Source organism: Phallusia mammillata, chromosome 7 (assembly GCF_965637545.1).
Source record: "Phallusia mammillata chromosome 7, kaPhaMamm4.hap1.1, whole genome shotgun sequence".
Taxonomy (NCBI): Eukaryota; Metazoa; Chordata; class Ascidiacea; order Phlebobranchia; family Ascidiidae; genus Phallusia; species Phallusia mammillata.
The window spans coordinates 6,837,526-6,970,552 of record NC_137258.1 but is presented as its reverse complement, the minus strand read 5'-3'; the positions used below and the strand labels follow the sequence as shown (position 1 = coordinate 6,970,552).

At 39.4% G+C, this 133,027-nt stretch overlaps 15 protein-coding genes and 2 long non-coding RNA genes across 18 annotated transcripts; 10 read left to right on the top strand and 7 right to left on the bottom strand.

Annotated features, from left to right (window-relative positions):
- Window positions 1-856: 856 nt before the first annotated feature.
- Window positions 857-3,268, top strand: LOC145239482 (uncharacterized). The gene is made up of 5 exons (XM_080102814.1): window positions 857-1,045; window positions 1,108-1,261; window positions 1,337-1,594; window positions 1,671-1,750; window positions 1,854-3,268. The coding sequence occupies exons 1-5, from the start codon at window positions 917-919 to the stop codon at window positions 2,967-2,969; spliced, it is 1,737 nt and encodes a 578-aa protein (XP_079958940.1). The 5' UTR covers window positions 857-916; the 3' UTR covers window positions 2,970-3,268.
- Window positions 3,269-8,262: 4,994 nt separating this feature from the next.
- On the top strand, window positions 8,263-16,207 carry LOC145238925 (uncharacterized). The gene is made up of 3 exons (XM_080102212.1): window positions 8,263-11,601; window positions 12,505-12,679; window positions 15,401-16,207. The coding sequence occupies exons 1-2, from the start codon at window positions 10,878-10,880 to the stop codon at window positions 12,675-12,677; spliced, it is 897 nt and encodes a 298-aa protein (XP_079958338.1). The 5' UTR covers window positions 8,263-10,877; the 3' UTR covers window positions 12,678-12,679; window positions 15,401-16,207.
- A 10,101-nt stretch (window positions 16,208-26,308) lies between these two features.
- On the top strand, window positions 26,309-30,784 carry LOC145238793 (uncharacterized). Its single transcript, XM_080102058.1, has 3 exons — window positions 26,309-27,662; window positions 28,531-28,650; window positions 30,157-30,784. The coding sequence occupies exons 1-2, from the start codon at window positions 26,807-26,809 to the stop codon at window positions 28,647-28,649; spliced, it is 975 nt and encodes a 324-aa protein (XP_079958184.1). The 5' UTR covers window positions 26,309-26,806; the 3' UTR covers window position 28,650; window positions 30,157-30,784.
- A 4,178-nt stretch (window positions 30,785-34,962) lies between these two features.
- LOC145239490 (uncharacterized) lies at window positions 34,963-38,040 on the top strand. Its single transcript, XR_013862316.1, has 2 exons — window positions 34,963-37,194; window positions 37,455-38,040. It is a non-coding gene; the product is annotated as an uncharacterized LOC145239490 (long non-coding RNA).
- Window positions 38,041-42,647: 4,607 nt separating this feature from the next.
- On the top strand, window positions 42,648-46,225 carry LOC145239138 (alpha-tectorin-like). Its single transcript, XM_080102421.1, has 10 exons — window positions 42,648-42,928; window positions 43,181-43,282; window positions 43,397-43,580; window positions 43,915-44,128; window positions 44,201-44,373; window positions 44,456-44,624; window positions 44,693-44,763; window positions 44,833-45,019; window positions 45,220-45,328; window positions 45,695-46,225. The coding sequence occupies exons 1-10, from the start codon at window positions 42,859-42,861 to the stop codon at window positions 45,910-45,912; spliced, it is 1,497 nt and encodes a 498-aa protein (XP_079958547.1). The 5' UTR covers window positions 42,648-42,858; the 3' UTR covers window positions 45,913-46,225.
- Window positions 46,226-46,249: 24 nt separating this feature from the next.
- LOC145239139 (archaemetzincin-2-like) lies at window positions 46,250-49,054 on the bottom strand. The gene is made up of 7 exons (XM_080102422.1): window positions 47,833-49,054; window positions 47,663-47,776; window positions 47,450-47,592; window positions 47,231-47,390; window positions 46,955-47,095; window positions 46,787-46,892; window positions 46,250-46,703 (listed from the first exon to the last, which is right to left on the bottom strand). The coding sequence occupies exons 1-7, from the start codon at window positions 48,325-48,327 to the stop codon at window positions 46,372-46,374; spliced, it is 1,491 nt and encodes a 496-aa protein (XP_079958548.1). The 5' UTR covers window positions 48,328-49,054; the 3' UTR covers window positions 46,250-46,371.
- A 1,978-nt stretch (window positions 49,055-51,032) lies between these two features.
- Window positions 51,033-53,772, bottom strand: LOC145239437 (elongation factor 1-delta-like). Of its 2 annotated transcripts, none has more exons than XM_080102755.1 (8): window positions 53,688-53,772; window positions 53,327-53,479; window positions 52,906-52,995; window positions 52,528-52,698; window positions 51,801-51,989; window positions 51,642-51,734; window positions 51,275-51,376; window positions 51,033-51,156 (listed from the first exon to the last, which is right to left on the bottom strand). In XM_080102755.1, exons 2-8 carry the CDS (start codon window positions 53,468-53,470, stop codon window positions 51,118-51,120), a joined length of 828 nt encoding a protein of 275 aa, XP_079958881.1. In that variant the 5' UTR covers window positions 53,471-53,479; window positions 53,688-53,772; the 3' UTR covers window positions 51,033-51,117. The 2 variants fall into 2 exon arrangements, with proteins under 2 accessions (XP_079958881.1, XP_079958882.1); XM_080102756.1 differs by having other exon boundaries at window positions 53,381-53,479.
- A 2,592-nt stretch (window positions 53,773-56,364) lies between these two features.
- Window positions 56,365-68,599, top strand: LOC145238202 (exostosin-like 3). Its single transcript, XM_080101294.1, has 19 exons — window positions 56,365-56,661; window positions 57,181-57,324; window positions 57,399-57,495; window positions 57,557-57,655; window positions 57,793-57,902; window positions 58,214-58,311; window positions 58,549-58,689; window positions 59,080-59,319; window positions 59,588-59,688; window positions 59,755-59,842; window positions 60,152-60,302; window positions 61,528-61,765; window positions 61,888-62,075; window positions 62,879-63,117; window positions 63,846-64,027; window positions 65,051-65,253; window positions 65,650-65,794; window positions 66,353-66,481; window positions 66,755-68,599. Exons 1-19 carry the CDS (start codon window positions 56,570-56,572, stop codon window positions 66,962-66,964), a joined length of 2,895 nt encoding a protein of 964 aa, XP_079957420.1. The 5' UTR covers window positions 56,365-56,569; the 3' UTR covers window positions 66,965-68,599.
- A 442-nt stretch (window positions 68,600-69,041) lies between these two features.
- Window positions 69,042-71,715, bottom strand: LOC145238203 (uncharacterized). The gene is made up of 2 exons (XR_013862090.1): window positions 71,631-71,715; window positions 69,042-69,275 (listed from the first exon to the last, which is right to left on the bottom strand). It is a non-coding gene; the product is annotated as an uncharacterized LOC145238203 (long non-coding RNA).
- A 999-nt stretch (window positions 71,716-72,714) lies between these two features.
- Window positions 72,715-77,457, top strand: LOC145237477 (sorting nexin-6-like). The gene is made up of 9 exons (XM_080100350.1): window positions 72,715-72,874; window positions 72,941-73,045; window positions 73,535-73,633; window positions 73,707-73,913; window positions 74,116-74,305; window positions 74,389-74,470; window positions 74,703-74,919; window positions 75,582-75,716; window positions 76,468-77,457. The coding sequence occupies exons 1-9, from the start codon at window positions 72,872-72,874 to the stop codon at window positions 76,537-76,539; spliced, it is 1,110 nt and encodes a 369-aa protein (XP_079956476.1). The 5' UTR covers window positions 72,715-72,871; the 3' UTR covers window positions 76,540-77,457.
- A 667-nt stretch (window positions 77,458-78,124) lies between these two features.
- On the top strand, window positions 78,125-81,249 carry LOC145237479 (3-dehydrosphinganine reductase-like). The gene is made up of 8 exons (XM_080100353.1): window positions 78,125-78,547; window positions 79,094-79,186; window positions 79,281-79,383; window positions 79,441-79,553; window positions 79,887-79,959; window positions 80,109-80,249; window positions 80,492-80,666; window positions 80,736-81,249. The coding sequence occupies exons 1-8, from the start codon at window positions 78,215-78,217 to the stop codon at window positions 80,755-80,757; spliced, it is 1,053 nt and encodes a 350-aa protein (XP_079956479.1). The 5' UTR covers window positions 78,125-78,214; the 3' UTR covers window positions 80,758-81,249.
- A 295-nt stretch (window positions 81,250-81,544) lies between these two features.
- Window positions 81,545-97,020, bottom strand: LOC145237476 (single-strand DNA endonuclease ASTE1-like). Its single transcript, XM_080100349.1, has 10 exons — window positions 96,853-97,020; window positions 96,290-96,385; window positions 95,978-96,108; window positions 95,395-95,582; window positions 94,159-94,332; window positions 93,655-93,850; window positions 89,609-89,649; window positions 89,411-89,499; window positions 82,643-83,403; window positions 81,545-82,057 (listed from the first exon to the last, which is right to left on the bottom strand). The coding sequence occupies exons 1-10, from the start codon at window positions 96,993-96,995 to the stop codon at window positions 81,978-81,980; spliced, it is 1,899 nt and encodes a 632-aa protein (XP_079956475.1). The 5' UTR covers window positions 96,996-97,020; the 3' UTR covers window positions 81,545-81,977.
- Window positions 97,020-99,228, bottom strand: LOC145237478 (early estrogen-induced gene 1 protein-like). The gene has a single exon (XM_080100351.1). It carries the CDS (start codon window positions 99,147-99,149, stop codon window positions 98,052-98,054), a length of 1,098 nt encoding a protein of 365 aa, XP_079956477.1. The 5' UTR covers window positions 99,150-99,228; the 3' UTR covers window positions 97,020-98,051.
- Window positions 99,229-100,080: 852 nt separating this feature from the next.
- LOC145238885 (adenylate cyclase type 8-like) lies at window positions 100,081-117,019 on the bottom strand. Its single transcript, XM_080102164.1, has 27 exons — window positions 116,734-117,019; window positions 112,174-112,535; window positions 111,484-111,572; window positions 111,028-111,370; window positions 110,542-110,693; window positions 109,779-109,947; window positions 109,077-109,568; window positions 108,228-108,388; window positions 107,522-107,623; window positions 107,163-107,344; window positions 106,920-107,086; window positions 106,561-106,773; window positions 106,106-106,193; window positions 105,913-106,044; window positions 105,303-105,541; window positions 104,758-104,920; window positions 104,008-104,149; window positions 103,600-103,801; window positions 103,182-103,313; window positions 102,784-102,968; window positions 102,469-102,598; window positions 102,235-102,351; window positions 102,021-102,167; window positions 101,598-101,785; window positions 101,384-101,535; window positions 101,116-101,240; window positions 100,081-100,837 (listed from the first exon to the last, which is right to left on the bottom strand). The coding sequence occupies exons 1-27, from the start codon at window positions 116,927-116,929 to the stop codon at window positions 100,520-100,522; spliced, it is 5,088 nt and encodes a 1,695-aa protein (XP_079958290.1). The 5' UTR covers window positions 116,930-117,019; the 3' UTR covers window positions 100,081-100,519.
- Window positions 117,020-121,876: 4,857 nt separating this feature from the next.
- On the top strand, window positions 121,877-125,617 carry LOC145202650 (alpha-L-fucosidase-like). The gene is made up of 7 exons (XM_080075662.1): window positions 121,877-122,106; window positions 122,511-122,742; window positions 123,067-123,317; window positions 123,451-123,595; window positions 123,786-123,986; window positions 124,091-124,281; window positions 124,935-125,617. Exons 1-7 carry the CDS (start codon window positions 122,000-122,002, stop codon window positions 125,179-125,181), a joined length of 1,374 nt encoding a protein of 457 aa, XP_079931788.1. The 5' UTR covers window positions 121,877-121,999; the 3' UTR covers window positions 125,182-125,617.
- A 206-nt stretch (window positions 125,618-125,823) lies between these two features.
- On the top strand, window positions 125,824-129,712 carry LOC145202652 (alpha-L-fucosidase-like). Its single transcript, XM_080075664.1, has 7 exons — window positions 125,824-126,108; window positions 126,608-126,836; window positions 127,058-127,308; window positions 127,499-127,643; window positions 127,732-127,932; window positions 128,418-128,608; window positions 129,089-129,712. The coding sequence occupies exons 1-7, from the start codon at window positions 126,008-126,010 to the stop codon at window positions 129,330-129,332; spliced, it is 1,362 nt and encodes a 453-aa protein (XP_079931790.1). The 5' UTR covers window positions 125,824-126,007; the 3' UTR covers window positions 129,333-129,712.
- A 67-nt stretch (window positions 129,713-129,779) lies between these two features.
- On the bottom strand, window positions 129,780-132,782 carry LOC145202653 (palmitoyl-protein thioesterase 1-like). Its single transcript, XM_080075665.1, has 8 exons — window positions 132,707-132,782; window positions 132,087-132,220; window positions 131,359-131,507; window positions 131,208-131,296; window positions 130,968-131,138; window positions 130,377-130,566; window positions 130,226-130,297; window positions 129,780-130,154 (listed from the first exon to the last, which is right to left on the bottom strand). Exons 2-8 carry the CDS (start codon window positions 132,181-132,183, stop codon window positions 130,032-130,034), a joined length of 891 nt encoding a protein of 296 aa, XP_079931791.1. The 5' UTR covers window positions 132,184-132,220; window positions 132,707-132,782; the 3' UTR covers window positions 129,780-130,031.
- Between the last annotated feature and the right edge of the window lie 245 nt (window positions 132,783-133,027).

The following is a 133,027-nucleotide window of genomic DNA, read 5'->3' as shown; positions in this document are numbered from 1 at the left end:
CGAGCTGCGCTACTGCGCCACTACGCGGAGAACCATAGTGCGATATTAAAGCGTAAACCGCACATCCACCTGTGTTTTTTTGTTGTGTTTGTGCAAATGCCTTCACCCAATCTTTTAGATATTTTTGAAGATAAATGGCTGAACAAAATCAAGGCCGAAATTAACATACAAAAAATGATTCTGCCGCGCGTGAGGTAATCCCATCTTTGTGTTTCTACCCCTTAATGTTTTGTTTCTTCACGCCTAGAGGTTTATTTACTTCCCACCGTGTTCTGTAATGGCTTATCAGTTTATCACGTCTCTTTTTTCTTGCCTTTTCTCGTGTCGCTTGTGGCCACTCGCTAGTCGTGGTTTGCCTCTGTGCTTCGCAGTTGTTTAATTTGTACAGTTTTAAATTTTTAAAAATTTTATAAGTGTTTTAACTATTTTATTTATTTTTTACTACTTTTACCGACAGCCCCTTACATGTTTGCTTTTTTGCAGAAACTGACGATGCCTATTTATTAAGGCGAAATATATATTTCTGTTATTAAAAGAAACGATTTATGCTTTTATCTGTTTTTATGAAACAGTCCAATACTATACTGATCAGAAGCAAGAATCTTTCTTTTATACATTTTATTGTCTGCGGGAGATTCGCTTAATAACAAAACTGTTTCAGCTAAAAAAATGCATGCTAGATTCTGAAATCTGTGAAAAGTTATTTAAATCATCGGTCCTAATATAAGTTGGTTATCATTAATTCCGACGAAGTAAATTTGGCACAAACCACTTTTGCGGACCGGTAAATAGAATATTCCCAATTGCAAGATTATTTTACAAAGCTGCACTGTTTAGGGAGTCGCGATTCTCTCTTCAGCAATTGACTTTGCGGAACAACCTAATTTCCAATTTCCCTCCCAAGCTGCTCACCGGAATGTCGTCACTCAACGAATTCGACATATCCTGGAACTTGTTTGGGGGAAATTTAACAGCACGACACTTTGTTGATACAAAAAAGCTTGATTACCTCTCATTGGCTCACAACGAGATCACGTGCATTCAGGTTTAATCCAATTAAAATGTAATCTGCAAGTTGCAATGCTAATGTATTATGTACCAACTTAGGACAAAACGTTTGCTTCACTAAAGAAACTTACGGAACTTGACGTCAGCTACAACCGCCTGACGTCACAATGCTTGCCACGTGACACAATCTGTGACCTCGAAAACTTGATTGTGCTACGTGTTTCCAATAACGATCTTCGACAGCTTTTCATGGGTATATTGATATAATATATATTTGCATGTCTTGAAATGCAAAAATTCAGAAATTCAATTTACATAATTGTAACAGGCACTTGGATTTCTAACGACCAGGAAACAGGCTACTTCTCGTGTCTTCGGCGTTTAACAAATATTCAAGCTTCGAACTGTGGGATTGAAACCGTTTCGAGATACGCGTTTCGAAATTTGATTCACTTGACCAGCCTTGACTTGTCCGACAATTACATTCGATCGTGGGCTCCAGAAACATTGCAGAGCTCAACATCGTTGGTTTATCTTGATTTGGGCAACAATTATCTTCGTACCTTGCCGTCAGACTTTGTAAAAAGTAAGTGTTAAAAAAGCCGAGCATCGCTTGTCAGGTTGGTTTTGGAAGTCAAAATGTTATATGTTTGTTACACCAGGTTGTCCTAGCCTAAGCCATTTGAGTTTACGGAACAACGAGCTTCGAACAGTGGACTATCAATGGTTGAGCAAAAACACGGTGAGCATATTTAAACTTTTCATGACAAGCCAATCTTGCATTACATTACTTATGTAATCTTTAAATTACTTCAATGGCACCAAGGATTTTTTTTGCATTGCAGGAGAATGGTGTAGACGATTTAGAAAGTGCCATCATTATCGTTGAAGAATATCTGAAACAAGCGCAACCGACTCGCCATTTTACCGCCAAACCGCCAGGTGGAGCTGCGGAGCAAATTTGGATAGATTGGAGCGGTAACCCGTGGCTGTGCGGCTGCCAAATGCTCCCGTTCATTGCTTGGCTCGCCGGTGAGGGATCTTGGCTTACGGATGTCGATGGTTACCATGATGTTATATGTTATGATCCGGCTCAACATCGCGGCAGCGCTCTACTGGATTTGTACGTCACTGGAATGATTGACGTCACTACTGTGCGCATGCTTATCGACCAATGTGTGGCCTCCGTTACGTCCAAGCCGGTGCAATTATCTACCACACCCCACTTCGAGCTCACCACAATGCCAGAAGTAGGCAAAACTGGCAAGGAATTAACAACCGACGCACCTATTCCTTCTCTATGGAATTTTACAGAGCAAGGAGCTACAACTATGGTTTCGCCATTTAGGGAGAAAACGCAAACCAATGCAACAGGAAACTTACTCACTTTGCCACAAATGACATCGACTGTCAGTCAAGTGTCAACTGCTGAAGAAGGCGAACACGCGTGGGGGTCTGACCGCGATGTAACTACCACCACCAGCGGTGTTAACGTGTCAAAAATGTTTACTTATCACACGACCCCCTCAAAGTCACAAGCAAAGTTACCACATACATCGAAAATTGTTCAAGCCATTACCGCTACCGTTCAGAACGATGTAGAAACTACCACTACCAATTACACAGCACCCCCCACATTCGCTGCTCAGATAAAGACCTCCACCATAACACCTCCTTGGACAAAAACACGTGATATTTTTCAAAATGAATCTCAAAGTGCCAATAAGACTATGTTGCACCGCGTTGACAAGCAGGAGAAGCCGAAAACGTCGTATGTTACAATCGTGGTGCTCTGTGTTGTCGCTGACATTGTCATGTCCTTTGGCCTCTTTCTGCTGATAAGAAAGTGGTGCACTCAAAAGAATAAGCCTCAGCGATGGGCTACAGTCGTTCCAATTTCATCACTTCCAACCCATTCGTCTTCTCCCAACGACATGGTTTTGACCCCGGTTCAAACGTAACAGCAAAATGTAAAGTCGCGTGTCAATATGTTGAAGTACATTGTTGATTTGACGCTAGGAGGCAGCATAGTGTAATCTGGTGGTGTAGTGTTGTTCTGTTGCCCAAAGGCGGCCAACTTACCACTTGCTAAATACATGTTTGATTTTTCGTATTGCATACATGATCTGAAAACCATAAAAAGTTTAATATTGGCATTACCACAGGACATTTGTTGTTGAGCTCATTTTTAAACCGTTGCTATGAAATGAGGTTTCTGTTGACAATGCTGCGTTTTCACAACATGACTAAAACGATGCTCTTTGTTTGTGACTACTGTCCTGTAATGACAAATGTCCCAATAGTCTCTAGTGGCGACAATACCGCCGATGTGTGTGACTCCGAGTTAAGAGCGTATAGTGCTTTTAAAGCATGAGTAAAAAGCAAACAAGCTCTTGATGCAACGAGCTTGTAATTGAGCTTAGTTATCTGCAGGCAGTTTGCCTTTAAGGGCGTGGCCCTACTACCATGTGTGAACAGCACTTAAACCGGCAAGCGATAATAACTGTCGCTACACATGATAACAGCCACGCACTCAATGAACTACCGAATGGGACGTCGTGAAACGCCAAACAGCTCGGTCTCGGGTTAAGTGACGGACATCGATTACCGCCACCCGCAGTCTTAACAAACTCATTTTATCGCTTACGGGCATTTACTCTAAGAAGTTAAGTAATAAACAGCGGAGGATGAATAATGATCGAAAACACATTACGCGTTGTGCGAAATTGATTTGACCGCGTGAACCAGTTTAACAGGTTAACCATTAAGGTACAAGGTACAAAACGATCAAGTATCTTACTCTCACGCGAGTTATTTAAAAAACAAAACTAGCCCTGATTCTCGCGTATACCAACAATGATCGAGAACGTTCCTTTGTTCGATTTCCAGGTACAGTGTAGTAAAGTTGACACAGTTGCGTAACATTCCGTTGCGATCATCCGTAACTCGGCGCCATCCATTAGAACAAACACAGTTGATGGTGCAACTCCCTCACCGGTGGGGAAATCACCCATAATATTCCACTGAAACCAGAATTGGGGTTTTACGGAAATTACCCATACTTCTCCACAGGAACTACTGTGAAAGAGCTGCGTTGATGTTGAAACGATAAACGCAAAGTATTGTTAACCTAACAACCAAAACCGACTCCAAGTGCAGGGAGTTTTGTGCAAATGCAGTTCGTAGTAACCCGCTGACCTACTTAGTCGCGAGTTCAGGATTGCGCAAGTTTTCCCGCCAAAGGGTATCACGTGACGATTTTGGCGGGAACATGGCGCAATGTTGCTCGGGAAGGCGTCGGGTTTCGAAAAGATAACAGTTTTCCAGATAAACTTGCGGGAATCGACCGTTTTGCAAACTCATCGTAATCTATATTGTGGACTTTGCTAGTGAAGCGTAGCGAAAGGCCCAAGAGACATTGTAGGCGCTTTGTACGAAAATTTTAAGACAATGTAATAACTGGTTTCGTGAATTTCGCTTGTGGCATCGTTTACAAGACAAAACAAACAAAAAGCGTGTGACTTTGTTGTTAAAGTAAAACATGATTGTGCTAGATTGGTACTTGATTTTTAACCTCTTTTGTAAAAATGCCACAATTTCATAAAGATTTTGTATATTTACAAATATTAATTTAAATGCATATCATAAGTAGACAGTTTGTATGTTTAAACGTTCGTCGTTAGCTTTTCCGAAACTATTGCCGCAACGGCAAATGCTGCAAGGTGACCTTTGCAAGTGATGCGGAAAAACACAGTAAGGTCGAAACACAAATAGTCGAACGAAAATCGAATGAGTCATGTCGCCGTCTAAAATAAGTCGCGCAAGGACACCCCGCACTTGGCAAAACCCGAACCCTTTCCAGTGCATTTTTAACGTAATAAACCTTTACGATACAATACATTAGGACGCGAACGAGACAATCTTTCGAAATTGCAACATTTTCCGTTGACACATATAGTTAAGTTGCGTTTCTATTGTTGAAGTCTGGTGCAATTTCTCGTGACAAAAAAATCTCATGGCAATAAAAGAATGAATTCGGGCGATTTGCGGTCAATAGTTACAAAAGTGAGCATTGCCCTGGAGCAGTTTTTGGACTTGTAATCTAATGATTTAGCAAGCTGATGCAGCCTTGAATAAGATCGATAGTCGATTGGGAAGTAAGTTGTTTCTCTTGCTTGTTTCTGCAGGTGGCCGACAGCCATTATTGTGGTTCCGATGGAGGCCTTGGTGCACTTATGTCAGCAGAATTTGTTAGGTATTGCTGAAGTGCGCACGTGCTGAGGTCAGCTCAAATCTGACCTTGAGCCATTGTCAGGTGACCTTCACAGGTTGGCTGCGGTTTTGGGCACATGCCCGAACAGAGATAGATTTCATTGGGTGCGAATGGTAACCGTATATCCCAAAGCAACCGCCCGCCGCTTTGCAGCAAACAAAGAGGCCCACACTTCCACGAAGTAATTTTGAGCTGCTTTCTTGTGAAAACAAGCGGACAAACCCGAAAGCTGATTTGTCACAAATTTATCCGCAATCCCCGTTTGCGCGGTTTAAACGAGCCGCGCCTCATTGCTGCATATCATCGTCGCTTAAATGTCAATCAAAATGAATGAGATACGGTCGTTCATGTTATTTGGTCATCGGTTTTCGCTGCGGGCAATACGTTAGGATGTTGGGACACTTAGGAAGTTCTGAAGAAGTTTAGGGTTGTGTGTTGGCCTTTGGGTTATTTCCTAATGTATTATAAACGTTTCAGCCTAAGGGCGAGACACAAGATATAATAACTAGGATAAAATCTTGACAGCAGCATGACCTGTATTGCATGGATCTGTTGGATAGAAGTTACTGCAAAGGTTTTAAATAACGTTATTTATTATTTTCTGTATGACTTGCAATCATAATGTACATGTTATTTTTATTAATATTGCTTGACAACCTGATATGACCTTTGCAACAAATATGACTATACAAGTCACAGGTGTTATGCATCACGTGGGTAGTATTCAAATCAATCACATCAACATCCTGTGTGTATGCATCATTCGGTTTGCATAAACATACAACTCAGTCGTTACAACATTGCATCAGATGCGCAATCTCACATGACATGTCCAGATGACCAATCATTGTAAAACGGAAGAGCGCTCATTAGCTTGTCATAAAAACTTCAGTCTTTTTGAAAGCCCTAAATGTAATTAAAGAGGGATGATAAGCAGACGTTTAGTGTTAAACTGCAGACACAAAGGGATTTTAAAAAGTGTAACCGTGAGATTATTTCCAAGGTTCCAAACGTGTTTTGACTTCCATATCTGCGTAATTTTGAAGTGGAAACAAGCTTTCGTGCCGCACAGTCATGCAAAATATTACAGAACAGTCGTTAAAACAACTGAGTCTCGTTGTCGCACAATATTTGAAATCAGAATGCGCAAGACAGTATAAATTAGAACAAACACTAATCACTAGCAAACAAGGGCGTTCTATTACGGTTTTGATTGTTTAAGTTGACCATTGAGGCGACACGGTTTGATTTTTATGTATTTACGAGCAAATGTCTTAATCCCACAGAACGCTTGAAAACAAATTGCATCCCAGTAAGCCTTTCTGCGTAACTACATTGTCTGAACAGCATCTTAAAAGAATCGATTAATTAAAGCTAAAACGTCGAATTTAAGACAGCATGGCACAAAAGGAGTTTGAATTGCTATGAATCGTGGCTCGCTGCTAGCACGACGAACGCCACAAGAACTCATTGTTTATGTTAACGATTCCCAGAAAACTGTGGTTTTCCTGAGGCACATTTACAGTCGCTTATAAACCTAATAATAGCAAGATCGTGTTTAAAGCGCACAAAAATCCATGAAAAAATTTTGTATTTATTATTCACAAAAAATATCGCCTACAAACGGATTTTTAAATAAATGTTGGGGTGTAGTACAGGTTGAAGGTTAATAAAAGGTCAGATGACTGAATTTTGAAATGATTTGTAAAGGTCAGATTAGTTAAAAACTGTGGAACGGTAAAACACCATAAAAGTTATTTGAAATTTGCAGCTTAAATCATTGCAAAGGAAATTAATCTTTAACCCACCAAACTACCACGTTACAAGACAAAATGTCACGCGATGTGTAACAGCTGCTTGAGCGTGTAACCGCTCGCAAAAAGCGTTAAGGACATTAATTACGACTGCTCACATAGAGGTAGCCCCGAAATCGATTGTTCCTTTACATATTCGTGCACGCAGCGGCAGGACGCTCTGATACTGTCGTGAACCATATACAAAGATGGCAGGAAACGCATCAAAAGAGGCAGGCCCCGACCGCCGTTCGGCACTTTAAATTCAGTTACTGTTGTCATTGCAGCCGATAGCTAGAGTTTCTTTCGAGTTTGCAGAGCACAATTAGATTCAACATGCAGCTATATGAGAACAAAGTTTTATAGCTTTTTGACGTAATGAAAAATGTAATGCAGTTTTGAAACGCAACTTTTTTCGGGGAAAATATTCAGTTGAGTAAACAAGATAGGCAGATATTGCAAACATAAAAGAGTAGCGTACTGATAGTACTATAGCTTAAATGCGTGGCGATCAATAAAAGACCAGTGTAGGATTGTAACTGAGCATTTTGGCGGATATGGCGTCATTATAATCAACAGTCAGCACGGCATGGTGGGTTAAATGCGACATGTCACATTTTGTTCCTGTTGTAACCATTTTTCAAACACCAGTGTATAACATAGAATATCAACTTTAGTGTTGGCGTGTTCACGGTATGAAGGTATTGCAGACTATGTAGCGTTTGACTTATGATGAAATAGTTGCATCATGATGAACTTCCTATGTACGTTTTCAACTTTAGGAACGTTCGCTATTATATACCAGCGCCAAGTCACACGAAAAGCAAGTTTCGGGTATCACACAACTCTATAGCACAATAGTAGGCCTTTGATGAAAATAACAGATGATGTAACTTTCGATGATGTTAAGTCACACAACGAAAGTCACAGCTATGATATCAGATATCACAAGGGAAATAATTCGCACTACGGAACACTGACTGGTTATCTTTTTTAAACAAGGGTTGTAATCTACGTGTATTATACACCAAACGTTTTGGACATATATGTATATATACATATATATATATATATATATATATTTAACGTGTTATTGCCGAAATGTTTGTTGAATAAAGAAAGTCGCCTATTACCATTAGTAACAAATCCGTTGTATTTTAGACTATTACACTCACTATAAGAAGGTGAATAGAGTTTTGCAGGATGTATGATTAACTTACATTTTCACAAAGCCGCATATAGCAACCAATTCTTGTAAATACGTCTACACATTGAGACGGTTTCGGTGAATGTTCGTTGTCAAGTTTCACATGGATGTTTAACAGCAAAGAGTTCAAGTCACGGATTTTTGTGAGGTATTTCCCGGACATGCAAATCACCCATACCGACGTAGTTAAACCTCCACGGGATACGAACGCGATTCTCCAAACGAGCTGGGCGGATTATTGCGCTACTGCCAAACGCATGAACCCGCCGGCTTGGTTCACGTTGTTTACGAGCAGCCAAGTTTACTACGCGAGTCGGCAAGCCATCTTCACTTCGACCCGGTCTCCATAGGCGAAGGAGGGTATTGTATTGTAGCCTCAATCGGTGTGAGTGCAGATAACCCGCGAAGAAGGCATTCCGTAAACGTGTTGCAACAGATAGTAGGCTAAACGCCGCGCAAAAGTGAGTAGTACTACAGATTACGTGCGTTTTGTTTGTGTAATAGTCCTTTGACAAGCGATATCTGTCATTCGATAATTGGATGCAGTAAGTACAGCATTGTCTTCTGCGTAAAACATCAGGATACTTATAGTCGAGTTTTAAACGGCTTTAGACTTTTTTTAATGAAAAGCAAAACTGACAAGAGATTAATTAGAGCAAATATATTTTCCTGAAGTTTTTTTCAATAATCAATGTTTTTTACCATCGTTCTCTCGCTGTTTGTTTTCATCAAGTTAAGTCCGTTATTAGTGTTCTTTACGTAAGAGAAACCACCAGAAAACAAAGACTAAGATAGCGAGAATACATTTGTTGAGATCAGGTTACTGAAACCATTGTTGTCGGTGAGGAGAATAAAATTTGTCCTTGAATTTGCGCGTTGGTATGGTTATAAGTCGGTTGTTTACCTGGATGTGGCCTATCCGTTGCACCATACAGTACATCATTTATTTCACGTTCAAGGACCCATAACGTTTTCCAGACCAAAAGCGAGCGACGTGACTTGGGCATCTTCACATTATGACCGCGAGATTCGCTATAAAATGACGTTCAACTGGCGTTATAGGCTATAAGCTTGTTTGTGAGCCAATTGGTCTGCGGTTTGTTGTCCAGTGGCACGTTAAGTTGTTATTGAACCCGTCCTGTTGTTTGGCAGCGTCAGGTGAAATTTCTCGACCTGTTCGTTGTCGTGTCAGCATACCCGAAATTGGTGTGACGTGGTCTTTGTTATTTGCAAACAGTATGAAGTGTACTGATGAGGTCAGGGCTTTGGACTGAGCCGATTGTGTCTTGTATATCGACACAGGTACGCTTGTTTAGTGCGCTGTTGTGTAAACACCGGTGACACTCCCGGCTTAAAAGCAATTTCAATTTCATTAAGTAAATTATTTTTTTATCAAATTACGCAATTACCTCAGCGATTCCCGTTGTGAAAAATGTTGTGACATAACTGGTTTTCGTTTCTTATTTTAACACGCCTTCTTTTTTGGGGGGTAATGGAAAACAAGTTTTAAGCTACATACTAAAAATTTTTATTTAAATTTTGAGCTACCAACTGAAGATCCTAAAAATTTTGCTGTCGACAATCGCTGATGATGGTAGTCATGTTCGAAGTAAAATGTCTGAATTTCACCTTATTATGGGGTGATTGAATGGTCTGGTGGTAATCCGAAAGGGGAATTTTACCGTGTCGGTCGCACGTGATTGGTTGTCAACAGGCTCATTGCGCATCCAATGGATTGTGACATCACAATGACCGTCGGCTCGCGCAGCTGCGAACGTTTTACGAGTTTTTCGGCTCCTGTTGTTACCATTTCCGGATGGCGTGGAATGTTACAGGCGTAAATTGCGATCCGCTGAAAGAGTTAGTTTAGTTTTGACCCCTAGTAACCTCTTATGTCGCGCGTTGCAAGGTATCGCCAGTTCAGGGTGTACTCTGTGTCAATGCACTATAGCGTGAATTGCCAGACGAACAATCGCCGACGTATGTGTATTAAACGTAACTTTTCCGCTGTCGATTTCGCAAACAATACGGATGGCATATATGTGTACGAGTTTGTGTCAATAAAGTGTCTAAAAGTGACTGCATTTTTTCTGTCTTTAAAAGTGCAAAACAAGACTTAGCCTATATCAGAACAAACCCAAACCTTCCCCGTGTTACAAACATACTGACGATTTCGTATTTGCTTTAAGTTGTCGCGTCGCTTGGAACACTTACAAATGTCATAACTTTATGACAAGCCCTCACTTAGCGGACGATGTTACTTTGTACGGATACGGACCCACGGGCAATGAGACATGCATTGCCAGACTATCCCGAAATAGAACTCGTGCTCTTGGCGTGTTGATGCTGCTGGCACTTCATTGCAAGCAACAGCCGCTTATGCTAAATATGTTGTGTACTACCGCGGTCTCCTACCACGATTTCCAGTCCCTTCGCATTTAAATCATGTTCTTGAATTCGTGACAGGAAGTCTGTCAGGCCTCCCTATCATGTCACGTGATTTGCTGATGGAATGCACCCATGTGTTGTCTAATTGACCGCGCTCTGTTATATGTTACAGTTCGTTAGAGCGCAAGTATATAGACATTGATAGCATATGTTAAATTATTTGGTTCATAACACGAAGATGAGCGACGATCAATCATTTGGCACCAAGCTGGAACTTCCATCCGCAAACTCGGCGTTTAAAAGATTAGAAGTTAGAGAGGACGTCATCCCGAACCCGGCGCGATGCGTCAACTTGTTCGGATCCGACAACCAACGGGTGAAAGCTATGCTCCACGAGGAAACGCAGCGTCAGCACGCGACTTTCCAGTTCCGGTGGACTTGTCGATGCGACGCACTGTCAACTCCCCACAAAAGTAACGCATCAAACTCTCAATCGATTCCCACACCACGCATGTTTAACTGGAAACCGATTAACCAATCGAAAGAAGATGTTCCGCATCTACTCAAACGCTTGGCGCTGGCGAAGATAAGCGTAGAGAACATTGACCATGTCTCTCCAAGACTGTCGATTTCAAAAAGCATTGAAAACCGACCGGACTCTCCCGTGCCCTTTAAGTCTGCTCGTTTCGATGCCAAGATCATTCCCGAACCTGAATCCTCGAATACGCCCTCCTTGTTTAACCTCGGTGGAGCTGAGGTTGCTATGGCGGCGTGTGGGGAGGATCAGGAAATTGCGGAGGCATCAACGTCAAGCGGAGATGAAAACAAATCAAGCCTACCCCTTGTGCCGTGTCTAACTCCTCCTCATTCGCCGTTGAAAAACTACCCCCGGTACATGCTTAGAAATCGACAACGACAAACAAAACTGACAGGTTCGTGTTTACTTTCAGAGTTGCTAGTTTTTAATTTCGAAGCAAAAACATTCGCCCATAGCCCCATACAGTAAAGCTATTGTTAGACAATGAAAACCATTATCCCGCATGACTTGATTTACCATGTTCGCGCGAGTTTTGACTCTCACCAAAGTTTAGATTCCACAAAATGGCTGCGTGAATGCCGTCGAAGTGGCGTTTTTTTTCTCTGAAAAGTGCTTCAGGTTTATTGGCTGTCGATTTGGGTGACTTAGCTCAAACCATACGTTTTTAGCCGACGAAAAAGTATACTCTTAACATTTGTGCGCAAAAATTCTGTTTTTTCATGGATCACTGTCGTGTTTATTGACATATTTCTCGAAGTAAAGCGTCCCAAGTGTCATAGCTTTGGTCCGGTTCGAAACTGGCTTGAGACTCAACACCGTGACTGTTTAGTGTTTACGTTGCCTGGTTGCGCTTTCATAACTTGCTGACCCATATCAACGCTAATGTTACAAACGTTGCAAAATTACCGCCGTTTTGAGGGAGTTTGTGTTATGACGCCAATAGACTTTCTGTCGCTGGCAAGTATTTTTCTGCGTTTAAAACTTTAGGATAAATCTCTTTCCGGTTTAGTTTCTGCGTTTTGCTTCAATGCCAACTGGGCTTAAAGCGTTGCGAATGTGTTGATAATCGAAACACGAACAAATCTCACGAATATCGTGGTTATGGAATCAGATATTTCATCTGCATGATCAGAAAATAAAAATTTCACAATAAAATCCCCGGCTTTTGACAGGTTTGCTTGTTAAACGAATGATGGTTGAATGTGTACACAAACAAATGGAGTTTGGTTGAGTTTTGTTTATCCTTTTCACGGTAAGGGCATTCGCAGTACATTTTAACCATTCCTTCAAACCGCAGAATGGTATCAACCTCGAAAGACAGCCAGCTTGTCCAAGATTCACCACAGAACCGCTTCCTCTCATGTTCTGAGGCCGCGACCGCGATCCTTGCTGCTCGGCAAAGGAAATGACACATCGCGGCGAAGCAGAACACAAGCCAAGAAGGCGCTGCGATTTTCGACGGAATTTTGAAGGTTGGTTAAAGTCAAAAGTTTTTTAAAGTGCATATTTTAACAGTGAACAAAGGAATGTCGTAAGTTTATTTACACAGCATCACTGCATATAGCCTTTTTACAAAGATAGTTGTTGACGGATTTGCGCAATTTAAGGCAAAGCAAGAATCCTCCTAAACAGATCCTAAACACTTTAACATGGCTGTTTCCTAACAAAGGCACTATCTGTCATTTTTTGTTCCTTATTAAAACCTGAATCAAAGAAGGATTAAAAAGCCCAAGTTGCAGCACAGTATCGTTCTTTTTCGCTATAATAACTCGGATCCCGGACGTAGTTTGTCCAGGTGTGCGGAGTCAGTTACGAGCGACGACCGTGAAATAAGTCAAAAGCCACCTTATAGTGTCATCAGATTTTCGTGAATTTGGTGTCGCGATGAAAACGACATCGTCCCGCATAAAAGTCACGTGGCATGTAACGCTCCACTGCGGCCGGTGATCTTGCTGGCGCGTCCCCATTTCCGCACTTGTGGGTGACTCATTGTCGGGGCCTGCGTTGGAATAGACACGATATTGTCCGCCCGGGGACTTTTGCTCGACTTACCCCGTATTTAAGGTTTGGTGTCAATCAGAAAAAACACTTGACATAATAAGTTTCCACCTGCTTATATGAGAAAGGTAACTCTAAATGCCGCGTTGGCCAAATACAAACCAACTTGGGGACCCAGAGAAATTATTTAATGCATTTGTATTTGGGGCACAATAAAGGCAGCAATGCGCATTGTTTTTGGTTAGCTTCCCGCAAAGTAATTATTCGAAGGCAAATTTTCGTCTTGCTTACCTATATCGTTGCCGCAACCTGTCTGGGGCACATTAAAGGCAGCAATGTACATTGTTAGTGATTAGTTGCCCGTATAAAAATGTTAAAACAAAAATTGTCGTCTTCTTGTTTACGTACTATTCAGTATTGTTAATTACAGTTGCAAGCAAGAAAACTGAATGACATTTTCAACGAAAAACTTTCTCCAGGATATGGAAATTAGGTGCCGCCATCTTTTCATACGATTCGCGTAATTTCCCAACATGTCTAGTCGTTTAATGCCACTATGACGTAACTTTTAAAATTCCCTAGTGGGCTAGTTGTAGTTGTTTAGCAGTTGTGTCGTCTGTTTCTGTTGGAGCGTGCACGATTTCTGTAACTCTAGATCTTGTTTGTCCTCTTCCATACATCCTGCCCACTCCAGAATAGTTGTGATGCGAGATTCGTGCGCATGTTCGTTTTAGGGCTGACGCAGTTCCGGGGATTGTCCTTTTCTCAAAACTAAATGAAGAGTAACGATTTTATCATATCATTCAAATTTATGTGCTAAATTTCCGGCAGTTTTGTATTTCGTGCGATGTGTTCCTGGTTCCTGTTATTCGATTTTTTGTGCATTTAATATTTCAGACAGCGATGTTATGCTAGTTTTTGATGATAGAGACTGTGTAAATTGACTTTTGGGTGGTTAGACGCAGCGTTGTTTTGGTGTCCAGACATTTCGTAACAAATCATGCGACCCCTGGCATATTTGAACGCCGTAGAGCGACGAAGGTCAAATAACCAAGGCGCAGTATGTAGAAACAATTCGGCGCAGCATAGGACAAATTTTCCTCGCGCTTCGGTCATAAATCTGGCGGACCAAATTGAAACAAGTCCACAGCGCGGTGCCGCAAATTACTGCGTCGCCTGTTGATGCAACAAAGCGAGGCCGCCAGTACGTTAAATTAGATTTTGTTGTCTTTGCAGGCCACGCGCCCGCTGTAAGTGGTGCGATGGAGCATGAACAGAGTCAGGGATCGCTTAAGCCCTGCTTTACGGCTGTAATTGGTCGGCAGCTTCGAAGCAGGGAGGGACGTTTCATTACTCAGAGCTTACTCGGCGTGTCCAACGAGACCGCAGCCCTTCCTTCAGCGCCTGTTGTCGGTTAAGATGATAAACAGCTCTACTTGGACCAGGCGTTTGTTTTGATTATGACCGCTCGCGCGTGTAAAGTGAATATGGGTGGTGAAAGTGAAGCCCGCAGAGATTAAATTACTTTTAGCCAAAAAACCTACTTAACGTGCTCTTTACTCAAATAACCGATCCCTGTAAGCGAGCACAGACGTGATAAACTTGTATAGTTCACGCGCGACCCAAAACAGTCTGAAAGCCATTCTACAACAAAATGAAACGAATTAGCACACTTACATGGGGCTCAGACATGCTCGGCAAAAACACATCGACAGTTGAACAAAATCACACCATCAAACGCGGGAGGATTATCGGCTACTCGATCACGATTTTTCACGTCTACCGGCGCGGTTGACTCGATCCAAACCGCGATAAAAGTCATCAGCGCGTTTTCCAAATTGCGGTCAAAGGAAAGTCACTCCTCGGTTCAACGCCGCAATGCAAATGAATGTCTGTCTGCTGTTATCACGCTCCAGACGCGCTGACACCACGACTTACCCTTGTCGTTGACCCCGAACTTTGCCGCAAATTTAGCTTGGGCCGTAATCCGTAAACGAATGGCCCGTACCTTCACGGTTCGCCGGTAAGCGAGGCACATGCACTCAAGAGAAACCAAGCGGTTCCAAACTAAACGGTGTAACTGTGTGGAGAAGAGATTCATTTGTGTACAAAACAATGCCGCACGCAAATTCTGATTAGCGACTCCTCATGTGACTACGAAACAAATTTGAGACTATATTTTTGTTTGTTTTCAGGATATTTTTCTGTCCATACCCTTTTAAAACTGCGACAAGAATTATAGTCGTCGGACGGTGGCGCCCACGAGTTTCTTGGAGAATTATAAACTGTGATTCCTTTTTCGCAAGCACAACGACAAATGGCCATCTAATTCAACATTACACTGAAACAGAAACTAGATACAAGAACCAGAGTGTGTCATTTTTTGTCATCAACTTTCCATCCTATCAAGAACATGTAGTATTTCGCTTTTACTTTTTTTGTGCATTTTAAGTTTCTGAACACCATATATAAGTGTTGTTTTATTGCAAAAGATTAAGTTTGGTGGCTTAAATGAGTTTATGTGTTTGAATTTAATAGAAATATTTATAGGTGCCACTGGCAGGGCAACATATGTGAAAACTTGAAAAATGTATTTAGATGCAAATGGGTGATTGCACTGCCAAAACGTTTTGTTGGTTCGAAATCACTTGCCACAAACACTGTTAGTACTTTTCTATATTATTTTAAGTCCAGTTACTGCCCATACTCTTTTAAATGAAATCGGAATAATAAGGCTTGTTGATGCAACAGGTATGAATACTTACAACATTATAGCCGAATGTGATTGAATGAAACACGTAGGGTTGCTGATATTGGTAAACTCCTTATGGATGGATTGTGCAAACAGACTGCTGTGTTCTTTTTTCTGAGAAGCTTGCGCTACATGTATAAATATATATGTTGACCTATTGCAAAGTTTTCGAATTGCTTCAAGCCCGACGATGCGTCCAATATATTTGGTTTGCTTGTGCCGTTGAAATAAATAACCTATTCTATCCTTGCCAAGCTTATATTGTCGATGTTGCACTTTGATCAAAACCAAACATTCGGACTGCAAAACAGCTGTCAGGTATTTAAAGCAACAATGTTTTACTGGTTTAAAAATATCAGCATGATATCAGCACTCTGTGCAAAATAAGGGACTTTCGCTTGCGTATCTCAACGGTATTAAATTCACTGTACAAAACAACAAACCGGGAGGTCGAAACTATTGACGATATGTATGTAGAGTAACAGTGTGTCTCGACTTTATAACCTTTGGCGTCAACGGTGATAGCACAAGTTGTGTAACGCTGATTTATTTAATGGTGAGTGGAAAAGTTTAGACTGGGTGATCTTCAAACTGGATCACGTGATACTAACGTGACAAGTACAGTAAAAACAGTGTAGTCCGAACCAATCCATAACCTTCTCCCTTTGCCGTCAAAAACAAGGCCCTGGTGACGTCGGTGTTGTCAAGGTTACCGGGGGGAGACAAGCGGTCGCGACGCTTTACGGCTGAGATAAGAAATCTTGAAGTGATGGAAGGCGTCGGCAATCTCTGCGTCGCCGGGGAGATTGACTGGGCGGTCTGGGTGGAAAAGAGAAAGATAGAAATATAGCGAAGGTCACGCTCCAAAAGATTTTGTTGACTCCCATGTCTGGATGAAACTGATGTTCTGAACGTTCGGGGTAACGAAGGTATACAGCGTTAACGAGACTCCGTTTTCAAAGCGTTTCCAATGTTTAACGAATGAGGTTAATATTTACCGTCTTAGCACACATGCAACTGAAGACAAGACCAATACCACAAACAACTTCTAAGGTGCATTTACCCACCTACATGTTTTTTTAATTAATGTGTTAGGATCGTTTTCGCAAAGAACGCCTAAACGTCATGGAGTGCAAAAGTAATATGGGGACAAATGAGACCAAAGCCTCCCGCGCAATCTTCAATCACTCAAAATCTTGTTTTCAAGAAATGCAGCCACCGAGTACCCCATTTTAGCAACCTGATATTCCCATGTGGATATTCCAGGCATCGGGTCTCGCAAATTCAATTGTGATGTCGTCGGCAAGACATCGGAGTCAAATAGGTTTTGGAAAGATCCAATTATTTCCAACTCGACGTAGGCGGATAATCCGGAGCATTGGAAACAGCAGGGGGTGCTTGAGCTCATGCTGGTTCATCTGAGTGTTGGTTATTGACGTGGGAAGGATGCTCGGTTTATCTCAGGCCAAATTTTCAAAACTCATCTTGTTGTGAAATGGTAAATTTATTGTTAGATGGACGTTTATAACACATCCATTTTTTTGAAGACGACCTGTAGAGGACGTCGAAACGTCGGAATAAAATTACATTTGCCAGAAGAGCTCTTTAAACTTGATACTATGCCTGGCAGCAATAGCTTATATATCCATTTTTCTGTTGTTTTACACTTAAGGTGCAAAAAAGAGAAGAGGCTTAGCATCGAAAGGTGCTGGGGGCGCTTTTGAACTTTAAACCCACAATTGTAGATACTTGTAATCGGTTAAGATTGTAGCAATCAAACCTGCGATAGTTAACGCGAGATGTCACGTGCAATGCCACGACCTTCAATTTACTGGCCAAGGTCAACAGGGCCAGGATAAGAGGATGGGCGTGAGAAAATGTCCATACTTTTCGGCACTTGTCGGAACTGATCAAAGACAATTCGCCTTGACGATGACCATCGCATGCGAAACTTCACGGCATATATACGAAAGATGAGAGTACACAAATGTAAACACAGGAGCATCGATTTTTTTGCCTGTACGCTCATTCTTAGCACCAGCACCTGTAACAATGTAAATGTAAACCAAATATAGAAACGAAAGTTTGATTGTTTGGGTATGCCCGGTGGGTTTGGGGGTAACTCAACAAATTTAACTCGTCAAAGTTTCACTACGAATTTCTACCAGCAAGTGTTTCTCACAAAGAAAAAAATGTCAACAAAAACTACTAGGTCGCCACGTCACGCAACTAGCACCGAAGCTGTGATTATGACAGTTTAATTGCGGCTTTGTAGCAGAGATAGTAAGGCGTGGTATGCACACGGACATGCAATTAGTTGTGTTAACGGGGTTATTAGTTCGTTATGCGACCGGGAAATGGGTCCTTTCGGAGGCAATTATTTGTTTTACGACGCGCGACCATTTCCGCAGTTGAAAGAACTTGTCTCTTTGACCAAGGTCGTTGTCTGCGGTGGCTGAAGACAAAGCAACGACAAACAGTTACGATTTCGCTTTGTCGACGTTCGGGCGACGGCGTTTCCTACCCACAACTTTTTTGACGTAATTACGCACTGAGACAAGTGCATCAAGCAACAATGGTTCTCGCCACCAACGTCGTTCACAACTTGCTGATCAAAGCCACGAGAAAGCAAAGAAAACTGTCAACTATACAACCAAAAACACAACACTTGATTGCAGTTGCAATTATTTTCTATGGAGAAACAAAACATAGCGACACAATCGCCCCAATACAATCATCAAGACGGAAATACCTGTATAGGTAAAGGCGGACAAACACTGCAGGGTAGGCTACAATTGTGGTAAAATGGCAGTGTCGTAAAACAGACCACATTAAAATCCCCCGATCTTGCATTTATGCTGTACAACTTTACAAATTTTCCATACGTTGCATTTAACATCAAGGCAAGCGAATCGCACCCGAACTCGATCTTTACCAGTCCGTGTTTAATGAGATACACTGAAGTCGGCAATGATGTTTCCCAACCAAGGGTAGCATTAGTATCATGGTCTGCTCTTCAGCTCTCGTGTGTGGCCGCGGCGAAACCTAACCGCACGTTGTGAGTTCGAGGACGCAGGGGTTCGAATGGGTTTGTCGACGTACGTGTATTACCTCAATAACAGCGAACTTGACAAATAGACGTGGATTTTGTGTGCTCCCGGGTCGCGCGAAGGTTTTTGTTGTTGGTTCTCTGCTGGCATGCTATCCAATCTCCAAATAGTCAACTTGTGTTTATTGTAGAAGAAATACTTTCCAGCCACATGTTGGTTACGTTTTGTTTTACTTTTCAACAGACTACCACAAGACAAAAATTTTGGAAACACTTTCAAAATCACCCTTGTCTGCGCCGCAACAACGTGTGAGTGAAAAACGTGTACAACACCAGTTGTCTATTAAGGTTAGCTTTACGTATGCATATTCCTTCACACACATACATTTATAACGATGCTGAAGAATGCCACATCGATGTTACATAACTGTGCCAACATTAAAGAGTAACAATTATCAGTGACCCCGAAGTGAAAGTTCAACTTATATTTGAAAAGCTAGCTCAAAATACTACGAATTCGCAACTGGCTTAAAATAGCATTTGGAAACTGGCTTGAACAATACGACAGTGCTGTTGCCGCACAGCGTGAGAAGGGATTTGGTCAAAACAGGATATTGGCTTTGATAGCGGTTTTGTGGGCGATGTAAATCTCTCCCAATACAAGCAAAGATTAGTATTTTGAAGCCTGGATTAGGGCAAGGCCAATAAAAACCTTCTCCAAAGCCGGATGAAAACTTATTTAAGGCGTTTTATTTCAATATGTTTAAGGCGGATGCAAGAAGATTACAAACTAAACAGTAGCATTACTGCTGGTAGGAAAAACTTTGATTCAGCCTTTGCCAAAATCTTATGCGAGGAAGTTGCCCACTAACTTTTCATCCAAGGTTTCCTTCAGTCTTACTTTCATGCGTGGCAAAGTTGATGCGAAGATAGTGTGGAGGCCCACAGTAAAAGGAAATGAACCCGCAAGTGTGACTACCAAACCTTTTTAACGGCGGTGTCTGTGGAGGTTTGCACTGCGCCGACCGACAGCCGTTTCCATGAGCATCCTGATCCTATGCCATCACCTGGCAAAACACCCAACCTAAAACTTGCACACGAACAAAGGCGCTTTTCGTAGAAGAACGTTAAATGAGTTATAATGTGAACCGACAAACTCATTTAAGATCAATGGCAGCAAACAAACTACTTGGTATTGGTGAGGTAGCGGTGGGAACAACATCACGCCGCGTCAGGATGTTTTGCACTAGCGCTGCACGAAGCACGTGACGAAATAGGCGGGAAACTTGTTTACGTATTTGGCGGCGTCTTGGTTACTGGCTCCTTGCGAGGCTCAAGAACATCTTTCTTTCCTTTTCTCTTGCTTGTGCATGTGGAAAACTTGACTGCGCACCAGGGCTGTTAAATGATGCGCTCGATTAACTTCAAAACTGATCAACATAAGAGACCATTCGCGGAAATGAAGCTAGCGTTGCATGCATGAGGTTGTGTTGCATGCAATTGAAACCTCGCTTACGCATCAGTAACAATTCAACCACATTAACCACCGTCTTCTGTGGTTGCAAATACGCAAGGTGCAGCAATTACAGTGTTTGCACGCCTGAACTGTTATCTCGACATAAACTTCAACCCTTGTATCCCCCAGCAACGACAACAAGACGGTGAATGCGGTTTGCAATGTGATTAAACTTGATAAAGGCAAGTGAAGACTTTATGCAATGCACAAGTGTAAAGTTACACAAATGAACACATAACAGAGCAAAGATAGCAGAAACACCATATCTCATGTCAACCAGCAACACCATAGGCGTCATCACCAACGCAGCATTTTACTTTCATGGCAATCCATCAAAGTCCAAAGGTAATCGTGAGGCCGTTAGAGTCGTTCACCCGCAACAATGTGGTTGCTTTTCTGGAAGTTTAAACAAAAACCCGTCGCCATAAAAGAATAAATTATACCCGGGGCACGCTGTCAATCGTTAGCCAGAAGAGGTGCTTGAACTCGTCGCGTGCCAAACAACTCCATCTCTTGAGATGTGTGCGGGTGAATATTGACGGGAAAAACAGACCATCTTTGCAATACCCCAGGTTTAGGGCAAGGTAGCACGTTCAGGGTTTGGTTCTCTCAAATTTAATTCGTTCGTCCGCGGTAAAACTTGGTCAACATTGATATCGCTACCATTTAACAACTGTTTTACGGCGGTAACAGGTGTGTGGGACCCAGGACAAACATAAAATGCAAGCTGTTAAACAATAACCTATACCTCGACTCTGTGCTCAGCCACCTGTGTTGCTCGTTTAAACGTAAAACTTTGTTTGCCGCAATAGGTTTTTAACCGGTAGTAGTGTTTACAATGCAAGGAACTGTTCCTCGTGAAAAGATGAGTGTATAAGTATGGTGGGTTTTGTCCGCAACCATAAAGTTTTATGCAATTGCTGCGGCATTTAATTTCCACATCTTTGCCCTTGTAATACGTGTGTTTGATCACGTAGGCACTAGGCTACAGCACCGGACACTTAAATATACTCACAAGTTTATCGTCGACTACAACAACACCGTACTTCAAGCAATTGAAAATCTAAAACCGTCCTTAAATCGATTTTTCATCCGATTAAAACGATCGATATTAACAGAGATCCAATTTTGTTTAATCCACGCCATTAATTCAAACAATACTTGAATCAACTCTTCGCCATTATATCAATCGTGAACTTAGTGCTCTCAATATCGTGGCTGATATTAACGGAAATGATGAAGGGTTTTTGGCCTTTGTACACTAAAAGATTCCGTTGTCCACTGAACAAAACTATACATCATTACGAGTTTGTCGCCCCGCAACACGCGTAAAAGTCTCGCCGTTACGTTGAAGTGGCGTCCGCAGTGTTCGTTACCCACAAGCCCAATCTTTACAACAGACTTCGAGCTCAGACGTAAACAATCGCAGATTTGGCTTTAATAAACTTACGCTATATTTTAAAATTAAAACATAACAACATTGAAACTTTAGGGTATCAGATTGTTTATCCTGCAAATGTTGATGAAAAAATATTGGCACAATTGCATGTTAGGTTTGTTTCTGTTTAGCAGTATTTGATGCACAACAATGCAACAACAGTTAACTTGGTCAGGATGGCAAAGATTTCCTGTTTGTACTGTTAGAATGCCTGTACACCCCCTTCAATCGGGTTGACAACAAAGCAAACATGATTTCAATATATTATTTTTTCTTTCCGCCACGCCTGAATTTGTTTTAATACGACGGATGAACTTCAGCCATGGTTTATACGTTCGTGACCGGACACAAAGGTGTGCAAGTGTAACAACACGCCCTTTCCTTTTGAAACCTAATTCAAACCTCATCGTCGTCTGTCAATATTGTTTCTAATGTGACATGAGGTTTATCTAATTACAGTTTTATTATTTGTGTGTGATCGGAAGTTTTAAATCTTCTACTGCTATAAACTATAGACTGAAGCTTTCAGTACACTTACATCAGTCATTGTTTTTTGTCATGCAATGTAATATGTAAAAATACAAATTTTACATTGCATGACGAAAAGTTCGGACTGATGTAAGTGTGCTGATTACTGAAAGCTTCAGTCTAGTATATATTATATACGCAACCAAAATCTTCTGTAATGAGCGCGCGTTGATTCAAGACAATTTCTGTATATAAGCACAGTTTTATGACGTTATGTACCCTGCGTTTTCTGCAATGATTTTGCATCATAAAGTTCGTCTGAATTTTTTGGCTATACATCATAAATTTTCAGTTTTAGCGCAGCGGAGGGACGCCGCAGTAGTAAAATTAAAAAGCGGGGTTAAGCAAATAAATGAAACCCCGTTAACAGATGATTGCGAACAGTGAAAGGGGATCTCAGTTAAACAGCACCTACTTAACACTGGGCCAAACTGCATTCGTGTTATTTGTTTTGGCAAGGATAACACGTTCAGATTCGACTCCTGCACAAAGCGAAGGGCAATGAGAAAGATCAATAGCAACACCATGTACAGCTGCCGAACTGGAAACATAAACGCAGGAAACGACCTTTGCAGTGTAATCCAAACAAGGCCACCGGTTGTTATCGACATGCTTGGAGCTAATTTACAAGCCTACATGCGAGCAAGAATAGCCACCTGTTTTGCTTGACGAGGGAGGTTGCTTCCCAACGGGACCAAATTAGACATGAGCACGCGCGAAAAATCTTGTATGGTAACGAAGTTCCGGGTTGTTTCTAAAATAAATTGTGCCTGTTTATGGAGCGTGGAATAGCTTCACAAATAAACGTTAAAGATACAAACAAAGTATTTTGAAACCTGTAGCGGCAAAGCGAAACGTGTTCGAACGTACGAAATGAAATTCAACATAGCCACAAAAACTCTTTGATTAACGTTGGTAGGTATGATAAATATTGCCAGTTTTCCGTGTTTGCGGTGATCTGTCAGTCAAATGACAATTTTCTTAATGAACAATTGTGGTTGAAAATCTCGGGCTCAGGAATGTTCCGACCCCTTACAACGGACATAGTTTCATTTCACTCTGTCAACGCGAGTGTGATATCAACTGCTTAGGGGAATTAAAACAAGCGAATGGCTGTTGTTTGCAATGTTTGAAACCACAATGGACCGAGTGTGGAACGCAACATTTCCCAACAGCCTAATCCATTGTGAGTCACTTGGTCGTTGCGCGATAATCCATCACGCAAACTGACACAATACGGAAGCGTTTTATGATTCAACAAAAATATTTAGGTTGAGAACATAAGCCACTCAACAAGTATTGCGGGTTTTGTTTTTTCCTTATTTGGTCGAATGACGTCACTTCCAATATTTTCGCTTGGCGTTTATTGATATTTGGAGGCGATTACGGAAAGGGGGTAGTTTACTTTTCTGTTGAGCGTGTTTTTGTGCGAAACGGCTCTATGGTGCAGACCGGATATAAACATTCCGCAGTGTTTACTTGCACTCCTGAGCCTGCTTTAAGCCGTGAAAAGCGACACCAAGATCGACTAACAATCGCACTTTTTGGTGATAACTTTCTTCGTCGTAAAATTGACACCAAAAACATAATCGTATTTTATGCACGCCAACGGCGAATAAATTTGGAACAGAAGAGGCAAAAAGAGATCACGCAGGTTTAGGAATAATACTTTCAAACGGCACTCACTGACTTTAAAACGACACTGCGTAAAATGAAAAAAATTATTGCGCGTTACTCATTTCCTGGTTACTGGCCCGGTCAGCCTACTGAGTATAGGCACTACTCCATCTACCTCTTCAATATTCATTATTTCCTTCTTTCCTAAAGTAAATATCCCACATGAATTACGTTATATAGAGAAAAAAAGGCCTCATAGGATTTTATAAAACTGAATTTCGATCAACCTTTTGCAAAAAATGAAATGAAGTACAGTTTCTTAATTTGTTTTTTTGATATTTTTTGTTTGATAAACGCTGTCACCAACCAAGTTCATGTTGATGTCGCAAAGGACTTAACAGTACTTGTGGATAAGCTAAAGCACAGTTCAAAGTAGACTGTGCGATAAAGACTACCTTTGAAGCACATTAAAAGGCAGACCTGGCGTTTTTAACAGAGCCTTTGTTTTGACGGGTGTCAACAGTTGCGCTACAAAGCAGTTGTGATGTAAATGCCCGTTCGCCTTGCTGCTTCGGAACTTGCAACCAGAGCATCACGCTGGTTTACAAGGGAAACTGCTGTACCGTAAATCGGGCGCAAAAAGCTTTTCGACCTTGGCTGTGAAATGGGGCAAGTACATAGGGCGCGAAGTTTTCACTTTTCTGGCTCTTGGTGTCACCTTTCACGAAAGTCGATAGTAGAGGTCGAGCGCCGGAGTCTGTTTCAGTGTATATTAACTGGTTTTGCACGTGCCACCTTTGCCTGCTGTTGAGTAATTAGCAGCGGATCGCTAGTTGGGTGAATAATATATGAGCTCGTTGCCATGCGATGCTGTCGGTGCGCCTTTCATCACGTCCCTGATACCACAAAGAAAGGACCGTGATTTACAAACCAACTGGGCTCGATCAAAGGACAGATCCATATAGTGACAAAGGATTAGCAAAACAAACGTTTTCACACACGATTTTACGCTTGCAACAATATGTCACGAAGTCGTGTTCAACAAGTTTACTTTCTATTAGACAATGCAGATAAACCGATGTGCAACAGCAGTTGTTCTAAACCACTGAACAATGGCGATTTTCATCGATTGCGATGTCAGTGTTGTTTTTGCCCGAGTGGGCACTTTCGTTCAGCCATCTGTTGCTTGTTACGTCACAGAGCAACAGCCGACAGCCCTGACGTTCGCCGCTGCGACATATGCTCTGTCCCCCTGAGTGCGCCGTATGTCGGGCGCAAATTATCGCCTTTCACCGGCGATTAAAGCAATTTGGCAGCAGAATAATGCAACGCGTGCCACTGTGACCACAACATATTCTGAACAATGAACATGTGTTAAAGGAATTGTCGCGAGAGCTTGCGACTTTGGAACGCGAGCATCAAACAGCGGTAAAAATACGGGTTTGGAAAGACGACCCTGCATTTAGGATAAACATTTGTAGCAAAATGACACGATATACAGCTTGTAGTATGTTTTCATAGGTGGAAAGATTATTGATTTTTGTCGAAGTATATGTATACTTTTCTAAGCCAATCATAAGCAGCTTTGTCGACAAAAGTAGGGCACAAGGTGTTCACAAAAACCACAATCCGGCTTCGTACACAACGCATGTACTTAGGTTGCATTTTCCGTTTTTTTAACAAATCCAATTAATCTTGTATTTATCGTTTATAGTGGGGTACGTTACAGGTTGGTAAAGGTAGTTTTCATTGTTTTATTGTTTTCCATTGTATCATTTTAGTAGTGTTTTTGAAAATATTTATTTCTAATTCATATACAACAGTTAAACATTGTCAAAATTCTACAAAACTGTTTCCAGCTAAGTCAGTACGCCAATACGCGTACATTTTGGTGGAACGCAACGAACAATGAAAGTTAACTTGTACACAGGCGCACAATGGCTGTCATATGTCGCATTCGTTGCTGTGCACTGAGCGTGAAAATCGATTTAATCTTGTCTGCGGGAATCGAACAGATGTGTGGCGCGATCGGGTCGCCGGTGCTGGTCGAGTAGGTGAAGAGAGAAGCGAAAACTAGAGAAAAAGGCAATAATGATGAAAAAAGAGAAGGGCGGAGAACCCATGGAGAAAAAAAGAGACACAGGGCAATAAGAGGAGGGGCTCGGATTTCGAGAAGCAAACGGTTGTAGTACGTCGGTTGGATTTGAATGGCGTAGTCGACCGTGTTGTTGGCGAGGGCACGCCCGGACAAGACCTGAACAAGTCTGAACGTAGTAAACGGTCATTTAGTAAGCAAGTCAGCGCTGGAAGGGGCGGTCGCAGTTGCTTAGTCGTTGTGTTTTACGTTATCTGCTATAAGTTTCACATTATAGGGTATTTTATGTAAGGAAGAATGTAATTGGTTATTTTACTTATAACATGCATTATCTAACCTACAAACGGTTTGAGGCAAATTTGCTAAACTGTAAGACTGATTACCTGCAGTATAGAGAGCTAGAGGTAGCAATGTTTGGTTTTTAAAAGTCGATTATATAAATAATTAACTTGCTCTCAGTCAGATAAAGGTCGTCAGTGTGTAATGTGTGTGTTGTTAGCAGCTGGGTGCATGTCTCGACTTGTCTGTTATTGTTTGCTAATGTGAGTCATTTTTGTTCAGATACCTTTTTTGTGAGACTTACTAAAACAAGTGCTAGCAACAAATATGGTTCCTCCACCAACATACAAATCGATCGGTTCTGCATTCGATGCCATCTGTCAGCCTGACGAGAAACCCAGATTTCAAGCGTGCAAATCACTGTTCGGTCGGTCAGATCCAATGGAAACCCGAAGAATGCTGAATGCAACTCTCGACAATGAGAAAAGACGACTGGTTGGCGATTGGGAGTTTGACGCCGCGTGGGTCACCGCTGCGGCAAAACCAGTATCGAAGCCCCGCCTGACAGTGCCAGCGAGCCCAAGAAAACGTCGCTTTGAATGGGAACTGCTTGACAGCGCTTCGGTCCCCCAGTTCTATGTCCGTGGTCCCCGGCGACATCACTCGGAAACCTGCAAGCTTTTGGAATCCCGACGCCAACGACTTTCGCCAATGCCGTTGTCCTGCCGCGATGAAAACGCAAGTCCAAACCGCCCAACTAAATCCACCAAGAAGAATGGCCCATCCAAACGTCTTTGCCGAGGTCTGAGTTTCGCGAGCCCACCTAAAATCACTGAAGGCAACATCAATACATCACTTGCACGTTTTGTCACTGCCCTGAGAGTGCCCTTGCCCACCTTCTGCGAGGTTACCCCCGAAGCCAAGGGCTCCACCGTGGAATCGCCCAAGCACGCGTCGCCGTTACGTCACGCTGATGACGTCACTGTTTCTTCGCCGCCTCCGTGTAATGTCCAGCCGACAACACCGCGACAGGATTCAACAAAAACCGAAGGTTATCAAACCACTGTGAAAACCAACCTCTCTGGTGCCACCACGGGGTCGAAGCGACAACTTTTTGCGAAGCCTTGTGAGGAAAGCAAACACCGAAAAGATGTCAAAGGATGTGTCCAAATGACCCTTACAGGTAAATGTTTAAACATGTACACATTTAGTTGATCAATTTGTATCTCTGAAACTATGTGGCATTTAACGGTTAAATGGCCTTTTTGTGAAACAGTTCAAACTTCCAACCAGCCACGCGTGTCTATTGTTCGACGCGTTGTTGTCAATTAAATAGATCTAAGACAATTAAACAAATACGGTTCGAAACGGAAATGATAGACAATGCCACCTCTTTTTGACGAACACGTAAAATAAAGCTAGTGTGCTAAACACGTGGAACTATACCTATAGCGTGGGAAATGAGTAGTGGTTATTAATAATTCATTGTGGGAAATCGGCCCCTATCGCCAGTACTTCGGCTTATACCTAATCCAAGCTTTTATCGCTAGTCTTAAGTGAAACCTTGTAAATATTTATGGCTCACTTCGTCGACAAAAATAAATGCTTACGCGTTCGTTCAAAGCTGTGACCAATACCATTACATTACGTTCGCTTGCGTAAATTGTAGTTGATTGACTTTTGACTCCGTGGTCGAAAGCACTTGCTCCATAAAACTCGGTTAGAACGTACGTGAAAAGTTTTTTACGGCCTTCCGAAATGCAGTAATGCATGTTCCTCGCAGCGAAACGCCGCAGGCGCCGGCTTCCCACAGAGCCAAACATGCCGCGCGCAGCGATTTATTGCATGCAAGTGCCAACCTCCCGCGGCGTTTACGACTTGCACTTGTTTATTGCCAACTTTTGCGGCCTGGCTCCCATGGGAAAGTGGGTAGATAGGCATCTCTGGTTTTGTTTGTGCCAACACAGCACCAGCTTCTGTTCAAGACCCTTTGACAAGGGCAAAAAACGCTTTTCCACACAGAAGTTTACCAATACAACTTTTATTTACAGAAATGATGCCCCGAAAGAAATTGCGTTCTTCCACCATTGCAACCGAATCCGACAAGGCCAAACCTGCCAGTGGCAAATTGACAAATTCATCACAAACACCCACTGAAGCATCGCAATAAGGTGAGCACCAAGACAATAAACAAACCTAAAGTCGGTCGACACTAAATGTTTATTGGGTAATGGCCGTCGCGTGCCAAATCAAACCCTCTTTAACCTAGAATTGCAAATGTCAAGAGCAGCACGCGTGACAAGATAATGTCATTGAGGGATGTGGACGGTGTGGCCATCTTTGCGTATTCTACTGTCTTACCGCCAAAGACCACGCGCGGTGTACTGGCCAATAATGGATTTAGGGATTATGTTAAATGCATTTTACAAATGTCAATTGCATTACTGGCGACGAGAAATGACAATTACACATGGTTTAAACGCTGATAGCAAATCCATTTAGGCATGGGCGGGCGTTATGAATTAAATTCATACAGTTGTAAACTAATCAAAACCAGCTCGTTACACCTAGTTCGTAAACCGATAATAGCATTCCTTTTCACCGGAACTTGGCAAATTCCAATCAGTCGACGAAAGAACATCCGTTCACTCGAATACCCCGACTAACGTGGGAAAGGGGAGCGAGGGCAGGTGTAGGACAACTGGTCACCGTAGCCCGCCTTTGTTACATTGCGATTTCGGCGTCGTACGTAAGTACTCACCCAACCGTCGTTACCTTGCGTAAACACTAGGCCCAGGCAGGTTTAAAGCGCCTTTAAATGTCCACGCTACGGCCCGGGCCACAAACAAAACGCCATGGAGTAATCTAACAATACAAATACTACGCTCCAGGCTCCGAGTCGTGCGCTTTGTGAGGAGAACGACAATAAACAAACGACTTTCCATTCGCACCTAACAAAACGCCAAGAATTCGAGTCCTGACGGCGACACCTGGGTACCGCGTAGGCGCTAGGAGAGCCAGCTTAAGTTGGGGGACGTGGGAACGCCCTGGCATAATGGCGTCGGTTGTTACGTCACAATGGCGTAGCCATGTACTTCTCAAGTGGCTTTAGTAGCGCATACAAGTTTCGCGTAACGAACCTGTGGGAAAGCGATGACTACGTGAACTGACTAACTAAAAAAACGTGCCGTATATCGAGCTAATGTATCGCCTTTCATCTTCGAAACTTATGCAACTGTGCCGGTTGCGATATACAATTTTTGCATTTTCGTGCTATGCCGGAAGTGTGAAATTCGAGCCCCCTTAACTACAGCTTCCATTTTCTTTGTATTACGCTTGTAGCAAGAAAGGTCGGCTTTGTTTGCCAACAAGGCTCTTTGTTGCGTTGCAATCGTTCTCCCCGCCACAGCTGCGAGCTCTCGCACCACCCAGTGCATATCGTAACCCTACGCTTAGCCGCGGTCGCATAAAAGTGGATACAAAAACGTATGGGGGCGGTTACACAAGTCAAGGGCACTCCCTGGTTTGAGGGTCGTTGACAATCTATTGAAACACAAAAGCAAATATGATGTCACGCTAAATCTACATTACATCATAGTTTGACAAACAGACAATGAGGAACCGACTGCTAGTAGTGCTTTCACTCAGACTCATAACTTTTATTTTTATCTTTACAGAATATCCATTGGATGCGTTCACACAAAAATCATTTTACCTTTCTGCTGATGCTGCCCGTACGGAACCAAGCTGCCAATGTCACCAATCATAACCAATACAACGATTCTGCCATATATGACAACTGCCTCTACGAATGAACCCTGTGCATTTTCGATTTCGTATTACTTTTTCGTTTTGTCATGCCTTTCGTTTGACCCCTGCCACCACACGTTTGGCTGGCACCCAGTGATCTTTGCACGATCTGTAGTCAGGGACGCTCGTTCAAATTTATCGTTCGATGCACACGACTGTACCGACAACTGTGTTGCCATATTGCCCGGCAGCTGGCCAAGTGAAAAGCATTGGTCCACAACCGGACCGAGGCACTTTTGCTTATCTGCACAAACGCGATTCGTGGAATTCTATAGGATAATATACACAGCCGCTGTGAAGTTCACCTTATTTTCGTGCACCATGTTTTTTGGGAGCTTTATTTATGTTCGCTTGATACGTCGTACCACCGGCTGCTCCACCATTTTAGATGGTGGATGTGTGACTCCTTCGTTCAAGTTTCTGTTTCTTCTAGAACTTTCTGTTTTGTGTTGCTGGCGCTGATGTTATCACAAAATAAAACGCCCACACACTGTATTTTTGGTTGTTTTCTGTAAATATGGACAGTTTTTAACATTTAGTCACAAAAAGGACCAAACTACAGTTTCGAGTGACTTAAGACACCAAGCTTGTCAGAGTAACTCATATCTCCACAAATAACTTTACTTTTTCTCAACAATTTTAGTGCGTTTGAAGTACTACATACTATTTTCAACCAAATATAGAAAAGGTAACTCGTATGCTTTAGCGAAGGAATAATTGATTGTTTGCCTCGCTGTGGATCGCATTCCAGCAGCCACGAAAGACTGCAAGATCAGGTTACTGCAATGGTACGATCTCCAACCATAAGCAATGAAAACCGACAAACGGAGACTCTTAAATATGTATGATCTGGCACCGTAGGAAGGCACAAATACTGAATACGTTACGGTGTAGAAGTTTACATTAAAACGAATTTATTAATGTCAAATGCTCTACACTGGGAACAAAATGCGGCTGATCAATGCAAAAGGCAACAGTCACAATGCCGCATTTAAGAATCTGTCGCATAAGGGAGGGTTCCTTCTGGAATGTGATCCCAACAGCCTGAGTGAAACCCGAGATGTTTTGGAGCCCTCGGCCACACGTGTGCATCGTTGGCGGGAAATCTCGCTAGCCAATCAGCGCACAGTGTTGTTACTATCGAGCTGTCGGAGAATGACAACGCGGCAGCTTTGCGGAAATTATTAAACGTGTTTGGCCGCGCATTGAAAAGTGCTCGAAATTTTCCTCATCAGAATTAAAGCCATCTGAAGCGCTAGCCTTTCTGTGCCAGCAAAACGATATTTTCTCCAGCCTACTTCGAGTGTCCCTTGCCGACAATTTCGCCCAAGGAGAAAAGTAATGTTACCGCTGTCTGTTGGCACTAACCCAACAGGCGAACGTTTGTTGTTGTGATTTACAACACGCTTTAATCAGTCTTGTGCTAAAGCATGAACGCTTTAACCAGTCTTGTGCATTTTGACTTGACGTTACTTCGCTGTTGATCAACTTTGAACATTATGGTCCCGCAAGTTTACATTGGTTAGTAAGCGAAATTTAACGATTTTGCTAAAGATAACAATCCTCAAAACAAATACTATAGTCATATGATTTTCAACCTTTAATGGGTTATGTCAGTACGTGTGCGTGGCGGGAGAAAAACAGTTTCAAAGCCAAGGATTTTTTGTTTGGCAAAATTCCACAATGTACAGCCACATGAAACGAGAAATGAACCACACCAAGCGATGTACAGAGTATGGCCAAACTTGCGATCAAAGCGAAAATGCCGCCCAAGCAGACGATAATCTAATGGAGCTAACTGGTTTCCAGACGACCTTCATTAACGAACAGCAGTACTGGCGTGTAAGCCTCAATTTCCCTTGACCATATTAGCATGATTTGTATTAAGCCTTCAGTCGATAGTACTTCGACGGAATGGCCTTTTTAGGCTACGCTTCATAATCTTGCTGTCAATCACCGATAACTGTGCAATACAGTACTAATTTCGGCTGACATGGAGTTAAATAAAACAGTAACAACCCCACACCCATTTTTCTACCAGAAGATTATCAATTTAAACCAATGCTGCATTTGCTAGCATGTAGGTCTTTGTTTCAAAGCTGATGATTCAGACAAAATTATGTTTTTTTGGCAGAAATCAACATGAACACCACCAAACGGTCTACGTTTATCTGGAACACTATCTAAATGGTACGATGAAGTTATTCAAAAAAGTTTTGTAAAAAAAAAACTGTTTCAACAAGTTTTCAAAAAGGATTTGCTCTTGGATACATGATGTTAATATAGCTGCACGATTTTCAGACAACGGAAGCTACCATTTACTTACTAGAGGAGTTAGCATCACTCCGCTCTACATACAAGACAGGAGAAAGCGTCAGGATGTGCATATAATAATCGGTTTGGAGAAGTGAATTAAACCATTGGGTGGTTCATTTTTTGTACTAACAAACGAGATTATAACTTGCACGCACGGTGATAAAATTATTTGCTGTCAATTTCGCTTTGCCTGTAGCAAAACCTTATGATGTAAATGCTTCAAAACAGCAAAGAACGTTACCATGGTAATTATTCAGAAGAAGGGCGCAAAGAGCGCAGATCTTTCTCTGAAGCGAGCGTGCAAACGTGCGGTCGTATCCAATTTCTGCTGGACATTCTAATTGGCAGTGGCCAGGAAGCAATGGTCACCACATGATACGTTAAAGGTCCCGCATTACCTAGTGCTCTGCTTATGTTTTTTCCCAGTCGGGAAACATGCGATAGTGAAGACTGACACTAGGGATATTTGACCCCAATATTGTGGTACTACAGCGTCCATCTATTTTCGCGGATTTTCCTAACCGTAATTGGGAAGCCAGTAAGTCGCATTGTCCATAGCAGCGGTGTGTGGCACCAAACCAACCCAACAAACCTGCGAAAACGCCATTCGTGCGGTGTGGTCAGTTTCCTCGGACAAGCATTTCTTGCAGCATACATGTTCTTCACCGATGCTAAAAAAATGAAACTACAATTTGTAAGACTATGAATCATGAGATTTCCAAATACGTTTGACAAGTTAGACACACGACTCTAGGGGATGTGGTTTTGGGACTGTAAACAAACGTATTTTGCAAACTCTCGCGTTACCTCATTGAGTGTAGAATAAACGCGGGAACGGACGTTCCTTGTGTGAAACGAAAACACCGCATAGACACCCACTTCCCTGGGCACAGACGCCCCTTGTTTAACACAGGAAGGATCGTGCCACATACTTAAACATACGTCGATGCGTTTTTATGGGAACTGACAAAGTCAAATGAGTTGTGCGTGGTTCGAGGTATACCATTAAGGACAAAAAGCGTTTTATGTGATTATCTCACAGGCTTTGGAAAATGCTTTTTTATATTTACAAACAATTGCCTGTGTCGGTTTTTATGTTGTGTACAAAATTGGGTATCCCGCCTTGTTATCGGGCGAACGATGTCTTTCAATTGACATGAATAGTATGCAAACTAATCCGCTCAATTTAATGATCCAGTACCATCGATTGAACCAACAAACACGACATCCACCTGCCCCTTATTTTGATTGTTACAGCGAAAGCGGTTTAAATGAACGATTTCATTCAAATTTGCGACACATCTTATGTCGGCACTGCACGTGCTGTTAGGTGAACATCTAAACAATCGGAATTAGAAGTACTGTTTCCAAGCAAATAAAATAACCGCAGTAAAATCCTATAGTACAAAATGATATAGTTTAACAAAGACTTAATAAATATTCGTTTTGTTGCCTTTAATAAAACGAAGGAATTAAAAAATATCGACTGACTTTTTCTGTTACTTTGAAACAAGTTCAATTTCGGTAGATTGTTTTCGAACCAACGTTAGGTTTTAGTCCCTAACCACTTGTTGTAAGCATGTTGGATATCATGTTTGGAGTGGAACAGTTAGCACGTGTAATACCTTAAATTACTACCCTTTGACACTGCCCAGTTTTTTATAGCTTGGCAATCTTTAGGGTGATTTTGTGATGTAAAGGTTGTGATGTGATAAAATTTCTGTCGCACATTGAAATGAACACCAGGCATTTACCAAAATATCTTCATTTACGTGATTACGTGCCAATACTTCAAGAAAATCCATCTTTGAAACGGCGGGATTGTGTATGTTGTATCAAACTATCCTTTAATTGACTCAGATTCGATCCAAAGGAGATTTAAAACGTGATTACACGGTTGTGTTCAGAATTATGCCTCGATGGATTCAATAATCCGCAATACCCACACCCGTCGCAAAATTTCAAATGTCATTTCAATCCAGACTAATGTGACCGATAGATGTAACGGGCACCTGTTGTTTCTAATCTCTACTCGCTGTAATCTCAAGCACAAAAGCTGAAGGGTTCGTCGCGATGGGGTTAATATTGACAGTATGGAGAGATCATCTGCGCTATAATCTCTCGACAATACACAACAAGTACGATCGTGACGCCGCATCGCCACGTCACAAACTAGGTCACAAATTTTCCCGCCAACAAGTTGTCACGTGACCTGCGCACGTGGGAAAGTGTTTCTAATTTCTGGTGATCTCTAAACTTCGGCGACAGGTTTTATGAGGCGTAAGCTCCCGCGGTGCACGGCGCAGACGCCCGCGGGCTATAGCGGCGCGATATGTTTACTACAACCTGCACGATGATTGTTGAGATTGTTTCTCCAGTTGCGCTCGTCTCGTCCCAGTTGACAAGTCGCCGCCACTTTAAATCGCATTGTATTTCAGGACCAAATTGTCGCGAGCCAATTACAGGGGACAGCTCTTTTAAAATAGAAACTGCAGTTACAGGTTGACAGAGGTCAAGCTATTTTTTACTCCAATGGTTTATAGAAGGTAGATCTTTGAGTGTGTGATTTTGAATTGGCGACATAACGGCATGACCTACAAAATACCTGAGTCCACTTTCAATCGAATTTCTTTATTACTACAGATCATCAAATTCCATGCATGTACCATACTTAAAAGTATGCAGTCATTGTACATTACTTGCTTCATTTTTTTTAAATCGATAGGCCTTTGTGAAAACACTTTCTATCATATTCATTTTAACAACACTTCGAAAGGCCTTTTTGCGAAAAACATAAAGATTATGACGAAGGACGTTTCTTCCACGGCATTCGCAAGGCCACGACGAAATCCGCACTACAAACAGCCCTGTGGATTTCGCCGTGCCCAGATTACACCCTTCCTAATCCACCTTACCATATTCGGCGACACAGGGTTGTCTATGGATCAGCATCAGATTATAATCGGATGAGGCCTATACACCAGTCAAGGAGCTTGCGCAACTCGCGTGCCGACCGCCTTCAAATGTTGACACCTTTGTGTTGTCGGAGCTGTAACGTCTTACAAGGGCACATAATTTAATCGGCTCAGCATTACGGTTATCTCCACAAAGGGCGTTTTTGTGTATTTGGTGCAAAATTATGGTTTATTTAAATGAGCTTTTAACGGGTTCTGTGACACACGAGCCGAACAAAAGATGGAGCGTCTGGCAGTAAGGCGCAACTAATTATTTGACCCAAAAAGATATGGTAAGAATAACGATGTACTGATACAGAAATCGTTCTAATGCACGCATGCTTAACAGATGATTCCTGTTACATATATTGACAATACTTGGCTGACAAATTTAGCACACTTTTATATCGTGATTTATTTCCTGTTTGGGACTGATGAGACAAGTTTTTGGGCGAAATCGATATCACCAGTAGTTTGCAACAAGAAATACACAGACACATTTGAGTGTGCTGAATTTGTCAGCTAAGTAATGTCGTAAGAACAACATTGGAGTAGACTTACATTTAAGAAGACAATTAAACCCAACATGATATCAATCAGAAAAAGAGACGTGTCGCTTCCGAAGGTACACCCTATTAGGTAACAAGCTGTCATACTTGACTCCGCCTTATAAGTCCTCCCTCGGGTCACGTAACATCCCTCCCGTTTTCCCATATCGAACCCGGTTTGCATTTCTGAAACTTAATAAAAGTCATTTGACAGCGGTTGGTATTCGCCACTGCGGGCGTCATGTGGAGTGTGTGTTCGGTCAACCCGAGGTAATATGGCAATGAGCATTGAAACATTCTTTATGAAACGAGAACACCCGGCGAGCAACGGACATCATCAATCATTTTGTCAGCTGCCCGAAATCGAAACCGAGGCTTCGTGTCACTAATAAAGACAAAAAACGTGACTTATGAATCTTTTTCGGATTATTTTCTTCACTATTACCATTTCAACATTCAAGACAACTTGATTTGTTGCCTTAAAAATAGCTTTACAAATATCTCGAGTTTTTTTGACGACAAAAAATCGAAAAACAAATTGGCGAATGTAGCGTTGCTACAATTTAACCAAAATATCTCATTTTTATCTTGGCTTTCGTTTTTTAGTTTCGAACCATACAGAATGGGGAAAACTTGTTTGTACTGATTGGCCACACGCTTCACTTAACAGCTAATAAAAGCAATGTTGTGGTTGTTCCAGATGAGTGGAGACGAGCGAAACGACGTCACGTGATTTCAAGGCAGGTCTAAACACGCCAGTCGACCGCTTGGCTACCTGACAACGCTTAAGTCGGTACTGAAGTACTCGCGTGGGCTTGTCTGTACTTGCCCGACGATCGACGGATGTTGCACCATCGCTTGACTTTTGTGTGATGTCTCAATTGGCGCCGACTTTTCACGAGTTTGCCTTGTTTAGTTTTTCATCAATGACGCCGTTATTGAAAACACGCGAAGGCCGCGACTGTGAATTGCCATTTTTGAAGTGCCGATAGCGAAAAATGAAGTCCAGTCAACAGCAAAAAGAATAAAGTGTATCTTGGGCTCCACCAAGTGGTAGTTGAAAATGGCCGAACTCGACTCAAAAAAGGTTCTGGCCAAAACCACATAATTTCGATAAATGTTTTAAACTGAACCTTATGTTGTTAATGCAAGTAAACTCATAAAGACACTTTAAAACAATTTTTTTTTCCTAAACAAAACACCACTAGGTTCGTGAAATAAGTGTGCAGCGAAATATTTGGTTTTGCAGAATTCAACTATCGTCAAATCAAACGTCTAAAAGCTTTATGTTAAGTCCTATTTGTGCATCTCACGGTGATTATTTTGAATATATTTTTGTTTTTTTAGGCTGTGCAGTGTACTGCAAACAAACATTTAGCTTGTTAGCGGCGCAAGCTCAAGAAGTTGGAAAATACTGTTCTAGTGCAGTGCTCCGCAACCTTTTTTCGCACACGTCACACCATACATGAGTTAAATGTTCGGCGGCACACCGAACCAAAAAATGCGATTTGAATTTTTGAAAGCCTAAAAACGCATTAATCTAGGGGTCTTTAACTTCTTTGAGGGCCAAAAACATTTTTTTACGTTGGTAAAGGGCCGTACTATTGGAACTTTTTTTGTAAAAGTAATATGAACAAAAATATTATGTCCTTGAAAATGTTGTGCGTTTATGCCATATAATGTGCATAAAACATTTGCAATGCAATAAACAAGAAACAGATAGACCAGTGGTTCCCAACCTTTTTGTAGTCACGGACCCCTTTATAAATTTTATAGGTCCACGGACCCCCAACGTAATTTAGTCTTGCTATGTTTTTCGTTTCCTGCAGTATAAACGTTATTATACTTTCGCTTATTTGGGCACAATTTTAATCAACCTTCACAGTCCTCCAATCTCAATAAAGTTGTGTACTGTACCAGTCAATGCAACGAAGAGATGAATTTTCTGGTGTACAATACTTGAAACAAAGCACAATAATAAAATTGTGTCGTTAATGTGTGTTGTGATGTCACAATGGAGGTAACAATTACAAGTTTCCCTGATCCAAGGGTTTGATAAACAGTTTGCACTCAGATACAGGATTGTAAAAACGGTTTGGTAACTTAAAAATATTGTATTGTTGTTAATGCTACTGCAAATGTTTGCCTCCACGGACCCCCTGAAACCATCTCACGGACCCCTTAGGGGTCCGCGAACCCCAGGTTGGGAACCACTGAGATAGACGGTGTAGCAAAGTAAAAATACCAAGTGCAGTAAACTTCTATGTCGAAAACAATGGCATACAATGCCGAAACAATTGAAAAATTTGACGCAACAATTGGAATTGCTGATTTCACCAGGAGGAACTATTTCCATCATACGATTAAAACGTCGCATTTATTTCTAGCCATTACTAATAAAGAATAATTGTTTCTTAAAATCAGTGGTCTGACAGGGTATTCCACCTGAGGTAAACACCTAAAATTTAAAAGTTAGTTCGCGGGCGGCACAAAAACCCTCTTGGGTCCACACCGGGCCGATTAAGCCATTATGACGTAATAAAACACGAATGTACAGTATATTATGACGTAATAAAACACCAATAGGTAGTGTAGCTTTAGTTTGGTGTTGTGAACCGTATCGTTACTAATTTAAATATCAACGTTGACATCATGAGCTATGCATGTGACTGTTGGTGATTGTTTAATTGGAAAAATGTGCATTGTGCATTTTTGAAATTTTAATTTTCGATTGATTATTGATTTCTGAAAAATATCCTTTACCTTCTTATTTAACATGCTGGGCGCAGTGTTTTCAAAGCCTTACGCCCTTCCTTATTTTCTTTTTGTGGACAAATACAATTTCAAAAAAATAATCGAACTACTCCATAAGTGAACAGTATTGTTTACATTCACTCTCACTGTTCCCCTTACCGTTTTTGAAAAGAGCAGCCGTAAATTGCGTTGATTTATCGTTTTGTGTTTCAAAAAAGACGGCTTAACAGAAGTGATAAATCAAACAGAGTGGCTTACTTTTATCCGACCCCACTGTACATCAAAACAGTTTATAGCAAGCGTGTTGTTGTGGAGGCCAGCTGTCCCTGTGGTTGATACTCTAGACATATTCAGAGTCCTGGCCCGAAATTCACCATGCCATCAGCGTAAAAAGCCTGCTACTTGAGATAACACAGCGATATGAGGGTGGTAAACCACAAGGAAACCAATTTGAACCCAGCATGCGACTGAAAGGCACGCTTACGAGACTGAACAAAGGGGAATGCTTTCAAAAAATATCCCATACCCACTTCGGCATTAAGTAAATCCGTTCCTCAGAACAAGAGACTAATAAACAGGACGAAATGGTGCATGGGTTAATGCGCACCTGCGAAGTATGGCTATGAACTCGCTTAAAAGCAGCTGCATGACAGGTCTCGCTAGAATGAACAAGATAACTGTGGTTTCAAACAGCGACTCCCTGGAAAAACAGTCGCCAAATCACGACTCTTTCGTGTCATCAATAATTCATTGAAAGCCGCTGCTGAGCCCACTCCATTAGGCCGCAATGTATAATAGATGGGGGGATAAGAAACAGTTGAATTCTAAGCACGACATCTGTGAGGTGGGCGAGTTTGTAACCTATCTGAGATGGGTCGGGTAAGTGTCTGACAAAATAAATACAAATTCACCTATCGGATCATAGTTCGTTTAACGATGTTTTTGTAACCAATCATCCGCAATGTGCCAACGCAACTTTGTTACAGTATTAGGATTTTTAAAATACTATGAATAAGACATGGCAAACCACAAAATGCGAAAGTCACTTAAATAATAACCTCATGACCGCACTGTAATGGGATCGGTCAATTGGCAGGAAAAATACCGACAACAAGAAAAAGATTGTTTATTTCGCCCCTTCCCTCTTAATTTTGCTGAGACTTCTTGTTTTGTACGGCTATCGTCATTTTTGACATCGATGCTACAAAATTACTGCAGCATTAGCTCTTCTGATTAACCTAGATAACTTACTATGCTTAGCAATACAATAACTTGTTGTTTTAAGATGAATGAGATCATTGTAATTCATGATATCCCAAGCCATACTGGTTGAATAACTAAATTGTGATTTAAAATGCAACTTAACGTCGTTAAAGCTAAAACAACACCAATGACGTTTAAAAAGGCAATTTTTCAAAAATGTAAAAACAATATTATTTTCTGAAATGCTTACATTAAAAATATTATAAGCACTAAGTAAGCCTCGGTGTTTTTTCCATCAAGTGCGCATGTAAACCGATCTTTGGAAGTAAAAGGTGCCATCCATTTAATTTAGCTCCGGTGTGCGTTTAAATGTCTGACTTCGACGGATTTATGGGCGCCTTAACTAAACGACCTACGCGTCTGGATGCGCATGATTTCCTCGACCGGCTGCCAGCTGTCCAATCGATTTCGATTATTCGATCGCGCTCGATCGAAACGTATACATTTGAGAGATTTTTCACGGTTTCAGGCACTTAACCCCGAATAAGTCATTTTGACTACACCAGTCATCACGACTGAGCCTAAATTGTGTTCTGTTATGGAACATTACATTTTTCTAAACCTATCAATACATGTCATGGCTGCACGATAAGGTTTCCATTGTCCCAATTATATAACGTGCCCAGTGATATTTCGCAAAAAACCCGAATCGCTTGGATCAGAGCAAATGAGGAGAGAAAAAGCGAGGTTTAAATTTAACTTGGTTATATCGCAAAATATAGATAATTAATAAATCAGACATTCGCAAGTGTTTAAGTTTGGGGTGTTTGAACAGTCCATGGTTGCCGCTCTTTACATGTCAGCTGCGTAGCCGGGATTCCATCTTACCCGATAAAAACGATCGTATGCGCCACTTGGCAAATCCCATGAGAGGCAGTTAAAGTCTAATCGACGACCTTTCGCCCCTCGAAGGCGACTTATTTCGAAATCAAAGTTTCAACCACTCGTTAAAATATGTTATTCGCAAACACATGGTTTCCTGGTTGATGTGAATCTATATGTGTGAGAGCGGTAAGTAAACACAACTTCACATCCATGCCAACCAAAATAAACCTTGCAAACATGTCATATTGAAAACCATAGCAAATGGGTGGTAAAGTTCTCACACGAAAAAAACTAATGTAATAATAGATAGCAGTTTATGGTCTACAGTTGTGTAGAAACTGCAGCTATAACAATAACCTTGTGACAGGTAGTACCATATGAGAATGTTTTTTCATGCCATAGTGTAAGCGAGTTACAACAAAACCAAAGATCCACATTTCCAACAAACAAAACCAGTCGATGCAAAAACTTCTAAAATGGTGTATGATAGACAGTGAAGCTGCCGTCTGGGCAAAATATGTCCTCCAAAGTTACATCGCCTGTTTTTTGTGTGTAATGTGTGATCATTTTTAGTAAGTTAGGATGACTATTAGTTTGTAAGCAGCAAAGAAACAATCTTGTCTAACTTATTTGTTAACTATATATATATATAATATATATGTTTTATAAACACAGTGGTTGTAGGCTATCCCAATTTCGAACGGCGCTCTATCACAAGGCAATAACCCTTAACAAACCAGCTCACTATTGCCCTCTAGAAGAAGCTTACACTGCCACATTGCGACAGCTTGGACAAAAATGGCGTTTTGTTTGTACCAATACAAAAACTACACACTAACCTTACCAGGAGTTGTTTTTTGGATAATATTCTCCAAAATCCATGGCATTACTTTCCTAGTACCTTGCAGCTGCACTTGAACTTTCCTCGGCTTGACAAGTTTACTAACTAACAAATCATACAACATTTGTACTAAGTTTTTAGGCGTTGAAAATATAACAGGCGAAGCAATTTACAATGCAAAGAATCAAACTGTTTTTTGTTTACATGCAAACGTCATAATGAACTTAAAGCGCGTCAACCAGTCAACATAGAAACACCTACTAAAAAAATTATTGCAAACAATATTCAAAGCTAAACTAGTAGGTTAAGAAAACTTAAAAGACTGTTAGGTTTCACGAAAATCAAATATGCTGTGCATTTCAATGTTTGTCAGGTAATCAATCCCAAATTCTGTTTCAAATTTTAAAGTGTAAATGCAACAGCCAATATAGTCATAATAGCCTGTAAGGCGGTTTGAGTGGGATAAAATGCATGTGTACGGTAATGGTTAAAAAATCAGGATTGGAATATGGATGCGGTAACCGACACACCCACGTATCAACATTGTGCCTTTGGCGTGGACTGTAAATGTAACGCATTTCAGGGATACAGCTAAATCACACAGATGTACGTATTGACGACAGCTTTCCTGTATCTAACAAATGAGGACGCTGCACAAACATCGTTCCCACAGCAGCGCTTCAATCGGCTGTTGACTGCCAACCTGTCCCAATTGAGTCAGATCTGTGCAGCTTAGCGCTGTCATGAAACAATGCATAATCACGCTACCTGTTCCCGGTATCGGCGGCAAATAGCGGATATGAAACGGAAACGACGACTGTGCGATTGTTGCATCGCTGACACGTACAGTGTTGTCACTGTAGAATGCACCCGTACGTTCGTGTGGGAATAGCGGGACTTAAGCGGGTCGACATCATGTCCGGATGATATCAGTTTAAAATGGCGTTTTTCGGCGTCTTTGTGCCACTTTTGACGCTTGGAGATGGCCAGGGCATATCGTTGACGCACAGCATAGCTACTGTCAGTAAAATGGTTTTAGTATAAACAGTAGCTGAGCAGTAGATCATAATGAAGGGCTGTGTGCTGTTGTTTTTGGTAGCCCTGGCCTATCCAGTTATTGTGAATGCACAGACATTAGGTAAGACTGTTGTAAATTGCTTAAAGTATTATCAAATCGTAGTAACTTGCATTTAACCTTAACTCACAAGTTTGTTACAATCACATCGCATGGTCCGGCTAGTTCAACACTTTTATGGTATGTTTTCTATACTCTACCGTAAATGAGTTGAACTGGGTGAGCTGTGCGACTCACAACAAGAAGCGCCCTGTGAAATAATACTAATGACCTCAACAGGAAACGTTTTGGCAAAACAATACAATTGCTTTTCAGTTAACTCTACGCAGCTGTGCAATGATACGAACGAGAATTTTCAACTCACTTATTACATGAACTGCACTGAAGTGTGCTCTCAAGACTGCGGCGTTTCTCCCAGTAAGTCAAAAACCTAAATCGCTTTTGTAATGTTTTGCTCACATTAAACGTACAATCATCGAGTAACTGTAAATTTATGTACAGTCATGTCAATGTATCAATTGTATATCCCAGGTTCATCTGATACATGCAAATCATTGGGCACATCTTGTGGGTCGTCAACAATAACCACTTGCGGCGCTACAGGTTGTGAATGTGTTGCCAACACCGATCTACCTGGCAATCCCTATTCGTCTGAAAACATTTCAAGCAATATAATCGAAAAATTGGTCTGCGCGTCAAGCGGAATCAAATTGTTGTAAGCATTTTTTTACATATAGATGACCAAGTTAAACGATACGGGCTTTGTATCAGGAGTGCGCATTTTAAAAAGTTGTCGGGACTGAGATTTAACTTTTAGCGTTTTCACGAGCCCCAACGTATTTTTAATGTTACTGCTTTGTGGTAACATTACAAATTACCATTTTTGTCTGATTATTTTCCCTACAATTTAAATGTTTACCGCCAAATCAATAAACACTCGGGCCGAACTAGCACAAATTGACTAAATTTGGATCTATAAACGCACAAAAAGAATTTTTAGGTATATACACTGATTTAGTTATGTCTAACGTGTGTGTTTTCCAATCCAGTTTAAATAAATGCGCATTGAACGCGGCTGATTACCATCTTGGCGATCTCTACATGAACGGCATCAATCAGAGCGCTCTGGAGGCACAGAACGTGACTGTAGCATCTGATACAAACAATACATGCTTCGGAATATTTAAGTACTATAGGGGCACAACTTTGACGTACAAATTTGCATTAATCGGAAACCTGTCCGCATGCAACACAGATGTTCAGGTAATTGGTAATGCTTTTGTTTGTTAATTTGCTCTCGCTCATTAGTTTAAACTTTTTTGCAACGTTATACAGTTGAGCACCGATGGGAAGAATATTACATTCTCAAACGCAATACAAGGCATGTCTGGAACATTAGCTGCGGATGCGATCATATCTCGCCAGTCTTCGCTTTATGTTCCATTTTCATGCACCTTTCCAACCAACATTAATATAACTGCTGATCTAGGCATCACCCCAGCACCAAAGTAAGTCCCTTTCCGACATTTCTTAATACAATATTGTATGTGTTTATACCTGACGCCTAAACGTCTGACATTTTGCAATTAGCACTATTGAGGCTACTGCCCCTGAACAGATTGGCGCGTTTACGATGACCATCGGACTATGGACAGACACTTACTTTGGAACCTCCTATGTCGCGAACGAACAGATCACAGTTAGCGATTACATTTACGTTACTGTTCAGAGTCCTGCTTCGTCAGCGCTTAGCGTACAGGTAAATTCCACACAGAATTTACATTTTAAAGCACAGCTTCGCTCATTTTCATGACATGCATGCTTTAGGTTCTTCTCGCCTGGGCCACTCCTTCAAGTTCACCAAACGACGCGATTTCGTATAATCTACTGCAAAGCGGGTACGTATGGCTTCATTGCATGACAATTTTCCCACGCGTGTTTGCTTAAGTCGTACATACTTCTTTTAGATGTGACAACCAGAATGAAGTTTTGTCCGACGGGATTGTGGTGACCAAAAACGGTGAGGTTTCCGATTCAAGGTTTATGTTTCGTGTTTTCCAGTTTATAGCGGTCTCTAGCGGAAGTGTACAGCAAATTTACGTCCACGCAATGGTGCACTTGTGTGATCCAGTGGCGGAGGGAAATTGCTACATTGTAAGCATGTTGTCTGGTATAAATTTATATTTCAAATATTATGAGGATTTTTTACTATTATTGGCTACGTCTATACAGATTAGTGCATCATCACATAGAAATGGGTTTAGTACTGCCAATTTTGAATTTTCGTGTAAATTCATTTTTCTCGTGTGATTTGCCAGTCTGTCACATTGTTTAACTTGCTCGTCACTTTATAGAACTGCACCCGGGCTCGTCGCAGCATGCATGAGAACAAACACGTGAAAATCGCCACATCGCTTCCTATTACTGTTGCAAAGCGAGCCAGCGGCGACGCAGTGTTGGCCGGTAAGTGACTAACAGTTTTTATCGCAACAGCTATCCTACGTCTATTTGCTAACGTAGAAATAGCGTTGGGTATAGGACACAGATTAAAACAGTCACAATCGTATAAGCTGCTATGCTTATAAAGCATATAGTTTGTCATAATTCAAGTATGAATAATTTGTCTCGTTTACCTTTTGACAGATTTAAAAAATCGTGCCACCGGCTGAGAAACTCTTCTTTAAACATTTATCGCCAACTGTAGACTTTCCACATAAGCTGTACAACTAAAATCGCTTGACTAAGTGGTCGGACTAATTAACATAAAAGTTAGGACTAATTAACATAAACATACAAGTATGAGTTCTCACCGACGGAATTTCTTTGCAGAAAATCAAACGGAGAGTGAACCACATAAAGCGTTGCGAATTATCTCCCATGTCAGTGAAAGTTGGCTTCTTGTGCTCGTTGCCATTTGTTTCCTTCTGCTGTTCAGTGTCCTACTTATCTCCCTCTGTTACGTTGTTATTAAAAATGTTCGAAACGCAGACGCCGCCGACAAACAGGCACTAATTGCACAAAGTCAAAGAAAACAGAGCAAGGCTTAAGTGACTGATTTTGCACATTTTGTAACCGGTATATGTAGGTGTTTTTGTACGTGTATGTTAGTTCTTGTCATGGTTTCATGTTACACTGTTCTGTCTTATAAAGCGCTTACGTGTGTTAGCAATTGAAAATCAATTTTTACAATGGCAGGTGGTTATAAAACCTTTTAACTGTTGCAAAATACGTTTCTTGTAATGTTTCGTTCAACGTTTAGAATGTCTCCGTTATTTTGTATGTTTAGTGTTTTACTCATTTCATGTTAGCAATTTATGTCGCAGTGTTGTTTGCAGTAATAAAAGCAAGCGAGAAATGTCTGATCAAATAAACTCTTCCACCAAAACAAAACCACACAATCATTACCCAATGTGTGTATTTTATGACCGCTTCTGATAATGCTATTACTCAAATTAACTTATTTGATAACATACACAAGTATAAGTAAACATGATTGGCACTTGCATCTATTCATTTTGCACAGATAAAAACCCAATTACGTCTCTAAGCCAATTTCGAAACTGCGCAAAGGAGAGCAGAGGTGGTGGCTGAACTGCATGCTTTTCCTTTCGTTTCACATCATTCTTTGTAGGTGCAATTCCCTTGTCACTGAAGAGCGACACGCTAGTAGAGGCAGGAATCCTTGCCGAGGACGATATCCGACCCGAGGACCTCCCGCCTTTTTTGGTTGCAGGCCTTCGCGATTGTGATGTCACAGAGGTACGTAAGGCCTCGGGCAGTGACGTACGTCTGCCGAAAGATGACGACAAAGGTCCTCGTGGTGATCTCTTTTCTGGCTCTGTAAACAGTTTTGATGTAGTTGAAAACAATATGTGAGGCAAAAACTGTATATACAGTTGAAAGTATATACTTCTTGCTTACCAACTACGACTTGATTAGGATCGTGGATGTAGTTTTTCCAGAAGTCGACTGACATCCACTCCCTTAGAGCTCTGTACCGGTCCAACAAATTGAAATCCATAACTGACTAAAGATTGTGTTTATTCATAGCGAAACATGCAACTTTTAAAAACACAAGCTCCAATAAACCTGCAATTTGCGAAGGCAAACAGGGCAAAGGTGACAAGGCCTATTGTCAGACTCCTGTAAATGATTGGATCCGTTCATTAGACAACTCATCCAAACACAATGCTTTAATCCGAACATATGTCCAATCTCGTGTGCCATAACCTTGAAAAAAATGATCACGGTTTGTTTTTGTCGTTTGCCTGATTTTTTTTACACAACTGCATGACTGATTGGGATAACGGCATACCTATCTATGATCAGGCTTTAAAAAACAAGTGTGAATTCTGTTTTACTTACGTTGCAAGCTCTTCTTAGCAGAGCATCAGTGATCGGAACTTCAGACCCGTCGGCTCTTTTCGCAGGTTTTAAGAACACCGTGTAACTTAACTTCCCATCTTCAGTTTTTATCACTTTATCAGTGCCTTGCGTCCAGGTTTCATAAAACACGTCATCGAATCTGTGACACAGTCAACGTGACACCCACAAAAAACAAACAAATATAAAGTGATCAACTACCGTGCAAAACTGAAAACTCCAACCCCACCGGCAGAGGCTGCATGACTGCTGGAGGCTAAACCAAACACGAAATCCCAAGATGACTTGGGGTAGAGGTCCACCATCGTGACAGCAACCAAACAATGGGCGTACTTTGGTTTCACCTGCCGTAAAATGATGTTAACACTAAAATAACACGTCGAAGTATGTTCAGTTCTTTCAACGCCGGTTCACCTTTCGCAAATGTACCAGGATGTCACCAGCATGGAGTTGAAATCGGCCAGTGAGCTGATTAACACGGTATCGACAAGCCACTTCAGCTACTGTTACTGGTGGAAGAACAACAACCTGTGGAAGAATCAAACAAAAGGGTGATTGAAACCGACGGATATCAGAACACTAACCTTGGACTTGTGAAAGAAGGCTTTACAGTAAGTTTGCAGCCATATAAGAAAAGTATTCGAGCTTTTCGATGTGCTAGGCTGATCGTCGCCGGGGAAGAGGCCTAACGGCAGAATAGAGATGACCTTTGGTTCACCAGCAACCGTTCTTGAAGCAGCTCGACTTCTGAGTTGCGTTCGCATCGAAAACGCCGTTTGCGGTCGGGAATCTTGACCGCCATCATTCAGACAGGTCGAAGGCTCTGGTTTGCCGATAATATATGATCTCCAAAACGATTCGTAAGTTTGTCCAAGTTCATCATGGTTTACTAACCAATCTGCATCACTCACAATTTCGATGGGTTTAAAATAAGGCGAATTGCCGTCCGACAAAGCGATCTGTTCAAGTAGCTGTCTCTCGGCGACGCTGAATGTTAATTTGAAGTTTCTCTTAACCACAGAGTTAGCCCCGATGAGGGCCTCTTGGCGCTGGGAAGGTGTCCTGTTCTTCCACGGCATGTTGTGCAATTCGATCAGGCCTCGTAAGAAGTCATATTATCCAGCTATTTTTGAATACATAAGTGAATGACTACTATAGGCTATACGTAAGTTAGCCCTAATAAGTATCCTGTTGCAACTCATGCTACCTAAAAGCACAAAAGTACACAATTAAACCGGTGGCCTTATATTTATCTGCATTCTCCTGCTCATTGAGCGACAGTTGGCCTCGGATATACCCTATTACAACCCACACAGCTTTGTGCGTAACACAGGTTACTTCTTCCAAACTAAACTTTCACCAAGAAACATAACATTAGGGCCAAATTCCTCTGCTTCAAACTTACTTAAGCCAATTCTTAGACGTCGGACAGGTGACTCCTTTCATGTTCTTTCTCTGTAAACTTGCTATACTACGTTGTATTTTATACTGCACTGTTACACATCCGTGGGGTTTGGTACCAGGTGCACAAAAAGCGTAAAACAAAAACCCTTGTGATTAGCCAACACGGTACTGCTGGCTCGTATCAGGTCATTCAAGTCCCGTGGGTTCTATTTTCGGAGGCCGCTGCCGTTTTGACAAGCCGAATACACAGTTTTTCAATGGTGGCGCGGAAGGGTAAGAAAGGTGCGCACAGATACCTGATACGCCAGGTTAACGACTTCGTTTCAAGCGGCGAAACAAAACACCTATTTTCTGGAGTGCCCTTGTCGATTCCGTAACTTGAACTTTGAGTCCTCGGCCATTAGTTGTTTGGACTACCAACTGATTTTCTGTTCCACCTCAAACCTAAAAAAATACCACAATCCTATAACAGCAATTTCAAATCGACAGAAAATTTCACAATGCTTGTCGTGTATTCACTTTCGGTTTAAATTGTTTGTATTTTTTATCCTGAGAGATTTTTCACCGCGCCAATGTTCCAGTTTAACCTATAACAAGCCCTTCTATTTCGTTCCAAAAAAAACTGGAGATACCGACAAAGTGGCTTACAAACCTTAAATTTTACACGAGGCGTTTTTTCGATTAGCAGTATCGGGCAGCGGGATAGGCACTTAGTTAGCTGCTTATCAATGGGACTTGCTGACCCTTTCCTCTGCTAGGCACTATATAGAGCAGCGGTTCCCAAACTGGGGTCCGCGGTCCTTTAGGGGTCCGTAAGGCAATTTTGGGGGGACCGCGAAGCGGTTGAAGCAATTCTATAATCTTATTTGGCGTCAGTTTGTGCTACTAAATAAGTTTAAATCGAAGTAGAATTGAGAATCGTCTCCATTGCTAAACAATGGCCTTTATTGAATAACAACTATAAAAAATGCAATTGTTCGCGCACAATCGTAATGTTTTTGTCCTGTTTGTGATGTCACATGCTGTCTTTGGATGATCATTATGCGCAATTTTGCACAACTAGCTAAAATCCTGCAATAAACTTTCGTTTTTATGAAATACACATTAAGGCTTAAGGACCGCGAGCCCTCGAAATAATGGCAAGGGGACCGTTTAGAAAAAAATATGAAAAAGTTTGGGAACCACTGATATAGAGGGATGTGGTAACCCACTACAGTAATTTTCTCCCCAAAAGTTGTAATGAGAACTCGATCCAAAATTTCATGTCGGCTTGTCTCCTGGCTTAACAAGGACCGCTCTTGTCGTTCCACCTCTAGTGGTAGTGAGAAAAAAAGAAGATGACCTTCAACCTCTCGCCTTAGACTGGGAACATAAAATGTACGCACACCAAAACAAGGCAATCTTCAACTAACGCTGAGTGAATTAACACTCAATAACATTTTGATATGTAGCATTGCAGAAAGCAGGTGGACCAGCTCTGAGCTCGTAAAGTTTTGCTATCGGCGCCTGTTTAGAATTTAATGTCAAAAACATAGGACTAACAATTCCACATTAAAGAACTAACTAAAAGTACAGCAGCAACTAATTAAATTTGTAGAAAAACAATGTCCAAAATATTACGGACACATAAACCGACACCCTGAAACTTTGGAGTATTTGTGCCTAAATGGACGACCTCATAACAACTGCAATACGTATAGAACGAATAAATCATGCAGTGAATGCCACATCCCTAGCGAAGCTAGTTCGATAGTGCTCGAACTGACAGAATAGGAAAGACATTATTGGCCACGTCTAACCGCCATGCGGATGACAATCTTTACTTTGTTTTTGAGCCGACTCCACCACCATACTTCGAAACCTACGATTTACAAATATTAATTTGACAAAGTGACTAAACGAAGTTCAAACATCCTTCTAAATGTACTAAACCTTCTTTTGTCACCCGATGAATGAAATGGTTTCATGCTTTAAAAGGTAAAGGGGAAAAGTGAATGTCCATAAACAAACAGGTTAAACGAGGTCCGTATTATTTACCTATACGTTGTGCTGTATTAAAAAAAAACTGGTATAGCCTACGACCCTACGTAACACAAATTTGTGTCCGGTGTAACGTGGGAAATTTTCACATAGTGGTTCAGGTTTTATGCAACGCAAAAGTGCTGTGCATACGTTATGCTTTTTATTTCATATCGTAATCCATGCATTTGAGAAGGTAGGTGCCAAAATTTGTCCCCTTCTCCAAAATTTTGTGCCGGCACCCATGCTAACTCAAATCAACCTATGCACTGCTAAAACCCAAACTACCCAATCCTTTAGCTGAATTTTTGGAAAGTTTGACCATTATTTTTATCTGAAAGCTCGTATATCACGAATACGATTTGCACGTAAAGTATTTTTTATTGAGCAGGAACTTGTTTTCAATCGCTCGTGGCACTATCGTGTGGCGGTGTGAAGTCACGTGATCAGATCTTGTTGAAGGCCACGATGTCCATGCTTTGAACCTGCGTATATATACCTTGCAATTGCAATGCCAATTGGGCATTATGCGTAAACAACATATTTACATTTACAAACAGCATTGTACATTAAGTTTAATTGACGTAAAAAAAGTTTGCTTACATAATCCTCAAATCCACATATTTTTTCTTCCAAATCATCAGTTCCCACTTTGTCATCCTCTACCACACAAGAAATCTGCAGCTTAAGGATTCCAAATGCAATCTGCAACAGTTGGCAATAATTTTTTTAACAACATTATGTGGGTTAACATTTCCAAAAATAGATAATGTATGAATTTATGTATACTTACTGTTTGAAATGACATAGTTATGTCTCAATTAAGTCTAACAAAGGCAAATTGGTGGTTTACCAACAGAAATAGTTTGTCAAATAACAACAATACAACATTTATTTTAGCATGTGAAGAAAACCCTTTGTTTCTAGGTTCTATTGGTTCTCTGTCCATTGCTTAAGCCAGTGGCCATACCTTAACTAACTTTGAAGCACCCCATAATAAACCGTCCATTTCAATTGACCGAACACATTTCTCCAATTCAGCCATGTTGGTCTCATCATCCCACTAAAGCAGCATGCAAACCATTAAAGGCAATTCAACAAATTGTACATTGGTGTAAAAAATACTTACTGGTTTGACATCAAGGACTATTGTGGACTTTGCAATGACAGCTGTTTTCTTTGATTTTTTCTCTTGGTATGCCTTTAATCTTTCTGCTTTAATTCGTTCGGCTTCCTCATCATCTTCTTCATCATCAGATCCGAACAGATCAATATCGGAATCTTCATCCTCTTCTTCCTTGACTCCGTTTTGAACAGGCTAAGTAAGTAAGGGCGATTTCAAACAATGTAAGAATAATGATGAAAAATGAAACACATGTATTTTACGGGTGTATGCAAATACCACTTGACCACTGTGACCACTGTGACCGCTGTGGCCAGCCTGTACACACTTTCTAAATGCTGTGGCCAACCTGTAAATACTGTGTGACCGCTGTGGCCAACCTGTAAATAATGCGTGACCGCTGTGACCAACCTATATAGGTAAATGAGACCCGAATGAAGTGTTATTTACAATACAACCCTCACCCTTACCCCACTAGCTCTAACCGTCAACACTTGGTCACAGCGGTCATGCAGTACATACAGGTTGACCACAACGGTCATGCAGTATTTACAGGTTGGCCACAGCGGTCACACAGTATTTACAGGTTGGCCACAGCATTTAGAAAGTGTGTACAGGCTGGCCACAGCAGCCACAGCGGTCAAGTGGTATTTACATACACCCGTATTTTACTATCAACAAGCTGTGAACAAAATAGGCAAAAGTTAAGTTCACAAACGAATTTGTTTAATACTTTTTCATCAGCTGGTTTGTTGGGTGCCGATTTTCCGCCCTCAACAGCAGTTAATCGTCGCTCAATTGCTTCAAATCGCTTTGTTATCTTTGTGACTTCTTGTTTTAGTTTTTCATTTTCTTGTGCGAGAAGTTCAACTTGTTTGCGAAGCGCATCAGCATCACCACCAACCTTAAGCATGTTTTTAACATTAACCTTTTAAAGCGAATGTTATGATACAATACATGTTTTATTAAACAATATCTGATTAACAGTCAAGTAGAGTCAGGTGATAATTAGTAAATCCTCATTCAAAATCTTTTGCTTTCAAAATGGTCTATGTCAAATGTTGATAAATGTTTTGTAATAATTTCTTTCAGTATTATTCACTAAACTTACGCTTGCTGGTGTGTCCTTAAGGGAGTCTTGCATCTTTTGACGCACCTCTTTGATTTGCTGGGACAAGTTAGATCCTGAGTTTTCAGAAGCCTGCACATATTTTCAAAGTCAATAAAATTTTGGTCAACGCAACAAGTTACCAAGTGTCAAACCACCCCATGCAAACATAAAACTAACAAAATATAGCAAAACAATACTCTGATACACTTTCATGGTAAACTGGTCATATAAATAAACAATGCAGATATTGTCTTTTTAACCTGCTTCAAGTTTATAGCAAGGTAAGTTTAAAAATCATTGACAGAAACTTTAACTATTGACAGAAACTTGAATGTGCTGTGTTAGGTTTTAATCATAAACTCAAAAGTAAATGATTAAACACCAAAATACATGCTTTGAATGTGTGCAACCAGCCAACCACCTTCGGTGCTGTCACCCCCTTCACCGGAACATTTCTACCAGTTTGTGTTCTCACAAGGTATTCTTGGTATTTATACTCAGCCTCTTCCACTTTTGGGCGGTCAAACCAGATTCCTGCCTTCATTGCGTCTGCCAGAGCTGCCATTGCTGGGTCCTAAAAAAACATCAAAAACATTAGCCAAACCAAAGTTGTAGTACGGATGATATGAAATTATGGATGTTCATGTTTGATCAATTAAAACACAACAAAACCATATCTGCTTAAGACATATTTTGTTGGATATTTTGGTGTCATTCATACAAATATTAACTTTGCCGAAAGTAAACATAAATTTCTTTCATAAAAAGCTCTAAAAACTTACGTTTTGGGAGCTGATTATTAACTAAAAAACAAAATCTGCCACACGAACACACGTTGACTTCATAAAAGACCGAAAATTACGATTTCTATGAGTTTGTTCTCGACGTCATAAGTAGTCCACTTCAGATCAGAGTGCGCCACTGCGCAGTTTTGTTTCAAATAAGTTATAAAACATAAAGTATTTAAAACATCCGGCCCTTTTAACAAAGTATTATTAGCTTTTAAGAAGCATTGTTTCGCATGAATATACACGCTGGAAAACTCTCGGCTGTACATTCAATTTCTAAGAAACAACTGATAATTCGGTTATAAAAGGTTTGTGTGGTGCCCCTTTTCCTTCAAGCTAACGTCTTTACTATGCCTAATAGTTAATCCAACTCTGGCCAATGGTCTAGTAAGGAATACCACGCACACCAATGCCATTTTGAAATATGCTTGAATGCATCAACATTTTGTAAGGAGGGGTTTCCAATTTGAAAATTTGCTCTACTACTTTTTATTGGTAAACAGAAATAAAAGCTTTAGGTAAAGGAATCATGCTTCACATAAACATGCGCAACTGTTGCGAAATTATTTTTGCACTTTAAGTTCGACAAGTATTTAGGCTGCGATGCTCCGAACCCATAATTTTGAAAGGGTGTATCACTTTGATGGGGTGTACCAGATACAAAATATAATATACCTATGATTAGGTATCACAATAGGCAGGTTTAAGTTTTAGAACAGACTGACTGGAGTGTACAATATATGGCACAACATGCACCTCAAGTGTACGTAGATTTTAAGCTACAAAACTATATTTGTGACGTCATAGTTTAATATTTCACTTCATAATCGTTGTTAATGGTAGTTTATTTTTTAAGTAGAAAGTGAATTATGGATTGTGGCCATGGGCGCCGGCAGAAACTTTTGCAAGAGGGGGCAAATTTTGGCTGATACTTTACCGCATCAAGAATTTGTTACATATGAAGCCATAAATCGTGTACTTCACAATTGAGTTGCCTAAAAGTTAAAGCATTGAACGATGTCACAAATCCCCGCGCTGCCAATTGAATTAGGTTTGCTGCTAAATATGTTAAATTGAGGTACACTGAAATTCCAAGGGGGGGCAAGTGCCCCCTCTTGCCCCTACGTGGCGGCGCCCATGATTATGGCTTGTTGGTATTTTGCTCATCATTATTTCTGTACGGACCACAGATTCAGTGTGTTACAGGGTTGAATAAATTTTTCACTGGGGTGTACAAATTTTGAGTGAACGTTAAAAGGGTGTACCGCTTCAAAAAAGGTTGACAAGCACTGCTCTAAACAATAAGCATGTCACTTTTTACGTCTATTTGGCCCAAATGTAAAAGTAGTTTAGAAATTTTCAGCCGTGGAATCTCGAGACAAATATGCACATTGCAGTAAACGTGTTATCAGCACCCGCCCAAAAGAAGACTGACCTGGTCAGCCTGACGTTTGGCACGAGGTTTGTGTCCACAACGATTTACCTATCAGAAAATAAAATCGTACCTATTTCAACGATTTTACCTATTAAAAGCAATAAAAAATATGAACGTCGAAATGCGTTAGAGCCACAAAGACATGTATAAATATGGAATATCATAAAAACTTCAGCATTGTTAAGAGCAAAAGACTGTATGGGCTACCAAAAAAAGATTGATTGAATACCGAAAAAATAATAAAGTCGGATTTGGATTTGGACTTGGTAAAAAAATTGTGCTAGTCCAATTTTTTTGCGCTCCACAACTTTTCACGTTTCTCAGCTATAGTTCCGGCTTGGTGATTGTTTTAGTGCTATTGTGTCGCTGTGTTATCTTTTACCAAGCGAATTAAACTCAACTCACCTTTCATACAGTCATGTTAATCGAGAAAACACTACTTTGGTGACTTAAATTTATAAGACAAAATTTGTTTCACATAATGATACCCTAATGTTGCGCTGCCATTGCCTTTTATGACTTTCATGCTGACTGACACATGTTTCCTGGTCTTTTCCAAATTTCCTTGCCACCAATGAAGAATGTAAGCTAAAATATCGCTTTCTGGTGTACTTTGCCTTGTGTAGGCTAGGCTACTCTCGGCTCAAACAGTTGGATTTGTTTATTTGGTATAAAGCACAAGAAACATTTTCACCACAGTTAAGCACGGTTTGTTTGCAAGTTATAAACACAAATCCTAAAAGGCGATTGTTTAAGGTTGCGTTTTTTACGAACAGTTTGTTGAAAAAATCAAAACCTGCAACACTCGCTCATGCTGTATCCACAAACAGTTGAATACAGTACTATGATTTTTAACGTGGTATTGCGTTCTTTGGACTTGTTTGAAACACTATATTAGATCGGCACAATAAAAGATGACTGAGAGATAAAGTTCACATTAATTTTAAAGACAAGCATGGTATAAATAAAAACGAAAACATCCACACAAACAGAAACAAAAATACGATTTCTATGGCCCCTTACACTATATTGATACTCATAGATACTATAAAACTTTATATATATATGCTGTATTTTACCTACAATATACAACAGTAAAGACAAATCATTTATCTATATTTAGCAAACTTTATCTGATGTGTACCATGTTGCCATAGTCAAAAGTATTTGATAGATAGACCTTGGTCATACAATTTTCTCGTATACCATGATGTTACTGCTATTGAAGTGTTGGTTTTGCTTGACCACTTTGTCACGGTTTATTGGTTTTGTTGAAAAAAGTGACACTGAACACTGATTGTCTTTGATATATTTAAGGCTGTTCATTTAAATTACTATTGCTATCAATGTGTTTCCATTGCTGCTATGCTGACAAGTTGGTTTGTGGTCAAGCATGTGTTGACTTTTTTTGCGACTAGTACGACGTTATTTTAGCTTTCCTATGGCGACAAATCGAAGTTACGGGACACAAATATGTCCTGGCGATACACGTTTTGAACATGTAGGTTCTGAAATCGGACAAAGATTTAAAAGGTAATTTTAGTCAATACATTATGTTTAATGTCTATCAGAGGTGTACAGAGTCTGATCTTTTAGACCCTGACTCCACTCCGGGTCCGACAAAAATGACTCCGACTCCACTCCGGCTCCTGATAAATAGCGCAAAATCAAACTCCGACTCCTGATAATACTCCGGTATAACAAACAATTGTTGTTTCAATGAAGCAATAATAAAACGCAAAATGAACTCCGGATCCGGCTCCTGCTCCGGCAGGCCAGACAAAACATAAACTCCGGCTCCGGTTAGACTCCGGCAAATTTTGGCAAAATCCGGCTCAGGACACTCCGGTACTCCGGCTCGTGTACACCTCTGATGTCTATGCCGCTCTTATAAAGAGATCTTAATAAAAACAATTGTTTTGTTTATTTAGAAGGTGTTTATTGCTTGTAAAATTTTAAATATATATCCGACTGTGTTCGAAAATTTTAAGAAGCAATTATATTTGTAGAATAGCAAAGGTCTAAATATGAATGAGAAACTGTCCTTTACAGATGTTTGGTTGGGGTGCGGCTATCGAGAGTAGCTGTTTCGTTTCTCATAATATTTTTGTTATTCCACTACATAACGAATCACTTTTTGAATGTGTTGCCCAATGAGTCACAACCAAGTTTGCTGCCTGCAGATACATCTTACAGGTATTTCCATTTTTCCATGAGTATTAATGTTTAACCAGTAATTGATTTTTTTTCCATTTGTTTTTTACCTTCAGGTTAAGGGACCTCAAACACATAAAAGATTTGAAGAGGATAAAGAAGTCAGTTTCAATTGAACTGCGCGATTTAGAGCACAAGCGTAATCAAATGCAGGCATGTTAGTATTACACTACTTGGGTATTATGTAATTAAATGCCAAAAAATTGCTGTACAGGATGATATATCTACCCACCAAGGAAGGTTAAATTCTATTGAGCAGATGTCGAAAAAAGCACAGAATGAACTGGATGTTTTAAAGAGACAGATCATTCAGGTGACTAATCTTTATGTACATGAGTAGTTCTGCCAAAATAATGCAGAAATTTAAATATATTTGCAGACAGTGCACACTGCTTCAACAATGTATGTGTATCAGTGAACAAAACTTATTTGTTGTTTCTAAAATTTTAGCTAAAAAATGAACAACGAGAAGCAGCCAAACCCAAGATTGCTGCTCCTGCTCGCATTGTGGCCAGTGAGACTGACAATATTATTTTGCCCACACCAACACATTATTACAGGTACGAAGTAAAACAAACTGTACAGTTAATTTTCAGTTTGCAGACAACATTCATGATTTGTACTTGGTACTAAACCTGCTATCATTGTTTGAATTTATACATTGCATAGTTTCTGCTTTTATATGGCTGCTTTTGTGTGATTTGTATTAGTAGTACAGTATTATGATTTTAAAAATTTCACTAGATAGTTCTTTAGTGATAATAAAATGTGTATCTTTTTAATTTTTAACATTAATTTTACATCATAATTGTTGATTTTATTATGTCACTTAGTTTTTTTACAATGGCTTCTAGTTACATCTTGTTTCCAGATGCCATATGCACAATTGCTTTGACTATTCCCGCTGTTCACTGTTTTCTCAATTTCCAGTTTATGTTTATCCACAAAAACGAAATCAAGATAAAAGTGGTGAGCAGTGTTTTTTTAAGGTGTTTTAAATTTCTCCAGCGGTTTCCCAAAATTTGGACTTGCAAATATATGGCTATTTTTGGTATTTAAATGAAACACTTGCGGTCTCTTAAAACTACTTAGCAGTCACCCAAACCAAACCTTAAAAAAAACCTGGTGGTGAGGCCTGATTTCTACTGAATAAAATTGTAGCGATACACAAACCTTGCAATTTATTTAAACTTTTCAATGTTTTAGATATCATTCTTTTCGATGTTACATCATTTATTATCGGTGCCACTGAAAGTGCATTTGGAAAGAATGCTTATGTTACACATGACCCCAACTCAGCATGTATATTTGTTGTCAGACTGGGTGAAGTTGAGACAGCAGAAGGTGGTAAGTTTTGAAATAAATTTCATACTAATTTTATCAATTGAAGCAATGGTACATATCAATTCTTTACCTGCAAAAAAAGGTATGATGGTCACATTTATTTTAAACATGCATAGGCTTGCATGTTTGTTTGGTGACAAAGGCATTTGTAGAGTGGTATTCCAAACTGTTTAAAAGCAAAATATTGTGTGATTTAAAACTTAATCAGTAAAACATGATTTTCATACCATCCTCACAAAAAAGGTGATGTGCTGTACCTGAAACTGGTTGTTCTAACTATTTTTTTTCTCCTAAATAAATAATACCCATTGTTTTCGGGAAGTAAATTGTATTGCGTTATCTAGCTAAAAATTGAAATACATTGCGTTATCTGTATTTCCGTTCAATTTTCAGCTAACGCACCCACAAAAATAGAAGCATCAAGGGTAACGAACTGGCTCCAGTCCTTGTCTCACTGGCATGGCGATGGCCGAAATCACATACTTTTATCCTTGACGCGAAGATCGACAGCCCAAAATCCACTGCTGGGTGTGGACACTGGCAGAGCAATGATCGCTCAATCTAACTTCGCACCAACTCAATTTCGACCGGGATTCGATTTGGTTATTCCAACTTTGGCCGTTTCTGGTTCAGGTGTGTGTTAAAATTAGCTTTTTGGCAGTTTTTCATGGGGAAATTCCAGCAATCTTTCGAATTATGTTTGTTAGCTTGTCTTGGGGCTGGCTGAGCATAATAAACACCGAAAAAGCTGAAATTATAAACTACTTTTAATTTGAGGCCAAAACTTGCAGTATGTTATCCTTACCAAATAAAATCTGGGAATAGTTGATTCAAAAATGGCTGTGGTACATTTTTAGGGGTTTGACGTACGCTGTGGGTAACCTATATTTTTACCGTTTAGTTCAAAAACCACAAACGTCTGAGCAGGAGGTTGACCAATCAGACAACGACAAGTGGTTAGATGATAGCAGATCGTGGGTGGACGAGGACATTCCAGTTCAGGTATAAACACGTTCGCTTCAATGTTAGGCTGGAACTCCTAGTTAAACTGTGCGATGTTTTACGCAGGTCCCCGCCATGCGCAAATACATGCTTTCGTTCCAAGGCCAATGGGAGCCAGCAGGAAACACTCAAATAGCAATCGAAGACCCAGAAGGTAAGTTTTATTGTAAGACTAAATTAATTGTTGCATTAGGCATTTGTGCTGCACTTTTCTTGACTGTACACGGCTGGTTTCGTTTACCAAGGAATCCTAACCAAAGAAACTCAACAGCCTTTTATGGATATATTTGAATATGAAACTGAAGATGACAGTTAGGCGAAATATACGCGTATATGTTTTAAATTCATTGACTGATTCTGTTCCTTGGAAATCATTTTCTTAATGTTTTTTTTTTGTTACAATTTATCGCTTTGCCGAAATTATGGTAAACATGTCAATGACATCTCCTATAATTTTTAACAGGCGATTTTAAACGAGTGAACATTGGTGGCGACCAGACTTTTCATCAAGTATTCGTCGACAGTTTGAGTAAGGAGCTGAATTCCAACTTACATGGAAAATACCTTGTTCAACTTAAGTGCACCGAGGACCGCTTGGTTACCCCTGGATACAGGTTTGATACTATTTTAAACTCCTTACGTTAAACAAATAACACAAGACGTTTTTTGGTAAAACGCTTTGATCAATTAATGTTAGCAAACTTTGCAATTACTATTTTCTACTCAAGGATACAGCAATAAGTAAAACGTATTAAGGAACATTGTAACCTGCATATATGACGTTTCAAAAAGTTTCATTGCAGTATAGCCGAGACAATTGATTTTCAGGCAGGAAATCACTGTCAAACAAGACCTATTGAAAGTTTCTTAACAGTGAAACCGTCTGGCATGTCTGTATTGATTAAGTTTACCGAAACAAACGCGTTTGCATGGGTTTAGGTTCCTATTTTTACCTGTTGTATGCCTAACAAAAGTGCTAATAAAAGTACTCCAGCTGGCACGCGAGGATTCCTTTGTTTTCACAAAATTCTATATCCGTAGCTTTCTGTTTCGGTCCTATCCAGTTTTTTCCTCTGTAAGTTACTGGATACAACGCTACAACGTTTCCTTTTTTCACTGCGTGTTTACCGCCATTTTAATTATGTGCCTTATGTGCAGACTTTTTGCATTGTCAGTCTCTTTTTTACTTGACGATTTGGTTTTGTAAAAAAGCGGTACGCGATAAAAGTTCTGAGACCCTCAAATAGTAGACAACCAGATAAAGTGGTCAACCACTGCTACAATGAACAGTTTACATAGTGTAACGCATTGGTTCTCAATATTTATTATGATCGCGAACCACCTGAATTTTTTTTACTGTTGAAACACCTAAACACTGAGCTAGGCCTGTTCTGACTTGAATTAAGCATAGCGGAAAGATACTTACGTACCACTGGTGATATTGCTAACTAGGGATGGGCCGACCCGAGCCAGAACCCGAGTACTCGGTACTGAGCATCGCTGTTTTTTATGCTCTGTGCTCGGCCGAGCAGTTTCACCAACTGGCCCAAGCGTTATGTTTGCATATTCATGCGCTGCTAACATACGTAACTAGTGTTCTAATGGGTGTCTATGAACAAAAACGAATGATTTTTCAAATGTACTAGATGAAGGAAAAACGCGTATTTTATGGGCATGTACAGCTTAATAAAACACCGCCGGTGACGTAAGAGACCTTGTAGAGCTAAAACGCAGAAAGGAGATTTTTTGGGACGTCATAATGTACCGAGCGTGCTCGACCAAACAGAACATTTGCAGTTTTGGCACATCCCTATTGCTAACCAAATATTTTATCTACAGTTCCGAGTGGGCCTTATGTGGAAACTTTGCTTCACGCAGCCTCGTCCTTGCGCAGTCAACTTTCACACTGATTTCGGCACCCGAGCAACCATCGGTCGTGACCACGACTTCAATCTTTGTGATCAGACTCACTGAAGCAATACGCTCCGGGGCTGTCCCCGTTGTCTTGGGAACGCATGCAGTGCTTCCATTTGACGAGTTTGTTGCTTGGGAAAAAGCAGCCATAATTATACCACAGGTTTGATTTGGCTCTGTTATAATAACACCAAATACTCCATTTTTGCGTAAACGTTATAGTTCTGTGTTGTACTAATTTGACGTTAGTATTGCCACAAATTTCGCTATATGTATTTTTTTCAGGCTCGAATTACCGAACTCAGCTTTCTTCTTTCCAACACCCCGCACGCTGAAATACTGTCTATGCGCAGACAAGCTCGCTTCATATACGACACCTACTTTTCATCACCCTATGCTGTCGTCGATTCGATCTTGGCAGTTGTTAGGTCCAGACTTCAGATACCACCCTTACCCGTGCTGGACGAACCAAGGTACACTTTTGGTGATTTTTAAGCATTTAAACATTTTATAAATCTAAATAAAAATAATTTTGAGACATTTAAGTCTTCAAATGGAACCTTTCAAACTATTGCCCACCAAGATCTCCTTGTAACCCAGTGATTCTCAAACTGTGTGCCGCGAAATATTTTCTAATTTAAAGTGCAAACATTATCTGGTGTTTAATGACTTGATCAATAAATGATGTTGTTTAACATCATGTTTTTGTTATTGGTAATAAAAATTATCCCTACCCACCACAATGAAGTTGAAAATTAACATTCTTTGAACAATTTTTTTTTTTTCACTGTGAAGTGTGCTACGGACGGAAATTGTTGTTCATTAATGCGTCGCATGCCTTAAAAGTTTGAGAACCACTGTTGTAACCCATATATATTTCTGATAACATGCCTTGCTGAACTTACACAAAACCAAAAATGCCCAAAATCCTGACTCGAACCACTGCACCACTGATCGTATTTGTCAAAAATCTTGCAATGATACCTGACCCCTACAGCTATCAAAATTTAGCAATCTGGCTCTTTATATAAGCTACTGCTCATAGTATCAATTTTAAAGAGCTCTTCTGGCAAATGTAATTTTATTCCGACGTTTCGACGTCCTATACAGGTCGTCTTCATCAGGGTAAATAACACTGAATGCATAAAATTACATATGCCAGAAGAGCTCTTTAAACTTGAATCGGGCCTTTGTTTAAAAAATTTGGGAACGCTTATCTTATATCATTGCGTCAAACATAAAGATAACCCAAAACATAAAACTATTCCACTTGCAGTGACGTCATCGAGCACGAGAGCTTCAAGATTGAAAACCACGAGGTGTCGCCAGGTGATGCGCAATCCGAGTTTGGGATTCCTCCGCCCGAACCTCGCATCGATTCGCCGAAGTTTATTCGCAATTTCACCATGGCAACGATCGATTCCCGCGATACGTGGAACAGCGTACCTGGTCCATTCAATCTTTATCCTTACCTGCCTGCTGATCGGATTCTACCTACTGATGCTCAATTCATGGGTAGGGTGATATTTGGCATTGTATAGTTGTTGTTTGATTAAAACTAGTGATGTACCGAAGTTTCGGTATGCCGAATATGCCGTTTTTCTAATATTTCGGTTTCGGCCCGAACTTTTTTGAAAACTCGACCGAAACCGAACTTTTTGATTTTATGAAATTAATGCCCAAAAATTTAATATCACCAATCGGACATATCATAAATTACCTTATTGTTACATTTAAAGAAACGACCCACGGTCTGCAAAATATTACAAATTTAGGCTTACGCATTGTAAAAGTGATTTTAGAGCGTCATAAACGAGTTTACATTGCATCAACAACACAAGGTTCAGTTAAAAACAACATTTAGAAAGGAGATTTTAGATTCGGTTTCGACCCGAACCTTTTGAGGTTGGTTCTTTGAATCAATAGGTACAGCCTTTTTTTGTTGAGTTCCCCAACAGTAAAGTTGATTTGTTTAAGGAAATTTTTTGAGAAATTTTTAAGTTAAGATTTATTGTTAAAAGAAAACCTGACAAGAATTTCTGAAAAGGTATGTAAGTTTAATCGGACACAATCTAACGGTAAATAACGTTTAAAGTTTTTGAGCGATTCAACTGCTGCTTTGTAAATACGTAAAAAGGTTTTGGATGTAAATATTTTACTTGTACAGACAGATTCATATTAATGCTGAAAGGCTTCTCAAATTAAATGCGCCTATAACATTATTCGTCTTGTTTGACTGACAGGTTCCACAAACGGTTTTCGGCCCATCGGTGAAGGAACGGGGGGAACAGGCAAGGTTTATCAGTCGTCACTGGGCGGAAATTCACCTAGAGAACAATTTACAATTGTCATGCTGACGTACGAACGCGATGACGTATTAATGCAAGCAATCGAACGGCTTATTGGTCTTCCACATCTGAATAAGGTGAAAAAGTTGCGGTTTAGGATTAGCGCGTAAAATGTTTATTTTTGTGGGCGTGCTTTGATGGGGTTTTGGATATGATATCAAGCAATATAGTATTATTACAAGCAATATATTCGCTTTAAGGTAAATGTATGGGTCGGTGTTTGTTAACCAGGGTCGTAAGGGGGTACGAGGTGCTTTCTGGGGACCACGAGTTGCCCTTACTGGTATCCACCAGTAAATAGACAGTCCGCCATTACACTTTGACTTACAGTTTTGCAATTTGCCTGATTTTTAATGGTGGCCGGGGCACGTTTTTTATGAAAGAAGCATTGGTATAAAAGCGTCGAGCCAATACTTGATAAGCAACAGACAGTGCACACTGTTTCGACCTATAAGGTCATTAGCTCAGATCTCTCGTCACCAGCTGCACTGACATAACCTTATAGGTCGACCAAGTGTGTATTGTCTGCAGCTCGTCAAGCATTGCTATATACAGGGTTGCCATACTGTCCTTATTTCTAAGATTTGTTCTTATTTTGAAGGGGTGTGTCTTAGAAAAGTTCATTGTCCTTATTTCTAAGAAATGTCCTTATTTTTGACTGTAGTCCTTATTTTGTCTTATTTTCAACAATTACTATAGTCAAATCCCTGCTACAAGTAGAAGTGAACCTAGACCCGGCCCGATGTGAGATGTACTTAGTATTTTCTACGAACAACGAGTTGCTGTAACAGATTGTTTCCGGCCAAAATACTGTAAATATTATGTTATGGCTCGAAAAAAAGCAAAGATTTGTTCAGAAACGTTTCTTTCGTTTCGCATAAACAAATAGTTTTTCGGTTGTCCTTATTTTTGGTTTCAAGTCGATGACAACCCTGGCTATATAGGTTTAGTACATATTGCAAAACTTTAATGCGTTACCTAACTAACCTTATATAATTCCATAATCTATAAACAACATACCAAACAGGTTGTAAAAACGTACGATCACAATACGCTTGGTTCATGTAGCAACTGTAACAACTTTTGGCAAAATTCGAAAGGTGGTAGTTGTGTGGAACTCTCCACAACCGCCAAACGACGCCCTCCGGTGGCCGAAGATCGACGTGGAAGTTGTAGTTGTTCATCCGAACCGAAATAGTCTCAACAATCGCTTCGTGCCTTGGGACGAAATCCAGACCGAGTGCGTACTCTCGATCGATGATGACGCTCACCTACGTCACGATGAGATGTTGTTTGGATTCAGGTGTGTTGTTGCGGTTGTTTTTGTTACGAATATATGAAGCATGTTGTGTATTTTGTGGCTGTGTTGGTAAATCTGCGGCGTGAAACATTTTATTTAGCACACTGAAAAAGGTAACCTAGTTGTGGAAATAGGCGATTTTCTAATAGATTACTATTCTAGAATAATTACGAAACTAGAATACCGATCAACATTAACGAATTTATTTTTTACCACATTTATTTTTATTTTTTACCATACAATTTTTTGGCAGTGAAAATGTGTTGAGACTTTCCATCTGATTAAACATTTTGCCCATACAGCTTCACATGCCATTTTACTTTTGATTTTCAACGGTTTAGACCCAAAATAAAACAAAAGTTTTGTGCCATTTTAATATACACTGTATTGAACATTTAGGGTTTGGCGTCAACATAGAGATCGTATCGTCGGTTTCCCTGGTCGGTTTCACGCATGGGATGCTGCAGGTGGCAAATGGAATTACAATTCAAACCACACTTGTGAGTTGTCAATGGTGCTTACCGGAGCTGCTTTCTTTCACAAGGTGGGTGCGAATATTTCCATTTTGATTCCTCACACCTACAAATCACAACCTTGTCGCCATTTTGCCTATTCCTTTAGGCTTTACTTTACCAACGCCCGCAGTTGCGTACGTTGAATCTCAATATGAGTTTAGTTTATTTCGCCGGGTAAAAAAAATCGTATCAGCATAATTGCGTTAATATATTCACCAAGCCGGAAATAGCTAGCTGCGCAACGTTGGGACTTTATAAAGCGCGACAAAGGTAAGGGTATAATTGGTGGAGAGATGGTAAACTGCTGCTGTTACACCATTACTATAAGCGTTATGTGGCAGGGACTTACTTTAGTAGGAGCTGTATGCCCACATCTACCTGTCCTGTAATTATAAAAACATGTGTTTTTTTGTACCAAACATGCGTTTCCGACCAGTTTTTAAAGCATTTTAGTAGCAGGTGATATTTGCTAGACCGCAGTAGTCTAGCCGTTGTGTTGTGTGGATGGAAATTTCATTTTGTATTGTCACTATACAGTACCAAGAACTACCGTTTGCTGAAGTGACGATAACATGTATTTTATGCAGTACTACATGTACCTATATACACACTGGATGCCGTCAGCTATTCGTGAGATTGTCGATGAATATATGAACTGTGAAGATATCGCCATCAATTTCCTCGTGTCTCATATAACAAGGCAGCCTCCCGTTAAGGTACATTATCAACATTTATAAACCCTTTTGAATGGAGTTATTTGCATGCTGTAAAGATGCACATATCGTCTTTACTTTTCTTGGAATATTTGGCGGTTCGTGACTAGTGCGCAAAAATCGCTTACGTTGTATAATCGTGAGGAAGGTAATAAAAAAATCAACGTGCCTATAGGACGGCTCAAACAAAAAAGGTTCTGTTATAGTCCCTCCCGCTAATGGTGCTATCTTCCTTTGACACTTAACATGTTGTGATGTGACGCGCATTTTGTGCAGGTGACGTCACGTTGGACGTTCCGCTGCCCGGGTTGCCCAGTGGCTCTTTCGCAGTCGCAAGAACACTTCGACGAACGACACAAATGCATCAACAAGTTTGTTAAGATTTTCGGCTACATGCCGCTTGTCTTCACACAGATTCGCGCCGACTCGATTCTGTTCAAAACGCGCCTTCCCCACGACAAGCAAAAGTGCTTTAAGTTTATTTAAACGTCGTTTCCGCACGTTAAGAATGAGTATCTTATTTGAGGGTCAACTGCAGGGTTCGAAATGAGGCATTGTTGATGGAAATTACATTGGAGCTGATGCGAAAGATTTTCCTATGTTTCCTTGCTTACCAATGGACCAAGTCGTCAAAGAACTCTTTATGCACTGTGTGCTATAAACTACCTTCTACCACTTGAGAAGTTGTCTCTCTGACGAAATATATCTTATGCATGATTTGACTACAGTGGCTGGCCTCTTTGAAGAAGACGCCTTTACATATTTTGGCGTCCAAGTTCCCAAATTGAAATGCTCAATAAAGGTTTCTTTTCTAATGGCTCGACATGATTGATTTCACTGTTGTTGTCGTTTTTTCGTTTTCATTGGCACAAAATGTTGAACTGATGGACAAATATCGCAGGCAGGTGGAATATGTAAACTGCAAAACAACAACTAAACTTAAATAGGAATAGTTTGTAAAATAATTACTTGTAATGTGTCGATTGACCCTAAACATCCTTAAAATTTGATTTAAAAAAAGGTTTAGGGTCATTGTGAAGTATTGATTACCATGTTTTCTGTTCTTCGCACAAATGAATATGTAAAAATCTTACATATTTCCATTCACTTCACATTTTTAACAAGTATATAGAAAAACGCTCTTTTAACAACTTTGCTTGTGTGCAGCCCATGCGTTTCTGCCGGCAGAAACATTCATGTCACAAAAAGATATGTATAACTTAAACTATATATGACCCAGAATAAAGCAATATGCTGAATATGTTATCTCCCAATGAGAGTAATAGTGTAGCATCTAGTTTTTGTTTACTTTCATCCGTCAGCACACTAAGCTTATCCATAGGTTTTAAATTACTTGCTCTTTCCGTTGTGTTGTTATTCCACATTTGCAACAATAAGCCCCGCCATTGAACTTGCTTTTAGATGTTATTTAATTATTAGTACCCCATATTTTTCGTGTTTTCTTTTTAGTTTAACATAAATCTTGCTTTATATGGTTGCTCAACTTTTTACAACGCTTTTATTTTTTGATATTACTGTACTATGGTGCAAAAAGGGTATTAATATTACCGTGATGGTGGCTAAAACCGGTTGGGACTTTTTTAAACATCATTGGTTTGCATTTCAACACTGTCTTTGGTGGTTATTTTTCTCCTTTCTGCCAAACGCTTTCCGTGTTTTCAGTTGCATAACCACTGCTTAAAATCTCGCACAAATGGCCCGAAATAGTTGCCGCAATATTGTCTGAATTTGAAGTTTCACTCTTGTGTTCTGGATTCGTACACTGTGTTTGTTTTTCACCTGAAGCTAGGCTGCCTCTTTAAATTCATGTTTTGTTTCAGCATTATATCGGGTTCGGACCCTGTTTCTTAGTTTGTGGACTTTTTTCGTTATCCGTATTGCAAACACTGCATACTATCTCGCACATACTGAAATATATGTATTAAATTGTGCTGTTAGTTGAAATGATGCGTGCTAGCGTTTCGACCGTGTGTGATGCATCAAAGCGCTTCAAAACAGCTAAACCATATAGCGGACTGACCGAAACCATGGTGCATTCAAGTGGACGTTTCCTTATTTGCTATTGTTTTATTGAAAGAGTAAAAGTTCATCCCCCGTTAATTGATTGCTATTGATAGATAAAATTAGACATCAAGAACTAAATTACATTTGGAACAACTGCAGGAAAACTGTCATGTTCTTCACAGAATATATGTTAGTTAATGTGTTAATTATATTTGGTGATAAACTGGAAATAAGCTTAGTTGGAAATAAATTATCAAATATTCATCAGTACGAAAAAAAGCTTATTCAAGTTATTGGCCATTTGTTGTTAGGTGTCAGTAGTTGAGTTGAGTTTATTTCGCTTGGTGAAAAAACACATAGTTTGATATGACTCCTCGAAATTCTGTATCGAAAAAATATAATTCAAGCCTATGTGCTTGTTGTGGATGTTTTTTATCCTTAAAAATAAACTGCTTCACAGTATTCATTTAATTGAACTGGTGGCCCATGACCGGAGTTAAGAACCACTGACTGTGAGGACGTCAGGACTTGGCTATAGTCATTTGAAATAGATATCTACCATTAACCGTCGACAATTTTTTATCCGACACGCAAAACGAGTCCCAAATATATCGTGTTTTTCTGTAAACAGTGAAAATGCATGCGGGCAGCGCTGCTGTGACGATGATGGTCGGTGACGATTTTCCGCTCACATGGAAGGAAGTCGATGCTTCTAGTGTTGTGAGCGATGGAGTGTCGGGTGGACGCTTGCTTGCTGCAGCTGCTGTACATGCTAGGGGAAATAAAGTGAATTTTAGCAGGCGAAGTTGAACAGTTATAAGGGTGTTGTTTAACTAGCTTCCGATGACACAAGCAATCATAGGGATTCGGTTTTAACAGAAGCTTGATACTTTGCATTTAGGATATACGAAACCGACTGAGTGTCTATTTTTGGTATTCAATCGTTTTGTGTTTTTTTCTTTTTGGCGAGGTTTGAATAGTAGGTACACGTGACGTTGGGCAATGACGTGATAAGTTTACTGAAAAATTGCAATGGACGTTTTCGAGAAAATAAAGGATTTCCGCGACCAGGCGGAACTGAAGACGGAGTTACCCAGTCGCGAGTCTCTCGAACCCAACAGTGATGACGAATCTTCATCAAATAGCTCAAGCAGTTCTTCCGATCACAATGAAGAAACGCAAGACACCCCAGACACTAATCTGGCACCTTGGAGGGTTGGCATCAAACTTTCTGACAGTTTGGACGAAGCAGATGAAGATCAGGACTCTGACAGCCAAAAGTCACCTGAGACTGAACTGAATGAAGCCTTTGACTATTATTCTGACATGTTTAATCAAGCAACGAGCGGTAATAGTGATAGCGATAGCGACAGTGATGTAGATTTCGTTTACTATGACGAAATAGACAGTCCGCCACCGATCATCGAAGTTGTGTTCGACGAGACAGAGTCACGTGAAAATTTGGTCTCGGCGTTATCCAATAAGAATTCTTCTCATTTCAACAACGGTAAATCACGCGTTGGCAAATCCGTGTCTTTTAGAAACCCGATTTCCGAAGTTCATAACGACCAACTAGAAAAGAGTCACACGCAAAGGGAAAACCCACCGGATGATATGGATGAGGGTATTTCGACACCAAACGTTCAAAGTGACAATAATGAAAGCTCTTCTGTAGAGGAAATACAAGAGCCAGCGGTTGAAACCATGCATGAGATTTCAAAGCGCAACACGTCTTCTCCAATTGCTGATTCTGCGCCAATCAGTTTGTTTGACGCTCTTGCCTCTATTCCACCATCTGCGACTGAAATACCTGCTGCTGTTGAAGATTTACCTGTGTCACCACGAGCACGTTTATCGCCTAAACTTAAACGTAGTTTCAAAGACCAGGGCAGCGATGAGATAGCGGGTCTTCTAAAGGCAGCAAAGAAGCGGAACCGTCCCTCGATCGACCAGATTTTTGACACCGGTCTTGTGACTGACCCAGTGGTAGACAATTCCGACAAAATATCACCGACATGTACATTCGACGAAACAATGCATTCCGACGAACACCAAACTGATAACATTAACAGTATTAGTCCAGACAATAGTGGTGTGTCAAATACAGTTCACAGTTTGGCACCGCCCAATATTACTGAAACTGTAAATGGAATTTCTCCAAAGCAAGATTTTGGGGATGTTATCGAAGAAGTTAAGAACGTGACCGCGAACGACTTTAGGCCTGATGTTACGTTGAACGATTACGACCAACGTATTTCCAACGAACCGTTGGATAATATTAAATCAAACCCATCTAAAATTTTAGCAGAGGTAGTTTCAAAAGCTGGTGCTGAAATAGCGGACGTAGACGATTTTGATTCGACGGATTTGAAACAAATTTCTCAGGATATCAAAGACAAAGCGGAAGACATTAAGGAAAAAGCGGGGAAAGTGAATGATTTGGAAGAGAAGTTGTTTGAAGCTGCTGAAGAAGCCAGTGAAGAACTGCATGATGCAGGAAACAAGCTTCTTGACGCAACGAAAGAGGCCAGTAGCGAAGTACAGGAGAGATTAGAAGATGCAAAGGAAGACTTGGAAGAAAAACTAGTTGAAACTTACGAGGAAGGCACTCGGAGATTTAACAACAAATTTAATAACGATTCACCGTTTAAGGCGTTTATCCTGCGCGCATTAGGTGTTTTTGTATGTTGCTATACAACGCCTTCATCTTATATGTGGTGATAAAAGTTGATGAAGAAAGGCGACCTTTCTATCTTCTCATATTAAAGTGCCTTGCGTAATCACTTGATCCTTCTTATTTAAATATAGTTTGCATCGATGACAGGTAATTATTTACACCGGCCTTGGATTGCTGAATGTGCAACACGTACGAATAGCTGCTTGCACGACTTCCAGTGTATTACCCTTAGCAGGCAAATGTGCTTTAGCACGGCTAGCATGTAAACACATGAACGTGATAGGCTATAGTCTGCAACCCTGCACTGCTACAAAGTGTCATTGAATACGTTCTCGCGTGTAGTTACCCTAATGTGTTATTTGAAATAAACTTTTGCACATGTTGCGTAGCGTATACACATTGCAAAGCAGGCGTGGTCACTTTGTGTGCTCTTATGACTGTGCGACCCACCTGTGATAGTATTATGCAGCGTAGGCTACTATGCTTACGTATTTATGTTTCGCAAAAGTGATCAATACACGTTTTTGTTGTGAAGTTTGCCTAAAAAAAACAGTGATGTTAATGAGGAAAATGAGAGTTAAAAAATGGCATTGCAAGATGTTTAATAGATATCCTAAGAGTAGTTATCGTCAGATAACTTTAGGCTACATACTGGACAAGCTTGGCATAAAATACGACAAATGTATCTTAACCAGTGGTGGGATTCAGACGGTTCGCACCGGTTCTGTAGAACCGTCTCACGAAATTTTATGAGATCAGCGAACCGGTTAGCATTACTGGTTACTATCAATGGACTTTTTGTAACAGATCCGGCTGAAAAATATGCCTTTTGTGATAGAACCGACTGACAAAAAATTTGAATCCCACCACTGATCTTAACCTCTAAAATATTTCAAATACAGAAACCCACAAAGTTTAGTTTTAGCTGCATTGCATTTTTGACTACGATGTTCAAAACCAGCTTACCTTCTCTCGCTGAGGTGGACGGAGATTTCGAACTCAGCGACATCGGAGATGCTGCCTCACAAACGTTTGAAGAGCTGCAAGAGAAAATTGCTGAAACAAAAGAAGATATAATGGAAAATGTTAACGAGACTGTTGACGATGCGAAGGAAAGCGCCGGATTGTCGCCATTTCGAGTGTTTATGATGAAATTTTTTTCGTGCTGCTTTCTTTAAGTTGCCCCTAACGACTGGATTTCTTGAACAACAGTCGTTTGTTCTGTATGAAATGAAATAAAACGTTGGTGTTTGAAAGTTTTTAAAACAAATTTACATAACCCATTGGTGTGCCTGTATTAGATGATAATTTACTTCTTTAAATAGATGTGTAATTGTGCTACAACTCACAAGTTATCCAAACATTACGTCATTTTTGTTGAAGGTCGTTAAATACCGGGACTTCCCCTGTTGCCATATAAATTTAAATTTTTCATTGGAACATAAAAAATTGGCCATAACTGACTTGTAAATTTTGACTTGAATTAATTGAAATGCAATATTATTACTGATGATCAATGCTGTTTTTAGACAAAGTTTTACTAGCAATATTTTAGTGACGGCAAGTTATTTCTATGCTACCAAAAATACGGCGTCACCTGCAGGCGTTTGTTTGCATTCTGTTCGACTGTTTGCTGTTTATTCTGTGTCAATTGTAATTGTTTTACTGAAAAATATTTTGCCGCAAAAGCAATGGTAATTGCAACGTTTGTTTTGGTTGACGGTTAATTATAGTTTAATTATACGTTTTGAATTCCGCAGACAGAGCCAAACGGTCTTAGCCCGTTTAAACCGGTGTTCAGCTCTAAAGTTCCAAATGCAGCAAAGAATGGAGAAAATGTTGAGTTCTTTGTCGAAAGCACAAAGGTGCAAGATTTTGCTATTTTGTCGTATTTACCATTTACTTTAGGCGGGTTTTTAAATAAAAATAGAAAATTTCAGGTGGAAATAATGAAGTCTGGCTAATCCAATCATAATTGTTAATACCTTGTATTAGTAAAGAGCATATTAGTCAACACCTTGTGGGTCAATATAGGAATTTCCTACTGCTCCTCCAACTAAAGAAAAAACTTAAACATTAGTTTGGTAGTGTGGGATTTGTAAAGGTGGTGTTGAATTTGTAACAACACATAGGCTATAATCTGTTGAGGTAAACTGTACTACCCCAAGGAATCAAGAAGTCTAGCTATTTCTGTGGTATTAGGGACCTATAGATTCTCAAAAAAAGCATATGTTGCCCAAAAGGTTTCAAACCTTGGTTTGAAGTTGGTTGCTGACTGGGGACAGCTGTGAACAAAAGTCCCATCTGTTTATATTTTTGCAGTGCACAGTGTCACTTTTATTATTCTTTTTTAGAATGGAAGTGAAAGAGCAACTGTTGTAATACGGGTTCATGAAGATTTTGTGTGGCTTCTTCATTGCCTGAAAACACAAGATAACGTGACTAGCATAATTGTAAGTGGCAGTTTCTTTGATGTTCTTCCTATCATTATAATAAAGTATCATTTTCTTACTTTCATCAATCTAGTTTCCTCCCTTGCCAGCACAACCAACTACAAGTCTTCAAGCTGCTGAGAAAAAAACAAAAAAACAGGCTGGTGAAAAAGCAAAAATATTAGTTGGCGATAATTATGATGAACATTGTCGAGCTTATGAGAAATTTCTTGACCTATGTACACAGCATCCCCGCCTTGGACATTCCAATGTTTTGCAAGCATTTGCATTTGAAAAAGATGTAAGTACAAGAAGGTGTCTGTATTTGGATCGTTTTATCCAAAAACAATTTTTTAATAAAAAAGGACAAGTTATATATGTAATTTTGGCACAAAAACTACAGCCACAGGGTTTTTTAGTAGATTCAAATCTGTTAAACACTCCATGGCACAAAATACCTGTCTGTATATCACATGTGCAACTGAAACATTTTTTTGTGACAGCCACCTGCTAAAGTGAAAGTCAAAAGGAACTTTTTTGAAGCTGTTACAAAAGCTGTGGATGATATTCGACTTGCAAATTACAAAGATAATGATGAATCCTTTCAACAAATCCGTGTCAACAATAATGAGAATCTAAAAAACATGAAGGAAGCATCAAATAGATTTCAACAAATAGTGAACTCCGAACACAGTATGAAAACATAGTAGTTTTTGTATTTTGTTTGTTTCATTTGAAGATAGACACAAAGAAATAAAGAAACAAAAACTTTGCAGGAATATCCAACCTTTACAGAGATATACATGACGGAGTTAAGGCATTAGAAGCCAGTGATGAAAATACCATGAAAACTGATTCGTAAGTCTTATTTAAGAAGTTTACAGTACTTAGGGTTTTTTGGAACACATACTTAGCTTTGAATGTGGGTTTATTTACAATTGAAAATGTTGATGTCCAAGGAGTTTATGGATGGAAAATATGATTCTAATGCAATTTTAACATAATATTGATGAATTAGTTTTGAGGTGTTAAACAACAAGGCAACATAGTTGCTGGACTTAAAACCAAAAAAATACTTGCTGCTTTGTAGGTTGTTTCAGCTGTTTGGAAGTGCCTTGGAACACTCCAGTGAAGAAAGTAATGTTATTGCGATCAATCGGCAAAGGTCACTGGGTGCGGTCCTCCAGCTTTATTCTGGATTTGCAAAAAGTGAACATGAAATGTTACAGAAAAGAGTGCAAAAAATGGTAGAACTTGAAAATGCAAAAAAGACATTTGAAAAAGCAAAACCTCAAAAGAAGCAGCAGGTAGATAAAACAACTCTGCCTAATTTATATTAAGTATAGGAAAGTTTTTCATCATTGCCTCAGTATGTTATTGGTTTACCGAGCATTATACACATATCTACATGTGTAGTAGATATGATATTACAAAAATACAAGTAAACCAACAGTACACTGTTAGTTGGCCCACTGGTTATGGCTTGTTTACTGTGGCTGGCAGGCAGCAACGAGCAGGAAGTAATTTAAAGGAATCAACTTCTAGTAATTTGTGCATTACCTTCAACTCAGTCAAATTGAGTCATATTGTACTGCCGACCTTATTGGCCAATGATGCTCACCTTGTTTGCCAAAAAATGTACATTTTAAAGTATAAGACATAATATGTAACACATTATTCAAATATGTCTAGAACAGTGGTTCTTAACCTTTTTTATGTCAGGGCCCTTTGGTAGTTTTTAAAGTGGGTAAGGAAACGCAAAAACAAGACCCCAAAATCACTAAAGATTATTACCTTGAAATCTAAAATAACTGTTTTGGGTGGTTTTCTGAGGTCTGGTGTGAGCCGTAAAATAAGTAGTTGGGAACCACATAGGGCCCTGAGAGCTGCGGTTCAGAATCACTGGTCTAGAACATAAAAAACATCAAGGCAATTTTCAGTCAGTTTTGTTAAATTAAATTGTTATTAGGCAGAGGAAACTATGAAACGGTTGGAAAGAGAATTGAATGACATGACCGAACTAGCCAAGCCTGAATTGGAAAGACACAATCGTCAGCGTCTTTTAACAATGCAAAGTGCCCTTGTCCAACTAGCAGATTCTGAGGTATTTTTCTCATTGCTAGATCTATTTAAAATAGTTTCTGAAGGTATTCATAACATCTATAAGTGTTCATACTTTAGTCAATCACAACATTTTAAAGAACACTTGTCATTGTGTACATCTGGGTGGCAGATACATGTACAACATTTCAAAATGTCATATGGTAATGCTTAAAAGTTTAGATGAGGGGTGTGCAACAGGCGGCCTGCGGGCCACAATCCAGGCCCGCCAAGCTATGTAGTGTGGCCCTCACAAACACACTGATGGAGAGAAAAAGTGCAAATCTTCTGGGAATTCAGCAAAAATTGTCACTAGTTTTGGGAAAGTCTCCTCCATAAGTATAAGCTAAACCAGCATTTTCTAACCAGTCGGCCATACAGCAGTTAGCAAGTACTTCCTAATGTGACATATTAATTCCCTTTGTTTGGTAAACAATGAAAGCCAGTGTTGTGGTGAAACTCTATACGTTTTAGAAAATAAATGCATTGATGCTTATGAAGAAAATTGTATGGCGCTCGCTTGATGTCCAAAATTGGTTATATGGCTCACACCCGAAAAATGTTGCACACTCCAGGTTTAGATGTTTCTGTAGACTGCAAAGCATATGCTTGTCCTAAAACAGGATTTAGTAAACGAAAAGACAATTTTTACCCTTAAAAGTTCTATGTAGTACTTATTTACCCCCAACAGAATCATGGGAATATTTTGACCTTGTGTGTATGTTTAACTGTGGTACTCTACTCTATTCAAATAGATAAAAAATGCTAGAGATGGATTGGCAGTCTTCACCAAACTGTACTCAGATGTTCAGAAAGTTCAACTTTGATAAAAAGCTTTTAACAAAGCCAAATTTTGACTTTTCTCATATATGTTCCTTAATTCATTGTGATATAAACCATATTGCTGCAACTGCATTGAATTGATGTTGCAATCATTTATTTAAAACCTTCTAACAGTATATTGTCAGATGCCACAGTAAAAAGCATCGGCCGTACAGCTGCTGTAAGTTTAAAGATTTAAGCATTACATAAAAACAACATTAAAGAACTGTTTCAAAGTTGCATTTTTGCTTATTGCCTTCTATTTATCTCATATATGTGTTTCTCATATGAGTATTTTACCAAAATTTTAAGATTTAGGATGTAAACTTTATTGGCATTTGCCGAAGCATTAAGAATTAAGTTTTTGCAATGAAACTGTTAATTTCACTATTTTATTTCATTGTGAATTATTTAAAAAGCAGCAGAAAATTATATAGCCATGACTTTCAAATATGTGCCTTTAAATTCCGTGCTTTTCACATGACCTACATCTCGCGTTAATGTGATTGTATACCCTTTATTTACAATGCAGTTATAGATTGTGGACCGGATTTGTTTTTGTTCCAAATTACACAGTATTGTTTTTGCAGTACTTCCAACGAAACCTCTCAGTAGCAAGCTTACTAGATTGTTGATGTTTTTGTTTTATTTTGAAACCTTGTGATGGATTTTCACCCTGTGAATGTTTTACATTATCCATATCTTTCGATTGGCAAATATGGTCAGTTTAAAGAATAAACAATTTTGATGTAAATAATAAACACACCCATGTGCATAATTTACCATGCATTCTTTTTGCCTATTATTTTCAGCAACTACCTGTTCAGCAGGAATGATCCTAAATTTTTCGTTGTCATTATATGGGATGCATTACATCTTTGCCTATGATTTTCATATTGTGCAATAAATTTTTTGAAAAAGAATCCTTTACACTGCATCGATTTTTGTGTGCTGCTAAACTACCAGGATCATGATGAAAAAACTTTACAGGAAATTTGCTCATCAGTTTCGTTTATACAGACAAAAACATAGTGAACTCAGTATACCGCAGCATGGCAAGCACAAACTAAGTTGAATCATAGTTCTTCACTGACCAATTAGTTTCAACTTCGGAAGTGTGTTTTTATTGGTCTTGTAAAACCTCAAATGAAAATGCAACCTATCCAGCCTCGGAGGAAGTAATTTCAAGACATTGGAAAACATATTTTTAAAAGTAATTTTCAGGCTGAAATCTATACCTTATTGAGACCGCACTGGAGTTAGATGCAGATGTGGATCACAATCAGGGTTCCCAGGCGGCCAGGCCCCCAATAGAATCGGTCAATTGAAACGATTCAAAACGACTTTTATATTTAAAAGGGAGGATACATTTAGTTTAGATTCCACAGACTTTTTATGCAACAACAGAGTGGGAAAGCAGTGGGTACTGGGTACGGCGCTAAACGCCATCGATCTCACGGGATTCTCAATTTCTCATCTCAAATAAATCATCTTGTCCCTCTGTCTAGTCACGCGGAACGCACGTTTGTTTTAACTTGTCCTTGTATACATGTGTTAAGTACACTTTCGTATCACAAGACAGTTGGGTAACCGACGTGCAATAAGGTTTGCAAAAGTTTGTTTTAGATAATTAATTTGATTACAATCTAGCGAAAGACGCAGTGTAGTGGTTTTTATTTAATGCCAAATTTGGTATCTCAGATACATAACAGCAAAATGCTGATTCTTATACTTTTTCCCGTTGTGATTATTGTACTGCTTTTCATTGTCTCTTCACGTCCAAGTCGTTTGAATGTTGCCGGATCGCATATTTTGATCACTGGTGGGTCATCTGGCATTGGCCTCGAAATAGCCAAAGAGTTTGCAAGGAAAGGAGGGTTTATCACTTTGGTTGCTCGCAATGAACAAAAGCTTCTGGAAGCTAAAAGCATTGTTGAACAACACATGAAAGGTGGAGGAGAACGACAATGTGTAACTATTCTTCCTCTTGATGTAGCTTCATCAGCTAAAGAGGTACTATTTTGTATGTTATTGACAACTTTAAATAACATGATATGGTAGTTGGGTGTTTTTTTTTAGTTCACATAATTGAATTACAAGTAATAATAGTTAAATGCAAACAATTATTTAATAAATACATTGTGTTATCTACTTACATCACAGGGGTTTCCACAATTACCCTTCAGGCTAGCTGTGGCTTGTCAGGGTCTTCCTTAGTCTGTTCCTTAGTTTAATAACAAGCTGAGCAGCCCTGGGCATAAGCATTTATACATATATATATATATATATATATATACATTTATATACATTTATATACTTGCAAAATTACCTTTTTTAAATGTAGAATACAACCTGGCCTGTAATGTTTAAAAATTTTGCAATGCCCTTTATTCAAAAAAGTATGGCGACATCCTCATGATGCCTTTGGGCATGCAAAGACTGTTACAGTTTTTGTTTGTAGTGTGAGACTTAGTATTTTTTAAACTTTTAAAAGTTTGGTATTTTTGTACTATAGCACTAATTGCTAAGCAGCTTAAACTATTTTTATGTTTGCTGCAGGTTCTGGATGGAATCAAATCAACAGAGGAGCGTTTGGGTCCAGTTGACTACCTTATTAACTGTGCAGGCATCTCATTTGCTGGAACTTTTGAAGTAAATTTACATTTCTAAATCTAAAAAGCATTGTTGTGACAACCTTGAAAAGTCCAGTTATGTTTGTACTTACATGTAACTTCTTTTTTTGTAGGATACGCCAACTGAACAGTTTGAACTCTTAATGAAAGTCAACTATTTTGGTTCTATTTATTGCACAAAAGCTGTTTTGCCTGGAATGAAAAAGAGGAAGAAAGGTGTGTGTGTGACTGATGAAGTTGAATTTCACATGGTTAAACATTTTGTTTCCACAGGTCGAATTGTATTTGTCAGCTCTCAAGCAGGGCAAACTGGTGTGTTTGGATATACAGCTTATTGTCCTACCAAGTTTGCTCTTCGTGGCTTTGCAGAAACTTTACAAATGGAGGTAATATTGTTAATTACTGGTGCTACAGTAGCTTACAGCAAATTGTTTTTAATTTTACTCACACTTATACACAACACCCTTCTGGATAATTTTTTTTAATTGAGTGCACTTTAAATCGGTCTCGTTGTTGTACAATGTTTGATAAACTATGGCAACAGGGTGTGGTATTTTTTATGTTTCATATGTGGCAATTGAAGATGCTGCCATACTTATTGTCTCACAAATATACAATTTGCCAAAAAATGTTTAGTATTTGATTAATCATTTGTATGTGTTGTGGTGATTCTGAGGACAATAATGCATCAGAAACTAAATTTGTGTGTTGTTTCAAAGGTGAAACCATACAATATTGCAGTTACTGTATCCTTTCCCCCTGATACAGACACACCAGGATTTCATGATGATGGTCAGTACATGATATATTTGCTTGCTCTGTTCATGCAAAATGCTTTTGTTTTGGCTATCACAGGAGTTAATCCCCCATGCAAAACTACATACATGACAAAAATGATGTGTCAAACAAAAACATAATTTGTAATCAATTATTTTGACCAGATGATAGAAAACCAGAGGAAACACAGCTGATTTCTGAGACTTCTGGCTTCTTTATGCCTGATGCTGTTGGCAAAGCTATTTTTAGGGATGCTGTGCGGGGAGAATTCAGCTCCACAATTGGTTTGGATGGATTCATTTTAGGTAAAGAAAAAAAATTGCGATAGTTAACAGTGAGACCAGGTGGCAATTTGAAAAAAGGGACTATTGGTAAGTACAAAGGATTTAAAACAAATGGAAAGAACAGCAGACCCCCGTGATCAAACGACTTCAAAAAATTGAATTGAAATTTTGTGTCAGAATTTATTGCAAAATGACCAAAAGCAAGATTACAACAAAAGGTACAGTATTTGTTTTATTAATTGTTGTTCTATTTTTAATAAAAGGGCAAGTAACTGCTGGAATGTCGCCATGTAATTCCATGCTGACAGCGTTCTGTCAAATCGCATTGATGGGTCCTTTCCGCATGGTGTCGCTTGCTTATCTCAAGTATTTCGACGGTATCGTGTCGAAATGTGCTCGGAAAAGAGAATGTGCTGTACAAGAAGAGGACAAGGATAAGTAATTCCAGTCCAATTCGTGCATGCATATATTCAACCCACGTAATGATTTCGTTTGTGTTGTGATTAGAGAGGCTAGTGATGCTTCTTAAGGGCCGGAAAAACGGCTAAGAAGAGTTTGTGCATGTTTGGTAAACGTTGCAATTGGAAAGACGTTTAATCAAGACAAAAATCTTTGTTACAAAAGTTTTTTTTTTCAACAACAAAACGGAGCACAGAATTTATGTGTGCGTGATTCGCAATCAACACATCGAAAAATGTTGAAACACTTGATTTCGCGTCCAATATTTCTTTCATTTTTTATTGCTGCACACGAATTTGACCCTTTTAAATCATTGGCATGCGCTTTTAATATCTATCCTATTGTATGTCACATCGGATGCTACTTTTATGAAAACTCATAGCACTGTTGCAGAGTCTGGAACTATAAGCTTCGAGTCTCAAGTTATCATGAAATCCGTTTCCTTAAGGTTATCATGTCGGTTTCGAGAGATCAAACACTTCTGGTTGTGCAAGTTTGCAATCACCTGTGGAATTATTGTTCTATCGTCATAGTAAAAACAGTGTTGTGTGATCATTCTCAACTTTTTGGTGGTGAAGTGTTTTAAGCAAAGAAGCTACCTGGATATCTAACAACAGAAAAATCATACCAACATCTTCAATGTACAAACTTCACCAAAACGGCCTCAACTATTTGTTTTAGAAAATGGAAGCGGTTTGTTTGTGAAGATTTCGGTTGCTCTCACGCGGGTAAAGAATAACCCGAAAAGCACCCGACGTCCAGCTGCCATGTGACCATATGTCGGGCGACGACTAGTGGATCATAAGTAAACACTGCGCCCTGTTCCCCTCCTAAATTAAATGTTCAGTGTGCACCGGTTGTCAAATCGTAAATGTTCATTAATCATTTTGTGGTCGGTCAAACCAACGCTCTTTTATATTTGCGAAGGATTTGTGTGGTTTTGCAACCGCCGGTTGTTCTGTGGGCAGAAATGATAGTAGGTAAGAAGTGAAGATTGGCAGTAAACGGTAAGAAAAAATAGAAATAAGGCACAGAAACAACAACAAAATGTAACACAAAACTTAAAAAGGTTAAACTAAAAGCATATTGTTCTAGAAAAGCGACTCGCAATCTAAATAAAATTAGTGGCAATGAACGCAGCAGCAGCAATTGCACTACACTATACGCAGTAGGCTACATTTCTAGCAATCACATACTAAAAAGGTTAAACTGAAAGCATATTGTCAATGGCAATGAAGGCTGCAGTAGCAAATGTAAAATGTACGACACTGCTCAACACATTTCCAGCACTCACATCTGCTGCTCGATGGCGCCAATGAGCAGCTGAACAATCTTTCGAGTCCTGGGCAGCAATGCGAGGCGGCGGTCAACTGGAAAAAACAAACAGAGGTTTTATCGTCGAAAATGTTGCCCTTTCCGTCTGTGTGATATGTGCTGGGCAACGTTAATGCTTAACGTGGACAGTGTTGCTACGAGGTCGTTGCCCCGGTACGGGCGCCACGCAAGCCATTCGACGTCGTTGGGTAACAATGGAAAAGTGTTGATTCAAATTATGAGAATAGAGATATCGTGGGATCGGGCGGGGCGGATGCTTTCAGGTTTACACCCGGTTTGTTTACCTTCAGATTGAAATTTCAGGAAAGTAAATCTCATTTATCCGGTGGAGTAAACACAGCGAAGAATATGCCGACAAAAAGGTTAGGCGATTTGGAAACTGTTTGCTATTTTTAGACCGCGTTTTTTAGATCAAAGCCGTTCTGGTTACGTAAGCTATAGTGCTATAATAAAACTTGAAGTATGATTTAGTAGTTCAGCAAATTTATCATTTCTTGAAAACGTAGTCCTAACTTAATAGTCGTCATCGCACCATAATGTTTTTTGTAAGCTTTACAGAACTGTCACAGAAAGATTAAAAAATTCAAGTGCCACAAAACACTACAAAATTGTTCGCTTACCTTCTGATATCAACCTGTTTCTTCTCCACGAATTCACCTGATTATAGATGGCCGCAACACTAGAGCAATCAAACACCCCGAAGGTCGTCCTACACATGGGAAATCCCAGCAAACAGTTTAAGGCGATGGCGATTTGCATCCAGCACTGCCATTGGCTTAATGTGTCCACGTGACTAAAATCGTCAGAATCGTTAGCATCTAATGCAGAAAGAAGTAAATCGCTCGAATTAGCGTTCTCCAGCACCCCATAAACGAGCACCAGAATTAAAGAAATCGCCAAAGCTAATGGCAGTCCAGCTCTCATCCACGCCACAGTGCTCATCCACATTACCTCAAATCGCGCTGAGAACTTTTCATCGATTTTACGTAGATTATTGATCGTGTGACCGAAAGCTACGTGGAGCTCCAAACTTTCAGTCTTGCACCCCAACAGGCTTTCCAACAAGTACTGGCGACGCCACTCATCTGTGACGTCATCAAATGATGATGTAATGGCGTAACAAGGGCAGGGCGACAACCGCAGATCTGTGGATTTTAGCACGGCGCTTTGGTGGTAATCCACTCCCACGCGATCGAATTCCACGACTGTGACGTCATTTTGTAAAATGTTTCTGATTTGAAGCATGCGATACAGGGCGCGGCGAGCTTTCGTGCACTGCGCATGCGCCGACGGCTTGTATGGTTTGCTGAGAAAAACTGGAAGTGGCACTTTTCCGTTGTTGGTCACAACACTTGCGACGAATGTGGGAAGATCTTCTTTTCTGTAAACATTTGTAGCAAAATTTATTACCCCAGTTTTGACAAACAATTCTGATTTTTTTCTAAAACATGAAGGCTCCAGTCTTCTTAGCAATAATAATTGAAAAAAACACGCGGTTTTATTGACGTTTTGTCGGTGTCTCACATTCACCTTTCTTATGGGACATTTAAAGTCGACATCAGAAACTAATCTTGACTTTTCGTAAAGGTTAAACACACGTACACCAAACCGAGATATGTGACTCATTCGATTCAGAAATAGAACGGGGTTTGAACCTAACATATACTTTAACCGCTTTTGCGTAAACCTACAAACTGAAAAGTGCGTTGGTGGGTTGGGATGCTTTGAAATTGAAACTCAACAATCTATCGCCAAACAATCTCTGGGTTTGTTGGTTTGCCGTCACTGCACTTTTAACGAAATGTCAAACTACCACGAAAAGTAGCGAAAGGGAATTTACGTCTCTTAGGATCAACCTGAATTGAAACCAAAAACATGTGATGTAGTAAACGTCAAATGGCCTAAAAAACGTTAATCGCGTCGGTCATTCTCATAAGCACGCATTGTTCACAACATTTGCCAATATCGCCAACGGAACGAGAAACTTACACGTAACCAGTGGTGGGATTCATTTTTTTTGGGTTTTATCACAAAAGTCATATTTTTCTGCCGGTTCTGTTATAAAAAGTACATTGACAGTAACCAGTAATGCTAACCGGTTCGCTGATCTCATTAAATTTCGTGGGACGGTTTTATAAAAGCGGTGCGAACCGGCTAAATCTCACCACTGCACGTAGTCGTGTGGACTTAATTTGCCTATCTGTAACCATTATCAGGAACTAAGATAGCGCTTCTTCGTCAGTTGTTTATGAATGTGCTATTTCTTAATACACGACTTGTGCCCCCGCAGCAAAACCCAACAAGGAGAAAAGTTCGGGCGCCCAGTTTTTAGCTGTATTCCTCTCAGGAGCATAGTTTTGCAGCTTTAAGAGCATGTGAATTTCATTCAAAAACAACCCTACTGTAGAGTAGGTATTTCCGCATAAGTTTGCTATGTAAGCGATTATGTGTTAAGCTCTTCCCTGGAAATACCGTAGCCGACCCCCAGTGACGTCATGGGCTGTAAGGAACGGTGTAAATCGGCTGGAGCGACGATAGTTGTTGTGTAGCAACCTAATGTTTGTTAGTTTGTTTCCGATAAGCAACAGTGTCGAGCGTGGGGCACGGATGCAAAAACGTGTAAAGTAAAGGATGTACATATACGTCAAACGCTCTCCGTTGGTAGAAATGTAAAGTTCAATTTGTTGTTGCTTATTTTGTACGAATTGATGTGTCCAAAAATTGTATTAATTAAAGTAAGAATAATTCGTATTTAAGATAACGAAATGGGAAAACTGTACAGGAGATTGGCATTGTCCGAAAATACCCATATTAAGTTGCTAACACCTCTATAACACCCACATTTAGATTATATATACTGTATTTACCCCCCGACACACTTAGAAATCTCTCACAGCAAACAGTTTGAAAATCACTGCCTTATAACATCAGTATTTCGTCACAAGTCGAAATTGTGAACTACAATGAAACTATGATAAATGCTTTACAGTTTATATCATGCACGGTGCACAAGCCAAGAGAGTGCGGTGCGTATACTACAGTGGTTGTTTTTGTCAGACATTCGTGACGTCCCGTTAAATTAACACTTTGACGTAACACTTGCCGTGACATGCGATACCGCATTGTTTTCTATTATTGTATAATTTATGGAACACATTACCAAACTGATCGCGTAGGTCTATACAAGGCATGACATGGCGGCCCTGTAAGCAAACGGATTGGGATTTTTTGGTATCATACGTTTATTTGCTCATAACGAAAACATAAATTGGTTTCTATTTGTCACAGACCGGTTTTACAAAACCAAGTATTTACTTACATATTTCAATCTATTAAGCTAACAATCGGCAAGCCATATACGGTTTCAATTTCGTTTATAGTGAAAATATTATTAACAGTGAATAACGTGCAAATTGTCAATGAAAATATGAAGCATCACCCAAAATATGTTCACAGCCAATTAATACCGGATATCAAATTTTGGAAACTCATCGCTTTAAAATAAAATAGCAAAATGCAAAACAGTGCTAAAACGCGAGTCAATTCTGTTAAAAATAGCCCGAGCAATTAAATGACTTTTATTTCAATTTTTGACTGGGTTTTTCATTATTTAGACATCCACGTAATACCGCTCAAATATTAGGATGTTGTATAGTACGACAGGGTATTCATGAGCAATTTTTTATAGACTGACAAAAAATTACACACTTCCGTCATATTTCGTGAAAACTGGTCGCGTGAGGCATAATGGTATTTTAACAGATGACACGGCTGGGTTTTGATTGAAATTTTAACCGTAAATGTGATTAAACTGCTTTTATGGGATGCAGCGTAGTTCATGTCGACAAAACTAGCGTTGGTGACAAAAAATAACAACTGGCATGAATTCGAAATAACCCTCAAGCTAGCAATTTTATGTTTGAATGAAATGCGCATCAAATTTTATTCAACCGGTCTGGCACGGCATCTGCTCATTATTCGTCGAGGAAATGCCTTGTGTTCAATGAGCCGTGACCGGCCGTCACGCGCAAGTTCAGGCCACCCAGAACAACCACAAATGAACCGCACGACTGAAGAAAATACTGGCAAAGTTCCAAATTTTAGATCTATGAGACAAACATTACATTAGCCTTATTTTGTTCTAATTAAATTTTATGCGAAATCTATAGACCCAAATAGTTGGCATGAGCGTTTGCCTATAATAGTTTAGGTATTTGGCAAATCGCTTTTTAAAAATTCTAACACTTCACACTTTACAAACCGCAGCTAATGTTCATTCTAACAAACAGCAACCTTTCTACACAAAAAGAGAAAGTTCAGGACCGAAATGGAAAGTTTGCAGTAATTTTTCGGACAAGGTAGATAGCAACCTAATCTACGCTCGAAAACCAATAAAGGTTTGCTCCAAATTCACGCCGTAACGAAGGAGAAACAAGTGGTGTCAGTTTACCAAGTCGCAAATCATAGAGTCGCCGATGAAACGCCGTTTCTGGTTCCCACCCTTGCTAAATACTGTAAACATTAGCCGCTAAAATGGGTTCGACCACCCTAGGCGTGTTTTTATGTTTAATGATGTAAAGTTCCTGGCAATTTTGACAGCCAGTTGTTTCCCTGTCAACTGTGAGGTGTGATGGGTGCAAATACAACCGTAATTGTCTTCGACGTTGCGACAACGATGTACGTGGGCAAACCTCAGTTAAATGTTTACTTGAAAGAGTTTAAAATTCCTGTCTAATACGAACTAAAGAGGCGGTAAGACCTTAAATTATGAAGTCGACATTAGGAGAAACTGATTGCTTGTGGTCGTTTGTAAACCTTTTAAGTGATAAATGTATTTAGAAATTTGCCGGTCACGATGTTTACAACAGTGCGTTAATTATTCACGAGGCAAGAAGACAATTAGCCGAAAGCCCAAACGACCATTGTGACAACCAAAACAATGCTTTCGAATTCGGTAACTACAAAAGTTCGCGAATTAGTGACGTCAATCACGTGCCACGCATACATGCCGCGCGAGTCACCAAATTTCCCCACTTGCAACAAATTTTCGATCTGTGGGAAACTGGATTTTCCATCGAATTATTCTGCTTGGTTAAGTCCGCCTGATTATTTCGGCGAAGTTAAAACGGGGATTTCCCTTGTTGACTCTTCACAAACTTAGCGAACACGTCACATGCATCAAAACTTTTTACTGGCTGATATTTATGGCAGAGGGTTTCACCAACCGTTGAACATAGGAACAGAAAAACATATATTTTAATGGTTTAGGCCTACCATGTAGTATATCAGGGAGGAATGAAAATGCATTGAATTGTAAAGGGAGGAATTCGTCGAAAAAGGTTGGGAACCACTTTAATTTATAAAGTAAAGTCTAGCACATCATGGCCCCGCAATATTTAATCGCAATTCCGAAAAATTCCCACAAATCGTCGTCGCGGATATCCACAAACCGTACACGTTCACAGACAGTCAAAAATAACCTTCTGCGGCAGATTATTGGCTGACTGGTCTGGTAAACATATGACGGCTGGGCTATATTCAAATCAGCTTGCCTCACTACTTCAACGTTTAAGTTACATCAGCTGGAATTTTACTCCTTGGATCAGTGTATACAAAGCGGATTAGGAATACTAGATTAAAGAAACACCACAAATTTGGGGAACGCACTGCACGGTTTTATTTCACCTGACGCTGACAAAATAAACTGTCGAAACGCTGTGATGTTTTACGCCCAAATGTTGACTTGTATCTTTAAAAACTGCATTGGAATTTATTGTGTAAAATCGTGTTTTTTTAGCTGCTCACGTGATTTTAACTCGTGACGGCAGATTACGATGACGCGCGACTTTATACACACGTGACGGTTTTTCAACCATAAACTAGAGATGTTAAAGCGCGGCGACCACAATTTGTCGTAAACAAAACGAAAAACGTCATTAAACTCAAGACTATATACCACGCGATTCGCGCTGGAGAAAACAAACCCACAGAAGCGGAAAAAATTACGATGCGGTCGACAATCACTTCTGTGTAATGGTGATTTTAGTTGGATTTAATTGCAATGTTAAAGCTCATAGCTTCCCACAGGGGGGAAACGTACAACTTCAAAGCTTGTAGTGAAATATGAAACCTTACGGCTGGGACTTGAGTTGTATAGCAAAAAAGCTATGGTCAAAAGTTGCTTCAGTCCAAAATCTCGTTGTTCGAAGCACGAAACGGAAGCAAGCGTAATACCAATTAAAATTTGGACATATAATATTGTAGATATCACTTGTCAATTAATTCAAAGTTTGTACGTATTTGTAAAAAAAACTTGGTTATTTCGAGTACGCTGTGTCAAAATGCCCTTTTTACAATTCTAGCAACTTTGCGTGTTAAAAAAACACCACAAACTGTTTATACTTATTCGTTTATTCGCAGAAAACTACATGTTCGAGCCAATGCAACAAAATCTGTATGTGACTCGCTGGTAGATAATAATCAAAACAAGCCACGCCTTAAACGCCGGTTAATTAGTCACACACGCATACATGTCTGTAGCGGAGTTGCAGGGTTATCACTGGTAACTTCCTGCACATAGCATACAACAACGTCGTGATAGGAAGTTATTGAATCAACCAAATCTTAATTGTTCCATTTTCGCAACTGCTGGTAGCGTATGTCCGAGGTTTGGGGTTATGAGAAAAGTAATCTTTCCGGCAATTTGAGGCCAATACTTTTGTATAGATTCAAAGCAACGTAACAATATTTCCGTTCATTGTTGAACATTGCGTCAACTTACGTTAAGCGCCAATCATGATTAACTTAAATCATGTGGCAGCTTGCAAGGTAACTGGTGTTCCATGTAACCGTTCAGTCGCAATTGCGTACTTAGTACTCGGTCAACCACGCGTTTACATGAGCACGTAACTTTTTGCTCGTTCAAACCGATTCACTGACGTTTTAAGAGTGTTGCAATTTTAACGTCATAAAACAATTCGTATAATTGTGGCTCAATGCAATACGCATTCCCAATAGATCAAAGTTCATTTGAAAATCTGCGAGTTTTGGTGTGATGGTGTTGTTCGTACTAACGGTGATAGGGAAAATGTCAGTTATAAAACGCGCCGTGCTAATGCTTATTGGATATCCTGAACCTTACACGTGACAGATAAGTAGACCAGTTGCCAAATTGATCCACGCGAAAAAACGTGCAGATAAATGCACACGGTCGAAACCTTTAACAGTTGAAACACCGGTCAACTATGTTCAGTTGCCCCCTAAAAGCTCAATATATGTTAAAGCGATGACCTGGAATATGGCAAATCTAGGGCAACATTGCAGACCCCGTGGCAAGGGCCATTCTCTTACACACCCAAGCGCGGTCTATTCTATTCAACCCCACTTACGCGATCAATTCGTTCAGTTCCGAAGACCGGGTGTGCCCCTTTCCGTCGCATTGTTCGTTGTTGTGCCATCCGGCGTCCGTCGTCCCCTCCTTTAAAACCAACAGTGTCTTGAATTGTAGCTAACTATAAATAAAACCGGCCGGCTACGACGACGCCGCGCTCTGACGCTGGACAAATGAATCGTGATGTGTTACTAACCTTGAACGCCGTATTCAGGTGCATTGGTGTGTCGCATTGCTCTGTGAACAGAACACAAAGGGCGTTGTTGAATATGTGGCATAACATAACACAAAATGCGTGGATTGAAAGCCGCCTGGGTAATATTATTTCCTCAAAACGATTCTTCAATAAAATAGGTTGATTTAATACCACGTAGGATGCAAGGCGAAAGGAGTTTTTACGCAGAACTATCTGCCAAACGGGTACGAATTTTGTTCTTCTTTTTTAGGATTTATCTTGTTTGAAGCATTACTCTCAGCTTTGGTCCCGGATGTAATAGTAGGCGACATACACGCATGTTGCTGGCGTACCCGTTTGCCACTTGATTCTGCCTAAAAACTCTTTTTGCCTTACAGGCTGTTGTTACGCGTGGTAATATTTCCGCAAAACGCGTGTCAACGGTAAGATGATGCAACAGGTCGTAAAGGTTGATTGGTATCGCAGGGTTATTTGCAACCACGAAAAGCTGGCCCGCCAAAACAAATCTACTGTTTTGTTACAGCAGCGGTTTTTAACGTTTATAAAATATGCCTGAAAAACGCTCAACGCGTCATAAAGCAGTATACAGCAAAACCCTCTTCGGAATTCAACTACACGTGTTTCTAACCATTTGAAACAATCAATATTTCATGCGTGTCACATTGCGCAACTAACTCTGTTTATGAGATATGCCAGGAATCCAACCAAGACCGAAGTCGTCATGCAGGTTGGTCACCAGACACTTGCAATGCATCAGGCCTGGACATGGTCCAACAGCAAATGATCGAATGTGCGCGTGATGCCCGATGAAAAATCGACGCGACATTTTGGCCTAAAATCCGCCTATTTTTGCGCAATTAAATAATAATTTGTACATTAGTGACAAAACGGGTACGTTTCTCATTACTGGTTAAAAAATCCATAGGCGATGTCATTTAAATATGTTAGCGACTGGAATTAAGTTAAGATATGAAAATCGCAACGTGTTTGTGTGTTTAGCGAACAAGCAACTAGTTCTGCGTTAAAAACATTTTTGTTGACAAATGAGGTGTTTAAAATTAATAAAAAAACAAACAATATAAATTGGACATGTTGGTTGACCCAGTCTTATTACCATTTTGTGCCAGTACATAAAGCGGCGAACTACAAACGGAACAGTTAATAACAACACTCTGTTGGACCGATCAATGTACAAAGAGCGGGGTCGGGGTAGCGTTGTTTACCTTACCCACTCAAAGAGCCTTTAAACTGCTTGTTCAACAGAACAATACGAATGTGCGAGTGATTTCCATTGGTTCGGATATGTGAGCAACACAATGTGAAAAGGGGATCTGAAATTTAACACAACTGCCGGCTACAGCGTGAACAAATCATCATGACTTTTCTTATTGGAAAGGTCCGTATCACGCAACGACCGCGTGACAAGTGAATGCAAGTAATTGCATTGCGAAAATGCCCCTTGAACCCAAACGTATGTATTTGTGGCATTTTTACAGTCTTGTTGCGGATTTTGTAGTTTAAACGGCAATGGTTTTGTTAATCGTTTTTTTTTTGTTTTTTTTTTTTAATCATGACTTTTGATTAGACCATTTGGGTCAGAGTTGTAAGTCGGACCGGGCTTTCGGGCTCGGGCTCGGGCTCGGGCTCAGGTTTCTCGAAATAACGGGTTATAGTGGCTGGACCTGACCTAATGTCAAACAGCCCTAAAACGGCTTGTTTTAAACCAATTGTCTATTATGTTTGTTGCCTTGGTCTTTTCTGGTGCTTTATAATGTCTGACAATCAAACCTTCATGGCTAAACGGGCTTCTCAAAAACGAATCGGGTTCGGGCCGGGTTCGGGCACCACCGTTTACACTCTGTATTGGCTACACGCGAAAAGGAAAAAATCGACTCAAGTCAAATAACTGGTTTAACAGCTAAAGTACATATCTACAGATTATCAAGCCACAGGGCGCAACATGTAAACAACGAAGACGCAAGAACGCAGCGCCGGTACATTCATAACCTTGCGGTGTGCGGAGGCTGGTAAATAGACAGCTCTAACATACGACCAATCATTAATTATGGACACCGCCAAACGCCTAATACGACCTCCAGGCAAACTGCATCGCTATAATGCATTACGACACATTTCACAGTTTTCTAACTAGTAAGTTTTAGGATTGTACACGTGTCTCATTTTATGACTTGCAACGTCGGGTTTCACGTGATGTTGTTCAGGAAATTATTGTATATCCCGTTATAACACACTTTATGTTAAGGAAGGGCCGAAAGCTGTGAAGAACGGACTGGTAATCAATCCTCAATCCACACCACGGTAAACACTGTAAGAAAATTGACTGTCGCTGACACAAATGTCCTTGCGCCAAATCTCTTGCAATTATTTGCCATTAAACGTTTGATGTGAAGTCGAGTACTGTACTCGCTCTTTTTGTGGCCGTATAACCACCCAAACCACTGTGAGGGTATCTGCTATACAGTGCAGCGTGTGGTTATTACAGGCAACTGAACACACTAAGAAAGGTCAAACTAGGTTCATAACCGTCACGACGCACCATAACCTTTAGTTTAACCGGAACTATATTGCAAACCAGCCTTGCCATTTAGTCGTTCTGTTCGTTGAAGCTAATTTCTTTCTAAATGTTTTTGATTTGCTGTGAACTTTAGATTTTTTTGACCAATAAATAGCACAAAAATGTATGTAGGCCGCGCCAAACAAATTAATTTGAATCGAATAGGCATCAGCCTTGACAGCCAGAGGTTTATGGAGCCTGTTGTGTGGTTCTTAGTGGTTTTGTTATGAGGTATGTCTCATAAATCGAAACAATGCGTTACATGACCTTTTCGCCCCACACAGAAACAAATAATGAATTTGGAACTGTTGCCCAGTACATAGTTAATATTTAAACTGCTGTGCACGGCGGTTTTGAAATATGCTATTTGAACACATCAACAACAAATGCCGGTTAACGCGCAGGGTACATTAAAGTCGAAACCCATTTCAGTCGAAACCCAGTTAAAAGTCGAAACCCATTCAAAGGCTCTGGTACCAGCAGTTCTGAATTTCCAACAACGTTCATTGTGTTGGAATAAAAACAGGCTGGACCTTTTAGATAACGTCTGGTTTGAAACGATTTTACGTACGACATGAAATGATTTTGGATAAATGTGTGACCTTTTGACCTTTGTTAGTAAATCGACTAGGCTGTAGGCCTGTATGGCCCAACACACTGCTGTGGTAAAAATTTAGTCATATTCGCATTCAGCCGTAGCGTTAACTTATAAATAACAGTCAGTATGACTCGTAAACACTTTGACTTGCTAATGCAACCTCTAGTCTGGTTGCAAGGCAAATCATATCATCGTAACGAGCACGGTAAGACACACCTGGCACGTTCTTTGGGACTTCAAAGCCATAGCCTTGGGCTGGGTAGATCGGCTAGGCACGTCTAATCAATAATTCGACGCCAACGTACCTAGCCGCAAATCATGGTTATTAGATTATCTCCGCTTAGGATGTTTTTTTTGTTGCTTGGATGACGCATAGGTGACCTGACGAACTACTTTGTTGTGTAAAGTTTTTAGCATGAAAAAACACAATTTACGGTTCATTGCGCAGCCTTAATTCTTGTTTTTTGTTTTTTATCAACTAAAACCTTTTATATTGAAAACATTTTTGGTTTATTTCGTTTATGTTTTAGGTACACAAGACACGGACTTAAATAGTAGCTTTAATAATAACCAAATTGCCAGAGATATATTCGATGAATACGTTTTATTCTACATCGCTGGCAATTTTGTTAATGTCTATTTTTTGCATACTATTGTATACAACCTATATAGCCTACATCTCGCAAATGGAGTTGTCTATGTGCCATGAAATGACTACAGCCCAAAGCACATTTTAATTTGTTTTTCACGACAAAGGGTTTGTGAATAGCGCACAATAAAATACTTAAGGCCACGACACTACAATTGATATATCAAACACTTTACCACAAAGACGTGACACTACTTCACACAAACACCTAAGGTCAGCTATACCTTTTACGCGTTGGAGAAGTTTCTCATTTTTCGGAAGGGTGTTGTAGAACGATAAACACCACCTTACTCTTTCCAACCCCGCTTCGCGCTGGCTGTTTGCAATTCGTCGCATTATTTTTTCGACCACTACTTCTGTGTCTTTTTGCTTGGACAACCAGCTAAGTAGCTCACCACACTTTTTGCTGGAGGGACCACTCTGGTAAAAAATCAGGTATATTTAGCCTAAAATCAACAACTGTCTAAGTTAGAATCCAGTTAATTTGTGTTTAATTAAGCACAATCATCAACAATAAAATGTTGCAAATATCAAACAACTAGGCCTACTTGTTGAAAAGAACAAAGAAATTGTAAATTGTAGCCCACAATACAGCGGAAAATTAACTTGCGGTCAGCATGGTCAGGCTTGGTGACAAAAACTGACAGTAAACATTGTAATATGGACAAACAGGCTGCCTTGAAACACTTTGACAGCAATTCGGATTCCCACGATATCAGGTAGCCTACCTGTGTAATTTGGCTGAGGAAGACCGAAAACGTGTCCCGGGGCAACCAGTCAGAACCCAGCAGGATAGAAAGGAAAGCTGGCATCGCTCGATCAAGCTTGTATGTCGATAACAACGCTTTCCTGTGGTAACGCAAGCCATGCATGTATTGTCCTTGTGTTTCATCATGGAAAACCTTGCACACAATCAAAATTATAAATAGGAGTTTGTAAAAAATGTTTTTACCACCAACCACTGAATATATTTTTTAATACACGATAAAGTGCTACACACAAATGAAATAAAATGTCTTTTGTATCGAGAACTGTAACTGATTAAAACAATTGTTTTACCAGACTGTTTTATCAAAGAACTTAAGTTTTTTAACATTTTTTACCGGTTTAAAAAAGGTTTTAAATCGGTAAGTCGTCGAAGACCGCACCGTAAGTGCTACGTCACTGTTAACTTAACCAGGCATCGTCACGATAACTTGGCCTGCAGTTTCGATTGCCCAGCTTCGATAAGCTTAACAACAGGACAGGCATAGCACGCATTCCGCGCGGTGATAAGTCTTGGCCTGCGTAGCTGAGATTAACAGTTCCCACGAAATTGTGATTTATAGCATGCATTTGGGTCGCTCCGTCTGCCAGTTCAGCAACGTTGCACAGCTCGTAAATCTATGAAATGGTGTTAAAGGACAGGCTTTGCGGTGTCCTGGTAACCAGTTCGACCACAACAGTAACTTATGCCCCCTTATGTTTTTGTCCAAAAGTGTGTGGCATTGTTTTAAAACAAAGGCACCAAACGACGAGGGTATTTCGTCATCGGGTATTATCTTATCATTGGTCAAAGGCCTGGAATGTCCGCGCATGTAAGGTTAATGTGTTCAAATGCCTTTTCAGTTGGAGAAACAGTTAACCCACCACACGCAACGTTCAGCTGAATCATAGGTAACATGACTACATGTACATATGTTTATGTTGATGCCTTTACCCAATCAGGTACATGAATAACACCTAAGCAAGCTGTTAATACCCAACTTCATTAATTGGCAGCTTGCACTTTCAAGCAACTAACAACATAGGTTTAACTGAGAGAATGCAAATGACTATGACAAAATAAACAAACAAATATGTGTCCACTGCCCATGCGGCAGACCAATATCCATTGTCCTTCTATGTGTTTAAAATACTGAGGTGTATTGTCTGTTAAACAACACAATATACAGTTTTATAGCCAAACACCATATTTAACATACCTCCTTCCAGTTAAAATGAGATAAAGGCAAGTAACCATGGATGACATCCAGGACATAAAAGTCACTGTCATTGGACAAAACAGATGCACCTAGCAAGTTTGCCAAGGCCACAATGTCACGGTCAGCATCAGTGTCAGAATAAACAAATGGAATTTTCAGATCACTGAGGGTTTGACACAAAACCAAACCTGGAAAATAATTAAATGTTAAATACACTTTAAATTCAACAGAAAGATGTAATAACAATTAATATTTTGGCAATAAATAAGGACTATGATTGATGTAATGTAATCAATGCCAAAATACACTCAAATGGGTGAAAGAAACCTTTAAAAGTATCTAAAAAAGTTTTTTCTTAAATGCTAAGTACCACTCCATTACAAAATATATTGTGCATATATTTAAAATGTAGTAGTAGTTTATTACATTTAAGTAAGTAAGTGGTGAAAGCTACATTAAGTTGAAAACTTTTTAAAAATATATTTTTGGTTTGATTGTCTTTTTTGTTTTGATGTTTTGCATCTGGCTAAAAAGGATTGTTAAATTTGTAAATGTAAAATTACAAAATATAGACAATGTTTACCAGTCATTGGTGGAAGCAGTCTATTGCATTGAGCTTCTTCTTTTGAGTGAGACTGAATGATATTGCAAGCTAGTTGCACATTGTCTTGCTGTCTTGATAGTTTGGTATTCTGTTTATGTTTGGAACAGCCACTGTGGTAAAATTTAAAAAAATATTATTTAAAAAACAGAAACACAAATGCACATCTATAATTCCAGTTTGACTACACTGTTAATTGTTGATTTTATTCCCCAACACACAGGTATGCTTATTTAACACTCTATTTGTGTAGCAATATCATGTAACATGAGCATGTATGACAAATGAGCTTACCCATCAAACACAACTATAGGTTTAATTTTGCAGGTTTGAAGTCTTTTCAAAAATTCCTCCACTATTTGACGGAACTGCATATAACTGCCACCAAACCTTAACACACAAGATCAAAACAATATTTAAATTATGCATTAAACAACAATAACTCATATAGAGTGAATGAAATACTATACTAGAGAAGAGTACTAGTTAATAATAGATGACTCCAGACAAGGGTTTCATGCATAATTTAATCAAAAAGAATCTTGAACTAGATTTTCCCCTGAAAACAGCCAAGGGACAAATTGGCTGTTTGCCAAAGCATGTCCTTGGTTGACATTGGTACTTAACAATACATTTGGGAACAGGTTGAAAGCAGTTCATTTGGCCAAAAATCAATAATAGAAACATAAAGGCCATAATCTTCTAAAATCCTATTACACTCAAAGTCACAAAAGGATTTGGAAAAACTTATTTTTAATCTTCTATTTCACATTGTACAAAAATATGATTTAAAAGATATTGATCAACTTTCGACAGTTCAACCAATATCGGTTATTGATATGAGAAATTTTTCATACCTGACATCCAAGCTGTTTTCATGGTAAAGAAAGTGAAGCAGTGCTTTACCATCCACAATCAAATACTGATCAACCACTTTACTCCTTTTGAGAAGAAACCTTTGCCGATCGTTAACAAACCCTGTTAAGCCCCTGATACCCATTCAGAGTTCAGAAACAGCACTAGACTAAGCATAAAAAAGCACAAAAACAAAAATGTATCATCTTTTTGGTTTATTCTTATCCTTGCAACGGTTCGTTTTACCAGTGAAGTATAAAATGAAAAAATATTTTTCACTTGACATTATTGAAGTTGCAAATAAAGATCAAAAAGTCTTTGGAAGTTTGTGTGACAACAATTACTACAAACATTAGCTTCAATTACTTTGGCTTACCAATGTGAATGTGAGTCCAAGACAAATTGGGCAAAACAGATAAAATTAGGCACACAGCATATAGAGAAAAATAAAGCTGCTTCTTATTTTGCTTTTTACAATCACTGAAGGTAAAAAGGAAGATAATAAGCGACTAAGATGTAAAATTGACAACAGATAAATGTAAGCAAGAAGAAAGTTCAATCAAGCCTAGTAAATGGGCTGTCATCTGAACAAGATTGCATTAAAGGTTGATTTGCATTGAAGATTGGTTTTATAACAAATTCCATTATTGCTGTTACACAATTTTACTGTTTATGTCAACCAACTTACTTAAGAAGGCCGGGACAAAACTTTGGTGGAGAAAACATGCAATAAATATAAACTTTGGAAACTAACAAAGAACAAATGCTAAGCCAGCTAGCAAATGCATACTTGACTGTTTACTCATGACAACGGTCAGGCACCATACATTCCAATTTACACAAAATTTGGCTCAAAATGAGAAACAACATGGATTCATGATTTTGATATTTGGATGGATCATAGTAAACAAAACCACCGAGCATTAACACTCAAAAACAGGAAGTTTTACAGATAAAGGAACAAACAGACACACACACAAAGATAAAAATATATTCCGTGTGCAAGAAAAAACATGTGGTACTCCTGATGGAACAACCAGACCAATTTAACATTGTTTTCAACACAATGTTTATCTTACAAAGATTCCTACACATGGTGCTCAATTAACATAAGAATGCTCCCATCAATGCACAGCATTTCAGGGCTTAGTATGGTGTTGGGTGATGCAAAAAGTGAAACAAAGAAAGATAAAAACACTACCTATGAATGGCTGTTTACGATGTTTGAGCTTGTCCTTGGCCTTGTATCGAACACAACAGGATGATAAACACCAGAGCCAACACGATTGTGAAGTGTCTGCCCACTTAGAGCCGTACTTCCATCACTGGTAACAAACAGCTGGAGATTGTCCCCTTCCCCACTGCTTGTGTTATGAGTGAAGTCCTGACTGGCAATGAGCCTGCTCACTACATCATTGGCATTTACCCTTGTGTCATCGATTCGATTGGCAACAATGGTGGCACTGTGTGGTGGAGGAGGCCTAGGCGGTGGGTTGCGACCAGGCGTTGAGGGAACTTTTTGAGGTGATTTAATAGAACCACTTCCACTGATGCCCAACTCTTGTTCACCTAAAGAGTCAACTGAGTTCTCCTGGCTTATGTTGCTAGGTGTCCTCGAATGTTGTGAACTGTAATCTGATTTCTTTGATTGCTGGCTCACAGAACTGACATTGCGACTGTGAGAGGGTGCAAATGGATCAGTTTGACTTCTATGCTTTTGAGTCTTTCTAGGCAAGCTCCCAAAGCCACTGCTTTCACCATCCATCTTTTGAGGCTCCATTCCATTGGTTTCCTCTGGAAGTTGAAATGCTACATCCCGGACTGCAGGAGTCTTGAACAACACATCACCAGATAGAAGCTGCATTCCAACAACAATTTTCAAGATTGAATTGTCCAATCGTATTTTGTCATCATAGCCCTCTAACAGACAGTGACGTGATGTTTGGCCTGAGCCTGCAAATTCTGCAAGATTTAAATCCACATAGCCAACTTTCATAGCACTTCTTCCACCCTTGACCTCTCTCCTTACAGAAAGTCTTACAATACAAGGGTCCAAAATTCCTGTGTTTGGGCTTGCTGACATTTTACATGAGAATTCAAATTTTGATCTCCATGCAACACAGTGCTCACTGACATTTAGACGACTTGTGTTCTGTGTGTATGTGCCTCCATTTTTAAGGCTTGTCTTGCAGTAAAGGAATCCGTTTATGGTTGGAATCGAGTTTAACTCATCAATATACAGAGATACTTGGAACTTGAATCGCTTCTTTGTCATAACCAGTGGCTTCAAGAAGCTCATGCTAAAAATAGACTTTCACCAACTACCAGAATCCTGTGTTATACTTTACGCCTGTCAAAACAGAAACACGATACTCAATGGTGGAAATGTAACATCATACTATAAGTTTAATAACATAACTTGATGAAGTCAATTATATCAAAACTTTTTTTTACATGAATCAAACATTTATTTGATTTGGTTGTCTTGGGCAAAAAGTTATGTTTTAATTCACTTGGGTAAGACTGTAACAGACATTTTACTTGACATAAATCTTCAAAAGCACAGAGCACAACCGGGCTTTAGCTTCGCCTAACAACCTATTACTTGCATGACAAACCGTTAAAGTAAACAACGGTTCGTATGTGCCTTCTGCCTATACAACTTCACTTCACAAAACACTATTAAAACTGCTAAACATAAAAAATAAACAATGAATATGTGAAACTCAAAGCCCTAAGCGTACTTTCCAACGTGGTAACTGCTTAACTGGTAAGCCGACAAAGCCGTCGTTTACAAAAAGGCATTTTTTTCTTTTTTTACGCTTCGCTGCTTTAATTTTTCTTGCTCGCTTTGTCACGAATTTAAGCTTGCAGCTGCGAGACTCGCCGAGACTGCGGGATGTTGTTAACTCTACTTCCCGTAACATATTGCTCGTAAGCGACCAGTAGTGGATGCTATTTCGTTTGTTAAATAACCACTTGGCCAGACCAGAAGTGTTCCTACTCTTTGAAGTAGCAATGGTAGGCTATGGCACTATGCGATGGTTGTTTTTTGCTATAAAACTCATTTCTATGCGGCGACGATGGTTCAAACCGATATCTAGTTGCAATTATAGCTTTCTTGTCCCTAATATAAAAGTTCAGTCAAACTGTATTGCTAGACTTGATAATAATCAACTGCTATGGAAAGTCAAATCTATGAAACATTTTTTGAAGGCAATTTCAACAAGTTTCGTCATTTTTGGTTTATTTCATAGCAAATATTACACAACAGTGGCAGTATACGAGCTTAAAATCACAGTGCTGAGACGGTGAGTACCCGGACTAAAACAAACGAAATAAAAACAACTAGGCAACAATACAGCAAACAAATCAGACGCCCCAACCATAATTGGCAATAGCACAATATAACCGTAGCGTAAAACGGAGAAAAAATAATCTAATGCTAAGAAATCAAACGAAATCGCAAAGAACTTTATGATAAAATCGAAACTATGCATGTTTGGAAGACTATGCAAAGAGTAGGCCTAATTTAAATTGTGAAAAAGTCCATAAACTTGCAGGAGGCAATAAAACGTAAGAAAACACGTTTGGGTGGAATTGAAGACCCAGACCTTTCTGTGAATGTCTAAGTTTCTGAAAATCGCAATGACAATATCTTTGGCAACTTTACGCCGTAGCGTTGTTTGTGTTTTCACCATAACGCTTGTGCCGTTGCGCTGCTTGCACCATGCTGAACACTACATGCGCTAGAGAGTGATGGCCTCCTTTTCGTGAAACATCGCCAAGAACCAGTTGTCCATCGGCCCCGACCACCGTTCCAAGAGCTGACATTGCACGATCAATGCCGGCAATTCGGGCAGTCTTTTCTGTGCACCCTGTAAGAAAGTATGTTCGTACTTTCCCAATACCTTTAACCCACGTTTCGTCGCGGTACTCGAATTGAAAGCCCTTGTCTTTTAGGACCAAGTACAGATCCTCTGGAACCTGACAAAGTAAAATATTTTGTTATCTACCATACATAGGTATATGTAGGCTACTGGGTATTAAAAGCACTTCTATAAACTCTTCCGTACAACTAAAAAAAAGTATTAGTGGCATACATAACAAACAGATCGCAAACTTTGTAAACCGCTGTGAGTAGCCTACAAATAACAAATCGGATGGAACACAAATTATTTTTCTCATGTATCAAAAAAATATACAGCGGGCATTAATACCTTTAGCTATTTCATTAGCAATTACGACTAAAAACGAATACTCACTTGAATGTGGTTAGGTAAACCAGTGCTGTCCATTCGGCTGGCAAGGTTAACAGCTTTTCCCCAGATATCATACTGTGGCTTTTGGGCACCGATCACACCAGCCACTACAGGACCATACGCCATCCCTGCAAAGAAATCTTTACAACATCACTAATAATACACATTTATTTCGTGGAGAACATCGTGGCTAATACAGAAATTTCTACATTACATTTTGATGTCATTGCCGTCAAACATGATTTTATCACATAGTAATCAGAGAACATACCAATTCGAAGATTAAAGTTGTTTCCCGAATGAACGTTGACGTCAGTGATAACTCGTCGCAGAAGTAAAGCCAAATGAGCCAGCATGCAAAGATGGCTTACGTCATGTGCTGATAGCTTGTCGGGCGACTCATGTTCGTCAGACGCCGATTGACTACAAAAGAGATAGAAGAAATGCATCAAAACGTACTTCGTGAAAAGCTTACTGTTATTAACCTGCTTGAGGTCGATGTCCCCTCTCCAGTGTTTCCTTTCGTGCTGTCATTCGTTGTTTGTGCACCTGAATCCTCGTCGTATGAGTTGGCGTGAGCCACATTGTGGGGGGTAAGACCCGAAGCCGCCATGTACGTCCCCCCTATCGTCTTGATCTTTTCCAGACAACGAAACCGTTCTTGACTGATGAGCTGTAATTGTGTACAGATTAATATTTGGGTATGTAATGCAATTATTTCACAATGGCTACCCTTAAGTCAAGGCTAATGTTTAACGATCACCAAACTAAACTATCAAAATAGTTACAAATCAAGTTTTGTATTTCAAAAGTGAAAATTTTGGTTTCCAGCAAGCACCGTAAGGAGACGGAGTTGACAATTATTCAGACTTGCTATTTGCCACCGATTAATTAAACCATGTACTCACGTTGTCCAAGTCGAATATGATTTCGTTCAGCAGCTTCATACACTTTATGCCTTGCTCATTTTCCTCCATCTGCGAGTAGTAAGTCGAAAAGTTGACGATGGACGCAAACATAATTCCGACACAAGAGTGCGCCTGTGAGTAAAGCTCCTGTAAAAAATAGTCATTGTGGCATTCTGTGGTTACATCAGGGTATTAAAAGCTTTATGGTACTGACTTCGTGGTTCTTGTTTTGGCCGAGAAAGTGACGCGCTACGTGTTCAGGAAGTATATTGCGCAAGAGCTGGTAGTTGTGACCCTGTAAACTCTGCATACCGTTTACCTCTTCCTTCGCCTGGAAGATAAAACGCATGCTTAGGCAGGTCACTAGTTTGTATTATTTTGTTTCTAAAGTTTTGTAGCACACTCTTTTGCATGAGGCTATACCCAGTTGAATTTGTAGAGTACCTACCTGCAGTTTTCTCAGAAAGTCCTGTTTACTGGCGTATTCCATGCGCCGACCTTGGTAGTACAGGACTCCAGCAAACAGACTCAGGAGCGTTAGTTTTTCTCCAATATCCACCCACTCACTCTTCGGCGGTCTAAATACAAGTCAACCACTTGTAAATTAGTTTTTATTACATGTACATCTTTAATAAGCTTATAAAGTCACCCAGCGTTTATTTATGAGATATATATTTCACCTCAGTAGTAGTTATCATCAGTAGATTATTCTAATAGAATTACCCGAGGATTTATCAACCTATGAAAACCACAGTGAACTTACGCGCAAGGGTCGTCCTCTAAGGTAACTCGTGTTATTGCATCAGTAATGATATTCTTATGTGTGGCAAGGAGGATGACATAATATGCGAGGCAGACCACAGCGAGACCCGCCATCCGTATGAAGCTGTGTACACGTAGAAAGCAGGCGCACGTGATCAACGCCAGCATTCCATTCATAAAGAAATACTGAGAAAGACACATGCATCGAGGTTATTTTTAGCAAGTAACAATCAATCAATACAAAAATACTTGTCGAGAACATTCAAATGTTTAACCACGTGCTTGGATTGATAAGGATCCAGCAATTTGGATTGACATAGTTTTAAATTATTGCAAGACTTCATGATTTTAATTTGTGATTATAATAGATCAATATTTTTTGTTTTGTAACAGCCTTACCGTGGGGTAGTTACAGACAGTGTTGTCGGGCACGTTGTAGTACGTGATCTGCACAATCCTACTTGCATTGTTGGCGTCAGTGCACGTTGCATTGATTGTGTACGGGTTCAGTGTATCGTACGAGCACGTGAGCTGAGGGGAAAAGGTAAAAAAAGTAGATTCCCATCTTCTAAACTTATTTTGAATTTTTTTTTGTAAAAACGTAACCTGTCACGTTGCAACATTGTAGCCCAAATTCTATAGTTATTTAGCTCTCTGAGTAATATTTACTGTATAATTGACCCTATAAATAAGATTACTGTATCGAGCTAACAGAAGGTTGTTACACGTATACAAGGCGAAAGGCTGACCATTAGTGGCGGAAATAACACAACACAGCCTGTATACATATAACGCGAAACAAGACAGCAATACTTACCAATCCAGAGACCGCATAAGCAAGGTTTATGATAATAACGACTGTCATCACCATGTAGCGGATGTATTGCGTTTCCTGGATGAAGCAGCTTAGGGATCGCAGGCAACGAGGAAGAGATGGATACTCCTCCGCGAACGTGAAGAGAAGGAGAAAAAATAACAAAGGAAAGAAGACTCCAATCATGATGTAGGACTGATTAAACCTACAACACAGAAGACTAAGCTTTAACAGCAATAAAGGTGTGCCGATAAGGCAATATAATTTTTGTTCCAACGATGTTGTTTAATTCTCCTTCTGCTTTATATCGAACGACAAGTGCAAAAAAAATTATTGCCACTCTGGGTCTACAGAATGGTAAATACAAAACATCTACTGTTTGAAACTGATAGACAAAAGATGTGTACTTACGAAACGGGCGTAATTAAAAATCCGGTTATGGTCATAAACAACATAATAATGAATGAAAGAAGAATGTTGGACTTGAAAAGTTCATCTCTGAGCATCGAGTACTTCATGCCGAGATGCTTGTCTCGAAACAATCCCGTTATCGCTGTAATTAAAGCATATGAATCAAATTGATAATAGTCGACACAGGACATGCAAATCCACCTACGCCAAACAATGCAACTCTCGGGAAATTAACGTGCTTTGGCAATATGCATGTAAAGCAAGGGTGGGCAACCTTTGTTACTGTAGGGCCAATTATAAATGTCAAAATCGGATCGAGGGCCGCACATGTGCATCACACAAAGTGATTTTGTTTTGTTTCTTACCAAATATGCTTAGCTACGTAGTATATTTCGTATTTGATTCTAGCCACATTTTGCCAGATCGCAGAAAACTAGCATCAGGCGCTTTAATCAGCTCAAAAATTGGACTCGTTTGCCAGCACTTTTGAAATCCAAGCGTCTCTGTGGCCCGCACAAGCTTTAATGGAGGGCCGCAGGTTGCCCACCCCTGATGTAAAGTGTCACTAAGCCGTTGTAAGGAAGGCCTACATGTAGTTTGTGTGTCACAAGTGAACATATTTCTGAAATGCTTTGCTGCTATTTCGGTAGTACAAGCTTTTTTCTCATAACGATTCTGTATTGTGTGAATAAACACAACTGTTCATTTTGACTTTTAGGTTGCGCCTCGTAAACTTTATTTTTCACTTGCCAGTAATGTGACGTTCTCCTAGCGCGTTTCCCTTGTGCCCCAGAATATCTCTCTCCAGTCGGCTGTTAATCTCATCGTAGTCGGAGCGGCGTGGGAGCGAAGGAGCCAAACTTTTCGGGAGCAGAGTGGCTGAAGCTGCTTCCTTGAGCGCCGCAATGGCGTGCTGCAAATGAAAGGCTTGGTAAAGCACACTACAGATTCGGTTGCAGTAAGTATGGCACCATTAATGGGCATGTCCTATAGGGGAGATTGTTAAACCCACACGAGAAAGCTTCGGATACTATTTTGGGTTGATTGAACCTGCGGATGTACGTGTCAGTTTCGTGTACACACCCCTCGTTTTTTATTATATTCATCAGTCAAGTTTAAAAGTTAAGTGAAACTCTATTTTCGGGAGAGTTCATTAAAGAATCGATATGCTGTGTTGTAACATTTAGTGTCGTTATCTACCATCAATCCACGTTGTATAACATAGTATACATCGATCGATACGGAACATAACAACATGTGGGCCAAAAATAAAGCGTATAAAACCAGTATCATACCGCTCTTTTCTTTGGCTTAATATGTGGCGTCCGTAAAATGTTTGCAAAAGGAATTTCAGGTTTCCATGACACCTCGGCCAAGTGTCGCTTTTTAGCCGAACGACGCACGTTGTCGCTTTCGCCCCACACAAATCTACGGGGAAGAAACCCGCTCGAAAGGGGAGTGTTCGTTTCCGAGTTGAAAACGTCGTTGTTGCCAGTCATCTCGGAGTTGTTGATTGTTTCCGCAGAATAAACACCTTGAAATTACAAACATAAGTAAAGAAATCTTGATAAAGACACATGTTTGTACACGGTATCAGTGTTTATCGTTTACAGAAGTGTAAGTCAGGCCGTTTCGGATCCGGTTTTGGTATAGGCCGGGTTAGGACTTATACGTTTGAGTCAAACGGACTTGTTTTGCCTTAAATAAAACGGACATTATACTTTACTTCATTTGGACAATTTGATCAAACTTCGGACCCAATTTGTTATTTTCAAATGAGGTCGGACCGGGTTTAGGGTTTGTACTTTTGGGTTCACCCAATTTCAGGCCCTTTACACATTTAATCGTTTGCCTATTAGCTGAATGTATTTCGGATCTAATAGATAACTACGCCTTGATGAATACCATCAAGTTCCTTCACAGATGCGCTGCTTCCCCTCCTCAAACTGGACAAAAACCTCGTTAACTTTCCACTGCTACGTTGGCGTGGTGGTGGAGTTAATGTTGGTCCCCCTTTCGTCACAATCACTGCGTTTCCTGCAGATTGAAATAGTTGCAGCTAAAAACTGTGTTGTTCTGCGGTAAATCAATAACCAACCGTTGCCATTGGCGATAAGTGTGTTACCGCCGCTCTCAGATGTTTGTGAAAGCGAAGGTACATGGATGCCGTTCGCTAAGGATAACTTCTGAAAATACAAACAACAAAGCTGGTCTCACACCTTCTAATTAATCTTTTATGTGACTCAAGTGGTTATAAACGGGTGTAACTGGGGTGACATGAGCATTTGCCAAAAAACGTTTGAATATTAAACGTTCTATCTTTTTGCATGTCGCTTTGTACGTCTATTCAGGCCGTTATATTCGTCATTAAACTTATGAACAGATCCGTGTATAGTGTTACAAATAACCATTTTTTTATTTACTACTAGGAAAATTGGGATACAAACACTAATAACCCAATTTCTGCTCAGTGTATTTTCATTTTGATCGGCGATTTATGTCACCCAAACAACGCGTTTAAACATAAATTGTTGCTTGTTTTACGAAATTTACCTTATCTTGTAAGCTGCTTTCGGTTTCCGTCCCACGTTCCAACTGTGAAGTCCCATTTTCCTTTATTACCGTGGTAGTGGTGCTAGGGACGGGTTTGATTGGCTGGGAACTGAAGTTGACTCGATTCGCTTTTCGACGATCCACGATCAAATAAGTTTTAATGTCATGTTCTCGAAGATAATCGTTTCGTGAACCACCGTTGCCATCTTCAACCTGCGAGAATCAGTTTTGTTTGGGTCAAAAAGCTGCAAAATCGGTGTAAAAGTGGCCAAAATGTATTGTGAAAGTCATTACTTGGTGTTCAGCCATTGTTATCCAAAATTAAAACTATGGGATTTCTGCCCACAATAAACATAAACCTCGTAATGATTGCCAAGGCAGTTGTAAGTTGACTCAGAGATGTGCACGCGTCCAGGTATCCCCCCTGCCTCCATCTTGTTTGCAATGTCTACGTCGGTGGACCAGACGTCAAACTGCCACTTGTGATGACCAATAACCCCGCACAACACCGACCCTGTGTGAATTCCTGTACATAACAGAACATTAAAACCAGACTGGGACTTAACAGCGTTGCTAACACATAAAACGGATCTGTTTTTTACCTATTCTCATGTCCAGCTCCCTGCTGAAAGCTGAACCGACTTTCTTGATAGCAGAAATCATATCGAGCGCCATTTCCACGCATGAGTGCGCATGGTCGAGGCTTGGTTCCGGAAGGCCGGACACACAGTAGTAACAGTCACCGAGTATTTTGATTCGCAAGCAGTTGTGTCTTTGAGCAAGTCTGTGGGATTGTCAACAAATATTTTACTAACGGTAAACGGATAATTTGCAGCTTCATAAGCACGGAAAAATCGGAATTTGCATTACTCGAAGTTTTTGCTTTCCTCGAGGTTTTTTGAATTTGAATTTCAAAATTATGTAACGTAAACATTGAACTTCCTTTCTGGACTTCACATACCCGTCAAATCGCGCGAAGAGTTCGTTTAAAGTTGCGACCAGTTCTTGTGCTGTGAGATGTGTGGAAAGTTCAGTGAATCCCTTCACGTCCGCGTACAGGATACTGCCACAAACAAATGCCATATGAGCCAAACTTTTCTTTGTTTGTTTTTACCCTAAAACAGGGGTGGCCAAACTTTTTTACCAGAGGGCCAAATTTGCAACTGTCTTGCCACTGGAGGGCCGGATTAAATGAGATTTACGTAAAATTTGTCGTAACTGGTTGCCATCTTTATTAAAATATATATTATTGTAGAAGAATAACAATAAATAACACCATCTTGTTTACACTTGTATTTAATAAAAGGTTTATATATGTTCACAGTGGTAAATATGGTGCTTGGAAAAAAACCAGGCAAGGTGTTTGGCGGGCCGGATGAAACAGGACTGGGGGCCGGATGCGGCCCGCGGCCCGTAGTTTGGCCACCACTGCCCTAAAACCAATACTTGTTTGCTATTGTTAGTATTTCCAGTTTTTCAACATAAAGCACACGTTTTGTAATCAGACGGGGCCTTACTTTTAAGTACTATATATTAGTTGTTGCTGTCAGGCATAATATCAACTTTATAGTGCTCTTCTGGCAATTGCATTTTTGTACCAACGTTTCGACGTCCTATACAAGTCGCCTTTATCAGGAATAACTTTGAATGGGCAGTATGTCTCCTACCTGACATTGTCGTATTTCTGGATGTAAATCCGATTATTACGGGGATTCCACTTTGCAGCAAAACTTCCACGCACTGTGGCGACATCTTGAGGATCGCTGGAAATATCGTTGATCATTTGAAGCGCTATAAATCGGGGAATCACCGAAAGTATAAGCCGCTCCTGTTCGATGAAACGCAAAAAGTTGAAAGAATTCTGGACGTTCTACACATCTTAACAGTCATATAACGCCTTTGGTGTTTTGTTTAATTTTTTTCAAACAAAAATAGAATAACTAAAACCGTAGGCATATTCTCAAAGGGCTTTGTACTTGGTCGCAAACTCTAATTTGAATTAATAATTTATGACTGTTTTTCTCGAATCAAATCGGAGACGTGCGTCTCACAATGGTCAAATCAATGCCGCTTCTTCCACGAAATATTGATCCCATTCGGCCAAGCGCAGCGAAAACGTTTAATCCGTCTCAAAAATTACCTAACGATGTTTGCGTAGGTTATGAATAATCAGGTGGTAAACAGAGGCCTTTTATGATCAATAGCTCATCGCGCCATTGAAGGGTTGGGTCAAGGGCAAATGCAAACAATGTTGCTTAGCAACGCAGCTAGGATTTAGGGCACCACAACAATACCAGTTTAGCCAAACGAAAGTATAACACAGCAACTAAAACATACTGTAGCAAGCCCCCACAGACATAACAACATACACGGGCAACAAAACTTGTACTAAACGTGTACGGTTTTAACTTGACCATGGTGCCTTCTACGGTATATAACGTTATAGCAGCTATCTTTGTAGCCTAATGATACAATTAGCCTACAGGCAATAACAGTATTTTCTCGGCACTGCCTACCTGGTTGTGGTTTTCCCTTTCAAGTCTAATGCGAGTTCCGATGCATTGCCGAGTCTCCAAGAAAGCTCCGCGCCTTGCCCGGTCTATCAAAAAACTCGTGCAGATTCCAACAATGTGAACGCATAGAACCGTGACCACCAATGCTGCCACGTGATATCCCAAAGTGCTGACGTCAGCTGGACTCTGCGTAGGCGTTGCAATCGCAGACATATTTTCCGAAGTTTTTGCAATAAAATCGCTTTGCGGGTAAGTCCTTACACCGACGGGTGTGGAACCAAAGTCGGTGGTGAAAGCAGTTCGGTCTCGAATATGAAGCAACGCTTGTTCATGTGTTGCAAAGAAGCGTCCCGGTCCAGGTGATTCCGGGTTTTCGTTGACGCTTAACGTGGTGGGAATTGACTCTTCCGTTTCCGAGGTAACGCCGGCTGTGCTGAATGTAATCGTTCGGCCCAGAATATTTGCTATCGTCGATATGGTGGTACAAATCATAGCCTATGAAATACAATTTAAAAAAGGCAAATGTATTTTAGGCGAAATAAAAAACCACGCAGGGATGCTTTTAATTAAGATTATTTCTGTTTGCGCATCTTAAACAAAAATACGGACTCATTAACTACTCAGGATCAACATCGTAAAAACTACTACATGTTTGGTAACTTGTCGCTTGTTTGCGTTTGCCAACTCGATATAAAGGTCACTTACCCAGTACAGGGGAATGGGCAGCATGGTGTATGTGACAAATACAAGGAACAGTAAATGGGAGAAGCCGTCCGAAATGGCGTTTAAACTTGTGTTATTTTCACTGGACTGTAAGTAGATGAGGGCTTGGTCGAATGCCGTTATGCTGAACCACGTGAGCAAGCCACATAACCTGAAGAAAGATTTCAAGTGTCACTTGCGAATTCTCCGCCATAAGCAAACATGCCCAAGCATCAGTCTTCAATGGTGCGGTATTGTTTGAGGCCATATATTAGGCAATGTGTCAAGTTTGGGGACAGGTGACATATTTGCTTGTCCAAAAAGGTTTGTACCTGGCAAGTTTGATCAGTGCCAGTTTCGTACCAGTCAAATAAACATCAGCACAATAAGTCAATGGAAGGGCACGACTACAAATGAAACTACAACGGTCATTTTCAAAATTGTTGATGTAAAAACATTAAGCTAAAAAAATGAAAAATACTTGAGCCTTTGTTTTTTTCACAAAAAAATGTAAATCCACCTGGATTCTTCAAAAACTAAGCTGATATTAATATTTGGCTGTTTTCAAAGGCATAATTGTCACTTATGTAGTTGGTAAATCAGAATTCTTTGAACAGGAGGACATTTGGGTACTTTTTCTAGTCCTCGGAGGACAACTTGGTTTTGTTAAAAAGGAGGACATGTCCTCCAAAAAGAGGACGTATGGTAGGTCTAGTTCTACGGGTACTTATCAATCTCGTTTACACACTCATATAAAACAGTTTACCTTAAATACAAGTGGGAACGCTTGCGTTGGCTTGAAGTGAAACAAACGGCGATGATTATGACAAGAAGGTAAAAAATGGCTGGAATGCCGTACATGAAGCCTTTGTATAAGGTAAGCAGATCAAAAACAGAGTACAAAATAATTATAATGATCTGCAAAAAAAGGTTCGTAGGTTAGTAATATTATATGATAGGAAAATGGCCTGGAGTAAGACAACATAAATTCCTTAGATCAAGGCTAAAGCGTTTAAATATATAAATGAGGGTGTTTTTTTCTCTGCATTTTCTTACTCACAAGACAGAACAAACAAAAATGTTGTGACAAATATGGTGTTGGTTTTTTATTCTTAAAGACCGTACAAACATATGTTTTCAGTTTAGACGCTTGTGCATACGGGAACATTAGCTATAAGAAGAGAATGCAACGCCTAAACGAACATGAAGCATGTATAGCTGTTAAGCAACACCCTTGGGTCCGATATCTCACCATTACTGCGCTTGCTATAAGGTTGATGGCAATCTGCAGCACACGCTTTTCACCCAGAAAATATCGATTGTATAAATCCTCGAGCTCTGGTGGTGAAAACTGACTCACGAAGGAAGGAATAATTATCCCACGGACCGTGCGACCTGCACTGCGGTAGCGTAGGTTATCGTTGGCCCCACTGCTGAAAACCGGGGTCGATTCAAATGAATTCGGCCCGACATTGTCAAGTGTTACTTCACTCGCTGCAGTTTGTTGCGGAACAACCCGGTTTCTGTCCACTGATAACAAATCTCGTCGTGGTGTTATCTTCCGCTTGGCCCGGTCCGCACCTTTTTGTATATCCCTGATGTACGATATTACAGGTGTTAGCCAAATGTGCAATATGGCTTGAGTGAATTGAATGTACTAAAAGTAAATATAACCTGAATATTTATAACCTTTTTGATATTTTTGTACCTGTTGATATTTTTTATCGTTTCGGGGTTGGCAGTAATTTTTTCTTGGTCGGAATAAGATTTTTGTTGATTTGTTGCCAGCATACGGACCTGTAATTACATACACAGGATAAACCGACAAATCATGGGCATTGCCTACAATAAACCTTCACTTTTTCAATTCTTGAATGCTTAAGCCAGGCTTACGTAAATACCCGACAAGAAACTATAAAAATCGCTTCCTATGAAACGATGTGCAGTATAGTCAACTTTACATATTCAGTTATATGGATAAGCTGGGCCTACCATGCGTCCTCTTTTTGGAGGACTTGTCTTTTTTAACAAAAAGTAAGTTGTCCTCCAGGGACAATAAAAAATGCCCGAATGTCCTCCTTTTTGGATTTTCTGTATTTGGCAAATATCTAAACTACAGTTGTTCCCTATAACCGACCAAAGAGTGTAAGTTGTGTTCATTTTTAATTGAAATTCACGATTTATGGTAAGTTAAACTTCACTCAAATCGGACTATAATAATTGAATGCGTGAAATGCGTCAGATATCTTGTGCTTTTATTTTCTTGGGAACAAAAGTAAGTGTTAATATTCTTTGTCGGGAACGTGTCCTCCCTTTTGGTGATGAAAATATAGGTCTAGGATAAGCCCATGCAAGGTATAATTCAGCACGCATCATCACCAAACCTAACAAAACTTACGGCGTTTTTCCATCGGTTATTTCCACCTGGGTTGGAGCTTTGCAATCTGTCAACTATGCTTTCGGAGGACTTTTGTTTCCATATCTTTGCCAAAACAGCAGCACCTTTCAAAGCAGCAGAGTCTACCTCATTTTCGTTACTTTCACTTTCAGATTCAGCGACCAACGTCGAAGACACGTAAGACTCGTTTACGCTTGTTTCATCGCTCTGTTGGTCGTATGACGTCATGTCGAATGATGTCACACTGTTGGTTAGCGCACGGTCGGTGTTCACGACGTTCGGACACTTCTCGAATGTGAGATTTTCCGTATCAGTGTCATCACATGGGAGCTTAAGGGTGCGTATTGTCGACAGGGGGACGTCTAAAATATAAACGCAAGGTTTACGTATGTATTGTGTGGTAGCCTTTTTCTGCCATTCTCAAAACTAAAGTCTAAAATTGCATTAAAAATCCCGTAACGTTTTGGGTCTTATAACAAAACGTTTTTCAGACTCGAGGGCCAAACAGTTTTGACCCGCGGGCCGGTTATACAAATCGTACCTCCAACATGCACTAAACGCCCTAAAACGATCTGGCAAAAATGTGGATATGCGTTACAAATTAAGACGGGGGCACTTATCTTTAACATGATCGTCGTGTTGACAATACCACGGTATTAGCCTGCAAACCGCCATTGTTTAAAACACAGACTTACAAGATCTTTTTCTGTCTTAACTTTAAAACACTGGTTTGAATATATTTGTCTATTTTCCTACACATACGACTTAAAACCAAATTACATTGCGAACTTACGAAACAAATAACCAACAGTAGCCAAGGCACAAAAAGATTTGACGATGTCTAAAGCTTTTTTGAACTAATGAGCTTCTACCCCACGATATGTGCAGCAAATGACAAAGTAAATCGCCTGCAAATCAGCTGCAGTTCAACTATTTGACAATCCCAGTTTATTTACATCTATTTACATTTGTGGTCCCTATTTTTTGTTTTAATTTGCTACAGAAAATTGGGGACGGCTTAGCTGCACTATTGGGCGCAAATCATACAATGCAAGAAAAGACAGTCACGCCACCAGGCCACCAAATATTAAATGACGTCAGCAGCAACAGCGCTGACAAAAGCAGATGTTGCGTTACACTTTGTTATGCTGTCACGTACATACCCTTGCATAAGAATGGCGTGAACCTGGTGTGACGTTTCTGAACGTCATATGCACGAATCGTTTGTCCATATCTGTGGACACGTTTTGACAGTTTTAATTGGATGTGGTTCAACTGTGCGAAACGGCCATATGTTAAATTTCCCTTGCCCGTGTAATGGGTAAATTATTTCACATTTATGGCTTTTTTCGCAAGGCAAATGACCATCAAACGATCGGTCGCGTTTTATGCACGGGTCTAATTTCACGTAGGCACCATGAAAATGTGATTGCTACGACATGTGAACCTTTGTGTAACGGTAATGCGCCCTCGCAACCTTCCTCACGGCCCAAAAAATAGCCTGCATGCATAAAATTTAAAACGTGCAATGGCGGTTCTTTAAATTTAGCCCAGGCTCATTAAAACACAAACCAGCAGTGTGAATGCCATACCAATGCTGTATTTTTGGCCTCAATGTCTTTGTTTGAAAATTAGCAGTTTTAAATTTGGTTCCTGTAGTAATTCCAGCTATACAAATCTGTTTCTTTGTAAGAATACCCAAATAGACGTAGAAGTGGTGTTGCAATTGTCGATGCTGGGGTCTTATAAGGGTCGACCCCCCCTCTACAATGACCATGGGCTAATTTCTTGTCGGTCCCTTTCCGTTAGAAGGGTCGTAAATTAGTGGTGCTTTATAGATAACAGCGCTGTTTAGGATCGATTGGTATCACTACAAATCGATTTGCTGCCCCTGAGCATATCTCACATGCGCACAAATAAAACAAAAATGCGCCCTTAAACGTGGTCCAATAACCTTTTGTTTTGGTAATTGCGTGTTCGCATGTCTTATTAGGAAAAAAACCGTCTTAATCATCAAATCCAACTGACTTTTTTGCAATGAGCAACCAATTCCTTTGGTAATTACTAGGGCAATTATTTTTTGACCTAAAAAACGAAAAAATTTGACCTACAAATTGAAAAATTTGACAAATTTTGACCTTAAAGAACTTTTTTTTGACAAAATTTTGACCTATGAAGAATTCAAGTAGTTAAATTACGCATTATCGTTCAAAAAGTTAAAATATGACTAGGCTAATCTAACTAGAGCGAAAGAATGTGCAAAAGTCTAAGAGAAGGGCAAAAATCTGAACATAGACCTAACCCATTCTGAAAAGGGAATGAGCTAATTAAAAATCATTGCCAAAAAACTGCAGCTAAGACAAACACAACTATGATTTGCAATAATTGGGGCAATGGGCCAATTACAACAGTATAAAGTAGGCTACAAGGTGTAAAACGAATAGTTTGCTGGCAGTGCAACCTCTACAACACCACGACAATGCAGTTTGTAAACAATTTTAACTTTGCAAAAATTTTGACTTTGTAAACAATTTTGACAATTTTTGACCTATTCTAAAAATTTTGACAAAATTTTGACTTTTTTTGACAAGTCAAACAATATTTGCCCTAGTAATTACACACATGTCGGTCCGTTTGATCGCTGGCACTGGCAGACATTAACCAATCAATACAGGATATATCCGTTTTCACTGACCTGGTATAACCTCAATGCAGTTGATGAGCACTAAAGTTTTAATGAGGATAACTATCTGACAGCTGCGAGCATGTTCATGTTCAAAGAACTATTAACCGCAATTCTCATGATGAATCTGTCAATTGCAACACCATACCCAGGAACTTTATTGTGATGATGTGAAATGAAGCTGCCACGAAAAATCTCCTATGTCCCAAAGCCTTGCAAATTTCTGCAGTTCAGTTAAGGAAATTGCATTCGTAAGATTTCTCATTTTATGCAAATTCAATTTCCTTGACTAAACACCGACCTAAAGTTTCAATAGCCTTTGTGGAGCTAATGAAAAGCGCTAAGGGCGTTGCTAATCCGCTTTGCGTTTGCAAGATATATTTGCTGAATGTGTCAAAAGCGGTTTTCCAAGAGGTCACACTTTGGTAAAGGTTGAGGAGGCGGTATAAAACAATGTCTAACCATTATTATTAGTTTAGTAATAGGCGTGACATTTTCGAGTAGGTCGGTCGTCTAATGGAAATGCCGCAGCTAAGATGCAATCTCAGTTCCTATTTAAAGTGCACCGCTGTCTGAGGTTGGTCAAACACAGATCTAACATGATTTTCGCTGAAGTGGAAGTTGGCTTATTTGCCAATCATAACTAAGAAAAAATTAGACTTTAATGTCTCATGACGTAAAATAATGTGCCTACAGCTTGAGATTTTTAATGTTCAAATACCAGAAAATATTTTAGATCACTTTTTAACCTGAGGTGCCGCGTGGCGTAAGCGTCTGGTCGATCTTAAATGCATAAGTGCTGATGCAAAGTTAATTTACCACCTTCGGTTTGACCCCTCTTCGAGTGCGTTAGGTCTTTTTTATTACAGTTAACAAGTTCTACAAATACCCGCGCACTTCTCTGCTCTCAGAAACAACACTTTAATTTGCTTGTGACACGCGCGTCTGCAATCCTGGAAAAATATTAGGGGACCTTATTTCGAACAACCATAAACCAACACCAACTTTATATTTTTGCCTTATTTGAAAACGCAACACAACTGAACGTTACCAACATTACAGCTTGTTAAAAACATCGACAAACATTATTTTACTGTAACAATTACGTAATGCAGTCTACAACTAACACGCTATGATCTATGACTACGTTAACTACACAATGCTGGGTAATTTCCATGACTGTTCTGATAAACTCGAATACGTTTTTATGTTTTATCAGAAAATGACTCAATTTGTGTATATATCTGAAAAAAATGACTCAATATATGTCATAAATCTGCCTGTAACAAAACCAACCATGTAACAAAATTCGAACCGGTTGCAATAACAATTAGTCACTTCGAGCATATTTTATAGAAAAGTTTAACAAATCGTTTAGCAGATACTATATGTTAAGCCGACAACTTGTTTCATAACACGATGAGTTTGTTTAGCTTTTGCTGATGGTAACTTTTCTTAATTGGTTTTGTTTTGGGATTTTAACAGATATTGGCCTATTCAATTTGCCCGTATAGCATGCGCCAAAGGTCAGTCTGGTTGGCTACCCTTCCAAGCGTCGCTTGCTAATTATCTTGTTATTTCCATGAACATTTTAGTGGGTAATAGTGGTTCGTGGCAGCTGATTTCAATAGTTAGAAGAAAGCAGAGTTATTGTGCATATTGGCTGGATTTTAGGACTATTGCATAATAAAAACAGAAATAAGTAAAGTTACAGTATAAATGATTACTTTAATGTAAACACACAACTCGTTTGGCGTTTCATGAACAGTCACCTCGTCAGCCTGGTCTACACCGAGTAAAATTAGGTAACAACACAAAAACAAACAGCAAATGGTCCCAACTTTCTCTACCCTTAATCAACTTAGCATTAAGCATACCTGGAAGTTCTATGACTTCTATTCCTTCATCTTCATTTGTAATCCCATAAAATTCCGCGTCGTTGCTGTTAACATCGATGGTGTTGAGCGTGGCTGCCGATCCACCTCGACATATTGCCGGGGTTCGAGCAGGATCTGCCTTATCGCCGCGGTGTCGGTGAAGCGTCATGTCGTCGTCCGAGTAATGCATTAGCATCGATAAATTTTTTTCACATGATTAACGGTAGGTTATAATCACAAAATAGCCACTTTGCTTGTGCTCGCATGGCTTCGTTCGCTATTTTGAACAGATCTGCTAGAAAAAAATGACTGTGAGTCAGGTCTCGTTCTGTTCCCGTTTAATTGGATTGCTTGTCGAGCGTCGGTTTTATGGTTACAAATTGCTAACGCACACACAGGCATCAGTGATGATACGACTCACGGGCCAACGTATTTCAGGAAAGATATAAACGACCACACAACATGTACTGAAGCAGACGTAGCGCAAAATCATCGAATATCAAACGCTTGTTGTAGTGTTTGCACATTGTTTTTTAGCAACCAATCGCCACTGAAAACGGGTAAAAAACATGAAAGTCTGTTTATTAAACCATAAAATAGCTACACAGCAGACAAAACAAACATTCTTTACATATTTTTCTATCTGTTCAACTTGCACCCTAACATACATTTCAATATCTGGGACCAGAGAGTTACAACTTCACTTTGTTTTTGGGAAAATAACCAACTGACCCAATGCAAGTTCACGTTGACTTCCGCTCTTTTAACCGCAACTACTTCCGGGTCGCCTTCCCACGCTGCTGTATACATCAATCGGCGAGCAATTTGAAATCACCTCGATTCAAAGCAAAGCGAATTTAAGTCAACTTGGCGTTTTATTCGGAGCCAAGTAGGACGACAAGTACGCCTTGTTCAAGTAGTAAAATACTGTTCAAAGAAAAGTGATCCCTTGGGATTTGCTTCTGATGTTAACTGAAGACCACGAAACTTTGACTAACTGCGACATCTCTTATGTGACAACCACAAACTACAAGAAATTTTCATACAGTCTGGACATGTGTCGGTAGCAAATTGCTTTTGTAGACAATAAAAATGCATCACACCGAAGTATGACGTACAACAAAGTAATAGATCCCTCAATGACGAAGATCGTTAACTGACGTAGTGAAAGGCGACAAAAAAATCCATCACAACCTTTGTAAAGTTAAATTAGATGGGAGACTGGGCTAGGTCCTACTTTTTCTTATTGAAGAAACTTAAAACGTAGCAGCTTGTACCAAATTTTGTGTCATTGCTTGATTTTATAAAAGCTATTTTGAAAGGCCGAAAAGGCGGTATAGAATAGCCTTTTAAATGGAAATGCGTCATTCCATTTACTGCTAACAAAACGGGCGGATAAAATGCTTTGTCCTACTAACGACGAAATGCAGTATGTGGTTGGAGAAAGGCACGGATCAGTGTCGCACCAGAGTATTATGTATTGACAGTCAATCAAAGACGCAAATGACTTTTGCCTATCCTCTCGATTACGAACAAAGCCATTGTAGCTGTTTCGCCCGTGAAACCCGTTCAAAATGTTTTTAGCACGGATGGTCAAATTTCATTCGTCGGGTTGGTTACGTTGTTTTAGACAGGCCTGTCTTTTGAAACGCGGAGAAAAACAATGCGTAAAATGACTATAGAGAACATGAATTTAAAGTATATAGGTCTAATTGTTGCGTATAAAGAGTTCGGTTACCGCTTGGGCACTTTCTCAATAGTAAATGTAAACATTAAACTTACACGATAATTTACTACACATTCCAATCAACATGCTTAAAACAAATTCCGCTAACGTTAAATAAATGGACCGTCTTGTAAACTTGTAAAATATGTCTCGTAATTTTCAACTCGCAGAATCTAAAACACAAAACCTCACCACTGCCCTTTCTGTGACCTGAAACCCACCGAAAGTGAATCCAATCTTCTGCATGTCATCATTTATCATTCCCAACGTCATTAAGGCAAACGCTTTGACGCAGGCAGCTGACAGCCATTCTCATACAGCGATGACGAAACTGCTATATGACGTCATGGCGTTCAGTCGTACTCCTTCCTAACATCCATTAAATATCCACCACGCGATCTGTCTATCTATGCTCCCTGCTTTTGTTGTCATCAATAATAAAACGGATTCGAGCTACTATGGCCCCTGCTTGCATTTCTTGGACACGAGCCCACTCATTAATATTTATGCTCTAACGGGCTCTGATGAGACAAACGAGAAAATGACAGAACATTGTGCATAATTTCCGTGGTGTTAAATTCCATGGCCATCTCCTCAGCTTGGTTTTATTATTCCAATAAAGTTCTGCTCAAACTTAAACATGCAAAATTGTAGGATAAACAAGCTTAACAATTGAAATTGGTGAACAGTGCAGTGTTGGCAACAACAGTACAAACCTGTGTTGGCAACAACAGTGATTGTTGAAACATTTCGCAAAAATACTATTGTTCAAGTTTACTCGTCGCCAATAAGTGTTCATTTTACACTACAATATTTTTTTTTATTTCTACGCAATATTAATACAACTTTCTACGCGCGCAAATTTAGGCCAGGTCATCATTGCGAAGTTATGACGAAATACGCCTTACCAGTGACCAGTTTGTGCAGCAGAATGCTTGTCAATTCGTGCGCCTTCTGCGTCAAACAATTCAGAAGCCATGCATCAAGTGACGGTGTGGCCTTCTGGCCGTATCTCTATGGACATCGATCACCCAAAACCTTGCAAAGTCAATATATTTGCCTAATTATTGTCAGCCATGTTGCAAGTTGTCATTAGTATATGCTGCTGCTTTACTCTCAAGGTTCATAATAATCAACCAAAACAATACGTGCACGCCGCGTGTGGCTCTTGATTGCAAATATGAACGCCCTTCAGTTGGTTGTGTGTAATTCTTTTACTATTAGGTTTTATTCTTATACTGTCAAACCACTTTTTCTCAATTATAGCCCCTGAAACTTAGCCTAAGTAAACTTACTTGTGATAAACTTTTTATTGCCCCGATTTAGACTAAAATTAGACTGGTGGCAATAATAGCACATCTCTTGTTAGTTGAACTCATGTAAAACTTAGCTTTGTCATAAATATACCAAGAAACAAAAAGCAGCCAAAAACGCAAGCACCTAAAATTTTTGACTGAGTTCGTAGGAGGCGTGGTGACCCTTTCGATTGACGAGGACACAAACGAGAACTATAAACCAAAAAAAATGATTTTGAATCACGGATTTACGATCTGCAAACAACGAGCGCAGAATGCCACATGTGTTCGTGCTAGGGAAAACGTGATCGCAACAAATTCAACACTTTTTCGATTTTTGTAAAATCTTCAAAAAAACAGCTCTCGAGACTAAATCCAGCAATATTTTTGGCACAGAGTATATCCAACTTTTTTTTCGATAACTGCTTCTTTATCGAACAAGCAAAAAACCTGAACAATATTTCATAGTGCATGACTTGCCAAAATTTTTGTTCACACAAATTGGGCAGTTTCGGCAAAAAAGTTTCCTTTTAAGTGTTAAGAGTATAATATAAATCACAGTCCATTTTAACACACTGATTAATTGTTTCTCGCATTTCATCATAACATGTAGCCTAAGCTCAGATGTTCAGACTCAAACTTTACACTGAAACATAGCTAGGAAACTACAGACTTTAAATACAATTGCTACCTACCCCTGGCTATAGAAAATATGCTGACTCTTAGAATTCAACGCCGTACACATTAGCCGGACGTGTGCCTTAACCAATCCAGCTCTGGCTGTCACCTGGCCTTCCATCTCATTAATCATAGTTACTCGTAGGCAACGGAAACGATAAGTATACTGCTTGCCATTCGATAATACTTCAGGTTTGCTTTATGTCGTCACTGACAGTGGAACTACAAAACAAAACCGCGGACAAATCACGTACGTCACAATTCGGTTAAACAATACCGTATAGTGAACAAACAATAGCGCATTCTGTGTTTGTGCGATTGGATATCGTAGCTTTTGGGCCGACGGTACATCTTAAACAACATTGGCTAAAACTCTTGTGCTAGCCATGGACTTCTAAACTATGCTAACGCGGAAAAATCGAATCAGCAATTAATCTCGTCTGACGGAAGATCGAATCTACATAGTTTTCTAAAGTCCGCTTATGCCTGACAAGCTTCCTAAAGAAATAACCTTATCAAAACCGAGGCGATATAAGGAAGTCATGTTGCTTTCTTCCACTACGCGTTTTTCTAATTTTTATATCACCGCATCCATAACAAAAAATTGGATTATTTTTTCATGCCAAAACAGACTTAAAAGCGTTAATATAGTAGGCTATACAAGTTATTTTAAGTCCCAGAAGATGTTAAGAAATTGGACTAAACTTTATACATTTCACAAACAAAGTGGTGCTTAATGTAGTAGGCTCTTGTAAATAAACTTTATTTGAGCTAATAGTTTTGAATCGTCTTTTTTTTCTCCTGATAGGCGTGTGTGCCACCCAGTGCTATTTGACGGCAACATTTGCCATTTTGTTCAGTTTTGTACGTCACATAATCGTTTACCTAACTAAAAGGTCGCAAATCACCCTAAATTGGCAACTTTTAATTCAAAAAAAAAATGTTACGGTACGTACGTGCTACTTTTGAATTGATATCGTTGCTCTGTTTAAACATCTGGATTTATTATGGATAAAAACTTCTCATGCTGTCTTTTAAAATATTTTAAATTATGTTCTAATTACAGCGTTGTTTAAGAACGAAATACGATTGTTTTGCAGGTGAAATATGCCGCAAGAAAACAAACGACTATGAGTGCAATTTGGCCCCTGCTGGAATGAAAAAAATAAGCAGTTAGCGATACAAGTGCTTGCTTTCACTTTCAGGGTATTTTTGTGTGTCGTTGCCTCGTCAGTCGGGTAGAGCTACTAACACTGAGCTTCACCTTTGGCTCGACCTGGGAACTTCTGGTAGGTGGCGCAAAAGAGCATAGGCGTTTATGGTGCTGTTATAGCAATTTGGGTTTCCGGTAAGAATAATTGCTGAGTCAGCACCATAAACGCCTATGCTCTTTTGCGCCACCTACCAGAAGTTTCCAGGTCGGGCCAAAGGTGAAGCTCAGTGTTAGTAGCTCTACCCGTCAGTCGTCACTCGTCACTCACGTGATGTTTGTATTTGTAGTGGCTTTTGACTTCGTCGTTGTGCGAAAATATTTGTTTTTGCTATTATTTAGAACAGAAAATTAATCATGAAGAGTGTGATTTCTTTGTCATTGTTATCAATGTGCATTGCATTCTGCAACGCCAATTATGAACCAAACTGGGATTCTTTGGACTCCAGACCGTTGCCAACGTGGTAAGTTGAATAAGTTCATTGCCGAATCGGTCTTTGGCGAAAAAACTGAAGCATCTTTGTTTCGTAGAATGTTAATGCGTACTTTTATGAACTTTTATGAAGTTAAGCAACTTCCCACACAAATTTAGGCTGTTTTATGTGATTTTCTGTGAGTTTCAAATTACGACACCAAAGTTTTTGATTGCAATAAGCATTGGTTTGTGTATACAAATGGAGTATGTTTGTGTACAAATGAGTTATTTCTAGGCTATGTTTGGTGCAGGTTTGTTTTTGTGTATCTTTGCTTGGGGGAATGGTGCAAACCAAGCAAAATACTTCATGTTACCTAATCAAAAACCTTGCAAACTCTGAAATGCCACAAACACCTCAACTAAATTGACATTTGGTGTTATTTGTATTGACAGGTATGATGAAGCTAAATTTGGCATCTTTATTCACTGGGGAGTCTTTGCAGTTCCAAGTTATGGGCAAGGTGCTGCCTCTGAATGGTTTTGGTGGAATTGGCAAGGGGTGTCCAGTCCAGCTGAAGTGTACTTTATGCAACAGAACTACCCACCAGATTTTACCTATGGTGACTTTGCCAAACAATTCACTGCAGAGTTTTATGATGCTGACAAATGGGCAGAAATCTTTCAGGTAGATTAAGAATTGTAAATTTTGGGACAAATACAAATCTTTCCCTAAAGAAAAGTCTGTTTGTTTGTGTACTGTTTCTTAACTTGTTGCCTGCTAAATGCAAACATAATGTTTTTAAAGTGACTAATTTCACTGATGTTAGAGAATTATGAGAACACTCTATAAGAACACAAGTGAGTTTGATGTTTTGTGGTTGAGTACAATTGGATAGATATTAGAGGAATATACATCATTGTTGTACAACAGTTTCAGGCCGAACATTAAAAGTTTTATTCTCATAATTTACACTAATAAAATTGGCAGAATGATAAACGCTTTGTTTAGGCATCTGGAGCCAAGTACATTGTGCTGACAAGTAAGCACCATGAAGGTTACACAAATTGGCCTTCTGCTACTTCCTGGAACTGGAACTCTATGGATATTGGTCCTAAACGGGATATAGTTGGTGAATTGGCAAATGAAATCCGAAACAAAACATCAATACACTTCGGACTTTACCATTCACTTTTTGAATGGTTTAACCCATCCTATCTTCAAGATAAAGAAAGTGGTTTTAAAACAGATAAATTTGTCAAGTAAGTAAATTAAAACTGACAGGCATATTGGTTTAAAACACATAAATAAACAGAAGCATTCTTAAGTTATGCCAATACCATGTTACTAGCATTACTATTTCTAATCAATGTGCTAATATTTTTTATCTGTTAGGGAAAAAACAATGCCTGAACTCTATGATATTGTGAACCGTTACAAACCAGATGTAATCTGGTCAGATGGCCAATGGGAAGCAAACTCCTCATATTGGTCAAGCCCAGACTTTTTGGCTTGGCTTTACAATGAAAGTCCAGTAAAGGTACATATTCTAAATATAAATCCATCACTTGCCTTTTACTGTTTGCTTTTAAAAGGGCTGAAACCTAAAATTTGATCCAATATATCAGGTCATTTCCACATTATTTGTGTTTTATGATAATAAAAACTTTGTGGGTACACTTGTCCATCGTCATTAAACAGCTTTTCTTTGTACTGTATAAAAATCACAGAATACTGTTGTCACAAATGATCGATGGGGCAGTGACACACTATGTAAGCATGGTGGCTACCTTACATGCTCTGATAGATACAACCCAGGCACCCTTCAAACAAGAAAGTGGGAAAATGCTATGACTATTGACAAGGGCTCCTGGGGTTACAGAAGAAATATCCAATTTGATCAGTACATGACAATTGAAGAGTTGTTGCAGGTAAATGCACTAGGTTAAAACAAATTTTTAAAACAAATTTTTGTGCTTCACTTAAAAAATATTCAAAGGTTTGAACTGTTTCTTTTGGATCTTATATTGTATAGGAGCTAGTTACCACAATCAGTTGCAATGGCAATATTCTTGTAAATGTGGGGCCGACTAAAGAAGGAACAATTACCCCTGTGTTTGAGGAACGATTAAGACAGATGGGTGAATGGCTCGGAGTAAATGGTGAAGGAGTGTACAGTAGTAAGCCATGGACACACCAGAATGACACCATGACTAAAGGTGTTTGGTAAGTTAAATTACAGAACTTAATCTCCAACAAATGTAACAGAAAACATTCATCCGACAATAAATTTAATTGTTACTTCAGAGCTTTGTTTTATTGTAACGGTTATCAGACGGTTAACAACTTGTTGCAAGAAGGTTTGCAGCAAAGTTTGCGACTGTTGTCAAACCATAAAATTTTAGCTAAATATTTATGACTACATTGTAATCATTTACCATTATACCCTGTGCATGTTGCAAGCATTGAATGACAGCAAAGTGGCATTTGCATTATAATTTAATATCTTCCCTTTTGATGTGATAAACCATATGTTGTAAACCAGGGGTCGGCAACCTTTCAGGCGACCGGTGTCATTTTACTTGTTATTTCCATGTGTTAATGACCTCACATGCCAACGTTTTTCTAACTAATGGTGGTTCGTGCCAGCTGATATCGATAATAAAGAGAAAGCAGAGTGTTTTGTACATGTAAGGTTGTATTTTAAGACAATGACATGATAAAAACTGAAAACAAGCAGTGTGACAGGTTAAATTGTTACTTCAATATAAACACGCAAATCGGTTGGCATGCCATGAAAAACCACCTTGTGTGCCAACCTTGGCATGCGAGCCGGGAGCTGCCGACCCCTGTTGTAAACATTTGATGTTCATTTTCAGGTACACCAAGAATGAAGACAAGATATATGCCTTCAGCTTTTCATGGCCAGATTCAGGTGTGTTAATTCTGGGAGCAGCAAATCCAAAACCAGGTGCAACCATTGATTTGTTGGGAGGTGATTCAGCACTCAAATGGGAACCATTACAACCTAGAGGTGTTGGAATTTTGTTGCCAGTTGTAAACCCTGCAACTATCAAGGCAAAATGGGTTTATGTCTTCAGATTGACAGGATTTGAATCAGCCTAATTTGTGCCATTTAAAGTTTCATAATAAAATGATAAACTGTGCCTTTGTTTCATTAAACTGATTTTTTTATTTTTGCATATAATCAGTTCACTTACTAATCTGTACCCAAAATGTTTAATCTATGCAGTCAAATGGTTTTTATTTGAAAAATTAGCTTTGATGACTTTGTTTTGCGAAAAACTATGCTTGGTTTCCTGCTCATTTATTTGTCATATAGCAGTTTCTTTGTCTTGATGATTTATTCGTATATCTGCAAAATTAGTGTGATATTAGGGCATTTAAATCCTAATACCATATGAATGACTTCCATTGCATTTATATTCTTCATTTGCATTATTTTGAACCACAGTAGTTTCTTAAAAATGTACTCGATTTAAAGTCTCATGCAATAAACTGCACTTTCTCACAATAAAAGGATTATCGGTTTTTGTCCACATATACAATAATCTTTTTGAATCAGAAATTAGAACTTGCCCATTAAAGCTTGTTAAGCAACGGAAATGATGAACCGACAAAGACAGTTTCTTTGGGTAGGTTTTATTTTCCAATGTCTATGTTGACCCTAAATTGATACAATTTGAAATAAGTGCCTTCAAAAAATGACACATATGATGACTTTAATTAGTGATTATATAATACGAAAACGTTGCGAACGATTTGCGGACAAATCAGACATGCGTTTCCTGAAAATACAACGTCACAAAACGTGACGTCGATTTGCTGCAAACGTTACATTTAAATTCCGGTCACAAGTTTTTGGGTTGGATTTCGCCTGCACAAAGCCGAATTCCGTTGTTTGTTTTGGTGTAAGCGAAGTTGTGTTGACATGAAGTTCGCTTGTGTACTCGCCGTTTTAGTCATTTCTGGCTGTTCAGCGGAGTATAAGCCGACATGGGATTCACTGGACAAGCGACCATTACCATCATGGTAAGCAATAACAAAAGTTCAAAAATCTAATATATTGTGCCAAGTACATTACAGTTTAAAAATAAACCAATTACATTAACGATTGCAACTCGCGAGGTATAGAAAAACTAAATGTAGGCTACAATAGGAGCTAAGTTCGCATTTTTCTGCAAAGAATAGCACTCAACACTGATCTGCATTGAACGATGTAGCTGCAACATTGTTTATTTGTTCCATGGGGGCGGGTACATGTCCATACGCTCTATGGCCCAATTAAAATGCTCATATGGGCCACTATACTGTTTGTGTTTGGTAACCAGTATTCTACTATAGCTGTGCCACAATGATTTTTTTGTAAATACACTCAGGTCAAGAAGGCATGATGAGTTTTTTTTAAACAAGTGCAAGAACTCATACAACACTTCCTCAGGGAAATGTCACCATCCATTGGTGTGAGCTGTTAAGCTCAGCAATACAAAAGCTTTTACAAGTTTTTTACTTGCACATTTGATTTTTTTAGGTATGATGAAGCAAAACTTGGCATCTTTATTCATTGGGGTGTGTTTTCAGTGCCAAGTTTTGGTGATGGGTTTCTGGCTGAATGGTTCTGGTATTATTGGAAGAATGGAAACCCTGATGCCAAATATTTCATGCACAAAAACTATGCACCAGGTTTCACCTATGCTGACTTTGCACCCCAGTTTACTGCTGAGTTCTTTGATGCAGACAAGTGGGCTGATCTTTTTGAGGTAAAAGGCAGTATAGGTTTTCTCTTTTGTTATTGGTTTAGGTTAAGATCCATTAACCAATAAAAGAGCAAGTAAAATCTTTTAATCTATTTAATGTCCGAACACAAAAGATTTTCTAGAACACAAAAAGAGGACCTGTAAGTTTAGGCTGCACACCAAAATAATATGTCTTTAACATTTGCCTGAATTTGTATTATATAATATTATTGTTTTTTTTATAGGCATCTGGGGCCAAATATGTTGTCCTAACCAGCAAACATCACGAGGGTTACACAAACTGGCCATCTGATAGCTCTTTTAACTGGAACTCAATGGCTGTTGGACCAAAACGGAACATAGTGGGAGAGTTTGCAAATGCAATCAATAAGAAAGGAGCTCTTCGGCTTGGTTTGTACCACTCACTGTTTGAGTGGTTTAACCCCAAATATCTTGAGGACAAAAAGAAAAATTTTACAACTGATACATTTGTGACGTAAGAACACTTAAATTACACAAAAATATTTGTAATTCGTTCCAGGAAATCTTAAGATTAGTTTTGAATCCAAAACGTACATATTTAACATGTATGTATTTTTCAAAATTTGAACAGCTGTAAATCAATTTTTTTCTGGATATGGCCAACTTTGTAATTAAGCCCATTTCATCATTTTTGTTTGACACAGGTCAAAGACAATGCCTGAGTTGTATTACCTTGTCAATCATTTCAAGCCTGATATTGTTTGGTCTGATGGTGATTGGGAAGCAAGTGAAAACTACTGGAAAAGTAAGGAGTTCCTGGCCTGGCTGTACAACAAAAGCCCAGTGAAGGTAAAACACCCTTCCCACATAATGACTATATATTGATGTAGCAGCAACTCTTTTGTGCCTTTAAAAAGCTTTCTAATTTTTCTTGCAGGATGTTGTTGTAACCAATGACAGATGGGGCAAAGAGGCTTTATGCAAGCATGGTGGCTTTCTGACATGCCAAGACAGGTACAATCCTGGAACTTTGCAGAAGAGAAAATGGGAGAATGCCATGACTATTGACAAAGGATCATGGGGATACAGAAGAAATGTTGACTTCAAAGCATACATGTCAATCAACGAGTTACTGCAGGTAAATCTAATACAGATTTCCACTAGTTCTGTTAGCCACCAAGAATCTAAATGTTTATCACATGCTATTCTTGCTGTGGTTACGTAAAGCAAAAAGCTACTGTACAGACATGTCAAGGTTGGATAGTAAATAGAGGTTTGGAATTGTTGGGTGTTGATTGTTTTGTTTGACACCACTACGTAACTTGCTGGCCTATTATGGTAAGTCCAAAAAGTATAATTTACACAGTATATACAACATAGCACTATTTTGTATGCTGTTTCAATAACTCACTAAATAAGTCAAATTTTTCTGTTGGAAAAAAGTTTGTGGAGTTTGTAGAACAAGCCATTGTGATGCATTAGCTGTTGCTTTAACCTTGTCTCCTAAAATGGGTCTAACTTTAAACAACGTCTAGATTGAATGAGATTTGTACATCACAGTTCAATTTAAATTCCTTTGTTTAAAAGTAAAAACTTGTATTAGGAAGATAATCTTTTTTCCAGAAATTTGTGGTTACTATCAGTTGCAATGGTAACATGCTAATGAATGTTGGTCCTACCAAAGAAGGAACAATTATTCCAATTTTTGAAGAGCGACTTCGACAGATGGGTGAATGGCTCAAATTAAATGGGGAAGCAGTGTACAGCAGTAAGCCATGGAAGCATCAGAATGACTCCATGAATTCTAATGTTTGGTAAGAAAAAATGACCAAGCACTGAATAGGCATTTTAAACTTATTTCTAAAATTCATCTTGAAGATCATTTTAGGGTCTAGTCTGGGCTGCGTAGACATATTGAATCCAGCTGCTAGATCAGTGGTACCAAACCTGTTTTGATGAATTCCTCCCTTAACAATTCACAACATTTTTATTCCTTACTCATATACTACATAATAGATCCAAACTACAAAAAGATCATTTAAAATTAGGTCTTTTATGAACTTCACAGGCTGTATTCCCAGAGCTTATGTGTCTATTTACAAATCACAAAATTAAAGTAAATTCCTGCCCTCTTTTTTAAAAATTCCTGGTCGGGAACCACTGTGCTAGACCATTTATACATTTGAAGGACACATTGATGGCTTTTGGTACTTGTGGTTCTGCTGGACACATCAATTTTTTTCTGGTTTAAACAATCTATGTACCTTGCAACTGTTTAACATACTTTTTTATAGGTATACTATGAATGGAAATAAAGTATATGCCTTCAGCTTTTCATGGCCTGACTCTGGCATTCTTGAGATCGGATCCCCAATTGTCACTTCCAAATCTGCCTCTATCGAGTTAATTGGGGGTGGCAGTTCATTGACTTGGGAACCATTAAGTCCAACTGGTGTGGGAATTGTTATGCCAATTGTAAATCCAGCATCATCCAAAGCAAAATGGGTTTATGTGTTTCGTCTCATAGGTTTTAATTAATAAATTCATATAGCCTTCATTTACTTTTTTGTCAACACTGACAAACATAAGTTTCCTTTGTTTAAAATGCATACCATATAAGATCTGTTTTTGCCAATTTTTTTAATTATTTGTTTTCCTGTAACTCGATTGCTTAGAGATTAAAATGTAGTTTACCTGCAAAATGAAAACAGTGTTGTTGCCAAAAGATTTTGTTCAATAGATCAAATTATGTAATAAGTTTTTTTTCTGTGTACCTTTACTGTTGTATAACTGGTTGCATTTTTTTAATAGTGTCAAATCACATTTGCGTTGTTGTTTATCTCATTCCGCCCAACATGCTACTCACTGCATTTGTGTTTGTTTACGTCAAATATAATGGATCAACACTTGTACACACACCTAACTGGTGTTTCTTTAAGACCTTATGGATAGAAACATTTTTTGATTGATTGTATTTACTCACAGTGACCGCGATTATCACCAACATACACACTGCAAAGACCATTTTTTTGACATGAAACAAAACAAACAGAACGATTTTAATCTGGTAAAAGGTGATAATAGTAGATGTACATTTGTGATTTCACATGGTGGCTACTGAGCTGAAGGGCAACAATACAGTATTAATTAAAAATGTTTTCTGATATAACAGACACTTGAACATCAAATTACACCACCCACATTAAAATAGCTTATGGAACCCATGGTACACTTATGTTACTTCAAGTATTGCAGGATGTTGGCATTAAACCATTCATCAGTAAACTGGAGATGATCACCATCAGTAGCCAGAAACACCAGCTTTCCTGCTTCGTCCATAGCTTTAAGTCCAAGTTGGTCCTGCAAAAATCAATTGAATATAAATTTACTAATTTAAACATTCACTTTTGATGCTAGATATTAGCATGTACTGTTTGGTAGAGGTCAGACTCCTGCAAGCTTTGGACCTCTTCATCCTGGCCAGGAGTGTAAAATCCAAACCACTGAAAAAATCAATAATGGTAAACTCAGTCACATTAATATGAGATGCATATTTCACTTGGAGATAATATAATAATAAACCTCAGAAGCAACTGGTTCCACCATGGTGTCATTGTTGAATCTGACCATGACAAACTTGTTAAGTGCTTGGAGCCTTTGCTTGTACTCTTCATTGACTTTATTTTCATTATTGATGTCAGGCAAGAAAATGTTCTTGCTCAAATACTCATTAACATGCAGTGGATCATGCCAATACTCAGCTTGAACCAAACTAAAAATAAAACACAAGAGACATTGGCTTGGGAAAAGATGCAGGTTACCAACCAGGAAATATCTGCTATGTCATGTGAAGTTGAGTCACATTTTTTTTGCCAAAACAAAGCTTAACTTTCCTGTGACTGTTTTACTATGTAGCTATGCAAGCATGAGGATCTTTTTTTTGGTTTTATTTTATTTGCAAACAATCTCAACCTGCAATCAATTTACCCCTGGGGTAAATTTGGTTGGGGACAAAGTAACTGTCTTAATTCAGTCAAAAAAGCAATCAAAAAATCAAGTCCTGGCTTTTTGTTATGTTTTTCCTATTATTGTGTACATATGTGCAACATTTGGTAAATTTACAAAAAGTCAAAGATCGATACAGTTTGTTATAATTTAGGATACTGTACATACTGGTCTTGTACAACTGGTCGGTATGCAGCAGTATTCAGAATCTGTCTTAAGCTATCACAGAAAGTGACACTACTTGGGCATTTTGGAAATCCATAGACTCCTTGGTGCTGGCCTCCAAAAGTTATTAGGTTGTGCATTTGAATTCCATCACATTGCTGTGCCAAAGCTCTCCTGAAAACAAGTAAATTACATTGTTAAAACTGTTACAGGGAGTACACTTGTGTAGACATAGTAACTCACAGAAACTGTCCACCTTGTGAAAATCCCATTGCATTAAAACCATTTGCAAGATTTGCATCAGCTTTGACTATTTCACAGGCCATAGTAATCTAAAAAGACAATAAGAAATCAACTCATGGTTAAAATGCCTTGCAGACACTGATTTAGTTACCTGGTCGCTGATTGGCTTTAAAAATCCATTCATAATATCAGCAGTGGTTGTGTCACCGATTTTGAGTGAATTGATGTATATGCCTGGAATTTCATTTTCAACCATGCGCATGATTGAGCCCATGCTAAAGGGATTGCAGCAGCTGTCACCTTTAAAGAATTAAAAATGTTGCAAGTTTTGTGAAGCATATTTTATTTGTAACTTTTAATATTTCTGCAATTTTTCAGAAGGTGCAGGTCAAATGCCTTGTGGTTTTACAATCCCTAAATAGACTTTGGGATGTAGACATTTCTTTCACTGTGTCAACATAGTGAGAAGTGAGTGTACTTTAAAATTGCAAAACCTGTTTGAAGAGACTATTTTAGTCATCCTATGTCTGTTATAATTCCCACGCCCAATGATCATACACAGTTCAAACAAAAATGAAATTTTGCACAGTTGGCATAATGATGTTTTATCACGTATCAGTATAATGTTGGCTTGTTGTTTACAAAACTACCTAAGCGATGCCGATGTTGCTGACATTCTAATTAAAAAACAAATAAATATACATTATGCCATGTAACATACAGAACTTAAAAAATTGAATTGTCACAATAAAAAATACACAGCTAATTATTGCCAATGTACATGAACTATGCACGTACTATGGTTTTAAAAATTACAAATACTAAAAACATCAAGGTTAAAAAAAAAGAAACATCAAGGTTAAAATCAACTAAAATTACCCATTCCATGCCAAATAACAAGAGGTGTTGGGTCAGCTCCTGTGCAAAGCACAATTGCTTGAATGAAGACAAATGCTGTTGACAGCCTTGACATCATGAAAACAGAATATGCTACTTCTAAATTTCTGGGTCACCTAAAAATAAGCAAAAAATGGTGTCAATGTCATAGTTTAGGGCAGATGTTTTTTTTTTAACTTTTTTTTTTGAATATTCTATGGTTGCCTTTAAAGATCTCAACTCAACTCAAGATTAGATAAGCATCGTTTTTAAAGACCTGGTCCAGCATAACTTTTGCAAAAACACAGCCTAGATAAGTTTTACGCTAAAACATATCTTCGCAATAGTTTAGCTTGACTAGATTCTTAAAACTGATCTTATCTTCCAAAGCACACATAGAATACATGACATCATTTTTCATGGAATATGTCATAGTTCTGCCAAGTCATGTTAAAATTATCCTTTGAACAAACTTCATTGAATTTTGCAAATAATTTTTACAGATAAACCTGACCAACAAGTCGTTTATTTTTTGCTCTTACAATTCTAAAACACTACTTATTTCTTTGTACATGTAATTTAAACTTTGTTATAAACATATGCAGAGCAGAAAAAAAACATACTATTGTAAGTTTTGCAGCAGTGCTTCTACTTGAAACTATTTTTCAATTGTACCAAGATCAAACTGTCAAAGTAACTGTCACAGAAAAAACAATGTGATAATATATTATATCTGTCACCCTTTTTCTTTTAGCTAGCACAAAAACAAAGCAAGACCGAAAGTCAGTGAACCGTGCATGAATAACATCACGTGAAAACACCACCGTCATTTCGCCGAAATGAGAATTCGAGTTTTTTTGTGGAAATGTATGTGATTTATCCGTTTACCATATACATGTTTCAAAAAGTTTTTTTTTGTTTTTTTCGACAATCAGGCGGCAGTC

Coding starts and splice junctions, on each gene's coding strand:
- LOC145239482 (XM_080102814.1), top strand. CDS start 917: ATGTCGTCACTCAACGAATTCGACATATCCTGGAACTTGTTTGGGGGA. Junction 1,046..1,107: donor ACGAGATCACGTGCATTCAG/GTTTAATCCAAT, acceptor GTACCAACTTAG/GACAAAACGTTTGCTTCACT. Junction 1,595..1,670: donor GCCGTCAGACTTTGTAAAAA/GTAAGTGTTAAA, acceptor TTGTTACACCAG/GTTGTCCTAGCCTAAGCCAT.
- LOC145238925 (XM_080102212.1), top strand. CDS start 10,878: ATGTTAAATTATTTGGTTCATAACACGAAGATGAGCGACGATCAATCA. Junction 11,602..12,504: donor ACGACAAACAAAACTGACAG/GTTCGTGTTTAC, acceptor TTCAAACCGCAG/AATGGTATCAACCTCGAAAG.
- LOC145238793 (XM_080102058.1), top strand. CDS start 26,807: ATGGTTCCTCCACCAACATACAAATCGATCGGTTCTGCATTCGATGCC. Junction 27,663..28,530: donor TGTCCAAATGACCCTTACAG/GTAAATGTTTAA, acceptor TTTTATTTACAG/AAATGATGCCCCGAAAGAAA.
- LOC145239138 (XM_080102421.1), top strand. CDS start 42,859: ATGAAGGGCTGTGTGCTGTTGTTTTTGGTAGCCCTGGCCTATCCAGTT. Junction 44,374..44,455: donor GGCATCACCCCAGCACCAAA/GTAAGTCCCTTT, acceptor TTTTGCAATTAG/CACTATTGAGGCTACTGCCC. Junction 45,329..45,694: donor CGGCGACGCAGTGTTGGCCG/GTAAGTGACTAA, acceptor ATTTCTTTGCAG/AAAATCAAACGGAGAGTGAA.
- LOC145239139 (XM_080102422.1), bottom strand. CDS start 48,327: ATGCCGTGGAAGAACAGGACACCTTCCCAGCGCCAAGAGGCCCTCATC. Junction 47,777..47,832: donor CCTTCTTTCACAAGTCCAAG/GTTAGTGTTCTG, acceptor ATTCTTCCACAG/GTTGTTGTTCTTCCACCAGT. Junction 47,391..47,449: donor GGAGTTTTCAGTTTTGCACG/GTAGTTGATCAC, acceptor ACTGTGTCACAG/ATTCGATGACGTGTTTTATG.
- LOC145239437 (XM_080102755.1), bottom strand. CDS start 53,470: ATGGCAGCTCTGGCAGACGCAATGAAGGCAGGAATCTGGTTTGACCGC. Junction 52,996..53,326: donor AGGGGGTGACAGCACCGAAG/GTGGTTGGCTGG, acceptor AAATATGTGCAG/GCTTCTGAAAACTCAGGATC. Junction 52,699..52,905: donor TTAAGGACACACCAGCAAGC/GTAAGTTTAGTG, acceptor AACATGCTTAAG/GTTGGTGGTGATGCTGATGC.
- LOC145238202 (XM_080101294.1), top strand. CDS start 56,570: ATGGCGACAAATCGAAGTTACGGGACACAAATATGTCCTGGCGATACA. Junction 60,303..61,527: donor TTGGTTACCCCTGGATACAG/GTTTGATACTAT, acceptor TTTTATCTACAG/TTCCGAGTGGGCCTTATGTG. Junction 64,028..65,050: donor GTCTTCCACATCTGAATAAG/GTGAAAAAGTTG, acceptor AAAATTCGAAAG/GTGGTAGTTGTGTGGAACTC.
- LOC145237477 (XM_080100350.1), top strand. Junction 73,914..74,115: donor CATTTGCATTTGAAAAAGAT/GTAAGTACAAGA, acceptor TTTTTGTGACAG/CCACCTGCTAAAGTGAAAGT. Junction 74,471..74,702: donor AATACCATGAAAACTGATTC/GTAAGTCTTATT, acceptor GCTGCTTTGTAG/GTTGTTTCAGCTGTTTGGAA.
- LOC145237479 (XM_080100353.1), top strand. CDS start 78,215: ATGCCAAATTTGGTATCTCAGATACATAACAGCAAAATGCTGATTCTT. Junction 78,548..79,093: donor TAGCTTCATCAGCTAAAGAG/GTACTATTTTGT, acceptor TGTTTGCTGCAG/GTTCTGGATGGAATCAAATC. Junction 79,384..79,440: donor AATGAAAAAGAGGAAGAAAG/GTGTGTGTGTGA, acceptor TTGTTTCCACAG/GTCGAATTGTATTTGTCAGC.
- LOC145237476 (XM_080100349.1), bottom strand. CDS start 96,995: ATGGGTATCAGGGGCTTAACAGGGTTTGTTAACGATCGGCAAAGGTTT. Junction 89,650..93,654: donor ACTTCTCCAACGCGTAAAAG/GTATAGCTGACC, acceptor TTCTGTTCACAG/AGCAATGCGACACACCAATG. Junction 82,058..82,642: donor AAACAGGTTGATATCAGAAG/GTAAGCGAACAA, acceptor TGTTTTTTCCAG/TTGACCGCCGCCTCGCATTG.
- LOC145237478 (XM_080100351.1), bottom strand. CDS start 99,149: ATGAGCTTCTTGAAGCCACTGGTTATGACAAAGAAGCGATTCAAGTTC.
- LOC145238885 (XM_080102164.1), bottom strand. CDS start 116,929: ATGCTAATGCATTACTCGGACGACGACATGACGCTTCACCGACACCGC. Junction 111,371..111,483: donor ACGATAAAAAATATCAACAG/GTACAAAAATAT, acceptor ATCGTACATCAG/GGATATACAAAAAGGTGCGG. Junction 109,569..109,778: donor TGCCCATTCCCCTGTACTGG/GTAAGTGACCTT, acceptor TGTATTTCATAG/GCTATGATTTGTACCACCAT.
- LOC145202650 (XM_080075662.1), top strand. CDS start 122,000: ATGAAGAGTGTGATTTCTTTGTCATTGTTATCAATGTGCATTGCATTC. Junction 122,743..123,066: donor AATGGGCAGAAATCTTTCAG/GTAGATTAAGAA, acceptor CGCTTTGTTTAG/GCATCTGGAGCCAAGTACAT. Junction 123,596..123,785: donor ACAATGAAAGTCCAGTAAAG/GTACATATTCTA, acceptor TAAAAATCACAG/AATACTGTTGTCACAAATGA.
- LOC145202652 (XM_080075664.1), top strand. CDS start 126,008: ATGAAGTTCGCTTGTGTACTCGCCGTTTTAGTCATTTCTGGCTGTTCA. Junction 126,109..126,607: donor AAGCGACCATTACCATCATG/GTAAGCAATAAC, acceptor TGATTTTTTTAG/GTATGATGAAGCAAAACTTG. Junction 128,609..129,088: donor TCCATGAATTCTAATGTTTG/GTAAGAAAAAAT, acceptor ACTTTTTTATAG/GTATACTATGAATGGAAATA.
- LOC145202653 (XM_080075665.1), bottom strand. CDS start 132,183: ATGATGTCAAGGCTGTCAACAGCATTTGTCTTCATTCAAGCAATTGTG. Junction 131,508..132,086: donor TGTTATTTGGCATGGAATGG/GTAATTTTAGTT, acceptor AATTCTTTAAAG/GTGACAGCTGCTGCAATCCC. Junction 130,155..130,225: donor AGTCTGACCTCTACCAAACA/GTACATGCTAAT, acceptor TGATTTTTGCAG/GACCAACTTGGACTTAAAGC.